The sequence below is a fragment of the Elgaria multicarinata genome, chromosome 3 (genome assembly GCF_023053635.1).
Source record: "Elgaria multicarinata webbii isolate HBS135686 ecotype San Diego chromosome 3, rElgMul1.1.pri, whole genome shotgun sequence".
NCBI lineage: Eukaryota > Metazoa > Chordata > Lepidosauria > Squamata > Anguidae > Elgaria > Elgaria multicarinata.
The window spans coordinates 105,733,159-105,877,337 of NC_086173.1; the positions used below are offsets into that span (position 1 = coordinate 105,733,159).

The 144,179-nt window shown below is 40.8% G+C and overlaps 1 protein-coding gene across 2 annotated transcripts; it reads right to left on the reverse strand.

The window, feature by feature from the left end:
- Positions 1-5,994: 5,994 nt before the first annotated feature.
- On the reverse strand, positions 5,995-97,251 carry SFMBT1 (Scm like with four mbt domains 1). Of its 2 annotated transcripts, none has more exons than XM_063121160.1 (21): positions 97,182-97,251; positions 51,305-51,458; positions 45,628-45,722; positions 40,048-40,288; positions 39,386-39,474; positions 36,878-37,124; positions 35,483-35,580; positions 33,927-34,028; positions 29,557-29,707; positions 27,795-27,877; positions 26,607-26,733; positions 26,120-26,233; positions 25,524-25,566; positions 24,531-24,595; positions 22,293-22,432; positions 18,974-19,083; positions 17,169-17,344; positions 15,006-15,184; positions 14,616-14,861; positions 11,372-11,500; positions 5,995-10,774 (listed from the first exon to the last, which is right to left on the reverse strand). In XM_063121160.1, the coding sequence occupies exons 2-21, from the start codon at positions 51,330-51,332 to the stop codon at positions 10,634-10,636; spliced, it is 2,604 nt and encodes an 867-aa protein (XP_062977230.1). In that variant the 5' UTR covers positions 51,333-51,458; positions 97,182-97,251; the 3' UTR covers positions 5,995-10,633. The 2 variants fall into 2 exon arrangements, with proteins under 2 accessions (XP_062977230.1, XP_062977229.1); XM_063121159.1 differs by having other exon boundaries at positions 17,160-17,344.
- Between the last annotated feature and the right edge of the window lie 46,928 nt (positions 97,252-144,179).

Consider the following 144,179-nt stretch of genomic DNA (forward strand, 5'->3'; position numbering starts at 1 on the left):
TGAAAATAATGAAAACCATTCCATGCAAATGAGTTGTCCCAGGAGTGATGATGATTGGCAGGCAGTGTAAATCCACAGTCTCACAAGCCAATACAAACACATAGAAAAGAATCTTGTGCGAAAGGCTGATCTGTTTACTGCAAGTATGGACATGGCCAGGTGTAAAGTCAAGAGAAAAGTTTGCTAGTACTAGTATATCTCCTGTTTTGAAGACAGGGCTCAGGTTTATATGCTTTGAAAAATATATTATATAAATAAAAGTATATTTATGTTTCTTGTCTGACATCTCATAGGAAGAGCACCCCCCCCCCATTTTACTCAATTAGACCAAACGATCAGGGAACAGATCTCTATTTTTATAAACTGAAGATGCACAGCTGTGCATCAGCAAAGTAAAAGATAGGTTCTGTGCAGTTTCTTGTGTGTAGGAGGGGTTGAGGGGGATGGTTTTTTTAAAATAAAATCCCCTAAAAATCAAGGGATGAAGGGATCTGTTTTAAGCTTGGCATGGCTAAAGCCCTACGTAAGAGCTACCAGGGTGCCAAGTTTTATCTCTTTATCTTTAAAAATGATGGGGATGTATGCATTTTTGTTAATTTCCATTGATGATAATAGCACAATTCTCTGAAAACATAGTGGTTTTCTATGAGTATTCCAGAGGTGTGGGGTTGGGGTATTCTTGGAGTCATCTGTCACTAAAGACCGAAATGGTTTTGGTGGCAAAGTGCACCTATTATCAGCTTCAGCCAGTATAACAGCAACAATCATTCCTGGACAGGCATAGCCTGGATACAGTGATCAATGCACTTTACGTAGGACTGTCCTCCAGATTGGTTCAGAAGCTGCAGGCAGTGCAGAATCAAGCATCAACATTGTTCAATGGAGTTTCTTACCATGCACATATGACTTCTGTGCTGAAAGCACTGCACTGGCTGCCAATTAGCTACTGGGTCATGTTCAAGGCATTACTGCTGGTTTATAAGGCCCTAAACTGCTCAGGACCAGTTTATGTTAGAGATCGTCTTCTCCCATATAGGCTGCCCCAGTCACTACAAGCTTGAGGGCTTGGCTTACCATACTACAGCTTCAGGGAGGGGCCATAGCTCAGTTGTAAAACACCTACTTTATAGGCAGAAAGTCCCAGGCTTGACCCCCCCCAGGTAGGGCAGGAAAAATCCTGCCAGAAATCCTGGAGAACTATTGCCAGTCAGTGGCCCGGTTCAGACAACATTTTGGGGTTTGTGGTTAACGTAACCATGGCCAGCTGTGGTTATGGTAACCACATGCAAAATGGGTGCAGACGACACCATTAACCCTTTTGTCGTTAAATTTTCCTTAACCACAAAGTGGTTAATGCAGCACCTGAGTCCTCCATCATAGAGCCCGAAGTATAGAGCAACTAAAATTGCCGCAGCTGCTCTATACTGCAGGCTCCGTGCCCATTTGGGGGTGGTGCTGGGAGGAGTGCGAGGGATTTTCTTTTTAAGTGCCCATGGGATGGGGGAGGGAGGGTGGATTTTTTTTTTTTTAAAAAAAAAACTACTTACAACTATGCTCGAGCAATTCTACATGTGGTATATAACATGCCTGGAGGACAAAGGACATCATGGCAACCATTTTGAATTAAACAAACAAAATGGAGTGCAGGAGCGCAATTGTAAGTAGTTTTTTAAAACAACAACAAACAAACCTTGCCCTCCCCCCCCATGGGCACTGAAAAAGAAAACCCCTCCCCCTCCCCCCAGAACACCCCCAATGGGCATGGAGCCCACAGTATAGAGCAGCTGTGGCAACTTCGGCCTCTCTATGCTTCAGGCTCTATGAATTCTGTCTGTTAGCCACAAACACGTGTCAGACGACATTTTTAGCCATGGTTAGTGAGCCTAACCACAAAGTGGTTAACTGGGCAGATGGCTACGAAAAACGTATGTCAGACAACATCGTAAACCATGGCTAAGAATTCCATTAACTACTTTGTGGTTAAGCAGCATGGTTTAGCGTGTCATCTGAACTCGGCCACTGTCAACAGTACTGGGCTAAATGGACTAAGGGTCTTACTCTGTAAAAAGCATCTTCTTATGATCCTATATTGATGTCCACTTGGTCATGGGGTGGAGAAAAGCCTTCTCCATTGTGGTGCCTATTGTAATAAGGTGGGGCCCTAGTCTGGTGACAATAAAAGACATATCTGTGCATAATTTGGACTGCTAGCATTGCCAACTATTCCTGGTTATTTTAATGAGATACTTCACTGCATATTAATTTGTTTTATTACATTTTAGGATTTTATTTTGTCAACCATCTTGGGATTTTTTTTAAAAGGTGGCACATTCATTTTCTGAAATAGATGTTTTAAATACAACTTATAGTTTCAATTACTACATTCAGCAACATTTATTTAATTCATTTATTTATTACATTTTTATACCGCCCAATAGCTGGAGAGAGTGCCATGAAAATCACTTCCACCACATTTAGATTGTCTTCCATCTAAAGAATGCTTTCATGAATAGAGTTAAGTATAGATATGGGCAAAAGATGCCTCATTATCCCATTGTTCTTCAACATTTATCACTGAAGAATTTGCAATTAAGGTATCAGGTTTTACAGAAAGCAACTTCTAGCTAATTTGAGCAATGGGTCAAACAGCAGATCCAGGCGACAGACATATCTAAAGCTGGGTGGCTTGTGACTAGGAAAGAAGAAAAACATATGTACTATAGCTAAAAGACAAGCTTCTGCCTTGGAAATGTTTTTAAATTGCATTAGTGATCACTTTATGTAAAACATAACATGGAATTTACAATTAAAAAAACACATTCCAGCTTTTTATCATCTGGTTTGAAGCTTGTTAATAGCAAATACAATGGCTCACCACATGATGACTAGCAACTGAAAAAAACTGTCTCCATTAAAAAAAGTTACCATGGGATAAATAGTTCCTGTCCACCAGCAGACACTGCTGATAAAACAGATCATCCCCTCCTGTGTGTTCCCCAATCTGGTGTGGAAGATTGTGGAATCCACCAGAGCAGCTTTAGGAGAATATTGGATGAAGATTTAGTGTTTGATTCATGCTATTTGAGATCATCCAGTTATTGTAGTCACTGCGTTATGAACATGCATACTGAACACACCCAAGGTTCACCAGCGTCTGATGGAACAGATGGCAGACTTCCAGGCATTCCCTACCTTTAACTGATCCTGTTATTGACCTTGGTTAATTCTTGCACAATGGTATCCATGAGATGATACTGGGCTACTTTCATGAATTTATCTCTACTTTGTGTTCTTTAAGGCTGCAATCCTATGTTAACTTACCAGGAAGTAAATTCAATTAAACTGAATGGACTTTACTTCTTCGTAGACATGTAGGATTGCATTTAAAGTGGCAGAACTTTTACATCACAACTCAATAATCTACACTTACTCAAAACTTCAACAATGTTCCTTATAGGGTTTGCTTCATATTGAGAAATGGATTCCTCTCTAAGGATAAAATAGTAATAATGACAAACAAATCAAGTACTGCAAGGACACTTTACATTTGGTTACACTTTGCAGTTCCTTGTAGCAAATAAATGTGTTTTGCTTAAATTTATATTTATTTATTTGTTACATTTATATACCGCCCCATAGCTGAAGCTCTCTGGGCGGTTTACAAAAGTTTTAAACAGTAAACATTAAAAGTATACAAAATTTAAAAACATAAAAACAACAGTATCCATTTAAAAACAACAGTTCTGGGGGTCCGTTAAAAAACAAACTTAGCGTTGTTAAATGGTGTTAAATGCCTGGGAGAAAAGTCTTGATCTGGCGCCTAAAAGGTAACAATGTTGGCGCCACGTGAGCCTCATCGCGGAGATCATTCCATAATTGGGGGCTCACCACCGAAAAGACCCTCTCCCTTGTTGCCATCCTCCAAGTTTCCCTTGGAGTAGGCACTTGGAGGAAGAGCTTAGTTGTTGAGCATAGTGTACGGGTAGGTTCATGTTGGGAAAGGCGTTCCATCAGGTATTGTGGTCCCAAGCCATGTAGAGCTTTATAGGTTAAAACCAGCACCTTGAATTGGGCTCGGAAACGTATAGGCAGCCAACGCAAGAGGGCCAGAATTGATGTTATATGTTCAAACCTCCTTGTTCCAGTTACCATTCTGGCCGCTGCAGTTAGCACAAGCTGCAGCTTCCGAACCATCTTCAAAGGCTGCCCCATGTAGAGGGCATTGCAGTAATCTAATTTGGAGGTTACCAGAGTATGGACAACTGAAGCTAGGTTATCCCTGTCCAGATAGGGGCGTAGTTGGGCCACCAACCGGAGAGCACCAAACTCCGTGCCACTGAGACCACCTGAGCCTCAAGTGAGAGATGGTTCTAGGAGAACCCCCAAGCTACGAACCTGCTCCTTCAGGGGGAGTGCAACCCCATCCAGAACCGGTTGAACACCCCCTATCCGGTCAGAAGATCCACCCACCAGCAGCATCTCAGTCTTGTCTGGATTGAGTTTCAGTTTATTAGCCCTCATCCAGTCCATTGTCGCAGCCAGGCACCGGTTCAGCACATCCACAGCCTCACCTGATGGAAGATGAAAAGAAGTAGAGCTGCATGTCATCAGCGTACTGATGACAACGCACTCCAAAACTCCAGATGACCGCACCCAATGGTTTCATGTACATGTTAAACAGCATGGGGGACAAGACTGACCCCTGCGGAACCCTATACTGGAGAGTCCACGGGGCCGAGCAATGTTCCCCAAGCACCACCTTCTGGAGCCGACCCACCAAATAGGAGCGGAACCACTGCAATGCAGAGCTACAGTTCAATTTAATTTGACTAGGAGGGAATCTAGAACCACACACATACACAAATAACCCTCCTTAAACCCAACCCTAGAGTTGCCATCATGTAAAACTGTGAATTTCCAAGATGAAACAAAAATACACCACTATCCAACCATGATTGAAATAGCAGTTGTCATCTTGAATTTCTATTGTTTTACACTATCAGTTCTCAGCATGCAATACTAGCGGGAGGGAGATATGGTATTGCATCTAATTATTTCTAAGTGTTTAAACATTAATGCGATAAAAGCATTTTCTTATTTACTTGTAACATTAGTAAAGCTGTAAAGTTTAGCCAGATTAAAAATAGCATACAGCACAATCCTATGTATGTGTGCTTAGAAATAAGCCCCATTATTGGGGTTACTCCCAGGTAAGTGCGCTTATAAGATTACAGTCTTAGTTTTGCAAGCAATAGTACAAATTGATTTTACTGTATGCAACATCACCTAATTTTGGTTCTTGTGTTACCTTAACCAACCCTCCTATAGCTCCATTAGAAAAAACACCACCACCAAAATTAGGATAAGGCACCCATATGATGAGCTCTGAAATCTATTTTAATCTATTTTCACAGAATGTAGTCTCTCTTACAAGTCAAGACAGAAGTAGATCAAGGAGAGTGTGTGTGTGTGTGTGAGAGAGAGACACACACACACGTACACACACAGAGAGACAGACAGACGGAGAGAGGCTCCGCTCAGAAGACACCTTAAACCATGGCTTTAACCATGGTTGTTAAGCCAGAAAGTCGGGCCGTGTTCAGAAGACACCTTAAACCATGGCTTTAAGTCTTTTTGCCTTAGTTACAATGGTTGTAGCTGTCTTCTGAACATGGCCTGGCTTTCTGGCTTGACCACCGTGATTTGGGGCAAGAGAGAGAGAGCAACCTCAAATGTAAGATTTTACTGAGTTTTCTCCCCACCTCTTTGTATTCTGCCTAAGAGGGTAATTGGTAAATAGGCCTAGTACTTGGAATTTGTGATAAAACATCTTGAGTTATAATGATAAAATACTTGGAAATTCACCTTTGCCTCTATGGATTTTCAAGTGCTTGTTCTGTACTAACAACCAGGCCCACTCTTTTCCCCAATGACATAACATAGAATTCCGAACACTCAAGCATACTCAACTTATTGACACAATGGAAACCAGCACCAATTTATGTATTTTTAATTTTCTTACAACCACTTAAAACGGTCATGAAGTACCACAAAATTATGTACAGTCATTTACAGAAAAGAAAAGAAAAAACCCAAGCAAAATAATCCATCTAAAATATTTTAAAACCCTTTTACTGATGCACCTATCCAGCAAAGGAGGAATTTCAATAGGAATATTTTAATGTGCATATTTCTCCATTTTAGAATTTTACCCTCAATTCACACATATATATTAATTAAAATCAAAGAAGAAAAAATACAGCAAGCGGGAGGGACAACACAATATACATCTTTAATTTTTTTAAAAAAGCAGGGAAAGTGCATGTCCAATGAACGATTACAACAAACAGATCTACATATATGTTGGCAGTATCTGCCTAGGAGGCTCTTTCAAGAGATTTTGATTGTCTATGAACATTAATGGAACTGGTTCAGAGGAGGGTACTGGGCACTGGGCAAGGGTGGAACATGGTAGCCGCTTGAGAAGGCGACAAACATGAAGCCTCAATAATATATGTAAAGTATTTAAGGCTTCTTAGGAGTTGCAATTAAAGGAGTCAAGTTCTTCACAAAATGTCATCTAATTTAAATCACCTCAACCCAGTTATTCTAAGTTCCAAAACGTCTCATAATTCCAGTTTCTACAGAGCTTTGCTTAATAAGTGGAACTTTGCTTACTCTGGAGATAAACATAAATCAACTTGCTGCATTCAGTGGTTCAAGGCCCTTATACTGTTGACGTCCAATTGAATTCTTTTAAGAAGTTTTAATCTGGAAAGCAGCAGTATAAGGATTAGATCTAACTTCTGGCAAGCAAGCAATTAATAAGGAATAACCACTATACTTCCAGCCTCTCTCTGGTATTGTGAGTGGTATTCACTATACAACCCATTTGCTACAAATCCAGCCTACAGGGTGTTTGGATTACCTGCATACATAGTGAATACTATTCCATTATATAATGAGGTTTTAAAACTATTATTGTACACTAAAATCCATTCTGACCTTTTAGTTATAAGGCTACCTTCAAAAACAAAGGTCATACATGAATGATTTGGGGGAAGTTAATACCAACATGAGTTCTCAGCATGTAGTCCAGCTTACACCCATGGGTTTTCAGGCAAAGTCAATCCCTTTGTGCTTAGCAAATCTTGGGTATTTTAAAAACTTTAGTAGGCAACACAGTAGGCAGCCAGCCATCTTAGGAAAAGCTGAAAATTGTATGGAAACGGCTTTATTTAAAATATTGAATTTAGCTCTCTGGTTAAATGACTTTTGGCAACACGTCTTCTGTTAGATTCATAAAGCTTCACAATATGTACAAAAAGAAATAAAGTGGCTGAGGCAAAGATGTGCATTGGCCATCCTGGTTTTAAAACTTCACAATTTGGTGTATTTGCAGAATCTTCTATTCCTCATGTACAACCCAACTGCTTTGAGCTGATTAGCCTTTGGCTAGCAATACATTAAAAAAAAACTTTGCACATATGAAAAATGTGTGCTCAACTCAGTAAACAAATGGTGCATTATTATATTGCTATAATTTTATTAATTGACTAATTCTTCCTTCTTGCAGAGTATTTATGTGATGAAGAGTAACAAGGCTTCTATTAACTTAACAGGATTGAAAGTTGCATGACAGGCACAAAAACAATAAAGCATTGTCAAATCTTTTCTCCAAACCTGGCCTCCTTCAAATACAGAGTCAGTCTAGTGTATAAGTCCTACATGTTATTGTCTTCCAACTTCTCTAGCATTATATTCTCTAGAGCCATTTTCTAGCATTATAATAGTAGGTATGCCAAGTAAAATTAGACCACTACTATCTCACATTTTATTTGACAGCTATGCAATTTCAAGACATTTTAGTGTAGAGTAGGCAAAGTTTATGGGTTAACATTTTTCTGTCTTCTCTAACTTTAGAAAATGTTTCCCAAAAAGCCAATGATGGGGAAAACTTTGTACCTTTAAAAAACTTTATTTAGTGTTGTCTTTTTTTATAGCAAATAGCCCTAAGGTTCCTGAAAACTGTGTTTAATTTTTCCCACTCTCTGCTTTGGGGGAAGGTATAATATTGACCTTAAAGCTAATGGGTGCATACGATTTCTCCTAGCTAGAACATTATTAGTATAGTGAAATATACAATGTTATCTAATTTGCCCATTCTACCCCACTCCACTACAATAGTGCAAGAGCCTTTGAATGTAATATCGATACTAAGTCAGATAAGATTCAACTGATCTATTTGGCCAGTAAATGGAAAGAGATGAAGGGCTTGTAGATGAAGTTACATTTTACTAAAGTTGGATAATAGTCCAGAACTATTTAGTGAGTGGATTCTTTGAAGATTGTGTCAAACCCTTTAAACTCTAGCCCACAAGACACACTTGAACTGCCTCAAGAAATGAAGTCTACAAGTACCCGTGTGTTGCATAGAAATGACTCTCAAAAGTAACAAAACAATGAGATGCATTTTTCTTTTTGAAATCCCCTAAATGGATCCCACTGGGACCAAATTGCTAAAGCAGGACAGAAATATAAGCCTATAAGTATATCCCAGACAGCCAGCCCTACTCCACTGGCATCAAAAACATAGTTTGACTTATTTACAGCAACGTATGGAGTATGAAAGTTTTAACTTTAAAAACCCTGCAAATCTTAGAGACATATGTATGTACATACAACGTTTTTATGATTCCCTTTTGGATTATTTTTCAGAAGGTACCCAACAGGTGCCTATTTATAGACAAAAGATACACTGAGGTTGGATGATGAAGAGGTGGATATTCTTTCAGATGCTTGATAGAGGCATTTGCACTCACACACACACACAAGTGCATTTCTTCATAAATAAATGGACCAGCTGAATAGCACTAATTTCAATATACAAATGTAGGTGCAAATTCGGCCCATAGGTTCATTTACTCAGGATTTTATGTACTAAATCTACTTTGGTTGAAACCTGAAATATGAAAGCTGTGGGAAATCATTCTCTACATCCATAGTCTCTGGGTCCCCTACAGTTAGGAGGGTTAGGAGGCAATTTCTTTCAAGACACCATACAAGATACCTCTTCTTAAAATTCATTTAAATCCTGGGACAAGACTCTCCAGGGAGAAAATGATGTTCCGATCTGTGAATCCCAAATCTTCATAGACTGAAGCGACCATATATATTTCAAATTTAATGCACACATATAATGGGTAGAAATGCAGAAACCCACCTGGTGCATGATTGGATCCCAATGAGTTTTTATTCACTATGCAGAAGCCAAGAGCTTTAATTCTTCAATAGTGCGCAGCAACAATTAGTGGTTGAAGTTGTGGGGAAGCAGCTCTAGATAAGCATTAGCCAGCACATTAAGTTGAACGCAATTGAGTTCTCTCTACATTGCCACAAAGTCATGTGGAGAACCATGGACCCCCATCTCCTAATGAGTACACATAGTCAATAATGTCACAAGAACTGTGCCACAAAAGGGCATCACAATTCATGTTCTGTTATATATTTAGCTAGAAGAGGGAAGACGGCATTCCACCCATGCATTTACAAAACAACTACACTTATTTGGAGAAATTCTTAATATCCTAGTTATCTGTAGGAGCTCTACATTTCTATTCATTCTTCCTCTACAGATGCAAGGTCAGGTTTTCAAACAAATGAGAACGAGAGACGAAAATGTAATCCCTACCATGTCATTTTTCCCCTACAAAAAGGAACATGCAATACTTTACCAAAAATATTTCCAACCAGAAAAATGATATTACTAAAGTGTCAATATTTCTGAGCAGCTTTCAGTTAAAAAGAAAAGAAGATTGCAGCGTTTCGGTAAAGCGAAGCCTTTCAAAACAAAAATTCAAATTTACAATTCCTACAATTTCCACCCTCTGTGCCTTTACCAGCAACATGTCAGGCAGAAATTCCATCAGGCATAACCTTCAGAGCCACCACTTTTCCATGACAAAGACCTCTGTTGAATGTATGACTTTCAGGTAGCTGTTAAAGGCAGAGCCTCTGTTAGGAGAAAAAAAAAAGTTGGCATCCCTATTCTAACTGCAGAAAAGCAGTTCTTGCATAGCGGTTTATGACCTTCTCCAGAAATTTTTACTTCCCTCATAGCTTTTTCAGGTTGTAGAGGTAGAGAGCAAACTCCAAAATAAATATCACAAACAAATCTGGCTGCACTTCAGTATTCAAGCTTTTGGCCACACCACTTATCTTGGCAATCATCTTGAAGACAAAGAAAATGGGATAGTTCTGCAAATTCCCATCAATCTGCATTCCCTTCCACATGCTGTCAAGTTTATTCTTTTCAGACCAGAACTAGAGGAATTTTTTCTCCCCTCAGAGGAGAGATTTCAACCACCTTTATTCATAAAAAGGTCCTGACATACAGAATGAGCAAAATACTACATTCCTAAGCCAAGAGACAGCTGTGAAAATAGCTAGGATTGCATTTATGTTTTGCTCCAAGTATTATTATTTTGTCTTCCTTCAAAGTGCAAGACTGCAAATGTCAGTTTATAAGCAGTTTCCATCTGACCCGCCTTGGCTCTCACTACTGAAGAAAGAGCAGGACGCTGCAGTTGTGCTTCAAAAATTCAGTTTCAACATTGTCCCCCTCCCTCTCCCTTTAGTTGGCAAACTGCTGGTAGAAGGCAAATTTGACTCTTTCAATGTGATGGCAAAGTTTAATGGCTGGGCCAAGTTTCAAGTCCATGCACTCCTGAACAGTAGGAAGGGTGAGCAGAAGAAGTGCCTGTCCATCTATTTCCTATGGAGAGATGGAGAGAGAACAGGAATCAGAATGGACGAGAAATGACACCAAGATGCATTCAGTAGTAGTAAACTTGCAGGGTGACTGAAAGCAAGCAAAATCAAAGTAGGAAGTATCCTTTGGCAAGTATGAATGTGGGGATCAAAAAGGCTTAACTATGTGCCAAGCTGCAAAACTACTGGGACAGGCACTATCCACTTTCCTTTTAGCAAGAACACTGGTTTCATGTGCATCATCATCATTATTATTATTATTATTATTATTAATTTTAATTACATTTATATACCACAATGAACATTAAAAACAGATATACAAAAATGTTAAACCATCAAAAGCATAAAAGCAATATCGATTTAAAAACAATATCGATGTAAAACAACTATTCTAGGGTCAATTAAAAATTCAGCATATGTTGTTAACTGCCTGAGAGAAGAGAAAAGTCTTAACCTGGTGCTGAAAAGATAACAACATTGGCGCCAGGCGAGCTTCGTCGGGGAGATCATTCCATAATTTTGTCATTTACATTTATATACCACCCCATAGCCGAAGCTCTCTGGGTGGTTAGCAGTTGCCAACAATAGAACAGTAGAATACCTGATCCAGAAATATTCTAGCTAATGGTGCACAGTCTGTAGATTTGAGGAACCGCACAACATCAGCTACACTCCATTCCAGAGGGTTGCTGTCCAGCTGCAACTTTTCGCCAACTTCTATCTTTATTTCCTATCCCACAAGACCCAAAAAACCAAAAGCAGAAATGTTACATTCGCCCTGCTCAGGGGTATCTACATTTTTCACATATTTTATTGATCTTATTTTATTACATTTCTATACCGCTCCCTAGCTGAAGCTCCTCGGGCAGTTTACAAAAATTAAAAATATCCCCATTAAAAAGACATTTAAGATCCTATAGGCCAGTGGTGGTATGTGTGCACCAACAAAAATTAAGTCATTGAGTGTAGATCGTGTACCCAGATACAGAATCCACAAATATTTCAGCTCTCTGCCCTTACTTCATCCCCCCCTCCCCCCCTGGGCACAGTCATAAAGTTGCGTGCCCATGTGACTGCAGCAAAAAAAACACCTTTTGGGAAAAACACAAAATCAGAGCAACCAGATGAAATCAATCGGCTTCCAGCAGTTAATAGATTGAATATGCATATTATTTTCCTTATAACAGATCCGTCGCCTTACCCATCTCAGTGTTATGTGTGCTGGCTAATAATTTTTCACACACTTTTTAAGTGTTATGATGCTATCATGGAGAACTAGGCATGCACCAGGATAAACAGCAGTAATTGCATATAATTTGAAGGTCTGTGAGCCAACTAGATCACACAGTAACAGTGCAATCCCAGGCAAGTCTATTCAGAAGTGAGCCCCACTGAGTTCAATGGGATTTACTCCCAGGAAAGTACGTATAGGATTGCAGCCTAAATTGGGCAAATGCATTCAAAGTATCTGATTTTTGTCATTCAAATGTGGGGATCAAGATGAACCAGGTGGGGAGGTTTAACAATCTCCCCCACGCTGTAATCCCTTTCCAGCTTGCCCTCTCCAGCTGCTATTCACCCAGGGAGGGAAATTTCTATTGATGACAATGGAAGTTTCCTTCCCAGCATGAATTGCAGCTGGAGAAGGGGCAATTGTCATCAGCACGGGGGTGGGGAGGGGGGAGGGATTAAACCTCCATCCCTGCACATTCCTTATTCACAGAAAACAAAACGCTGTTGCCGTCTACTGATAAAGATCATTGGTCCACCTAGCCTAGTGTTGTCAACACTGGCTTGCAGCAGCTCTCCAGGTTGGCAGACGGGAATCTTTCCAACCTAGGATATTTTGCATGGAAAGCCTGTTCTCTGCTGCTATGCAGTTGCTATTTAAGTAACAAAAGTCACACACGTTAAATGCATACATACGTTTAATGTTTTGCCTTGCGCGGCTCTAGATCTTTTTATTATTATTATTTTACCAAAACTCCCAACCTGCCTGCTTTCCTTCCTACCATCAGTGGACCTCAGTTCTATCCTTTCCTGATATCCTAAAAAAAAAAAAGTCAGCGTCTCAGTTCTACAAGTAAGGTAAGATCCTGTAATATACACAACTGGAACTTCTGCTGGAAACCAGAGATAAGCTGCCTAGAAGGAGAGAAAGCAGGGTATAAATGTTTTAAAGTAGTGGAAACAATTCTCCCTGGCTTTCACATTGCATTTCTGCCAGGAAGCCAAACGGAAAGAGTTCTGATTTCAAACGTATACCTTCTGGCTGGTATGACGATTCTTCTGGTGCTATGTACAATATAATCTGCCTGCCTATTTGATCGGCTAGAGGAGTATTAAAAGTGTTAGAATGCTTTTTTCCTCCTGTTTGTTTTCTTGACTACATTTCTATGTTCTGCCCGTTTGTTAATGAATTAGCCAAAAGTTAGATTTAACTGGTGTGTTCTGATCTGGATGGATTCTGACTTAATCTTATCTTAAACCCCCATAAATGGCCTGGTTGTTACAGCCAAGCTCCAACAAAACTCTAGGGGTTTTTGTGGACATAGATTAGAAGCAGGCAGAGTTGTGAATCAGTATATCCTGGTTACATCTCTTCCCCTTAGTATATGAGAGCCTTAGGGTGCTTGTTTAGACAGAAAAAAGTCCTACAACCGTAAGTTGCAAGCTATTACTCCATTTTTACACTATTAAAGGAATTTATTTATTACACTTATATACCGCCCCCATAGCCAGGGCTCTCTGGGCGGTTCACAGAATTGCCTCCAAAAGGAAGAAAGGGTTTTCATACAGCCTTAATAGACCTTTAAATGTAGGTTTAATTATTGATAAGCTCGGTCTCCCAGAAAGTGTTTAAAATGATTCTTTACTGCCAGCAAGGCTAGCTCGATCAAAATGAACGGAGGTCTCCACCTAAAGTGACAAGGTAAGCTATTTAGACAAGAATTTCCAACTGAAATAGGGATGCATGGATTTTGTTAAATCTGTTCTGTCTGTGTTTTGCAGACTGTCAGCCATCTTTCGATTTTTCCATCTGCTTATAGATGGAATCAGTTTTTTTTAAAAGGGATGGCCAAGAATTTTGTTCCACTTCCACAAATGAACAGGGGATCATTTGCCCAATACGCCCCCCCCCCAAAGGGGGGGGGGACCACAGGTCTGCAAGTCTGTAGAATTTGAGAAACTCCGAAGAACCACTGAGGAATCTATAGGGTGGATTCACAGAAATCCAAACTCATTTGAATCCGTTGCTGATTTCTCTTAAATCCCTGGTCTCAAATATGCTACTTTTGCCCCCTAAATTTGCTGAGAATTGTATTGGAAAACGTATCTCCAAGATGGCGCAAGTATACACAAACTACAGGCAATGTGAAAGATTTCCTTGCCACCATCACGACTGGACCAGGCCAATCAGGTACCGGCACACAGAGAGGTGTGTCTGTGTGTCCATCTTTGTGTCTCCCAATTACATACTTTAGTCTTAATGTAAATAGAATGTAGGGAAATGATGGGAGTATTTTTCTTCTAAAGATGCTTCCAAAACAAACATTTGAAGTAATTCTTTGTTATCTCAGGCGTCTGGTTCTTTTATGCTACCTTTGTGCTAACTTGTGGCCGTATTTCCTCATATGCTAACTAGAGTAGCTATTTTGTGCCGTTTTAGTACTAAGTAAACCTGACAAACATGGACATATAACTTACATTTACCAACCAATGGGGAAAAGGTCCCAACATTCCAGGCCTAAATGAACAATTTCTTCCTTTCTGAAAGCTAGATATTCACTGCTAAGACGTACTTTGGTGGGGGGTTTTGTTTTGTTTTTTATATCAAGACCTACCTTTGGTGAAGGTGGTTTATTTTCATCATCTGAGAAGGAGAAGGTCCGTAGTTTCCTTTTCCGTTTGTCCCGGTCCTGAACCCCAAAATGGGACCGCTCGCTCTGCGTGGGGGAAGATGACCGTGATTTCTTCTCTGACACTTCAGACTCTTCAAGTAGTTCCTCCTGATGCTCAGAGGTACTGTCTTCAGTCAGGGATTCTTCATCCACCTCATCCTGGTCATCCTCTTCTTCACCTCCACTGCCCTGAAATGAGACAGAAAGGAGATGAGTAGGTTCACAATGGCGCGTATTAGCAAGGCTTCTCTGCCGAAGACTATGCCATTATCAACTTATCCAACACCTTATCTGGCCCACAGTGTCGGAAATAAATCTCTCCTGGTCACATACTTGTGGTGAGCCAGCTGGTGTGTTGTCCACAGAGGTAGATGATCGTTTCTTCTTATGAACAAAGAAGTTTTTTCGTTTCTTTCTCTTCCTGCTGGCCTTCTTCATGCTTGCCTCTGTGTTGCTGTGGATACCTGGTGGTCGGCCAATCCTTTTATTTCTCCGCTTCCCATAATAGTGAGCTATGGAGAATTAAAAGGAGAGAATTCTTACGTGAAACTTCAAGACGACTCATAATTATTAGTCCTTAAAAAACAGGCCAGTGAGAGATTTTAGAGGCACACCTGATAGCCCTGGAGTTGCTGCTTGATACCCATGCACCACCCTGCGGGTATGTGCTTTAGAAAACTAGGACAAATGATATAGCCGTCAATTGAACCTGCTAGTCGCTAGATAAGGAGCACAATGTTTCAGAGAAGGGGTTGCCAACATTTGCAGGCCAAACTGATCTATAACAACCAATAGATTTCTCAACATGTGGGCAGTGACCCTCTTAGGAGTGCTGAAAGTGCATTTTTTATACTGTTATGCTTTTAAATGTGCTTTAATGCATTTGTTTTTATTATTGTATCATTCAAGGTAGGGTAGAAATAAATGAATGAATAAATGAACGGGTACAGGATCATATTACACAACAGATGAACTGGCACGAGGAGAGAATGCAGGTAGGGACCATGATGTAGAGAGGGCAGGTTGTAAATAGCAGCTGATGAAAGTGAGCATAACAGCACTGTGTGTGTGTGTGTGTGTGTGTGTGTGTGTGTGTGTGTATGCACGCGCAAAGCAAGGCAAGGCAAATCAGGAAGGAAAGAAATGGTGCAACGAGCATAGGGTCCAGCCAAACATAACTAGAACCCTTTTAGGTTGGGTGCAGATGATGGTAGGGACATAAGGAAGATTTAGGAAACTTAGGAGAAGGGTACAGTTTTATAGGAGGATGTGGCTGCGTGTTATTTCTAGTATTGGAGGCAGTGTTGGGCCTCTCACTCCCACTTGCTGGGGAACACGAGTGGGAGGGTGCCGCCGCCCTCATATTCTGCTTGTGGACTTCCAATAGGCAGCTGGTTGGCCAGTGTGGGAACAGAATACTGTGCTAGATCAACCTTTGGTTTGATCCAGCAGGCATTTCTTATGCTTTCTGAGAAACACTGAAACAACCAAAGTTAGTACAGCTTTTATTTTTAATTCAAAAACCCATCACATCGCTACCAATTGAAACTACCATTCACAGTTTGCAAAACTGGTTAATATGGAGGGACTTCACTTTTTTCTTCAAAGCACAGAGCAACAGCTTTTATGATCAATTATGAAGAAGCTAGGTATTTTTCTTGAAGTTTGCATTACAGTCCAGGAATACATTCAACATGTTCCTGAACAGCTGCCTGGTTCACTTCAATTGAGAAACAAACACTTTCCTTTGAATGCATGTATTGGATCTCTCCAAGGAGGCCAGACAACCAGTCATGCAGGAGAACTGCAACTGGATATCCTGATGTTTTTGTTTTCACTCTGAGGCAGCCACAGGACACTACATTTGTCTCCCTCACAGAGCTGCTTCATTTTCTCAGGGGGCCTTCTACAAATACCAGTATTTGCCCCATGGGGCCAACACCAGATTCCTGGGGGCAGTTTAGATCAAATCTCAAATTGCTTGTGGCTCTTTTGAAGTGAAAATAAAAATGTCAGGAGATCCAATCATGGATTTCCCACATAATAGGTAGTTTTACCCTGAAATCAAGGAGACTGGCCTGCTACAATTTTATGAATGCTCTGTGCTGCTGCAAAACTCTCTAAGTCATCCTTCCCCAACCTGGTGTCCTCCAGATATGCTGGACTGCAACCCCCAGAATTCCCAGCCAGCATGGCCAATGCCCATGGTAGCTGGGAATTATGGGACATGAGGTCCAACACATCTGGAAGGCATGAGATTGGGAAATGCTGCTCTAAGTACTATTAGATGCAGGACATGATGGGCTGTTGAGGATACAATCCTAGTACAGTGATATTTCTGAGCACATGAATTAAGTTTTTTTTTAGGATACTGTAGTTTTATCCTTTACAGTAGTTTTAAGGTTACTGTGTACTGATCGGAAATTATACTTTCTGGTCACGGACCCACACTGAAGCATATTAAATTGTGAATAAGAAAATACTCACAATACTCACTATATTTGGTTTTCGTCAGGACAGAGCAGTTCTCCGAGCACTTGTCTAGCACCATCTGGGGGCCAAAAAGATTGGGACAACATTCCAGTTTGATACAGGTCTGCCTGCAGAACTCTGAAACCCGATCAGCTGTTCTTACAACCTCCACGGTGGCACGGTAGCTCTTTCCTTTATACCTGTAGCAAGAAAACAAAATATTTTGTTTGATTATAATTGAAAAGAAAAAAAGGGGATGATAGGGAAGGCATGCCACTTTATGTGGTTAATATACGCAATCCATTGCAGGGCTGGTGAAATGCTATGCACCATCATTGTCAGACAGTTACATTCCTGCTGAACTGGTACTGCTAAAAAAAATATACCTAGGAGAAATCTGTGACTAATGGTGATGTCAGCAAAGTCTGCAATTCCTTGGTTCTGAATATAAACCTCAGCAACGTGTAACGTCCTCCTTCCCTACAAGGTGAGCATTCTAGCCCTAATATCCGAGCCAGAGAAGAACTCCTGCGACCTTCCCATTCCCACCAGGCTGCGGTAGCTGCAAGGGTGGGTGGGTGGGTAGGGAGGACGCTTGCTAGATCTCTGTCATTCTACTTTTTTTTGCCTTGGCACCTGGAATAAATCCCGTTATGGTAGCATCCCAGGGATCACACGACCCTTGGAAATGGCACCCTGGGAACTCTTTGGGGGTGGAGGAGATATTTTTTGCCACAGTAGCTCATAATTGCTGGCCCCAATCCAAATGGAATGGGTTGAGGGAAAGGACTTCATCTCTCATTAACTATCCAAAGGACTTTTCTATTTCAAGACATTCACCGCTTGTAACTATGTGGACTTCTCTGAACTCTATACTCTATCAATTTACTTACACAACAAAAGTATATCAATAACTTCTAATCTAGGTATTTTGCTGACTTTCACTTGATTCAGATTTTTGACCCTTTATTAAATAAATACATCAGTTGCCCAAGTGAGCTCAGAGATAGTTACTAAACTGCTCAGTGTTGCAATGTCAATTTTGCAATATCTAAAACAACTCACTACTTGTTAAACATGAAACACCTGTTTGAGTACTCCTAATTATTTATTTGCCCCCCCCCAAAAAAAAAGAAAAAAAGGGAGGGGGAGGCAGCAGGGCAATGCTGTTTAACTAGGAGACAGCATGATTAGGCGAGATTTCTGACATCTGAGAAAGTCCTCAGGAATACAATTACCCTTCTCTGGACTTTTAGATCAGGTTGATAAAGGGAAGAAAGAGGGAGAGAAAGAGAGAGAAAGCTGTTATATTTGCTGAAGTGCTATTTCCATTTCATTCAAAATGTATGTTTATTTTGGAGGAATTGAAAAAAAAAGAGAGAGTAGACACAAATCATTAACATCCAGTTTGGACATATAGTTACCTTATGAAAGAAGATGAGTGATTTGAGGGAGGAGTGCTTAACCTCCATGTGACCAATTCTCCCCGCTCAATGAGCTCCCTGCCCAAAGATAGGTTCACTGATAATTATTCCGATTTAGATCCCTGCTCTTCATATACATTATCAGGGTGCCCTCTGGTTTTTGATGTTGGCTGGGGAAGGGGTGGGGAACTGATTGGGGGCATTTGAGTGTGTGTGTGTGTGTGTGGGGGTGGAATTGGTGGACAGATAAAGGATTAATCACTTTACCCTACAAATGCATCCCCTCCCACCTTCCCCTGCATCAGCATTACAACGGTTGTGGTGGTGGTGGGATTGTTCCTTTCTAATGTCTAACTTGGCTCCAGGAGCAAAGGATAAACACATGATACAGAACAGACAATTTACTTTGCTTTCAGGGTCTCTCCATATCCATGCCACGCAGCTTCCTCATCCAGTTGTATTTCTCTAAGAACACGGCTAGGTTTATAAGCAGCATTGATCAACAAAGAAAGAACCTGACAATGGAAAAAAATAAAAAGGGGAAAACATTATATAACTTGTATAGTGACATTTACTTTTACATGTTAAAATTAATTCTATTCTTCTGAATTAAGCACAATGAAAGTACAGCATCAGAGTCCATATGCAAGCATAATAAGATTAGAAAGAGCAGCAGTAACTGCAACAGACAGGAAATGAGGACTTGCCAAGAATGTATTATTTGATTGCCATTAAGTTCCTAATTCTAGCAGCTCTCAACATTCAATATAGCCTAGCTGTCTTTCCTCATTTCCTTCAGCTTTGTTCAGGGAACATCACAGCACTGAGTTTATCTAGCAAATGTTGCTGCCTTCTTTTAATTCCACCGATATGCCTTCATTTCCAGGGCATATTTCATTTCTTTTGGTTCTCGAGTAAATAATAGTTCTGTGAGGGTCTGGCCTTATACAAAAACATAAAGGAACTAAAGTCTACTGGCAAACAGAGAAGCCAAGGAGACTGAAGGAAGGTGCATACAAAGTATAGGCAACGGCATGAGAAAAATGATTCTGAAGGAAGGGTAGCTGAACAAGGAGGCTTGTGGAAAATGGCAGAAGACGACAGGTAATCAGGGGCTTGCCACAACATTTCACAGCACATCATCCAGGAGGGGGTATTCTGACTAGGAGGGAGAAGGAAGGAAGGTTGATCAAGATGGCTTTCAAGGAAAATATTTATCCTTGCACTAAAGTAACTGGGAAAAAACCCATGAGTGAAACTTGTCCCATTCAATTCCATCGAAGGAGTGAGACAACCATATAAGAAAATACACATGCATTGAATGAGCAAATAAGCCAGAATAATGAACATGGGATTTAAAACAAATCATGTTCAAGCACTTTGCATTGCTGTACCATGGGACAGTAACTGACAAAGCTGCTAACTAACCATTGGCATTTAACATGCAGCAGAAGTCCCCAGAGGCAGTTACAATAATCTAGGATGTTCTCAAAGGACTATACATCAAATCTAATATTCTGCCTTGGGCAGATTCTGTTGCTATATGGTTCAGTGGCAGGCGTTTGTTTTCTTCTCTGCAACACCACTTAGGCCTTTTTGTAAATACAGAGAACTAAAAACATGCCTTATAGAAGTCTAATCTTCCCTAAAACTCTTTATTTCTTAATTAATTACAGGATTTCTACTGCACCTTTCTAATTTACGAATGAAGCGCTCAAGACGGCTAACAATTTTAAAACAAATCAATACAACAGAGCAATTTCACACACAATAGAAGTAATCTGTTCAGACCCGAATAGGGCTTCTGCTGGGGTTCCGCCCACCCCACTACTTAAGAGTCTTTCTTCCTGAGCTAGCTGAGGTGGACTTGGAGGTGGTGCTGGAGTCTCCTAAGCTTGTTGTTCTGGATAACTGCAACGGTCATGTTTGTCAGCAGTGGCTCAGGAGTTCACGGCCTCCATGGCAATCATGGGTCTGTCCAACTGGTATCTGGCCCTACTCATTTGGCAGGGGACACTTTGGGCCTGTTTTTCAGTGTTGGGTGTGATAATGGCGATAATGCAGAGGAGGACCTTGTGGAACTATTGCCCAGCTGGCACATGGCCTCCAAAGAGGGATCGAACAGGCAGGCTGGAGCTGGGGTGGGGGTGGTAGTGGTCAGGCCCAGTGTGTACACAGCTCAGAGCAGCCCTGGGACAGGCCTCGCCGTGTTGGGGGCAGGCAGGCAGGGGGCCTGGAGGGAGATAGGCTGGTGAGCCAGAACAGGAAGCATTGTAAATGCCCTGCAGAACTGCCACTCAATTCAATCATAGCCTCCAAGGCAGGGCTTTTTCGAATTTAGAATACCCCTGTTCTGCTGCAGGACCTACAACAAAAGAGAGCTCAGAAAGTGCTCCAAGCAACCAGAGGCAGGTAAATGGTTAGAGCTGAGGAAGGCAGTGCAGCTTTATTTTAAACTTGGAAGGGAAACTTGACTATGGTGATCGAAGGAAATTGCTTCCCTCTCTCTCTGCCCCTAAGATAGGGTACTTTGGAATCCTTTCTACAGCTATCCTAGATTTCTGCTCTGCCTTTTCAAATAGCAGAGCTATGGAGTGAAATGCTCCAGGATTAGGGAACTAGCCTCATTGTCAGATGGGAAATCCACACTGGAGTCTTCTGCCACCTCATGTTCTGCCTGGGGATGAGTCAGGGATTGGTTTGGAGATTTGCCCCAGTAAACCCTCATGTAGTTCCAAGTTTTCCTTTCTCTGCCTGAAAACACTGATTTTATTACATGGAGCATTAAATCAGCATTTGCTGAAATAATTAACATCAAACTTTGTGAATCTCCATGTCTTTGCAAAGAGAGATGTAGACCCAGTTCGCTTAAACAAATCAAATAACCCGTGGACTGTTTGAGTTATCTGAGGATTTTTCCTGCTTGTCCCCGGTAATTGCTGTGATGTGCGAACTGGATCACTGAGGGAGGCCATTGGTCCATCTAGACCAGGACTGTTGACACTAATTGGCAATGGCTCTCTTTCAGGCAGGCCCTTTTCCAGGAGATGCCAGGAATTGAACCTGGAAGCTTCGGCATGCAAAGCATGTACTTCATTTATTTATTTATTTATTATTTATTACATTTCTATCCAGCCTTTTTTCCTCCAAGGAACCCAAGGCGGTGTACATAATTCTCTTCCTCTCCATTTCCTCCTCATAATAACAACTCTGTGAGGTAGTTTGGGCTGAGAGTCAGTGACTGGCTCAAAGTCACCCAGTGAGCTTCCATGGCTGAATGGGGACCAGAACCCGGATCTCCTGACTCTCACTGGCTCTATTTTACCACTATGGCCCCTCCTGAGTGGGTCTTACTTTGGAGCAAACAGGCAGGGTTCAGACTGAGTAGTGAGGCACAGGCCGGTTGTACTGGCAGACCTAGAGACCTTGAATTCCTTCGGTGGCTCCCAACATTTTGGGGCTGGCTATACCCCATTTTTTGTAAATGCCACCCCTCATCTTGCACTGGTGCTCACAACCCTTTTTTTAACATTCCAAATGTGCCGACAGGCCCAAAAAAGTTGGGGACCCCTTTATGAAATACAGATAGGCTAGTACACCATTTCATAGGAAATTATACTTTTCTGCACTTACCTTGTAGGCTGTATTAATATATTTCTAGTCTACTATGAGAGAGAGCAAATTGTGCCAGAAACATATAGCCACGTTTTCCAAATGCCCTTACCTCTTTAAGAACAAGGACACAATTTCCAGGTCCCACAGACTGTGGCAGTTCTGCTATTCTACCTTTGTTAAGATATGGCCCTGAGAAGCAGCGGTGGTTGAAGTAGATCTTTGGACAGCAGTATTTACCATTTGTTACAACTGGAAAAGGAAAACGATTTCAGAATGTGCTGCAAAAACACTCGCCTGAAATACTAGCATCCGGGTCACTTAAACTACAGCTGTGAAAGTAACATATACAGCTTCAGCTATATGTATCTTTATTTTTTGATAACTCAAACCATGACTATAAATGGTTAATTCCCAGCTCAAAAGTTTATTATTTAACACTGACAGTCCACCTCATCATGGTCAACTTCTAAATATTACGGGCTTGAATGTGAGAAGCAGAAATGGAGCTCTGGTCAGGCAATGGGTCTCTCCTGCCTCCTCCTCCTCATTGCAGCCCCATCCCACTTGCACAGAAATTGATTCATAGGGTGAAAGGAACCACATGGGCTGGCTGCATGGAAGGTTATGGTGGGACAGGTTATAGTCAGCAGTCAGGGAGGCAGCCTTGTGTAAAAAGAAGTACCTTTCCACTGACACAAGACACCATCTTGACCCAAATCTGTGTGCACTGTCTAAACAACTAAAACTGCCCTCCACAGCGTGATATATATATATATACACACACTAAAACCTGATTACTCTTTCCTAACAAACAGTGATTAGACTTAGGTGACCCAGTGCCAAATTCAGAATTGATACAAAGTTTAGACCAGTCTTTCCCAACCTGGTACCATCGAGATGTGCTGCACTACAGTTCTCATTATTCAATGGCCATGCTGGCTGAGGATGATGGGAGTTGTGGTCATGAGGGTGCCAGGCTGGGGAAGGCTGGTGTAGATATGAAACCTTTCAGGGCTAGAGATGAGAGTTCTGTCATTAACACTGAGCAGGGACCACTAGAACGTCTTTGATGACTTCCGGTAAACTTTATTTGGTGATGTATGTAGAGGCCCACACATCCTTGTGGGTGCAGCGACTGGAACTTATAACAACATCAGTGCTCCAGCATCTGCACTGGCTCCTTATTCATGTTCCAATTCTGCTGTGCAAGTCTTTTCTTAGATATCGCCAAAGCATAACCTGGGCATTTTTTAACGGCATGTTTGGGTTGGGGAGTCCTCAAATGCCTGTCTGAGCAGGCCAGGCCATAATGCATTGCCAGTGAACTGTGTTTGGCTTGGTGATTCACAAGTTGTAGAGGCCTGATCAAAAATATTGATATTTTCATATGACTTTGTCTTCAAACTTGTCTTCCCAGAGCTATGTGTTAATATGTGTTAATGATGAAACAATGAGCATAGTTTGTTTATTGCTCAAGTTTTCAAAATAAGTCAGCATCCTCTGTGATGCAAGATTGTTAAAGATACTGATATACCAATAGTCATTCTATCCTAGCTTTGCTTGGACTAAGAGCCACTTTCTTTTAAAGCCCTAATTCCATAGAGTTTGTAATTGGCATATATAGAGATGGGATTGTATTGACATAACGCCTCTCCATTTAAAAACCAATTAAATCCCAGAATGAGCAGCCTCCATTTCTGCAAAGCTTACATTAGGTAGTGCCTCAAAGACACATTTCGCTGCACTGCAAGTCATGCAATAAGATTTTAGAGAGTACCAATAGGTTTGTTTAGCTATTTCAGCAGCAGATGTACTTATTCAACATTCATTCATTCAACAGTTTAGCAAACGATTAGATTTCACCATCTGGCACATATGGAATTTTACTGTCAAACAATCTTGTGCTTATAGAGTTGCAGAGTTATTTGCAAACCAGAATTCAGTGCTTCACTGCAGAGCTGAAAGAGTTGAAAGTACAAGCAGGAAGTAGTTGTTAGGAATAGCCTTACCCCAAAAGGGTAGTTCTAAACATCTAAGGCCAGTGATGGAAGCTTATTATATGTTTTGTCTGGAACTACCACATGATTCACTCCACACCCCCACCCGGGAACGCCATCGTTATATGGTCCTCCTCCCTTTCATCCCTGATCCTGGTATTATATTGGCACGTTCCCTTCCTTTATACTACATAACATTGTGTAATATGCAAAATTTAACATATCCCTAGATACAATTGTGCAGCTATCCTTTTCCTCATATATTGTATTCTATATACACAGCATTTATAGCCTCATTGTCCAACTACTACACATACACACACCACCCAAAACACACACTTCTTTCTTACTTGTGTCGGCAGAGTTCAGTTCCTGGCTCTTCAGTCCCTCATGGTCAGTCCTTGAAGACAAAGTTCTGTCAAAGGAGGACATAGGAAGGAAAAAGAAGTATTATTCATACTTGAGTTTTGCTATGCTGCTCTGTAGTTGTACATACTGGTTTTTTGTGATGTGTACCTGTAGCATGCATAACTAGTACTCAGAGAGACTAAATTAGTTAATGGCTTGTTCCATTAACCAATTTAAACAAACCACAGTTCTCTAGTTCAGATGTCATGAGGAACTGTGATTAGTTTAGAATAAAAAATAAATGGTTTCTATCTTCAGCTTGCATGAGCAAAAGAGGAGGAGAGGGTAAACATGCATACTTAAGGCTCACTGCAGCTTTTCCTCATGGTAGGAAATCATTGTTTCCCATTATGTTTAAACTAAACCCAGACAGTCTGCAGACTGTACTCTCACTAGCTGAACAATAGACTGTGACAGGTGCTGCTCACATTAACAGCAACCGAGTGCCAGCCAGTGAATGAGACACAGAGGTGGGGCAATGAAATGCAATGGCTTGGTGCCTGAGGGACTTGGGGTTGCGCTGTGTGTTACTTTTCTCACTCACAGAAAAGTGCACTTTTGCAGCATCTGAATGATGGCATAAATGCCTTTTCTACCATAGGCAAACAGAACTGGAAGGTGATATACAGAAGAATGTCCCGATCTGCCTGCCACAGTGGAAAAGTTTTGCTCATTAGTTGAAAGTCCATTAAGAGGTTCCAGATGAGATTTACCTCCACTATAAGCTTTAAGAGAAGCTCTGTTCTCATGAAATCTATGTACAATCAAGATTCCACATTGGCTCAGAACAATCAAGCCAATGTGGAAGAAATGCAGATGATTCCTCAACCCCAAAAAAACATTTTTCAGCTGCTGAGCTCTGGCTAACAGTCATTGTATTCAAGGTTCTCAAAAACAAGCCACTGTTAGTGATGAGTGATACATTTAATACTTACTGTTTCTCTGGTTGGACCACTGCAATTTTCTTTTCCTTGTTCACTGTAAACCAAACAGAAACACAATGAAGAACCAATATAACATTTTAAAAGGTGTCCTATGGTACTGTAGAACTAGCACAAACTTTTACATGCAGAATCACAGTATGGGGGCAGGCTACAGATTACAGCCATGTTTTGCACCTGTTTGGGATGCCCGTTTCTTGTGAAATTTAAGAGGAGCTGAGCAAAGAACAATTAAAACAAAAACATACGCTGAACCCATCTGGGTGCACAAGACTTTTTTTCTTCGTCTTCCTGAACTGAGACATGTGCATTTCTCCAATTTCACTCCTAAAATGTGCTCTAACACCAGTCTAAATGCAGGTACTGGTGCATTACCTGCCTATTGCAGCTCTGATAACTCATTATTAGTTTCTAGTGAGATCAGAAAAGTATTAATTCAAAATGTGTTACAACCTTCTCCCCCTTTCCTTTCTAGGACAGCATGTAATTTTTTTTATTATTGTATGTGAGAAATGCATATAAAGTACTCAGAAGTAGTACAATCTGTTCAGCTCCAAAATACATTCTATTATAGTTAGCATTATTCATACCTATTGCTCTGCGAGGAGGTCTGAGCTGGTATCCATTAGTTTCACACCAACCTACTGGAAATATATTCATGGATTCCACACACACTATGCATTCAAGCACCGGCATTTTAGAACCTGTTAAAATAACATGCAGAAATCTTACAGGGCTACTCAAATTTACTGTTTGTGGTGATCCGACACATATCAGAATACATGGCTCCCTATACCCTGTGTGTGTGTGTGTCCGTGTGTCCGTGCATTTGAATAAGGTCTAAGTAGCCTGAAAGGGTTCACATGTGGAAAACAAATACGAATACAAGACTTTGATTGTCTCTTGTATAGGTTTTTATCAGGAGCAGTAATAAGAAACAGACCAAATACAAAGATAGACATTTTTTTGGAGTAGCTGATAATGATTTATGACACTCCGTCCAGGCAGTGGCGTTAACATGACACTTGGGAAAGGCAAACCAAATGCTAAATATCTACCCTCCAAAAGGTAACTTACTTTCCAGCTGAAGCCAGAGATAGGAATCCTTCACCTTTGAAACTGTAGCAACACAAATTTCGTGTGGATCTTCTGGGTTTACAGACTCAAGTTTCATGTTCTCCTTAAAACCATGGTCAGAATTTAGCTAAAATGAACAAAACACAATATATCCATTTAGGCACAATATATCCATTTAGGCAATATATCCATTTAGGCATATGTACATCTAAAAATGTACATTTTTAGAGCAGATTCAAATACTCATAGGGACACTGTTCAGAATAAACTTCGTAAGTAAGTGGCAATGTGGACCCTTGGATCAACGAGCACTCAGAGATGGTAATAATATCTAATCAGCCAATGTAGCCCCTTTTAGATCACCAAAAGAATTTCAACTAGGCAACCAAATGCATTTTTTTAAAAAAACGGATGCATTTGTGGCAGAATATGTGAGATGCTCAGCTTCAGATCCACAGCTTGCAACGTTTAAAATAAAGTAAACAAGACAAAAAGTCCGTGACTCATTAGAAACTTGCTTTATGTACAAAAGAAGGCTTGGTTCCTACAAACAGCCAACAAGGTAATAAACCTGTGCCTCAGCTGCCCCACTTCAGGCTAAGAGTGTGTACCCACAGGAGTTCCTCCTCCATACACTGGAGAAGGATTGAAAAGGCTGCATATGACCAGACCTTCCCCTTCCCACTGCAATATCTCACGCCCTTACAAAAAGGTACTCCTGGAGGTTGGGGGACTCTCTGGAGCAGAATACAAGGGTTTACAGTCAGAAAGCAAAATTGGCAACTTCACAAAAAGCCCTTTCCTGTGTTTGGATCCCAGTCAAAATATATATAAAAAAATCTCCTGAAAAAACGATATGTCATGGAGAAGGATTCTATCCCAGCTTTCCCCAAAATATGCTAAATTTCCAGGTGCAGTATTATTCTTTTTTTTAACACATGAAAGCATTCTATCATGAGAAAACATAGAAGATCATTGCTACATTTTAAAGACTTGTGATACCATCAGTTCTGGTAGAATAAAGCAAGTATTAAATGCTACAAACATCTGTTTAGACATTATGGTATGATGTCATGCCCTAACCCTGCCCTCCGCAAGATATTTTAACTCTTTGTTTTTAATATTATGTGCTGTGACTAAGAAGCTTTGTAAACAAAATATATATCACCAAACAAAGTGAATGCTCACCGAGGAAAAACAACTCTGGGGAGCAGCCTCAGCTCCACATTGCTTGAGATAGTCTGCCCAGTCAAAGTCTTGCCCAGGATAACCTATAAACCAAGAAACGTGACTCTTATTGCATTGGTAATCATACATTTCCTCCAAAAAGATATGGGCAACATCGTGAATGTCAATAGGGGAGGGCAAGGAAGGGCATTTCCCTTTTCTCCAGATGAGCTATAATCTCCTGATTTCCAGCTTTCATTAAAACAACAACAACAACCCACAAGTATCTCACCTTTGTAGAACCTGAGATATGAGGCAAAATGTATAGCCACTATTCTGTCCATTCGGTTTGTGAACAACTAGCCAGCTCCTGCCTTTCAGTGCTTTTAACCAATGAATGACGTTAATGCAATCTATAACTCGAGCAAAAACTCCCTGACTAATTTTAAGCCTTTTCTTGGGGGGGGGGGTGTCTTCCCTGATGGGAAGTGAACATTAATTTAGTAGTCCAGGATTTTAGTGTGTGCTCAGATTTGTCTGTGTTTCAAAGGGAAATGTAGTGTGTGTTGTGATATCTGTAGCAGCAGTGCAACTCATTAAGAACTAGAGAGGGTTATGATGTATGTATATAGGAGAACTTGCTAGTTTCTTTTTCCTCCTGGAAGCCTGTGTGGGGCCTCTCCCCACCCCCTCTCTTAGTGAAGGATTTGGAGCTGAGGCAGTGTTTGGAACTGATGCAGCTCCTCAGAAGTACGTGTTTTTGCAATTATTGTAGCAATAAAGAACCCTGTTGTGAAGGTACCTGGGGGCAAAATACCAGCATATTTTACCTTAAAGCTATTACTGCCAGTAAAAGAGGAGAGGCATTTCAGTATTGGGCAAAAGGCGGGATACTAATACTAATACTAATAATAATTTTAACCTTTTAGAATAGGTGGGGAAAAGGCACAAAGCCAGGTCATTGGTGGTTGGGGGAAAAGGAGGTAGATTAGATTGTAAGCCTATGCGGCAGGGCCTTGCTATTTACTGTTTTACTCTGTACAGCACCATGTACATTGATGGTGCTATATAAATAAATAAATAATAATAATAAATAATAGGGCCAGGCGAAGGGGGCGTGGCCATATGGGGAACCCCAAAGCGCTGGATTGGGACCCCAAGAGGGCCAGATTTGGCCCCAGAGCCTAAGGTTCTGCACCTCTGGACTAAGAGATGGTGACAAGCCCAGGGTTACCCACTGAGCTTCTAAGCTTTAGTCTCGCCACCATTCTCCTACACTACATTGCCTCCCTTGAGCTAGTATTATGCAAATACTTCCTGAAAGCACACTAATGCCTTGATTTTGATGTTACTTTTATACTGTTAGTTTTACTCTAACCCTGTGCCTGTTTGGTGCATTCTCTTCCCCTTCTTATTGTTTTATTATGATTCTATTAGAATGTAAGCCTATGTGGCAGGGTTTTGATATTTTATTGTTTTACTCTGTACAGCACCATGTACACTGATGGTGCTAAATAAATAAATAAATAAATAAATAAATAAATAAATAAATCATTCATAAATCTGTTTTGCAAAGTAGTTGAAAAGCCTGTCCCAGACCTACTTTTATAGTTACTATGACAAATCTTACCTCACCTGTATTATGCTATTAAATTCTCAAAGTATCTGCAATATAACTCAAGAAACACCAATGCTAGCTTGCGGAACACAGTATTTTCAGATACAAAAGCACAACGTTCCAGAAAACTGCTGATACAAGTGCAGAAAGACTACATATACACACCAGGCGGAGGACTGAGATGTAAGCCGTTCTTTAGACTCCATTGAACAGGGAAAATACCAGGACTGTTGACATGACATATGTAAGACCGGCTTGTGGTATGTTCTGGTCGCAAATCGTCTATTTCTATCATGAAATATTTATCATTGAACACCTGCAAGAAGGTAGAGGAATGACTTAGTTTTACATTATCAAACGGTTTCAGAGATACCATTTCCTGTACTAAGCTTGCCAAAAAATTTTTTTTTATTGGCTAAGATCCAAAAGAGCTATGTTAAGTGTGCCTGAGGACTTGGACATGCCTGCTGGAGGTTACAGACTCGTTTTCTTTGAGCAGCTGGCCTCTACAATGCTTTGGAAAGTCACCTCAGTTTCAAAATAGGTAGTCATATGGAATGGGAGAAGGTGTTGCCATTTGAGAAATACAAGTCTAAAGACCTCTTGGACAGGTGGAACTAGTTGTGAAATTCTTTGCCATTATTTATAAAGCATCAAAAATACACCTTTTATCTTTTCAAAAGAACAAAAAATAAAATAAAATAGGCATCTACCCAAAGTATCTTGCTCTAGATACTGACAAAAAGACACAAGGGATAACACAAGAGAAAAAATGGGAGGGTAAGAATGCGCACACAAAGTTATACTGAAGCTTAAGATGGCTGCCAGCTACTGAGCCATGTTTAAGGTATTATTGCTGGCTTATAATGCCCTAAACAGCTGAGGACTAGGTTATCTGAAATACCACGTTCTCTCATATTTGCCCAGGCTTTTCCCTGACCAGTAACACTGTCAGCTATCCCTGTTTTTTAAAATATATTTTATTGCTTTCATCATTTGTTTTATTGTATTTTATCATGATTTTATTTTGTAAACCACTTTGTTTTTTTAAAAAAGAAAAAGGTGGTATAGAAACTTTCTGAAATTTATTTATGATTTATTTATTACATTTCTATATTTCCCTATAGCAGAAGCTCTCTAAGCAGTTCACAACAATTAAAGCCATAAAATACAACACAAGGTACACTTAAAGAAGTTTAAACATTTATAATTACAGTATAAAATAGAAGTAAAAACCAAAATAAAGCCTAGCAGCAGCGCAAAGATTTTTAAAAAACAGTAACAGATTTAAAACAACCCTTAAATAAGAGGTTTCCAAAACAGGTTTTTTATAAGTTAATTAAGCTCTAGATGAAAAGTAAAGTATAATAAGCAAATTTAGTAGGCAGATTGCGAACTTTTCTTAGAAGAGATTAGAATGAAAAGACTGGCAAGTACGTTCAGGAGAAACATTCTGTCATAAAAATAAAAACTGCAACAAAGGATGCAAAGTTTATCAAGAAGAAAAGTTAAAGGGGAAAAAGTCTAATCTGGATTAATGAATTAAAATATATAGGTAGAGAAGGAGCCAAAATAGTTTAAACTGGGAGACATTGAAATAATGTGAGAGACGAATCTTACTCTATAAAAAGAAAGAGAAAAAGGAGATAAATAAAAAGGGGCTGTTTAAAGCAACTGCTATCACGATATTTGTTTTTTCTCTGACCAGAAAACAAACTAAATGAAGAAGAAGAAGAAGAAGTAGTCAGCAGCAGAGTGACCTATGACTAGGGCCTAATCTATACCAAGCAGGATATTTCACTATGAAAGCAGTATATAAAAGGCAGGAGCCACACCAAGCAGGATATAGCGGTATGAAAGCAGTATATGGTATGTGTCAATGGGCCCCAACAGTTGTCAGTGCACTACAATACCACCATAAAGCAGTTGTGTGGCTTCTGCCTTTTATATACCACTTTCATAGTGCAATATCCTGCTTGGTGTAGATTAGGCCTAGGAGAACTGCAATTAAAAAGATGGATGCAATAATGAGCTTCTGAATTTTAGATTGTGGCCAGCAGCAGGATTGTAGCTGTTCTGGAGACGGAGACACGTAGCAAGACAGAGCATAAGACTGTGAGAAGACAATCCAACAGATTGATCAAACAGATAAAATATTTTATGTCAAAACCGTGATGAGGCATCTTAGAAGAGGTAAGGGAAAGGCAATGTTGTTGAGGCAAAAAAAAAAAGTTGTCAGTGTCGACATTTCAGATGTTAGAGCTGTCGTGATGGTTCACTGCTGAGAAAGTGACATAAGAACTATTTTCCAGACACAGTCAGGATGACATCTATACAAGAAGTGAGAGTTCTGAAGTGAGAAGGAAGCTATTTTTATAACAAAAGGAGGCAGAGATATTTGCCTACAAATACCTTACAGGTACAATTTTAATTTATAGTAAAATTGCACACTTGTCAATAATACTTGTCTCCTGGATTCTGTAGCGTGCTCATTGCAATAAAAGTGCACCACATAAGCAAGTACACTCAATTTGAATGCCCCAAACAGAGTGGCTCCTTAAAGACCTGGGAACCAATAGATTCTATCTAATGTTAGTCCTACTTAGAGTAGACCCACTGAAATGAATGGGACTAACATTGGATATAATCTACGTGGTCTTGGTTTTCAGAGAGCAACAGGGTGTGTACGAAATTCCAGTGAAACCAATAGGACCCAAAAGACCTTCAGTGCCTTTATTGGTACTGGAAAAAACATTTCATGGCAATAATTTTTAAAGTGGGGGAGGGAGGGGAAGAAATGCATCATCCTCTAAAATGTTTGGCAGATCGTGTTTACATGTCTTTTACAAATAAAAAAAAGAGTCTTCTACCATTTAAAAATGTTAATGACAACTGTTGTAACTGTAATAACATCATGTCCTTCCGGAAGAAAATCAATGGTGTGATTGGAAGGACAGGTTATGCCAGGGTTGGGGAAGCTGTTCTCCTCCATTGTTGCTGAATTCCAGTCAGAAGAGGCAATAATCAGGGATGATGAAGTTGTAATTCACCAATATCCGGAGGGCCACAGATTTCTCACCCCTGGGATACTTTGCTTTGCGGCTTCTTATGTATCTTATTAGGTCACCTGAAAGACATCTATCCCAGAAACGTTACCAGCTAGTCTGGGATTTATCAACTACTGCAAAGATCTTAGTTGGCAAAAGCAACAGGTTGCTTACCTGTAACTGTGATTCTTCGAGTGGTCATCTGTGCAGTCACACAACCGCCCCCTCTATGGTGTCAAAATTGTTGGTGTCAAAAAACCCGTGGGGTTATTTGTTTTTCTCCTTGGTAATGAGACCGTTCCTGGCAGTCTCAAGGAACTGAGGGGAAAGGCGGGAACCCACTAGACATGCATACTGAGACGGTGGGGGAGGGCTCCCGCCAAACCGTTCTTCAGCTTTAGAATCTTCCCAAAGTGAGGCTCCGCGCAGGCGCAGAGCCCGTATGTGTGATGCACAGAGCCCACGAAGAAGAACTGGCATAGTTCCAGCTCCCAACCCTACGGGAATCATTTTCTAAAACTAGCCTCTGTGAAGGCAAACACCAGCTTGAGGTCATTGAAAAAATGAAAGCAAAGGAAGCAGTGCTGGAACGTAAGAACAATTCCACAAATAGTACCTTTGTAAGGACCAACCAAAAGTAGTACCTTTATTATGCTATATCAAATAAATGTGCAAGTTTCAGATTGTATTTAGCAGTGCTGGGGCAAAAACAACCACCCCTCCCCACCCGCAATACACACAAACATGCAATGGCTGATCCTTTATTTTATAAAATATAAAATCCAGAAGTCACCTGGACCTGAAAAGGTATGAACTTCTAATTTTAATGGTGATTTTAATGCAATACTTTTACTATTATAGCTTATTGCTATCGTTGCCATATCTTTGTGCATGGACTGAAATGGAAGAGTTTCTCTTGATTCAGATAAAAAAGGTTCAGACCTGCAATTCAGATTACATTAGCTCAAGCATTCCCCAGCCTGATGCCCTCCAGACGCACTGGACTACAACACCCAGTATTGCCCCAGCTAGCAGAGCATACTGGCACTTGTAGTCCAACCCATCTGGAAGGCATCAGGTTTGGGAAGGTTGCACTAGCCGTTATTTTTAAGGCTCGGTGTTAGGGCTCAAGGGTTGGGAATACTAAAAGGTCTTGCCCTGTATGCCACACCATCTAATGTCAGACTTGAAGGGCTTTTACAGTTACTGACTAGTGAGGAAAAGAAACTCTACTCTTTCTTAAAGATATTACTCCTCCTCCTCTTCAGATGTCATGGAGCTTAAGCATGGAACTGAAAGCGGATTTGGGGTGTGAGCATGTTTTTGCATTAGATATCAAAACGCCTTGCAACACTATCCTTGGCTTAAGGCAACCCTAAGTATTAGAAGATACGGCATTACACAGAACAGTTTTCATTGCAGTGAAGGGAAAAGGGAAAGAGAAAGCTACATCCGGCAGCTAAGGCACTTCAGAACATCTTTTGGCACCTTTGTAACTGTAGCAGGGGAGATGGCAAAAGGGGCCTTTGGATCGACAACCTCCAACTTCATGTTCACTGAGAAGGAGTGCGTTCCAACCACAGGCTTGTCCTAAAAATGGCAATGGGAAAATGTTAATTAGCTCGGAGACAGAAAATTGTTCATAGTAGAAAACGAGAGATGCAGTGTATCTTTCCCTGATACAATGAAAGATATAATCTCATCCTTTAATATTTCAATGAGCGTCACACTAGTTCATCTTGACATTTGAAAGTTATTCAGTTTACAGGAAACCAGCAAATTAAAGCTGGCAGCAATTGCTCTCTTACGAAGGTGGACATGGCATTCTCTTTTCATTTCAATGGGACTGGGATTTGCGACAATACTTTTCCACCTAGGAATTTCTAATTAGCAGCATAATGAAAGCTGTAAAACAAAATCCAAAGGAATACTCTTCTGATCCATGGAGGGACCATTTATTATAAAAACAAAAAACAATCCAGGAAATTGGGTAGAAAGAAGCAGGTCTCCAGCACTGAATACTACAAAACTGTAATAGCATTAACAACCATCTCTCACTTTCATTTTTTAGGGGGGACAATAACTCTTCTTTCCACAGAAGGCCAGTTCAAAGGAAAGGTAGGTCAATTGGAAAATGTTGAGTGCAATAGGATCGACTTTGTTCAACACTTCTTCTAAGCAGAATTTCAAGGGACGCCAAACAGTCTGGGTCCAATATATCTTTGAGTCTTCCTGCTCCACTATGTTCCAGCACACTCTTTAAGACCAGCCAAGAGTGGCCTCTGAACAATATCAACTGAATGCCAAGTTTTTGTTATTTATTTACTGTACTTTAAAACCACCCAATAACTGAAGTTCTCTAGGTGGTGTAGAATACATTAACAATCTATAGTAAAAACAACATAGAATAAAACCAAGATAAAACCAGCAGCAAAGAATAAAACCATCACAACTTCATAATTTAAACCAGCAGCAGAATAAATATTAAAAGCACTAAAACAGTTCTTAGAAAATCCATATTGTAGTTGGCAGGCAAGCCTCTCTGGGGAGAGCATTCCACAAATAGGGGGCCACAACTGAAAAAGCCCTCTCTTGTAGCCACATGCTTTGGGGCATTTGGCAGAGGAAACTGGAGATGGGCCTCAGGTGATGGCCTTAATGTCCGAGCAGGTAAGTAGTTTGGACGTTAAGAACACGTAGTGAGGTGTTTTTGGTGGCTGTCCCACTATGAGGAAATCCTCTACCTCTGAAAGCCTGGCAAAGCTAAGCACCTTTGGAAATTGTTTCAAAACTATAATTTGGTTGGAGTTTTGTGTCTGCCTCTGGGGAAGTCAACACTGTATCTGCACATTGATTTTAATACATTATCTTATGTACATTCCAAGAACTCACTCACTCACCTGGAGCCTATGAGATCCAATGGGCAAAAAACCCTAAGTAAAATAGCCTCATGTGGTTGGTTTTCAGCAATTACTTTTTGTAGCTATTATATATAACCATACAATTTGGTATAAGCGCTCAAGGGCAAATCCCAGTTGTCGTACCTTAAATAGATCAGTGGGCACCAAAGATTCTTCTTCCTCCTCTTTTATTTTTGCTAGGATCTCCTGCCATTCTGCCTCAGCTTTCAAGTGTCTAACAGCTTCAATAAAAGAAGGGTAGCTTGTTATCACCTGAAGAGTACAGCACGGCAAATATGAATCCTTTACACTACTCCTGTCATGGTCAAGTCAATAATGTGCGGAGCAAATTTCCTCCTCATCAGCACTCCCTATGAATCCCATGCTGAATGTTTTTTTAAATTGCCCTCAAGGCATGCATGCCGTATTTCCTACTAAGATTCCCTTTTACCAGTTCTTATGCAGAATTCTAATTGCTTTTTACATTTAGGGGACTAAGGCCTTTGCTAGACCTACCTGGGAATCCATGTGGGAGGAGGGGTGAGCCCGCTGTACAAGTAGCACGGGCCGTTGCTCCAATCCAGACGTCAGATGCGACGGGCTGCAGGAAAGCCACGTCGCATCCGCCATTTTTTGTTTGTTTGTTTAAAGGGGCTGCTGCACAGGAACGCTCGAGTGGCAATGTTATGGGTTTTTTTTAAAAAAATATGTCGCTGTTCCCCACCCCCACCCCGATCTCCCTCCCGTCCGCGATCTCTCCCCCTGCCCCAATGGGCACAGTGCTCCTGAGGAGCGCTGCGCCCTGTCCACCGCTTTCCCCGGCTACTCGCGAGTAATTGCGGTGGCCGGGAAAAGCGGCGGAACAGTCTACACGCTCGCGGTCTCGGGCTCAGCCTGAGGCCATGGGAAATACTGGGCTACAACTGGAGCCCGTTTCCCCAGGGCAAGGGAGGGTTGACCCCTGCCTGAGCCCGGGATCCCCTGTGCGTCAACTGGATGCACAGGGGCGAGCCCGGGGTTCACCCTGGGCTAACCCGTGGTCTAGCAAAGGCCTAAGAAGCAGTTAGCAGATACAGATGCGGGAAAGCAAGGTGTCCATAAGGAATCTTTAAAAGTTATCTCTAGTGCACTAGGTATGTGTACCTTTAGGTTGTACCTAAGAGTACATCTCCCAGCCAAGAAGCCAAAAATATTTGCTTTGGTTATTCTAAGTTCATTTACAGACAAAAGAACTACCAAACTCTAGCTATTTAGAGCAATTTGCCTCTATTTATTACATTTATATACTACCCCATAGCCGAAGCTCTCTCAGCTGTTTACATAGAGGCATGGCAATTGTGCAAGTGGGCAGCTTAAGTAAACTTTAGAAGAAAACGGAAAGCCCCTGATTTCTCAACAGTTACATGTCATTCATTTGGTGTCTGCATCCTTCTTGGCCAAGCCCTGGTTATTTCTGACTGGATCGAAAGATCCTTAGAATTGAGACAACATAACAGATATTACTAGAGGTTTATGAAAGGGGGAAAAGAAGTTTTGTACCTAAAGGAGGCTCAAGAATGTATCCTTGTTGAGATGCCCAACCCACTGGATGGAGAAAAGGATCTAAGTAGAACATCCATAAGTCAAACTGGTCTGAATCTCCCAGTCCTTCATAACGCAATCTGAGCCTTCCGCCAATGTTTTCCAAAACGTTGACTATCCACGCTCCTAGGGAATCTTTCAAGTGCTGACATTCTAGTCTTGAACCAGGTGCAATGAGATCCAAAGGATTCTTCCCTCGGTGGAGCTGCAGAGCAAAATGGAGGAAAAAAAGGTGACTGATGACTGTGCTCCTTCACCTACTCTGAAAAGACCTTAAGACAAAATATGAAACTCCATTGTTCTTGCTGAGTTCTATACAAGACAACTCCCACTCTTAACTGTTAGCTCAGTGAAAGCAAAATAGGAAGTCAGGCAAAATGGGATAATGTTTTTCTATTTCCAGTTCGCAGCACTGCAGCTTCCACTGAAACGCTTGACAGCTGCATAGCCAAGAGCGTGGCACTCTGTAATTCCTATAAAAGCTGGAGCTTCCATTTGCATCCATGCTTTCCTGTCAAGGGATTTTCCTCCCAATTCAGGGCTGAGAAAATGAACTTTAAAAACTCTTATAATCTGTGAAGGCATGCTAGTAAATAAGTTTGCTACGTCATTTTTACAGAGTCCACCTTCAAACAGCGCCTTCTCCTAAAAAGTCTTGTAACGGATCCCTTCCCACACAGCTAGATCTAATGCCCTTGCCCTCTCTCTTTGTGTTACCGAGGTCAATGACATGGCTGTACTTGTAATCAGGTTCAAGATCAGTCTGGAAAGGTAAGGGATCTGCCATTTCCTACTATTTCTCTCATCTAGACCATTAAAATATGCCAGCGGTTCTAAATAGAGTTGTTAGTTATCTGTGTTACGGTGCTTACTTCAGATTAAGCATGTGCCCTATTGAAAATTAGAATACAGAAGTACTTCACCATTCTCCCTGCAACCAAAGCATGGGGTGGTGTAGCACAGGGCAGGCATCTTTAAATATATTATTTAAATATATTATTTTGTAATACCTGTATTCATTCACGAGATGCCTCTGCCAGGCTGTTTGCAAAACAGCAAATAGCACTGACTATCTTTGAGACTGTGGAAAAAATCCTTTCCAGTTCTATGGGACTCCAATATTTTTATTTTAAACAAATCAAGCAAGCAAAGGGACATTATATATAAACAAAATCAAAGTGAGTCCTTAATCATGTAAAATGTATATTAAGAAGAGATATGCAAGCTTAACTCTTCAAAACAGCAGTCATTCAACCTGCATGAGTTTCACATTAGAGATGTTTCCAAGACCTCAAATCCACATTTAATATTGTAATGCCCAAATTCTTCTCTGGTCGATTTTATTCCAATCCAGAGAATAATTTAACTCTTTCCCATCCTTCATTACCACCCATACATGAGCCCAAGGCTCATTCTCATAAGAAGTAGCTTGTCATTACATCAGAACCCAGCCAAAATTTATTGTTTATACTTTAAATCACCATTGTGTACGACGTTCTGGCCTCCAGTTTTGCATCTCTCAAATTTGTATGTACCCACATGTATCCCAGAAGTTTATCCCCTGCTCAAATAGTCATGTAGACAAGCAAATGGCAAAATGTTCTACTATCCAAAAACAGGCCAAGTACTGCTTTTGATAGCAGAATATTAACTAAGTGGTTCTCTGGGATTTACTTTGCCCAAATGGAACATAAATTATTATTATTATTATTATTATTTATTTATATAGCACCATCAGTGTACATGGTGCTGTACAGATAACACAGTATTGAAGGAACGGGAGCATACTGTGGAATCTAGTACAGCCCCTCTACTGCACATTCCCCTCATCTGTTCTTGCCCTGGTTCAGTAATGCATGTGACGGTCACTAAGCCAGGTTATAATGCTTAGCGTTCTTAAAGTAACTTTATAAAAGAGAAATCCTAAGTGGGAGATGGGGGGTGGGGAGGGAGGGGAGAGTTTCGTAGTAGACAATCCGCAATTTTCATAGCTCTATCTGCTTATTCCTGTTAGGTTGGGGGATGTCCAGTTTTTATGTCAGCATGGAGCTGGCGTCATTTGAGGTCACAACCCTGGGGCATGTTGGGTCAGGAAGGGAGCTTTGGATCCAGTGGAATTCAAAGCCATCCTTAGCATACCCCAAACTGGGCCTTCCTACTGCTGTTATTCCTACACCTATAGAGATTTCTGTGGGTGAAACAGGGGGCTCTGGTGTTGACATTGAGCTCTACTGGTGGAACTCCTCTTTGTTGTCTGACTGGCTCCTCTGCCCCATCCTAACCTCCTTGAAAAACCCTTTATAGGGGTTAGGATTACTCTCTAACTTCCATTTAATTGTGCCCCTTTAAATTAGCCAATTAAACAAAACCTCCATGACTGCAGCTACAAAATGTATTATAAAATTGTTTGCATTGATTTAATGCTTAAGTACAGCAAAGTCTCTTTACTGCTGTGTGCACACTTACTCCTTCTAAAAGGTTGGCAGGGGCACTGCATGCTCCTTTCAGAGTCTGCTGAAGGAATTCCACCTGGTTAGAAATTTTGTCCTTGATTCCTAAAATAATGAAAAAAGTAGTCAGTTAATATTTACTCTTGCTATAACAAGCAAAATGTATTGGATTTATCCTGGGAAGGTCAAAAGTAGGCCTTCATGTTCATTTCCAAACAGGTTTGCAACTTCTGCATTTCTCAGAAACAGTAGTTAAGAATATTTTTGTGAGTTCAGTATCTACATTTCGAGTTGAGGGCTGGAGGCCACTTCTAGGGTTTAACTATTATTAGTTTGACTAAATAATAGTTTAACTAAAGTTTAACTATTATGAAAACAGAGACAGATTTTCATTACTGACATTAATGGGCCCAACAAGTACATTGACAAATAGCTAAAAGAAATAAATGGATTCATGTACAGCTGGCTCACAGATGCTACAGCAAAGTTACAGCAAACTGATGCTAAGTAAAGGTTTGTGGTAAACTGAAAACAAAAGATTATCAAGAAACTCTGAATGGAGACGTTGGCCCAGAAAGTTATATCAACTGGCAAGAGGTTTACTAAAAATAGTTACTGAAGGCTTACAAGTTTGGCACTAGAGCCAAACCTGCTCTTCATCCCATGGTAAATGGGTACCTTCAGGCACTTTGAGGGTCTTCTTGTTCTGCTCACACCAGCCAATTGGGTGCAAATCTGCTGTCATGATATCACACCAGAAGTCAGCCTTGCGGTCCTCTCCATAACCATCATATCGCAATAGTAGTAGCTGCCCACAAGTGGTAATGATTGTGGCAATCCAGTATGTGTCAGGGCCAGGCTTGACTGCAACCTCCAGTTTCATGCCTGGTGAAAAGCCATTTTGTGGACTAGTGTCCACCTAAAAAAGGAATCAAGAAGGCTCTGGTTACAATCTGATGAGCTTTCAATACCATAACAATTCTAACTGTAAAACATTTAGCACAGGTCAGAAACATCTGTTTTTAAAAGGTGATGTAGAAACTAAGCAGCTTTTTAAAGATCTGATTTGGCCAGTGAAGAATCAATTTGGTACTGTGGGAAAGGTGAACACAAGATTTAGATACAATTGTAAGAAAACAATGTCAACAGCAGAAGTCATATATTTATTTTTTAAAATATGGTAAGCAATATAAAAAACAAATAAATAAATCAGCCGGACAATTTATTTCAGAAAAGCTGATTTGCACACTCAAGTATGCTAACATGGATAGAAAGCACTAATGAGGAATCTAGGAGAGATAGCACTTTTTTAAAAAATCTGAATTCTCTACAGTGGGCTATCTGAATGTAGCAAAAATTTGGAAAATTAATATACCAACAAGGATGCAGAAGGATTTTTTTTAATGAGCTGGTGATCAAGTGAAAATGCATGTAAAAACTGAAAGAAAGTTGTCGCTAAGGAACTGTGACAATGGAATCTATGCTTCTCAGGACAAAGTGAGGAGGACAAAAGTAACAAGCGAATGGGGGTTCGGAAGGAACATCAGAAATAGAAGAGTTTCAAACCTATTCCCAGAAAAAGACAATTAAGGCTGCTGCAGCTTACAGCACTCCCAAAAGCAACGAGTAGAATTGATCACTGCTCATTATGTTTCTGCCATCACCAAAAAGGCAACTATGGCCAGAATAACGATGTATAAAATTAACTTAGCAGTATCTGATGAAAGCTCACCAGTGTATTTGCTCAAACATTTTGTGAAACGCAAAGGAGACTGGAAAAGGGACATTCACATCCCATCATCATAAAAACAGCAATGTAAAAAACTAAAACAACAACAATAGCCAATCTACAATACCCAGCAGAATAGAAGAGATTACGACATTCCATTTGTAAGCATCTATAAGATAATATGCCACTAAAAGCAAAGAAGAATTTACTTTAAATTATCATAGCGCACTATTGTCTGCCTTCACTTGATATTAAGAAGGCCCATTGTATGTACATTAACAGCCCAAGCACTTTAATCACAATTGTTTGTGTGGGGAGGAAGAGAATGCATTTTCAGTGCATTTAAATGGCAAGAATTTATACTTCCGTCTTTGTGTATGACATATATAAAAAACCTTTAAGAACTGAACACCACTGCTAACTACATTTGCTTTCATTACTGTTCTATTCTTTACAGAATATTCAATTCTGAAAGTCTGGAGTTTCACAAAAAAGTTATGTTATTGGCCAATACAGTTCCCCCCATTTGGTTTAAAATTTTACATTTGTAAATCCTAGCTGGAGATTACCTCTATGTAGGAAAAGTCACTATGAAATGGGCTTTACTGGGGAAGTGTGTTCCACGGAGTTAATACATTTAGCACTGGAAGTAAAGCCAGCGCAGAAACCAGGCTGGGTCCCTTTCCCTTTGAAACCAAAATACTTTGCAACACTTCAGTCATATCAGTACAGCTGTTTGGTTACTGACTACCAGTCGCCTTGATGTTCCTTTTCAATTAGGGTCAAAGGTTGGCTGATTTTGGAAGTAATGTTCAAGCATACGTGCACCAAGACAAACGTAACAAAAGAAAGGGAGGTTCTTCATTACTCCATAAATTGAAGTTCACAATTTCCAATTTGGACCTCAAAATCATTTTTATTTAACACTGCATTAAAACAGAAGTATTTTCTGCTAACCTATACATCCCCTCCTTTGTCCTGCCAGCAGCCTCAGATATATCAAGCAGCTACGTAGAAATGTGTTTCCTGCACTAAAGGTAGCCTAATGTAATACAACCATAAAAATAAAATGGAGAAAGAACAAATTCTTCCCCTCCCTGCAAAAGGGCTCACAATCTAAGAAAGATGAGCAGGAATGAAGAGAGAACAAGAGAAAAGCAAGCAATTTAAAATATATAGGCACGCAATCCTCAGCTGCATGTCTCACTTGGATGCATGTCCTACTAACTAGATAGGCTGGAATATTTCTGGATTAGAACCAACATATTCATAACATTCTCTCTTATGCTCAAACAGCACCCTCTTTTGGTAGTCAGGCAAGACTGCAATAGTATGAAACACAAAGTGAACTAATTTACAGTGCAATCCTATACATGTTTACTCAGAAGCAAGTCAAACTGAATTCAATGAGACTAAGGCCTCATCTACACCAGGCAAGACATTGCACTATGAAAGTGGTATGAAAGTGGTATATAACAGGCAAGAGCCACACTACTGCTTTATAGCGGTATTGAAGTGCACTGACAACTGTTGGGGCCCATTGACACATGCCATATACCGCTTTCATACCGCTATATCCTGCATGGTGTAGATGAGGCCTTACTCCCAGGTATGTGGGCATAGGATTACAGCCTCTTTTTTCTTTGCAAGGAGTAACTGTCAAATTGTAGCTTGGCTGAAAAGAAAAAAATGGCACTTGATATGTATTACAGACCTGACTACAGCAATTATAAACATAAAGTTAGATTGTTTAATTGGCAGATTTGATTATCAGAAGATTGTTAACTTTGTATACCTCCTACACCCGGTTTCTAATGTCTGCATATACTGCAGAGCTGAAGACAGCTGTGAGGAAAAGTAACTTTCCATTTAAAATGTGGTGATAAAATGTTATATCTGTATACAGCTGCCTGAATATTAAATATTATTCTACCTTTTCATGTACAATATTATAGAAGACTTTTACTAAGGGTGAAAGTAAAATGATTATTTAAGATAAAATTATCTTCAGAACACAGTCTTAATAGACAAATAATGTCAGTTGCATTGCAAAGGTATTACATTAAGCCTTCTGCAGGTTAATTACATTGCAAGTGTAGTTCACAAAGCACCGATTTAGGCACAAAAAGTGACCTTAGTTCAGGAAGGAAAAACCCAGAAAAGTGTAGAAATAAATACAGAATAATTGAAGCAGCACTCTGGACTTAAATCCTTAAAAGTAGCAGTTTAGCAGAGGAAAATTACTAGTGATATCCCAATTTGATCTTTGCCCAGTTGTTTTTCGTTTTTTTTTAGGTCTCTTTGCTGTATGGCCTGCATTTAAGCTGAACTCAAAAAACAAAACAAAACAAATCAGCCAAGAACTACAAAGTCAGAAATTTGGTTTAGCATGTTTCCTCAGTGAAAGCTACATACATATTTAAAAGAACAACGTGTAAAACAACACACTTCATTGTTGGTCATATAAAGAGCCTACTTGCCTATGTTCTTTCCCCCACAATCTCTGTTTCCCTCCTTCTAAAGGACTAAAGCCTTATATATATACATTCGGCTCCTCCCTTCTCCAGGTGCTGCTTCCAGGAAGAAATCACGACCATGTACATTTCCTAAACTACATACAAATGTGAATCAACAACCAGCTAGCCTCTTAACAAGGCCTTCTCCCTGGTAAGTAACAAAGTTAGCTCTGCTATGCCAAACTCTCTTATCCCAGCAACTCTGTGCTGTTAGAGCATTAAAAAAATGGAAACCAATGGATACACCCTGCCCAAATATAAGTTTGCAAAATGTTAACGTACAATCAAAGTCTACAGAAACCTACAATACTGTGCAGTGGAGCCAGTGAAGCATAGTGGTTAGAGCATTGGACTGGGACTTGGCAGATTTGGGTTCTACTCCTCACTTGGCCATGAAGCTCACTGGGGCCTTAGTTAGACGAAGGGTTATCCCAGGCTGATACCTGGGATCGCCCGTGCATCTAGAAGATGCACAGGGGATCCCGGGCTCAGGCAGGGATCAACCCTCCCTTGCCCTGGGATAGTGGGCACCACTTTTGGCCCAGGTTTTTTCGCGGTCTTGGGCTGACTGTGAGCGTGTGTCCCTTCAAAGTGGCTTCTCCAGTTGTGCACGATTATTCGCAAGTAGCCGGGAGCCACGCACGGGGCGCAGTGCTCCCCAGGAGTGCTGCGCCCATCGGGAGCAGGGTGGGGGGAGCGGGGAAACGTTTTTTTTACAAAAAAAAACCCTCACCTCTGCGCACGAGCGTTTGTGCACATCCAGCCCTATTCAAAAGAAACAAAAATGGTGGACGCGAGAGGTCTTTTCTTGACCTCATCGCGCTTGAGGTGTAGATTAAGGCGAGAGCCTGTGATAGTTGCATTGCGGGCTCTCCCCTCGTCAGTCCCGAATTTTCAGGTAAGTCTAGCAAAGGCCTCTGTGACTCTCAGTCTATCCTACTCTTCAGGGTTATAGTGCAGATAAAATGGAGAGGAGAAGGACCATGTAAACAGCCTTGGGTTCCTTGCAATGCAGGAGAAAAAAGGTGTGAAATAAATATAATAAAAATAATATAGATACAACCTATTATTTTTCCAGTCTTTCCCTTATTCTACAATCTATTAACCTTAAGGAAGGTCTACTGACTTTAAGTGGGATGATCACACACTATAGTGCATATCAGTTGGGTTATGACAGCCTCTCATAACTGGTGTTGCAGTATCATAACACAGGCTGGGCTCACTACAATTTTTTGCCATTCAGGATATCCAAGCGTTCCAACAAAAAGTTAACTTATTCTGACAATGCTGTACATTGCTTGAGACTACTATGGAAGTTATACTATCCACTAATGCAAAACAGAGGCGTATTACCTTTATTAAGGCCACCGAAAATCACAAAGTAACGAGCCAGCTTTTGAGTCTCTTCCTCAGGTTAAATATTAAACAAAACAACATTAATCTGTGTCCACACTTGAGGGAGAGAAAAACGTTCAAGAAATACTTTTGTAAGCCGCCGTGAGAGCCTTTTTTGGCTGAATGGCGGCATAAAAATCCATAAATAAATAAATAAATAAATAAACGTTGCCAATGGTGGAAACCTCATTGGCAATAAGTGACAGTCTTAAGATGGCAATCCAGAAAGCCTTTTGCAGACTAATTAACTTCATTTGTACCAACTGCAAAAGATTGCACTTTGCAGCAAGGCATCCTGGGACAAAGAAGGGAAGTCACTCTCCATCTAAAAACATACAAGTCAGCAGCTATTTGGATCTCTCTCTAGCACTAACTGGAAAAACAAGGGTCCCTTGTAAGGCAGAAAACAGGAGTAAATGCTTGTTGCTAATGTTATCCTTCCTTAATAGGACCTGTGGGGACATTATTAGACTCCAAAAAGTAGCAAAAAACCTAAGGGGCTGCATTTAGATTTCTCAAGTATCTGAAATCAAAAGAACTTCTTCACATTATGGCTCTCCAGTGACTACAGCATAAAGGATGCATTAAAAAGAAGAGATTGACCAGATGCTAACTTACATGTTTAAATGAGCCGTGGGGTGCTGCTGTTGCTCCTGTATCTTCCAAATACTCATCCCAATTGAATTCTGCTTCTTCCACACCAGATCCTGCATCTACAATAAAAGACAAACATCAACTATAACTGGTTTTCTACTTTAGATCCCTTAGTTGTGAACTTTTCCACTTTGTTTTGGAAATATACTAAAGATACTATTGGAATTTGAGAGAGAGAAATTCTGGTCTAAAACACAGTCAGAATTAAGGATGAAGACTAAACACCAGCAACTCCAGAATATTAGGGTAGGGCAAGTACTTAAAAAGACCTCCAACTAGTACAGGGGTTCTTATGCTACAGATGTGTTTGGACTATACCACCTGTACTGATCCTGCTAGTCAGTCAGCAGCAGCCAGCAATATGAATCACTAAAGTCCCCATGCTGATTCAGTGTGCCTGACACCCAAGACATACTGAGAGTGCTTCTGTAATAGAACCCATCTAAAGAGGTACAACTTGTATCAAGAGTAATTGGCAATTCTGTGAAAAATAGGAACTCTTTGCATTTTAAATTGGTCAAAAGCTCAGCCAAGAACATAGAACAGCAATCAACAACATGGAGAGAATAAGAACATTACAGCAAAGCTTTAGGTGGCAGTCACTAAGCAACTTGTAGATATATGAAGAGAGGGAAGCAGCTCCTCCACAGGCACCTTTGATTTGTGGCTTATGCCTACAAGCAGTCCACTCTTGATTTGATGTGTTACTGGATCAATCCTTAAACAAAAATGCAGTTCACTAGGCCTGGCAGTGTGCTCTTTTTTTCCATAGCTATATGTAAAGTTCTTAACTCCAAAAATATACCAAGTACAGTTTTACCTGAGCTTCGATTGACTATTCAATTGCTGGCAGAAGTTCCAGTCACCATTTCAATTAAGGTAATAAGTTTGCTTTCACAAATTACTAATTTATGTCATATATATTTTGTACATATATACAAATATAGAAACACAGACATACACTTTACGCAACACGTCTGTGGTGTGCTGAAGTGATATATGGGACAGATGGATGGTATTTTAGACTTTTTATTGCTTTTTATGAACATCCCACTCAGGGCAAGTAATAAACTTCTAAAGAACAAATATTGGCAAAAGAGTAATTACATATTTGCATTACTAAAGACAGTTTAAAATATCCTGCTTAAAAATCATCCTTACATATTACCCTTAGCCCCCAAGTTAATACAGCTAAAATAGGTTATGAGCATTGTTATTTCTGAATAGAAAATTATAAACACACCAGATATAGAAACATTTTCAGCATCAGGTATTTTATTTATTTCAATTTAGACAGAAACTAGGACAAGTTCCTGTTCAACATTTAAGAATCCTAACTTTCATTTAGAAATCGCTAACTTTCTCCAACTTACATGGCTTAAAACAGATTTTAAAATGCAATGGTGTGAATACTGAATGAGAAACGAGTAGAAGGCCAAATTCTACGGTTTTACTTAATATTGGTTCTCCAGGAAGCAGTCTTGGACTAGTTGCTCAAGGTACTCAAAACCAAAATATGAAATACATTGTTGTTAAAAAAAAAAAAAACCTTGTGTAGTGCAGACCTATACTGAAGATATACTAACTGAGTGCATAGTTGAGCGCACAGCACATAGTTAAACTATGGTGTTTACCACCACAAGATGTAGTGATGGCTACCAATTTGGATGAATTTAAAAGGGGGGGTTGATAAATTCCTGGAGGAGAAGGCTATCAATGGCTACTAGTCCTGATGGCTAAATGCTGTCTCCAGTATCAGAGCCAGTAAGCCTGTTCCTCATGCTGGGGAACATGAGTGGGAAGGTGCTGTTGCAACCGTGTCCTGCTATGGGTTCCTGGTAGACAGCTGGTTGGCCACTGTGTGAACAGAGTGCTGGTCTAGATGGACTCTTGGTCTGATCCAGCAGGGTCTTATGAGGAGCTGTAGGATTTGATGGAAGGCCAGCTATGCCAGTGGAACACAAGAAAAATATGCTGGATGAACACTCTGCCAATGAAGTCATTCCGCCAAAAGTACACCAGTCAAACAACTGAAACGGGGTGAAGTCATGGGTGACACAAGAAAGAACCATGCTTGCACTTTATCCTAAACGTCCCATCAATAGTTCAACTTTACACCAGCTCCAGACCTGGCTATGTGTTATGTGAGGGTTGTTTAGCACAATAGGACAACTCCCCGACTGGGGGTTGCATATTTGTAATTGCAGCTGGCATGTGCCACAGCTCTTTGAAGGTAAATTAACCCATGATGGGTTGTTACACTGTGCGTACTAGGTCAATGCATCTACTCTTGGTTACTGGTAACTGCTCTAAGGAACTTGCAGCATGAGTTCAAGTACCTAGAGCTGCCTCTCTTTTGCTTCTGACATGACTTTTTTTTTTAAACTAGGCAGGCAAAAGGTGCCATGTTCACCCTTTCCTTCCGGTGGCGCTGAAACAACCATATCTGGCTTTCCAACCCCATGACCTATGCAGTGATCCACTGGATCATGCTGCTGAATCTGCCCTTGCTGCGTTTCCTGGCCTCTTCCCTTGGCTGCTTGGCAAAGAGTTTTCTTCCCCGGGTGGGTCTTGTCTCACTGTCCCAGGGTCAACTGCAAGGAAATGCCCTACGGAGCTATGTGGGTGCTGTTGTGTGAATTCGCCTTCCTTACAAATCAGTGTTTGTGAGTAGCATAAGAAGAGGGCCAGGAGCTCTTCTTGATCCTCCCAGAGTGCAGGACACGGAATAATAGGCTCAAGTTACAGGAAGCCAGATTCCGGCTGGACATCAGGAAAAACTTCCTGACTGTTAGAGCAATAAGACAATGGAACCAATTGGCTGGGGAGGTAGCGGGCTCTCCTACACTAGAGGCCTTCAAGAGGCAGCTGGACAGCCATCTGTCAGGGATACTTTAAGGTAGATTCCTGCATTGAGCAGGGGGTTGGACTCGATGGCCTTATAGGCCCCCTTCAACTCTACTATTCTATGATTCTATGAAGATTCAACCTGCCCCAGTATATATCTGTGGTATAACATTAATGGGATTTTTGCTAGTTGTGCTAGATTGTAGCCGTTGGAGTAGGGACAATGTAACGTCATCTTTTGTGTTGTGTCTGTGGTGATGTAGGGCAGTGGTCTGCTACTGGTGGGTCACGACCCAAAAGTGGGTCGTGAGATGGGTTGTGGCATAGCTGTTGCCGCCATGTTGGGCAATCGTAAAATTGTGAAAGTGGGCCCCATGCTGCAGGTTGGTGTGGACCAGTTGAAGACCACTGATGTAGGGTATGTGCTAGGGTATGTTCCCGTCCTCATGAGTTCATTGGGCAGTATGTCGATATCATTTTATTTATTTATTTAAGGATTTTTTTTTAATTTAAGGATCATCATTGGCACAGTCCACGATTAGGTGGCTCAGTAGGTGTTTCCAGGAACTCTGCGTCTGTCATGTTTAAGGCATTTTTGCTTTTTCCTGGTGTTTGTGGATTTTCCCTCCCATTGGCTGCAGCAGCCATTCCACCAATGCAACTGCAGCAAATCTCCAGTCCTGGCATAAGATGAGTATAGGATTGCTCTCTTATTATATAAACAGGTCAACATTTAATTTCTTTGTGTAGCTCAAAGCCTCCACAATTGCATTTGTTAGGTAACTAAAATACAATTGCACACATTCAACCTATCACAGAAGGACATTAGGAAAGTCAGTGTCAAGTTTGCAAATTCAAAGGCAGAATGATATTAAGCTGCATCTTATTGTAACTAGTACCTCTGCTTTAATACTGGGCGGGGCTAGTTAAAAAACAGAAGAGCCACGCACAGCACTTGATGTATTATTCAGTCCTTTAAGGACAAACCCTTCTTTCACGGGAAGTGAAGTGGGTAGGAGGAAAGCCAAACTTCCAACATTAATGAAAGATTCTAACACTTCCAAGTCTCTATTTTTGGCAGATTGCATCACCCACATTAAATATACCGTGGTGCTACTCACTTTGTCAGCATTTTTATTCCTCGAAAGAAAAAGGCCGCACATGCTCAACATGGATAATTGAGAGTATTTTAAGCCACATAATTTGAAACCACAATAATCATCAGCAAAGTTCCAAAAGCAAAGAAATCACAACTTTCAAACTCTTATGTGAAAGGGGTTTAGCACACTACCTATGTTCTATCTAAACAAGCTGTATGAAGTGTGCATAACTTTAAAAAAATCTTCATTTTAAAAGAAATGGTGGTTGAAAAAATGTGGCAGAAAGAAGAGAGAGGAGGAGGAGGAGGAAGCACATTGGCCTGGTTCAGACATAATAATAAAAAATTGTTTATTAGTTGCACCAGACTCACCCACTCTCCCCACCTCCTCTAGCACAGTCACGAAAAGAATATTGAATGTTTTGTTTCCAGTATCAAATCACCACAGATTACGTTATATCGGAACCCTAAACTGTGCTTATGGAGAGTTGTAACAAGCTAGCTTCATAGGCTATGATTTGAGTTGGGCTTGTTTCAACTAACCATAGTTAAGACTAACCACAGTTTGTCCAGTTTCAGACATGGAGCTAAGCTGTGCTCAGACTAAAGTGGAAGCCACTCCAGAGGAGCATGGGAGTATGCTATCTCCAGTAAGCCTGTGTGCACCAGTTTCTGGGGGACATGAGTGGAAGGGTGCTGTTGCACCATGTCCTGCCTGTTCATCCTTGGCCGCTATGTGAACAGAGTGCTGGACTAGATGGACCCTTGGTCTGAACCAGCATAGCACTTCTTATGTTCTTAAGTTTGTGAGGGAGAGGGTAGGCTCATTCTGTTAAGAATAAATCACTAGTTATTGCTGCATCCAAATGTAGCCATATAGTCACATTAGGTAGAAGAGGGGGCGGGGAAGAGTTTGCATGAGATGGGAAGCTTTCAGATTAACTACTGATGAAGGATTTTTTTCAGAGCTGTGGGCACATGTGAACAATATGTAATGGAAGCACACATGCATACAGAACTGAAGAGCAACATCAGCAACATTTTCAATTGCCCTGTGTCTGGATGTGGGCATTACTTTATAGCAGGCATGTACAACCTGCGGCCCACAGGCCGCATGTGGCCCTCTGCCACTTCCAGCACATCCTGCAGAGCTAAGCTGACCCCACCCAGACTTTGCCTTGTTAACTCTAGCTTGAGATTTCCCTTGCCAGCATTAGCACCAGCAAGGGAAACCCTTCCCTTACTTCTAATTTCTCTGCAGAGATCAAAGATAACGGAACTCTTTCGCTTGCTAGGACTAGCTAGGGAAGGGCCTGTTGGTGTGTGCTGACTGGGGGAGGGAGTGTCTGTACTTGTATGTGGTGGGTCAGTGCGTGTGTGTGCATGCATGTGCGCCCATGGCAGCCTGCCAAACACCCGATGCAGCCCTTGGGGTGGAAAAGATTATGCACCTCTGCTTTTAATTTATAGCAATTTTAGCCATTGTTTATTATTGGGTCAAGGAATCCTATACACACTTCCTGGGAGTAAGTTCACTGAATTCAGTGGGACTTATTTCTGAGCAGACATGCCTAAGATTATTAATCATGTTGTGTCACAAGTATACAAAACTCTTGTGAACCAATTAATTTGTCTAGAATAAGTTTACAACTGAGAAGATACTTGTTGCAATTATGAAGCCAAGAATTACATTACCTGTCTCATGCTGCTGTTCTCCATTCATCTCCACAGCAATCTGGCAACAGTCCTTGGAGCAGGAAGTACTGGAATGCAAGCCAGTCACTGCCTTGATCTCATCTGGTCCCCACTATTTTTGTTTCTTCAGACTTCTAGTATGTTCAAACAAAAACTGTAAAGGAAAATTTAAAAACGTTTTTATTTTATTTTATTCATAATGTCAAAACAACAAAAACACTTGCTTCTTCATTATTATGAAGTTAAGCAAGCTCCAGGAAAAAACGACAAAGGACAAAAAAACCCAGCATAATATCAAACAAACAAGAAACCTCAAAACGGGCAGAATTGCTGTGACAGTATCAGGCCCCAAATGTAATTTAGTGGCGGGAACATACTATCATCCCCTTGATCAAACTGCTCAGGATGATTTTGAGACAGAGCATAAAATAAGGGAGGCATCCAAACCAGAAGGTGTTGAGGTAATGATGCCACATGTCCCTACCCACACATGCACCTTGACACACAAGTTTCACATGGACACGGAATGTACGGCCACGAAGGGACACCGCTGGAAGTGTGGTATGAACATGGCGGATTCTTGCACTAAGCCGTTCTTCAGACGGGGAAAAGCTGCTTCTAAATTTGGCAATCTTATCTTAAACATAAGGTTGCCAAGCTCAATTTGGAAAAATTAGCTCTCACTGGTTTCAAAACCAAAGAAGATTTATTTATTTTTTACAAAGATTATTATTAAACCCAGAGGAGAAAAATGATTTGGATAGTACACCCAACCCCCGAGAACATGAGGCAGCATACATACTTTTACAAAGATTATTCTTAAATACATGTGTGTGAATGTTACAGTGGAGAAAAATTACTTGGTTAGTACACCCACATGCCTAGCACATGAAGTGGCACACTTATTCCTAACAGACCAAACTATCATATAGAAAAGACCAAGATTGAGGCTATAAGCACACAGGGGCTCAGGTCAGACAACACGTTAGTCAACACAATGTGAAAACTCCACTCAATGGTTGAGTTTTTAGGGGCTACTCCCCACACAACATGTTCTAACTCCACCATTGGATGACTGTGCACTAATGTGGAGCTGAGTAAAATCCATCATGATGTTTGATTGACAGTTCCTCTGCCCTCTCTCCATCCCCAGTCCTCCCAATGGTATCCATCAGCCATTGCTGCAAAAAAACAATCCCGGCAGCTCTCAGAGCAACACTCTCTCCTTTCGCCACTTTTGCCAGAGAACTCTGTAGTTAGTGGGAAAAGTCAACACAACGTAACAGAAAACTCCACAGAACCTGCCACACAACATGCAACACAATGGTTGTGCAGAAACTCTCCTCTGCACAGTATGGATATTCTGGGTGGAGTGTTTTCCCCCCAAAAAACCCAACTTCCACTGTTGCATGGAGTTTTCCTGATAGACAACACATTTCTCAATACTGGTGTAAAAACTCCACCGTGGAGTTCTAAAATCACCATTGAGAAATGTGTTGTCTGAACTGAGCCAGGGTATCCTATATGTCAGAGAAAGTGTAGGAGTTGGTAAAAAAGTGGACCGCAGGTGCAGAAATGAATAGATTTAGATTTTTACAAGTATTCTAATAAAAAAATTCCAAATATAACATTTAAATCACATTAAGCATGCTTTAATTTTCCCTTCAAATATTTCAGGTCAAACACTTGTGGAATTTTGGGACAAAAAAATAACTAGGTGTAGTTTTTTTTAAGCTTTTTTGTTAATGACATTGGGCCTGTTCAGACAACACACTAACCACAATTTGGTTGCTAACCCTTTTGCAGGAAATTGTTAATGAGCATGTTTAAACCACGGTTATATAGCCATCATGTTTAGGAATAGTTCACATGACATGCTAAGTCATAGTTCCCTTTAGAAGGAAATTAGACAAATTCACGGAGGAATTTGCAAAAAAACTAGTCATTATTGCTATATATTACCTCTAGTATCAGAGGCAGTATGCTGGGGAACACAATTGGGAGGGTGCTATTGTATTGATGTCCTGTGGCCACTGTGGGATCAAAATACTGGACTAGCTAAGCTTTTAGTCTGACCCAACATGGTTATTGATTCAAGCAGAGATGTAAATATATAGTTAAACAAGATGTACTGACAGCCACCAATTTGAATGCCTTTAAAAGGGGATTGGATACATTCCTGGAGGAGAGGGCTATTAATGGCTACTAGTTCTGTGATACCTCCAGTATCAGAGGCAGTAAGCCTGTGTGCACAAGTTGCTCAGTTGCTGGAGAACATGGGTGGGAGGGTGCTGTTGCACCGTGTCCTGTTTGTGGTTCCGTGGTCAACAGCTGGTTGGCCACTGTGTGAACAGAATGCTGGACTAGAGGGACCCTTGGTCTGAACCAGTAGGGCTCTTCTCATGTTCTTAAGTATCCCAGGTGTGTGGGCAGACAGACACCTAACACCCAGGCATTCAATAAACAGTTAAATATAAAACAAACACACACACACACACACACACACAAAAGCAGTTGATGGCTAATAACAGTTTAAACATATTTTCCATCCCTTGCAGAGGACATTGCACCTAAAAATATGTCAAAAATTCAAAAGATGTTTCCAAACCTGAACACAAGCCACCTTGCATCGCTGCAGTTACAGCTGTGTATAGGACAGGGGTATCAGTTTGCTTTGATTTTTATTTTTCTGTTTGGAAAACCACCTAATTGTCAACCCACTCAGTGATAATTGAATTCACACATCAGGAAACATGCCCGAGAAATTCCTGTGTTAGGCTGATCAGAGGGCAAATATGGGAAGCAATTACAGTGGCAATAAAAAATTAACCTGTCCCTAATTCAAGAGCTAATAACTAGAAACCAGACTGGATTTAAAAGAACAACAAAAAAGTAAGACTTAGCTAAATATGTGTTTTTAAGTCCCCAACCTTAAAGCCAACAAGAACGTTACCTTGAGATTTATATGCAACTGTGAATGCAAGAAGTGAACGGAATTATAGGTTTCTTCATGACAAAATGTCATGCTGTGACTAGAATTGACTGAATAATTAACCCCAATAAAACTGACTGTATATGCTAATCTAGGGAAAAATAAAGAAATATTTACAATGCATGTTAAGTTTGCACATTTTGTTGGGTAACAAGATAATTATCAATTAACATGAACTACAGTAAAGCTATGAACTTCAACCTAGTGAATTACAGCTGTACGCCACCCTGAGATCCTAGTGATATAGGGCGGGATACAAATGTTTTAAATAAATAAATAAATAAAACATGGATAAATGCTAATGTTTAAAATGTTCTTTGACTTTTGAAAGTAGTTCAGGATTAAATACTAGAATGGGATTTTTATCCGCAAAGATGAAAACTAAAGTATTTTTTATTATCCACAATAGAAATCTTTATCAATTCAGTTCCTATATTAGCAGATAACTTTCTATAAAATAATTAAATTAACATACAATGTGTTTACACCTAAATTTAGGGCATCAATACAATGCAAAAACAATAAATTCTCATTACAATGCTTTGTTTACTCCAACCTATATCATTTCACTACAAATGGCTTTCTGAAAGTAAGAGAAATTAGAAGACTGGTAATACTGTATATTTGTGAATTAAACATTACGAGAAGTCTCCTGGATTTTCTACTACTTGGGAGGAGGCGTTAAAATTAGCAACTTAAAATGAGTTTAAAACCTAAAAAAGCCTGAATTTTAAGACAGCAAAACTTCTTGTTCTGTTTTCTATATTGAATTTGAATCTGTTCTACTCTTTCACTAGTTTTTGTAAAATGAAGTAAAATGCAACAGCAAAAATAACTAAGACTGCAATTCTAGACACATTTACCTGGGAGAAAGTCTCACTGAACTAAGTGGGGCTTACTTCTAAGTAGACATGCCTAAGATTGCACTGTAATTTGTTTACAGATGTGATATCTTGAGGTCAGACTATCATTTTGGAGCTCTTTTGATTCACTACATTATGTACAAAAGTTGTTTCTTAGACAAAACAGGCTAAGTAGAATGACCTGACTGGGACTATGGTGCGTATGAGTGGGGGAAGGCTTTAAACCCTTTGGCCCCGCTACCATCCCAAATGAATAAGGGAACCCCCTAAACATACTATTCAAGATTGGAGGAAAGCTCCCATTGCAATTAACAGGTTCACGCACCCTAATTCTGATCTGGACTGCTGCTGGGGCAGAGTTTAAGTCAATCCAGTTACACACATACGCACTCATGTTGACTAATTGTTGTTGTTTTTTAAAAAAAACATTGCAAGGCCAAACAATGTGAATAGTGTTTTATCTAGTTTGGCCATTAGAAAAATTAAATGGAAAAATTGTTTTAATTTTTGACCCAATACGATACAGACATCCACATTAGGGTGCTTTCTCAAGATGTACACACAACACTTTAGATTAGAGCTATGCTTGCTTGCCGCCTAAAATGACTTTTTGGATTCAAATTTTTAGCAGCCAGCCCACATCTGCTCCTCTGTCACAGCCAAACACCGTAACAGTAGAGACCATAGGAGCAGGGACAAATGAGAGCAAGAACATTAGAACGTACTGAGGATACTTGCTTTAAACTGCTGCACAATCTCATCCAATTGCCTCATATATATTGAACAAGAACAGGCATCAGCAGAATCTCAAGGAACTCACAAGCAAAATCCTGAGGAGATGGATGATGAGTATATCACCACTTTGCTAAGAAATAGTCACTCAAAAGTGACCCAGAAGACTTGCCAGGTCCTCCACTTGCATCACTAACATTTCTGAATGTTTATTTGCTGGCAAACACATCCCCCCTCCCACTTAGATAATTCAGATTATCTGTCAAAATTATTAGAGGATAAACAGCAGCAGTTAAACAGCAGGGTTTTTGTTGTTGTTGAAATATGAACTTTTAAAGATTTATAATGAAGAAAGGGATGTCATGACAAGATACCATAAGCAGTCCCCTCTGTCTTCCTCTCTTTGCAATCTAACTCTGAACTTTCACCAAAGACTAATGGCTCTTCATATATCACAATCTAGTCTTGCCCCCTAGGAAACCTGTATAATGATCAATCAGAGTGGAGGGAAATCAGAAAGACTCAAGAGTACATTTACTTATGATGTTAGAATTCCTTAGGAAGGAGGAGCCAGAATATTCTGTGACAGTTGATAGGGATCCAAAATGGGGGAGGGGCATTTGACGAGCAGCTTTGTGTTTTGGAAAATGAATGGGATATACATAAAGCCAATTTTAATAGAGAGAACAAATCACTTTGATTTTTATTTAAGTCTTGATTATTTGTAACATTCCTAAAACATACTATCAACACAGACCAGTCTAAAGCATAGTGCCTCTTGTTTACTAATCATGGGGCTAGGATTATCTACATTTATTTATTTAAATCATGCTTGCTTTAACAGATTCAACATTGCTTTTTCTTTGTGACTTTTGGTGCTGGGGAATAAAGTATCTGACTAGAAACCCATTGCAACTGCCAAAAAGATGTCTTGTCTGCTCTTATGTTTTTGACAGGCGCTTGATATGCAGAGATCAGGCAAATCTTTCAAAAAGACGAACATCATCATCTGATAATGTGTGTATATGCTATTGTTAAAGGCACAGCTATAGAGGCTTGTTAAAAAGTTGGCAATCTAATAGTATTCAAAAAGGTGAAGATGTAATGGCCATATACTAGAAAATAGGACCCAAAATGAATAAACGTGTAGGGAAAAAATGATGCCATATTCCAACACAAAGCTGCGTTTGGACGTCACTTTCAGCCATGATGAGTTAATAAGCTATTCACAGGTTATTTTGAAAATAAGCCACTGCTATCCCCCACATGATCAGACAAAATAAGCTACTGTGCATATCTTATTAAGCTACTGTGCGTAACCGGTCATCCCCCCCCACCCCCTGTCCTGCTGCAGTCCTCCCACCACAGCAGTGGCGCTGTTTCACCCATTGACAACATCGCAGCAGCCTGTTTTAATCTTCCACAATATCCCAATGAGAAGGTAGAGGTGTGGGGTAAAGTACAGGGGCTTAATTCAGTGCTTGTAATGCAGCAGCAGCATCCTGCTTGCATTTATATGCATCAGTCTTGTTCTAGAGACAAGTTTGAAGTCTATAGATATTGTTAAATTACATACCTGTGCTTTGGAATCTACTCACGGTCACTAAGTGCCTTGTACAACAGCAGTGGACGGACACCCATCCTCATCCAATGGATGAGGATCTCACTTTCCTTTCCATATCTTAATGGTAGCCATTCATCAGCAGCACAACATGGGCACTTATTTGGATTGCTTATACCAATTTGTATGCTGGATTTCCCCCCTTTTCTGCCAATAAGTGCCTTATGGTTACCTTTCCCCCAGTTAGCTGGGTACTCATTTTACCGACCTCGGGAGGATGGAAGGCTGAGTCGACCCGAGACGGCTGCCTGAAACCAGCTTCCGCTGGGATCGAACTCAGGCCGTGGGGAGAGTTTTGGTAAAGAATCTGCAAATATTTATTTCATTTATTTATATATTCATTTCTATTACATTTGCTGAAACTCTGGGTGGTTCACAACTTCAAACTATAAAATACAATAACATAGTAAAACATAATATAAAAAACTTAAGTTTAAAACTGAATAAAACCAAAGTAAAAATGAAGATAAAAGCCAGCAGCAATGCAGAGATCTAAAAACACATTAACACATTTTTAAAAAAACTTAAGGACTGTTATTCATGAATCTAAATATGGAACATTTTTTTTAAAAAAAAGTCTGCCTCAATTATTTCCTTTGTAGGGCAGTAAGTGTAGGTTGGCTATATATCTGTCTAGTTCTTGAAATGTGAGGTGGAGGAAGCTCTTTTCTGGAAGTTCTTTCCTGACTATTCTCCACTTGTTTGTATGTGTGTCTTTTTTGGAGGGTGGGGGTTAGAAAACCAAGTGCCTTATTTGTATATCTAACACACTGGTATTTGTATGCTTTTTGCAATGGTTTCCTCCATTGTCATAATTTGCCTCAAACATTTTTTGAAAAGACAGGATCTGAGATGACAAAAATGATTTTATTTTATTATGCTACCAACGTTTGATTGTCTACCTTTTGGTCTACAAGTCTAGCAAAGCGGCTCACATAACAATGTATAGCAATAACAATAAAATGAATTAAATTATTAAAACCAACAGCACTGAAGCAAAATAAAACAGTATGAATAATCAAATTCTGAATCATCATCATCATCATCATCAGGAGATCTGGGCAAATAAAAAAAGCATCAAACTTAGATCCCCGGGTAGAACATTCCATACCAGCGTACTACAACAGAGAAGGTTGTCTTTCAGGTCCCCAGGTCCCATGCCATATAGGTAATTACCAGCACTTTAGGTTGTGCTTAGAAATGAACCAGTAGACAGTACAGTAGCCAAATCACTGACTTAACCAGTCCCACGTCAGTAATTTGGATACCATATTTTGTACCAGCCAACATTTTCAAGCTGCCTGCAAAAGTCAGCCATAAGGACGAGGACAAAGTACTTGATAATTTCAACAATTTAAAGTGAATGGATGGATTTTCAAAACTTGTATAATTTCAAGTTACTAAAGCAGTTTAGGTTGAGTGCTTTACATTGAGCACTCACTTAGATCCCTAAGTAATGACTTCAAATTTTAATGCTAGGCTCCTGTTTTTGAACACATGCTCCTGAACACAGAAGGGGTAAAATACTGAACACATTTATTGTTCATTTCTACAGTTTTAGTGTTTATTTCAAATTGATGTTCCTGAACAGGAAATGTTCTCCAAATTATATACTCATCTTGTTCTGCTATTTATTCCTACTAAGGCACCACTCAGGTGTGTAACCCTGCTGCTATGAAATACTGCAACACTGCAAAAATGATTTAGGAAATAAAATACCAAAAAGAACTCATTAGGCAAGCAATTCCATTACTCATAGCTAAAATGGAATCAGGAAGAACAAATGTTAGACAAACCTCTTGCAACACAAGTGTTTAAGAAAAGATGCTCTTTGAAGGTTTAATGGGGACGGCAACTCTGAACAAACAATGGTTGCTGAATTCATTATCAGACACACAGATGTTATATAAAAGTGAATTTCCAGTCAATACAACAGGGTCTTTAGGAATCAAAACTGCAAAGATACAGGGATTGCAGTCCCATTTCATCACAAACAAATTATAACAACAGGATATAGAGCAGAAGAGGGTGGCAATTGTGTGAAAGCACTGCAACGGGCAGCCCTCTGAAAATACGAAAGGTTGTGTTGATTTAACTAGCAAATAGAAGTAGGAGCAAGACTGGAGAAGACCAAATACTTGAAAGGGATTGTCTGTGGTATGAAAATAATGTCACAGTACCAGAGAACTTGAACTCAATTTTGATGTTATTTGACTCCATGAGCGCACAGAATTACTGGGACCAAAGATTAAATGCTGGGCTTCATTTTCCCTGCAACTGATGAAATTCTGTGGGCAATCCATTCTGACTGCAGTATTCCATGGCTTGCTCTACCCTGCATTTTTAACTTTAGTTATTATATAATATTTTCATTGCATCTTACAACCAAAGCTAGACTTTAGCCTATCAAGGCAACCCCCCCGAAGACAAGCTTGATTACACATGTAAATAACTGCAGGGCCGACTTGAAGAACGTGTTCCAGAAGCGGCTGAGTAGGCTTTAATTGATACAACGTCATAGGAAAATAGATGGGATGAAAAGAAACCGTTCCACCAAAGAGATCTGTACTGCTGGAAATCCCCAACATCCTCCTCAACTGGGAGAAAGCATAAAAAAGGGCAGAGTGTTTGTAATTGATTGTATGGCGACTGCCAAGTTTAACGAAGCGCTTGTATGGAAACTTACGTAGTCTGACATCGTTATGGGACTACCTAGTCATGCATGAAAGTTGGGCAAGGAGTTCACAGCCCCTTTTATTCAAAAGATAATGTCAAAATCTTAATACAAATCACTGAACACATATTTTAACCAAATTCAGCTTACCTTGACACTCGGTATAAACAAATCAGAGCTGAAGCAAGTTTAGGGGGTTGTTATCCCAGTATAAGTGATGACATAAATGGACCCTCAGCCATACTAGATTAGGGAATGGAAGAAGGTAACCTTTTTTATAATGACATGAGGATGCCTGGGCAAATATTCAAACTCACCTACCTGGTCATTATATAACTGGGCTGTCTTTTTCCATTCCCTAATTCAGTTTGGCTGAGAGTCTGTTTTATGATCACTTATTTTAGGATTAGAAACTCTTTAGTAAATTATTTATTAGATTTGCTATTAAAAACACTAACATTTTCTTATCACTACATAACTTCCAGTGTTCAAAATTCCCTTTAGTATTTATTAGCACATTAGCTATTGATAAAATACCATGTTAGTTTTCATGTGGTGAATGTTTGATAAATTCTCATATTGAAAAAGCAAATTCTAATCTTTGATGCTTGGCTTCAGGGTGTTGGACAACAGTTAGCACCATATAAAGATACATTCAAAACAGATTCATTCACCGCGCAAGACTGACACAGTAAAGTCACATCATGGTGACTTAACTATATCACAGTGTAAAACATGAATCAGGGCTCAAATATTCAGTTTTTATTGAAGGACACCTGAAAGGACAGTTAGCTCCATTATCCTCAAAGTGGTTCTGAAAAGCTCTAACTAGTCATAGGGAGAAAAATTTCAGCACAATCATTTATGACATTTGATTTTCAAATCTCTGCCCTTTACTTATAGATGTGATATTTCCTCCATAATAACTGATTAGTTAAGGCTGTAAACAGGTATCACCTAATATAGGTATGAAAGATACACAATTAGACAGCAGTATCAAATCTTAATGATGTAAATCATATTCAAAGAAGGCAATCTGCACATCCTCCTCCCATTATTCTTCACCTGAATTTTAATTTTGCAGTACTTGCAATTTCATGCTGTGTCAATAGAAGAGAAAATGAATGCACAGAACTTCTACATGTTTTTTTTTAATCAGCCATGCAAGTGTTTACAAACTAATAAGTAAAACAGGTAAAAATAACAGGTGCACTATTAAAGTTTTGTCACCAACTGTTCCTCAGTCTTCCAGATTAAAACAAAAGGTAGAACAACATGGCATACAGTCATTGTCAGTGATGAGTGTTATATCAACTGTGAGTCCATCTACCCTCACGCATGCAATTAGTACAAAGTTAAGAGCCAGTTGCGTATGTATAAAGATCTAATACAGAAACACCACAATTGTTGATGCAATTGCTGTTCTTATTCATGGGGATCATCCCACACTATGCCATTTCTGATTTTAAAAATATAATGTACTTCATTATCTAGTTTTTCCTGCTTCTTCTAGCTACATTAGAGCTGCAGCAGCCTAATGACATGTCCACACACCATTGCTTCTTCTTGCATTTCAACTATTTTTGTCCATGTTCCTCTCTAGTTTCTTTGTTGGCCTTTTGCTTCCTTTTGAGCATTTGCAGTATACGCACACAACGATTACTACCGTAATGATAAGGTACAAGTGGGGCAGCAAGGGACAAAGATAGATTATGGATCCTACCCACAAGTAAATCTATATGTAACTAAGGGTGACAATCTTGCAATTCAAACGGCAAGCTCAATGAGGATAATATTCATCGAGATGTCACTTTAGAAGTCACAAGAGAAGCTAGTAAGTTTTTTGACAAGGTAAATAACTTTCCAATAACAAAATCTAGAAACAAGTTCAACTAGTTGTGACCATAGAAAGTTTCATTAAAGAAAGTTATCGTTCATCCATCCAGGTCAATATTGTATACTGACTCCAACAGCCCTCCAAGGTTTTAGCCAGAAATCTTTCCCCCCCATACGTGGACATGCCAGGGATTGAATGAGACCTTTTGCGTGCAAAGCATGTGCTTTACCACTGACACATGGCATTTCACCTAAGGATGGAGAGTAGGCTGTATCAACTGTCTCCGGTATACCCCAGGAAAAACATCCTGTGTAGACTTATCCTAAGAGTCGTCAACAGTATTTATGACCCAGAAGATGACATCTCCATACAAGCCACACAGATGTGCGAAGGACCATGTACATAAGTTTTCTTTGCAGCCATAAACTCCATCCAGTTGGTTATGTCCTACATTTCTCCAAGTTAGGAAACATTAAGCCTTGATAACAGAACCTCCATATGCCAATGACTTCGCTCCTCTCTGTAGGTTCCAAACTTACGAGCTGTGCTTTTTCTCTAGTTACTTCCCTCACTTGTGCTAATCGAGGTGGTTTTGGGATTAGAATTTTCTCTACATTTCTAGCCACCACCTCTTCTCTAGACATGCCTGTTATCAAGACGTTGCTAGTCCTTTTCCCCATTTCTTCCTCTCCTTATGACTTTCAGCTCTTATCTCTCTGACATCACCCCTCTCTTCCTATCCTCTCGGCTTCCCTCATTACATCTGGCCCCCATTCCACCCTTTAGAGTTAGTGAAGTAGGTGATGGCATGTTGAGAAGAAGCTATTGTGACATTTGCCAAGAGCATTTGCTCTTTAGACTTCTTGGCGGACAGTACCTAGGATTCGTTTAGTACCAAAGAAAGAACTCAACAGGCCACCTTCTGGATCAAACTACAAGGTCCATATTGCCAACACCTAGGTTCCCAAAATGAGCAGGAATGGGCTTCCAGGGAGTGAACAAGTAGAGCTTAAAGACAATAGCCCTTTCCAGCGATTGTCTACAGCAATTGGCATTTACTGGCATGCCACCTCTGAATCTCATGTTGAAACTATACAAAGAAGAATATTGGGCCTTTTTCACATGGCATAATTCCATACATCCAATACTCACATAAATTCCATACATCCAAAACTCACATAATTCCATACATCCAAAACTCACACATCTTGCTATGATGAGAAGTTCAAGTTCCTTCTCCACACATTATGTGGAAGTGCAAGTTACTCACACACTTGCAAGAGAGGGAGAAAATACTTCACATTAGTATAATACCCCAGTGTGTCAAAGCACTTCACATTCATTCCTTAGAACATCTTTGCAAGGCAGGTCAGTATCGCCCCCATACTGCATGCAAAGTTATACCAGCGCTGACAGAAAGGGCACTCCATCCCCTTCTCCTGCATCACTCAGTTTTTAATAAAATGATGTGTCATTTTACTCCTGACCCTCAGATCCAACCCACCCCATCTACTCATGACACACTCATACTGTCAGATATGAAAATGTAATTCATAGTAGTTGCTCATCAGCCAAGCCAAGCAACACTATATTTTGCAAATAGGATTTAAGGGAAGACAATTGCTAATCCTCTCAATTTAGGGAATACAGAAGCAGTACAGTTTTATTTCCATTTGCTATCGCCAAAGTGCAATGTGCTGTTTATTTGCAAGCAATTTGCAGTGAGAATGGAGAACGACAAAGAAAATACATCATTAATAAATCCAAATCATAGGCACAACCATACTAGCAGACCCTGCGCTGTTGCAGCAGTTCCTAAGCTTTTCAGGTACCAAATCCACAGAAATACAGGGATAAAAAGCTAGCAAATTTTAGACCTTTCAAGGTGCTTTCACACTTGATGCTGTTAAGTACATTTCAAACCAACAGCCTCACTTCAACATCAGATATCCAGGTGGCCATTATATATTTCCATGACACAATTCTGACACTTTCATATCACACAGTTAAAAGCTGTTGTCATGAAATTGTCAGACAAGTGTTAAGAAAGACACATGAACAGCTCAACCCAATACATGTACACCACAACCCAAGCTCCAGATTTTTCAACTATCCTTCGTGCAGACAGATGAATTCAGTGGAGTGAATGTACTTCTGAAGCTATTGTGCCAGATTCTAATCCAAATTCTCTCACCCAGATTGGAATACCATATACTGGAAGAAAAATGTAAGCAAGGCTAAAGCTGGTGGGTGGATAGTTGTGATCTCTAGACTTTTCAATGTAACCTCTAAAATGGAATTAACTTTTATGGTTAAATACAGTTCCTCCAGAAAGTGGCAAGGCAAAAGGCGGGATACAAATAAATATAATAACAACAACAACAACAACAACAACAACAACAACAATAATAATAATAATACTTTTCCCTGCATTCAAAACAAGGTATGTTAAATCCAGGTAAATTTCACAGACACCTTTGAACAAAGGATGTATACCACCCTTCCTGTTGCATCTACAATATTCAATGCATCCTATACTTTCCCCACTGCCCCAGAAATAAGGCTCCCTGGGATTAAGAGGCAAGAGTATAAATATCTTAAGAAATAAACAAATACTAACAATGATGCAACCGATGAAAGAATATGGTTGTAAACATGCGGACAAAGTAGGAAACAGTGTTCTATAGTAAGAAAAAACACCCTTCCAGAAAAGAAAACATCTTTATAACAAAGGCAGAGCTCACAGTAGGGAACAGAATTCATCACAATGCATTGTCAATGGCAAAGAAAATACTAGGAGCCATAATGCCTATTATTCTACTTACATTAGATAATATTGCTGCACATCATCAATCTTGAGACAGCAAGGAAGCCACACACCACACTTCTAGTTCCACCAATTTTTTGGTTTGACCAAAAACTGTGCTATTTGGATAGAAGAGGCTACATTTACTCTGAAACATTTTCAATATAACTGTCTTCAAGCTTAAAAAGTGATTGTTTGAAAGTGCAGGATGGTGATGAGGGTTTCTCACCTTTCCTCCAATACTGGGACTCAAAGGGGATTTACCAAATTAAATATAAACAATTTAAATTTATAAATAGAAATATACAAAAGTTAAAATAGAATTAAACCAACTGTAATATTAAAACATTAAAAAGAAATTTTAAAGGCAATAAAAAATCTAGCACATTAACACAGGTCCAGATTATTCTCAAAGGCCTGCTGGAACAAAAAAGTATTTTCCTGCCTCCAAAAACATAGCAAGAAGGGAGTCAGACTAGTCTCCCCGGGAAGGGAGTTCCAGAGCCTTGGAGCAGCCACCGAGAAGGCCCTTTCCCTTGTTCCCACCAGACATGCCTGTGATGATGGTGGGACTGAGAGAAGGGTCTCCCCTGAAGATCTCAGGGCATGGAAAGGCTCATAAGGGAGAATACGGTCTTTCAAATAACCTGGACCTGAGCTATATAAGACTTTATAAGTCATAATCAGCTTTCTGAATTGTGCCCAGAAGCCTGTGGAGCTGTTGTAAAAGGGGAGTTGTATGCTCCCTGTAACCAGACCCAGTCAACAATCTGGCTGCAGGTCTTTGAGCCAGCTGAAGTTTCGAAACACTCTTCGAAGGCAGCCCCACATAATGCTCTTCAGTGTGACCCACCAGGTCCAGATAAGTGGACCTGGTGTGCATTACTGAGACCTGGGTGTATGAGCAGGGCAGAGTGGATCAGCCTCTGCTCTGTCCACCTGGATACTTGGTGCAACACCAGACTAGGTTGGAGGGCTCCTCCCTGCAGGGCTGGGATTCCTGAATACTCTGGGGGATTTTCTGGCTGAAAGGGCTGGCGATACATTCGAGGCCTTGGTCTCACTATGGAATGGTGAGATAGAAAAGGCCATTGACACAATCGCTCCTGAGCGCCCACTCCTGCGCTCTGGAGCCTGTAATCCCCCTTTGGTTTACAGAAGATCTACAGGCAATGAAACAGGCTAAATGATGGCTAGAGTGCAGGTAGCGTAGGTCTTGGAGTGAGTATGATCGAAGATCAGCAAAAACTGTTCTGTAGCCTATTATGTGGCAGGGAGGATGGTTAAAAGACCTCTGTTATGTCATCCTCGAAACGTCGCCAAGCAAAATTATTCTGAGTGGTTAAGAGCCTCTTGGGAGCAAGCTCAGGTTTAGAGAAACCAGGACTGGAACCCTCAGTCATCTGCTGTAATAAATTTTCTAGGCACTTTGAGAAAGTTGCTTGTATTAGCTCAGAACTTGATGCCACAGTTATTGCAGAGCCTGAGGAGATGTCCAGTGTCCCGTCTGGTCATGTTTCCCAGGATCAATTCCAGTTGTTGCAGCCTGATGATGTGGACAAGACACTTGAATCAGTCCATCCCTGCACATATAAGATCAATCCTTGTCCATCTTAGCTAATATGATCTAGCAGAGGTGGATTGATTAGGTCCCTGGGGTGGTGCCTGCTGCCTTGAAAGAGGCTGTAGTGCAACCTCTCCTGAAGAGGGCCTCCCTGGACCCACAGGTATGTGGGAACTACTGCCTTATTGCTAATATCCCTTTTGAGGGAAAGGTGCTTGAGTGTGTAGCGGCTGGGCAGCTTCAAACGTTCTTGGAAAAAACGGATTATCTGGACCCGTTTCAGGCCAGGGCATGGCACGGCACTGAAACAGCCTTGGTTGCGCTGATTGACAACCTACTCTGGGTGAAGGACAAGTGGAGTGCTACCCTGTTGATCTTCCTGGTTCTCTCAGCAGCTTTTGATAACATTGATCATGGTATCTAACTGGATTGGCTCTGTGAGATGAGAATAGGAGGCACTGTGTTACAGCATTTCTGCTCCTACTTGCAGAGACGATTCCAGAGAGTGGTAATGGGAGATTCCCATGGATATTAAGCTGGGGTGGGTGCGTGGGCTCTATTCTATCCCTCATCCTGTTTAACGCCTATATGAAGCTGCTGGGTGAGGTCCTTTATATCGTATTGTTGTACTAATGTTGTTCCCCACCTCGATCCAAAGGGAGAGGTGGGTAATAAATTATTATTATTATTTTAACCTTATATCAATTTTGCTGCGTGGTTTTATCCTGGTTGTGCTTTTTATATTGTATTTTGTATTTGTGTTTTTTAACTTGTTGGTTGTTTTATGATGGTTTTAATTTTTGTGAACCGACCAGAGAGCTTTGGCTATTGGGCGGTATAAAAATGTAATAAATAAATAAATAAATTATTATTATTATTATTATTATTATTATTATTATTTGTTTTTCGTGGTGAATGTCCTTTCAATCTGTATTTGTTCTTTGTGAGATAGGCCGTTCCACGTTAAAGGGGAGAAAGAAGCTGAATGTTAATGGGTAGCACCCTAGCACTCTGAACTTACTAAGAAGTGAACACTCACCGAACTCTCATGGGTATATATTCTCCTTCCTCAGTACTCAGGAAGAGCTTCCATCTCCTCTATGGTTAGTAGGATTTCGCGTTTAATATTGCTAATATTAAACCGCTCCTCTGATGCCATGTTTCTCACCTGCCCAAGGTTCTCTACTTCCCTTGCTCGGCTTCGTCCATTCTCTTCTGCTGCCCCTTACGCCTGGAACGCTCTCCCAGAACATTTGAGATCTATAACTTCAATCACAGCTTTTAAAGCTCAGCTAAAAACTTTTCTTTTTCCTAAAGCTTTTAAAACTTGATGTTGCTCAGACTTTAGACTGTTAGTTATACTGTTATACTGTTAGTTTTACCCTACCCTGTGCCTGTTTACCCTACCCAGTGCCTGTTTCCATTCTTTTCCCCTCCTTATTGCTTTACTATGATTTTATTAGAATGTAAGCCTATGCGGCAGGGCCTTGCTATTTACTGTTTTACTCTGTACAGCACCATGTGCATTGATGGTGCTATATAAATAAATTATAATTAATAATTAATTAAATTAATAGGAATTAAAAAAAATAAGAAGCAGAAAATTCAATATACTTCCATCCTTCTCTGTGGAGCTGCCAGGATGGTGGAGATGGGCGTGCAACAAAGGAAATATGAGGAAAAGACTCAAGACATTCTGTAAAACGGGTGCGGGCAGAAAATTGATCTCCATGTTTTACAGTTTAGTTCCTAGCATTCCTGACCATTGGCCATACTAGCATGGGCTTCTGGGAGTTGAAGTTCAAACATCTGGAGATCTACCTTCTGCCCACTCCTATTGTAAACAATTGTCTGCTCTCTTGCACATTAGATGTTTGATTTGCTTGTCAGTTGTTCATTTGCCCATGGAAGCACTGGATGAGTGATTAAATATTACAGGATTCACCACTTGTAAATTCCAGTTCTGATTTACAGAAAGACTTACATGATATTCTGTGGAACTGCTCTGATCAAAATGACAGAAATAATAATTTCTGTAAAATGATGCCTATTACTTTTTATTTTTAAGATGCGGAATGGTTACTTTTCAAATCTAGGTTTTCAAGGAAAAAGTCACTTAATAATTGAGCACAATAATTTATACAAAACTTATATGAAGTTGCTGGTTTTAGATTTAGTTTTCTACAAAACAAAAACAAAGGCAAAGCTTTATTTATGGTTATGGCCTGGTTCATACATAACAGCAACCCAGACTATGGGTTGTGTATGGGTTGTTGTTGAACCGTGCTTTGTTGTTACATGAGATTCCTGCACTATGTTTTAACTGTTAGTTGTTAATCATGAACAACCCAGGAAGAGAACCCATGGTTTGTTGTTGGATTGTGAACCTGAGTTGTTCATGATTAACAACCCACAGTTAAAACATGTGCAGGGTTCACATGTCATGTTTACCCACGATTCAACAACAACCCTGACTCAACCCAAACTCTGGGTTGTCATTATGTGCAAACCAGATCTTTATGTATGACATGTGCATTCTAGAAAACATAACTGAAAAATGAAATACCACCTTAGCATTAAGTGGCTTTGAACGACATACTATGGTTTGTTTAAAGTTGTGATTAAAATAAGTCTTCTGTACTGAAAACTACAATGAACCGCTATAGAGCTACTTTAAGACTGAAATCTTTTAGATGTACAAGAGCCAAGAAATAAAGCTGCAGCTCAGTATGAGAAAGCTGGAACTCTCCCAATCACACCAATTAATAAACTAGAGCACTTTAGAGAGAAGGCAGCAGAATGGGTATCCTTTACCTCGTGTCCCCATCAGCCAACAACTGAACATTATCAGTTGTCTTGCAATTTTATATCAACTGTCTCAGGGCGGGGCTGCTTTATCAAAAATTGAACTAGAAATGTGTTGAAAGTGCTCATACATCCTCTAGTGAGAACAATGAACCTGAGGTGTCCTCATAATCCCAGCTATGGGGTGAGGGGAGGAGGAAGATGTCTTAGTTCCCAAAATTCCATCTCCCACACACATGTGCAGGTGTTTGTTTGTTTAAAAAAAAAAAATTCAGGTTTTTTTAACCCTCTTATTCAGGATTGAATTTCAGGAATCACACAGCTGATAGGGAAAAGTTTAAACCTTCCTTCCTGGCATGCGGGGACCGTGTACATTTACTATAGAGTAAAAACAATGTGAGGGGGCAGCTGAACACCAAATGATTAACATCACATGTAGTTTGACCCTGCACACTCTGACCCAGTTCACATGTAACAGCAACAACTTCTGAGTTAATTAACCCAAGATTTGCCACAGTGCATGCCAGACATATTCCACCGCCATTTTGAATATTCAAACCGTGATCAGGCTGATCGGGGTTGCTAGGTGACACCTGAACCCAGATTATATAGGTTAATCGTGGGTTAAACAACCCACAGATAACCTACAATTAGTTAACTCAAAATTTGCCGCCGTTATATGTGAACAGCTTTTCTGAGGGCAATCCAGGTACATCTTCTCATGAACATTGTCTGCATCCACAGCACTTAGTGGTGGCTCTTATGCCCAGAGAACAGCATTCAAAACATCTCATCACACCCCTTAACAAGTCTCAAAGTGGTTTGCAACAATTCAAGAACTAAACCTTTTCTTCTGTCACCCCCAGATTGTGGAATGGCCTGCCGGAGGAGATTCGTAAAATTAACACTATGTGTGATTTTAAGGCAGCTTTAAAGAGTAGCCTTTTCCGGCAGGCCTATCCAGATCAATGTTAAATCATGATTTTTTAAGATGTATTGATTCCTGTTCTAATGTTGTTCCCCGCCTCGATCCAAAGGGAGAGGTGGGTAAGAAATAATTTATTATTATTATTATTAAAATGACATCATCCAAAAATCATGCTACCAAAAACACAAACCAAACAACCACAGCTTTATTTCAACCCAACAAACAAACACATAACCATCTTCCTTCATGCTCACTACCAGCCAACATGACAGGTAGAGATGCTCATGTATCCACATCCTAAAATCGTCCATTAGAAGAGTAATGTTTATGGATTCAAATAGATCAAATGGAGTTAGAGGCTTAGAAGCTCCTCTTCCAATGGTGACACATTGACAGATAAGGCTTCCGTGTCCAACAGCATGAGACAACAGATGCTTTTAGATCATTGGTTGTGTACGACAGCATATATTTGAACTTCACTCATATCCAGCTGCACTTGCCGCCAACATCACAAGCAATAGGCACTTTTTAAATGTGCAAGTGCATACACTGCAAATCACTTAAGATTTCTATATATTTTTCAGTATCTCCAAATTTGTATCCTGGTGACATTAATGAATTACCAGCTGCAGGTGAACTCACAGTGCTCTATATAGGTTATCCTTAAGGCACAATCCTATGCATGTTTAGACAGTTAAGTAGGCCTACAACTCCCAGCATGCCCCAGGAATTGTAGGCCTTTTTTCTGTCTAAACATGCATAGGATTGCGCCCTTAAATCATCTGAACTATTACCTAGGCTTATTCATAGAGAGCTCATTTTTAAAAGGCTGACAAAAAACAAAAAAACTTCCATTGCAGTAGTTTCTCACTAATACTAAAGAAAAGGATTTTCTACAATTATCCAAATTCTGTTTAATGTAGACAGAGACCAAACAATAAATTATTGCAACATGTACAGTATACTGAGAGCAGTCACGGACAACATTCTCCTATAAATTGAGATAATCTGGTGTGAATGTGTGATAAAATTCTCATCGCTTAACAGATATGACAGTTAACCAATAAACTTAGTATTTAAATTAATACTTTGTAAATGGCTGTCTGGACTGAGAGTGAAATGATAAAAGAAATCAAAGAAATAAGAGGGCAACTTTCTAAAAAGTACAACTGGAAGAGGGAGAATTAGGGTCAATAAACAGCTATTGCTTCTCTCGCTCATGACTTCCCCTTGTGGATTTAGAGACTCCCCAAAACAAAACAATTCTCTACCAGGACAAAAACACTGGTTAAAAGAGATAACCTAGGTCCTTGTAACAATAGTTAGGTCCTTGCTCCTGCCTTTCCCCACTCCTCAGCAGCCTCTCGCTTTTCCACTAGTGCCAACAGAATAATCTCTAAATAATTCTTTGGAGTTCTAATTTTAGCAACATGTTCATCATTTCTCAGTAAACACAATTAAAGGAAACAGAAACAGGACATTTTTAGAAGGCAGGAAAAAATGGAATTCTACATTCTTTGCATCCCATTGTGCAAGTAGAATGTGAACTGGGATCCCAACTTCTATTTTATGGCCATTTCAGTCCTACAAAGTTTCATATTTACTAGTATTTTTCTAAAGGTCAGTTAGAATAAAGTTTGCCAGTGGCAATAAAGAACAATGTTCCTGCATACTTAACAGTTGTACAGAGGCAAGAACTGTGGTTCTAAAGCTGGTGGGGAAAGGTAGGATGCCTATGAACTATGAAAGAGAACGGAGTTCTGCCCCCTTCTGTGTCTGGCAATTTTTATAACAGTTGAAGACAGGGCACTGGGATGGAGGACGAGTAACTTGCATCATAGATGGATATGAGGTGCACATACAGATCTTCTGTTCCTCCTAACCCATTACACTGCTATTGGGGGGTGGGATCTTCCACATAGGGACCACAATCTCAGTGGATTATAAACTTAAAGGAACCTTTGTTAATAGTGAAAGAAAGCGGGTTGCCATTATTTGTTTTACAACAACATAAACATGGCTTAAATGGTACTTGACTAGGTGCATCTGCAAAGTTTGAATTTTATCTAAGAAGAATTCTGAACTTCTGAATCTTTCCTGACTAATAAAAATAAAATTGCCTGCTTTGAAAGATGGGACTTTCAACAAAATATGGTGGTATGGAGAGTTCCTGCTTAGACTTCTCTTCCGCTATGCTGCCTTCTTTCAGGATTCTTTGTCTCCCTTGCCCCTCCCCGCAGATTTTCATTTACCCCAGACAATAAGCTTTCTGTGGCTACTGAGCATGCTCAGTTCTAACTGGTTATTGGGGGGGGGGGATCTTAGGTCCCTCCCAAAGATTCTTTATATTACTGTAAATCTTGCAGCTCCCCCAAGCATGCTGATATCTCTCGTTTCTTAGTAACTCTATTTTGGTTTTATAGCGATCATAACTCAGCAACCAAGTTTGCTATTAATATGCCCACATACACAAACAAAAGTGGGGTCCCGTGACAAAATGTTGCTGTGTGGAATGTTCTATGTTTTTAACCTCCAACAATCAGTTTGCATGCTATGCCCACTGAACATGCTGTCCTCACTGACCTATGTTTTGTGTTCATGTGTGTATCCATTTTGAAACTGATCTATTTTGGGAAATGACCTACCCAGACAACGACTTGGTTCATTCTACACTTTTTATATCTGTATGTCTTCCTCCCATTCAATTCCTTCTCCCACCAAGTTGCCAGTCCCCACACCCCTAATCAACATCCTGTGCCACTGAGCCTTGACTGGGCTATTTCAGAGTTCTCCCCTGAGAACTGTTCTGAGTATCTGCAAACCTCGGGGTTACCCCAAGTCTGCTAACTTCTCTTGTGTGTGGATGGTGCAGTTTTGTCTATATCTGCACAGGAAGATGTGTATCAGAATTAGAGGGATTATATTGTTAGTTGGAACAAGGCTTGCCCACTATAGTTTCCCCAATAATTTGATCTCTTTTTAAACTGAAGATAGAAAAACTGTTTGAATCCTTCCAAGAGACTAGAAAATATTGGAGTTGATGTCCCAGAGCAGGAAGAAGTTTATTAATTCTTTCATGCCCACTAACTATATATGTATAGATAAGTACTTACTACATCAGTCACTTTTACGGAAGGCATTTATTAACTGGTTTTATGAGAGCTCCATAACTACTTATTGTCAATAAGTTTAAGACAATCCCCTGACAAGAATAAGAGATCTTTATCTCCGACAGACCTCTCCTCTTCAGCACTGCTTGGAAGGGGCCATAGCTCAGTGTGACAGAGCATATGCTTTGCATGCAGAAGGTCCCAGGTTCGATCTCCAGCTTTTCCAGTTGGGGGTGGGGAGGAATCCTGCCTGAAACCTTGGAAAGATGATCAATGGTCTGACTCAGTATAAGGCAGTTTCCTATAATGTGTGTGTAGCTATTATTCTTGGCACGTTGTAACATGTCAGGCCATTTTTGGAGAACAGAATATCCTATCTCACCTTGCAGCATCCAAGGCTGCCTGGGAGAGGAGGTGGGGGGAAGGGGGTCAACTTAGGCAATTTGCCCCAAGCTCCGACAAAGCAAGTTCCCTCCCCTCTCAACTCCTGCAAATATCATTGGCCCCGATATACTGCTCAGCAAAACCTCAGAGGTCTATGGGTCTTTGTAGGCAACAGGGCCCCCAACATCACACCTGCTAGAGACCTCAAAATCCCTCTAGGTGGCTGGGTCTTGTTCTCCCCGGTTTAGACATCTGGCCCCAGGAGCACCACAATGTGGGAGGTGAGGGTTATATTGCAGGCCTGTGTGGACCAACCTCCACCTCTTGTTCTCGATATGCAGAAGGAGGAAGCACTGTGCTTTGCCCTTAACTTTTCAGTCCTTGCATCTGTCCTTCCGACTTGATTTGTAAACTTTAGATGGTCCTTCAAGAAATAAAACATTTCAGACACTGTTTTTCACTGCTGGCATGTAAGAACAGTGACAACATTAGGGCAGTATTTTCACAGATAGCAGTACAGGGACTGATACTGCTGTCAACAGTCACAGTGATGGCCAAAGTTTGCAGCCATGCCTTGTTAACTGAAAGCTGGAATGCCAAGAACCGCTCTTTGTGGGCACACACAGAGCAGAAGAAAAAGAAATGCAGCAGCACATCTTCCTTTGTACCTGGATTTGGAAAGAGCATAAGATGCAAGCTGTGAGATACTACACTCTCTTTCACGGCCTGTCTAAACCACAGCTCTAAGGCCAAATTCAATTGTCAATTAACCAAAGAAAACCCATTTTAAATAAAAAAGAAGTTTCAGGAACCACACACACACTTTTTAAGACGTTCCATAAAAAGAACTCAAAGTGTTCATTGTGTTTAGTTCAATGTTTTCCCAAGTGGAGAGGATGATTTAGGGGAACATGAGATAAGTCTGGGGCATACCATTTGAAAAGGTATTAATGGTAGTAAAAGTGATATGTATAGGAATTGGGCAGGAGCACAGAGACGCAAGAAACATAGCGGCAAGGCAGGTATACCCACTGAGTCTTCTAATTTAGAGGGTACAGAAGATCCAGTAAGTTTATCAACAAATTTGAAAAACACTAACTTACTTTGCTGTAATCTGTAAAGAGAATATTTTTTTGCAGCAAGAGAATTTTTCTTCTTTTTTTTAAGTGAAAAGGCTTTTAAAGTCAATGTTCAGCCCTTTAATTGCACAGAATTCTTGCCTTGTACAGATACATTCATGTTTGGTTTCCAGTTATTCAACATCAGGTAGGCAAATGTATTTTCATAGCAATTGTTAAGATACTTGCATGTCCACAACTCTCAGGCAGCAGAAAGGAGCAGATGTGTAGGCATATCGTAGGCAGGCAGAAGAATCATGACCCTTCATTTGCTTAGCTACTCTGATGTAACAGTTAGGCTAGCGGTGATTGGGAATTCTAGTCAATGGTCAAGTTCACGCATCATGTTAAGCCACCCTGCGAATAGGCCATGGTGGGTCTTCGTTGTTCACTGAACAACCCACAGTACACCTGACAGACGATCGGAGTTGCCGTGGGTTGTTCTACCCCTTCTTCGCCTTCAGTCCTGCAGCCAGCTCTAACACACATTACAGGCACCTTTGCGGCAGAATGTATCTTGTCCCCTCATCCCAGCCCTCCCTCCTCCAATCGCTACCTCTTTTCATTCCCCAACTTTTTTTTCTTTTTCAGTGCTTCTGGAATTCACAAATGGGGCCTTTTTTAAAAAAAAAACCAATGACAACAACCCATTCCTTTGCAAGTGTGTAGGAGCACACTTTTGCCTGTGGGATTTGTGAAGACTTTCTGTGTCAATTTCCTTGCATGTTTCAGCTGTCAAAGGGAGCCCCAAAGTGAGAGAAGTAGGTGCACCAAAAGGGAGGGAGGGAGGCAGTATCTCTCACTTGGCAATGTAATCCTCTCTCTATTAAGTGTTGAACTGACATTTCTCAGTGTCCTTCTCCCATTCAACACTCCCCAAAGTGTCAAGTAAGTCCACGTATTGGCTCCCCCTCACCACACCATCTTGTGGCTCCATTTTGGAAAAACAATAATTTAAAACAACAACACAATGGCCCTATTTGTGTAGTCCCAAAGCCCTGAAAATTAAACAAACAAACAACAAAACAGGTGGTGAACAAGAGCCATTTGGGCATCAATGGAGGGGCAGTCACTGGCGAGGGAAGCTGGAGGGGGCACTGGCAAGATCAGCATGGGATTTTTCTTGCCGCTGTTGCAGAGCGGCTCTGTAGCCAATTCCAGCAACACATGATAAAATTGCTCTCCCCGGTTCAAACGACATGACCATCCACCATGGGTATGAACAAACTTAGAACAAGCTATGTGTTCTCAGGGTGGTTTGTTCCATATGTAAGAGTTTGCAAAAATTAAGGTATCCTGCAGGGAATGCTCTGGGTTTGGATGACATGATTACCCAACATGGTGTGTTGTTGTATTGTGCGAACCCAGTCAATGAGAACTTCCTTGTTGACTTCAATAAAAGCTTGCAAGTGCCAACTGGTTTAGTGGTACTACACTGAGCCTTGAAACAAATAGCAATTGGCCAAAGATACTTTCTTTTCACATACAGAAGCAGCAACTTCCAAAGTAGTTCAACATTTGTAGTAGAAAGACTTTCCCACTGGATCTGTCTATTAGGTCCAATGGACCCTTAAAGCACTCAAAATATATAGTATTGTTAGCACAGAACCAACAAGCAACTAGTCTTCTCTGTATATGAAAACCACTTAAACTTGAAAACATGCACGGCGCCTTATTCATAACCACCATGTAGGGTCCTAGAATTTTTTATTTTACAGATCTAAGGCTGAGAGGTAGTACGTTACCTAAAATCAGAAAGCAAAGCCGTGACTGAGCAGGGTTTTTAACTAAGGTCTCCTAGAACCACAAATTTCTTCAGCGCAGGTCCACAAATGCAATTACCAGAAGTGAATGCCCTGGATGTTCAACACGAAATGAGAAAAAAATCCCCTTCGCAAAATTCTCTGTACATCAGAGAACTGGGAGGGGTCTCATTTCCTGAAAGGTTGGAGAAAGGCTCTACTTCCTTACCACCACCACCACCACCCTCTCTTTTACATGCCAGAGGATTTGGGGGAGGCCACACATAAAATGGCCATTCAATATTTGTGGACCCTTCTTCCAGGTAGAATGAAAAACAAAACAACACTAAGTCAAAAATGTTGCATTATTTTAAAGCCCTCACAACTCTACAAAACTCTACACCGTTCTCTTCATTGTTTATGTTTTTGAACAATTAAGCCAATCTTTCCCCAACATAGCACACTCCAATACTTTGGACAGCTCCCATCATCTTTGATCCCTGGCCATGGTGGCTGGGGCTGATGGGAGTTGATGCCATGAACACCTGGAGGGCACCATGTCCAAGAAGGCTGAGCTAACCTGTTGCTTTGAAAAATCCTTAATATTGGGGTCTAATACCCACTGACTTTCTATATGCAAACATAAGACCCTTTAGGTGACCCATCACACTCCACACCAATGATTAGAACTTTTTTCAGTGCAAGAGAATAGAATAAAAGGGTCAGACTAATTAATAGCTACTATGGCATGCTACAGAATCTCTCTCTCTCTCTCTCTCTCTCTCTCTCTCTCTCTCTCTCTCTCTCACACACACACACACACACACACACACACACACAGAGTGAACTACTGGGTTCAGATGACACACTTTCTCACCCAGTGTGGACTGTTGTCGAACCATGGGTTGTCCAAAAGCAGTGTGTTTTCCATGGGGTTGCTAGTTAACCATGTAGTATGACTTGTTAAGCATTCTGAACAACCCAACAACAAGCCATAGGTTTTGATAAAAATGAACCACACTCCAGGGTTAACAAACTACCTTGCATAAAACACACTGGCCCCGTTCAGAAGACAAAATAACTCACCCTGCGGAAAATGTGCTGCATTTGGACAACACGATAATCCATGGTGTGTTGTATAAACCTGACCAAGGAGTAAAGGAACATAGTGGCCAAAAGGATGGATGCATTAATTAAAGTAGAAGACGCAATATTTTCAGTGAAAATATTATGGGTGTAGCTTGTAGGCACCTACTGGGTAGGTAATTTTGCCCTCTAAACTATTTACGTTGCACTCTAAACTATACACCCCTGGTTTATTCTGTCCCCATCAATATTAATGAACGTTCTATTTAAACCAGCTCTGAAAATTCAGTACTCACTACTTTTCAAACAGGTATGACAGGTCAGGCTTCATCATGTATCCTTAATCTGTAGTGTGTTAATGATTTCTACATCTTATTAAATGATACTTTCAGTGTTGAGTAAGAGTCAATACATTTATTCATGCTATATTTTTAATGGGTGAAGGGGAGACCAAACTGCATCCTGGCCAACTGTTGCACATCTGTATTAAGGATTATCAGGGTGTCTGGAAGAACTCAGATACAATGTAATTTGGGGGAAACATCAGCTGCACGAAGGCTCTTTGGGACCAACTGCCATCCACCACTTAAGCCTAGAACCACAATAATGATGCATGTTCATAAGTTAAATCCTGCACAGCAATTGAAAAACAAGAGATCAACCGTCCCGCAGAATTATAATTTATTCAGACAGAATGAAAGAATGGAAGGAGCAAGGGAGAAAAGAGATTGGAATGCAAAGCAAGGATAAACAAGTAAGTATTGACGGGCTTGCTGCTTGACGTATTTGAAGCAAGGGTTCACATGCTTGGGAGTGAGGTATTCCAATAAATTGTTATGGTTTTTAAAATAGCTATCATTTTAACCTGTGTTGTTAGCTGCCTTGAGTTTGTTGAGGAACAGCTGGGTATAAACGTTTTAATAAATAATAAAAATATATATCTTGAGCTGGGAATCATAAATAGGTTTCCTTCATCCCAGCAGTAGCAGAGGGATTAGGCCTTGCTGTTATCTGCAGACGGTGGCCTAGTGGTAAAATTTGACATGCAGGTGCTCATCATGGCAATCCCTACAGCCACCCTCCCATGGAGAAGTCAGAAATGCAGGCAACTGTGGTGGATCTGTATTCCAGTTCTAGCAGTTGCCACCTCCACAAGGAGGTCTTTTGTAGAGTTAATTAATCTTAATTGCTCATTGGGAAACCAATCCACCCCAAAATACTTTGCATTACAACAGGAAACAATGTACTGTTGCTGAGAAAATTCATCCTCCCCTCCCCCGCACCCAGCTACAACACTCTAACCACCACACCACTCTCAGGAACTCTGCTTATATGGTAAAGTGGAGGATGTGTGGCTAAAACCCCAAGTTCTATTCATTGTTCCTTCCCTCTGATAGTGGGACAAATATATACCCCTGGTGTCTTATTATTATATGAATTAATCAATATTTCTTAATTTATATTATAATAAGAATTTTAAATTATGACAGTCCCTACAGCCGTCCTCCCAAGAAGGTGGAAATCATTTATTATTATTATTTATTTTTATTATTAATTATTATTTATATTTATATACCACCCCATAGCTGAAGCTCTCTGGGCGGTTACAAATATTAAAACATGGAACATTAAATGCAGGCAGCTATGTTGGTCCATATGAACAAACCAGTTTCAGCAGCTTTCACCTCCAACAGGATCAGGTCTTTGTAAAGCAAATGGGTCTTAATTGCCTACTGAAGGCCAAGCCACCCTAAAATACTTTACATTGCATTAAGGGACAATATATTGTTGCTGGGAAAATTCACTTCCCCCTTCACCACTATGTTTAGAGGAAACAGCATTCCGAAGGTGTGTGTGTGTGTGGCAGATAACATCAGTATCCCTGCTAACCCAAAAGTGCTGCACTGCGTCCCTATGAACCCTGGGTATGAACCCTGGGTCCACTACATCACTGTGTGCAGGAGCTGAGAATCTAACATGTATTCGGGCTGCATGACTGTTGGTGCCAACCCTTTAGAATACCTGAGTCTGCACATATATATTTTTACATGGCAGAACCACCGCAGGATGACATCTCCCTGTCATCTCCATGTGAATGCAGCTCCTCATGGAGAGCGCCAGTATTTATCTCTTTTTATAGCAGGACCAAAACAAGCTTACAGAAAAGCAGCATTTGCATATGGAAAAAGTGGCCATTTGCAATCATCTATTTAATTCTATCTTGCTCATTCATTTCGTTTGATTAAATTATGCCAGGCCATTAAATCATTGCTGTTATGATGATCTAGTTAATAAACCAAGGTGAGTGTGACTGATTTTTTTTTTTAAGAGTGCCAGCTTTCTGAGCATGAAAGGTGCCCCCTAATATCCAATCACAGATGTTTAGCTTTGACATCCCATGCTGCATGGAAAACCCACCAAAACTCCCAATTCAAGCAGAGTTCAATCACAGAGCTTTCCATCTCCAAACACATTGTACATAACAAAACGTAATACCACTCCCTCTGCATGCATGCATCCATACTAAATTTAAGGCACCACAGCAACCTAGGCTATGTTTATATTAGAAACTTCTGAGCTTCCTGTGGCATTTACAGCAGGACATGCTCCTCTCTGGCTCTCTTCACATGTGTCCTGCAGTAAAAATTGCTCACCGGAGCATTTTAAACACCACAGTAGTTTTAAAATGCTTCCCATTTCATTGCTAGTGCAAACGCACCCATAAATGCATTTGCCAGACTATCCATAAATTTTATAGTAATGGAATATTACCTGGATTTGTAGACTAAATCTAGGTTCCTTTTACCTTCTTATGAAAATAGTATAATGCTGCAATACCTAAAATATGGACAGGATCAAAAGCTTCCTCTGTAAAAGTGATTTATTGTATGATGGAGATTACTAAAGGGTTTTCCTCCATTACAATAGTGTTTTTTCTTCTTCCATCCCCCCCCCCCCCCATTTTTTGAGCATCCAGAGATTCTGGAAGGGTTAGAATACATAGACACAACATAATCATATAAAATAAAGCTGTCAGAAAAATGCATTTAAACACACACACACCTTTTTGGATAGGGTTGCATTGCCCTTTAAGAATCAGGTTTGAAATCTGGGATTGTTCTGATATTCAGCTTTGACATCATAGGCCAAATGTGGCACCGAGTGCATTTTATCAGATGGTGTTGGTGCACCAGCTGCAGCGTTTCCTGGACAGCAATTCTCTGACCGCAGTTATCCACACATTCAAGCTAGGCTACTGTAATGCGCTGTACATGAAGCTGGCTTTGAAGACTGTAGTTACTTCAAAATATAGCTGACTGGTTCCCAGTTATTAGCCTATTTCACCTGTACTTAAAGGAACTCCCATTCCATTGGAGCACAATTCAAAGTGCTGCTGCTTAATGCTTTAAAGCAATAAATGAGTTGAGATCTAGGAACTCCTGTTCCTATATCAACTTGCCTATGCATGTCACCTTAGGACGCTTTCCTATGTGTGCCCCCACCATCAGAGGTGGGGCAGGTAGTAACTGAAGAGAAATCTTGTTTGGTGGTGATGCTAATTTGTGGAATTCCCTCCACAAGGAAGCTTGCCTGGTGCTATCCTTTGGGCACCAATCAGCAGCTTTTATAGCTTTCTAATTCCTGTTTGATTGTCTTGTTTTTATATTATTATGTATACATTTTAATTAAATACGCATTAAAATATATACAAATTTTCAAAGTAAATAAAATACCCTCCCCCTACAAATACCAGCCCCAATAAGATGAACATTACCAAAATATAGTTACTGGCAAGACTCCCAGAAAAGAGAAATCCAGTTATGGTTCACCTGCCAAGAAGCCTCTCTTGGTGTATAGATTTTTTTTAAAAAAATTTGGACACAGATGGTCTAACTAAGACCATGTAAGTGCACAGAGGACTGTAGCCTTCTTCAGTGAAGTTCAATGCCACTTTCTTCTGTGTAAATTCTATCCATCCCCCATTTGCAAACTGATTACTCTTTGCAAATGGTAGAACTGAGTGGAAAACATATGTACGGATAGGGAAAGTTTGCTGACCTCACCTTTAAACATTGATTTTAACTTCTGCACAGGACCTACAAATTTAGGCATGGAACACACAATCTGTACTCTTCACTTTTGCAGGGTATAGATCATATGTTCAGAGTCTATATGGACCCTGTGGAGAAATTACAAATTAATCCGCAGTGGTCAAAGCTGGGGCAAGCAGGCATGATCTTGATCCACTCCCACCCACCCATGAACATATTTCTAAACAATCTGACCACCACCACAGGACTTCTCTCTCTCAAACTGGCATTAAAATTCACCTCCCAAAATTAAGTCTAGTCTTGTAGCCATATGAGGGGGGAAACATTATACTCCATAGGATTTATATACCTATTTAGTCCAAAGCTGCTACGTAGCAACACATCTGTAAAGATGTAAAGCAGTATAGTTTGCATTCCACAAAAATGAACTTTGTCTTCCTCTATTTGGATCTGGAAGTAATATGATGGATGGATTTCAAACAAAAGCAAAGAATGAGGTAGAACAAATGCTGTGGCAAAGTGTCAAAAATATTACTCCAGCATTGATATTAAAGGTAAAAATATAATTTATATTGGGATTTAAGAAGCAATAGTTGCAATCACCCATTTTAATTGCTCCAATAAGTCTATTCAGATTGTTAATTCAGGAAATAACACATCTCTCCTTGAGTAGCAATAAAAAGTAACCACTAGATAGGATTTGCTAACTTCACGGCTTTCTCACAGACAACAGTGTTACCTGTTTTCAGTTTAATTTCTAACATATTATTCAACAGTGAGAGCCAGTGAGTAGTTGCAGCCAGATAATCTATGCTGAATTCTGAAATTCCCACACCACTTTTTAAATCCATTCTTCAGTCAAGGAACATGACATCAGGATAGAACTTCAGTCAAGGAACGTAGCGTCAGGATAAGTGTCCTTGTGCCAGCGTGGTATCAATAGTCACTTTTCAACCGCAGCTTTGCTGTTCAAGGATTACACCAACACAATGGGATTAGATGGCATAGCTGAGATAACCACGCTATACAAATGCAACTGAGCAGTACAAGGCCTTGGGGGACTCACATGTGGACAGCAATGGGCTACAGTGTGGGAGAGAAGAGGAAATTAAATATCTTATCAATTATGCTTGGATCAAAAGCTTATTGAACTGGCGGGGAAGCTTACTGAACTGGTGAAATATTGCTATCCAAAAGACACAACTATTAACTCAAAATGCTTAGCCCCAGTTCCGAAATCACTGCCAACTTTGGTTTGGCTGTCAGGAATATACTCAGACTCTGCCCTTCTCTTGGGAGCACTTATTCCCTCCATATCCTGCTTTGTAGTAACCACAGTTTACAGTGTTATCTGAACTGGGCAAGCTATGTTTACCATTAGCTGTACTTGTCTGAAGTAGGTTTTTGATTCTGGTTTGCCCAATTCAGATATCAGACAGAGCAAACTATGGTTAGTGTAAACTAGGGCATGGAGGAAGGAATCTGTACAGAAACAGGGAAGAGGAAAAATTTGAAAAGCAGTAAGCATACAAACTTATGTCACATTCCTTTTGATAAACTACATGACCATGCTGTCTTAATAGAGTCTCTGTCAACCAGGTTCTCTCCAGATATTTTAAATTACAATCCCTATCATTCTTAGCCAGCATGACCAATGGTTGGTTCAACACAACAGCCCAACACATTTGGAGGACACCAGATTGGGGAATTTTGTACTAAGAAAAGAACGTAAGTGTATTTGTGCTGATATAGCTACAAATTGCAGGATCCAGATAATGCATGCATTAGAAAATTACTGATTTTTTTTCCTTCTGGAATCAGTTCCTCTTCAATCATGGGATTTGCACTATACAACAGCCCTCCCCAACCTGGTGCCCTCCAGATGAGTTTGGCTATAAATTCCTTCATCCCCATCCAGCATGGCTGGGGATGATTGGAGTTGTAGTCAAACACATCCGGAGAGTATCAGGTTGGGGAAGGCTGCTTTACAGGGTACCAAAACATTCATATGGTTTGGAGGATACAAAAAGCTACTGAAGAAAGGGAGAAACTGAAAATTCTGTGAACACTCAGTGCTTTAGAGCCCAGCCAGTTATAAAATACTACTTGAAGAAAGCCCAAATTCTAAGCCAAGAAAAGCAAGAGTTATGTGGTCTGCATAAGTTATGCAAATTGTCATAATTTTTCATAGCTTACATAATTTATTTTGCTTCTGTTAGTATAGGGGAAGGATAGATTAAATATCACTGATGGTTAGAATTCTTTTTCTTTCTAATAGAGCTTCAACTATGGGATGGTATATAAATGTAATAAATAAATAATAAATAATAATATATCTCAGATTTTAAAGATTTTCATTAGTTTTTTTAAAGCGATTTAAAAAATGAAATCTCACTACGATTTCTTAAATTGAAACTTTGCATTTATCAAAAGCACGTTATCTCATAGCCTACCTTACTACATTAAGCTTAACTATCGGGTAACATACACAACATTCAAAGCCTAGCATTGTAAGTATGGCCAATATCATGTATTTTACTTATTGTTGAAAACTGTGGATATTTCTGGCTAGTAACCAAAGGGAGTGAACGTTTCCTTTCCATGTCAAAGAAATCGAGTTTTGTCCTTCTAAATACTAACCCTTGCTTCTGCAAAGTTCTGAATTATTAGGCCAGGATCCAGAAGACGTACTTATGGCACAATCCTACTAGACAATACATGTGTAGATAGAACTCCCATTGAGTTCAATGGTACTTACTTCCAAGTTAAATGGAACTGCACCCTTAGCCTAAAAGGGGGGCTTGTATTAGTCTAGAACAAATCTTTTTCTTTGAATAGAAGTTCATGGCGTATCACAACCTACTTTTAAAAGTTCCCTGATTCAAGGCTAGTTTATAATGTGACACATGAGCTGCTCTCCAAAAAGCATACCCAAAGCACCGTTACGTTCACAGACCAGGTGTCATGATTCTTTGGATCCTAGACTTGTCTTCAAATAAGTGGTCTTGCTGGGTACCATGGCATGTGTACTGAAAGAGCTCCCCTTCCGCCCCACATCATGCAAATATAAATTCTGTACTGCAAAAGGTGTATGCACAGAATGGTCAGAAGTTCTGGGTCCTTACTTGCTTATGGGGAGGAAGAAGGGAGCAAGGGGGATGATCCTCCTCCAGGTGTGGCTGGCAGCTTACAGATAGTGTATTATATCCCCAGTTCTACCACAGGAGTCAATCCATTTCTGGAGGCAGAACCTTGGAACACATTTGAATGGGAACTTTTCCCTGCCGGTCTGCTCCTGGATTATAAATGAAGGTGCAGACCACAGTAGTGCTGTTGCTGATGTCCCACATCTGATTTTAGTCCTCACTGCCTTGCTATGGATGAACCTTAGCCACCAGTTGTCTGGGCTGTCATGGAATTCTGCCCACATTTGTAAATGGCCTCTGCAATGCAGGGCACTGGCTTTCCTCACAGCAGTATTTATCATCTGCAGATTGAAAGCACTGTTATATTCAGGTCATGTGCTGGAGGAGTTGGGTAAGGGCTGGCTGGCTCCCATTGGGTGATCCTTTCAAGGGACTGACATGCCAACTATACACCAAGGTCATAGGAATGGTCTATGGTATCGGTTTATGCAGGGACAGAAGCTCCTGCCACTCCCATCAACATTGTCCAACAGCACATGGGGCTGAGATGGTATCAGTAAGTAGTGGGGCTGTCCAATAACTGGAACTTTGCCCTAGGCCATGCCAAACTCTGAGCTATTGCCAATAAAAGTTGTGGCCATTTTACCCTACATAAGCCTAGGTGTGCTCCCTTCTCCTTCCTTGCTCTACTATATTTTGTGGGCAAAAGGCATTTTCTACCCTTCTCATGCAGAAGAATTGCAATAGGGATCAATTCCTTTCCTCCTTCCCTGCTTGGTGCTTAAGCACAAACAGTGCAGCAGCCTATTACATGGGATTGGGAGATGTGTGTGAACTCCAATGTACCCTATCCAGTCCTTTCACAACTTAGTGCAAATGTCCCTTTATACAAGTTAAGTACAACATATAGTAAAAGCCTTTACAGTAACCCTCTTACCGCCCAACAGGACAGTGAATGCCAAGAAAAAAGTTATTTATTCACTACTATACAACTTCATTATTTGCTAGGCAATTATCTTTAACCTTCTTGTTAATACTCTTTTATATACTGAGCTCTAAAAGGAATGCTCCTATGATGATGATTTTTTTCTACTGAGATTTATGTAATGTTGCCATGCACTAATAGCCGAAGCTGAGCAAAGTAAACTGTAGTAAACACTTCGATTGCCACTCATTTTATATATACTTAAGGATTATATTAAGCTTTTATTTTTATAGTATTCAATCATACAGTAAAGAGCTTTTTTGCGCAGATTTATTGAAATACAATATTTAATAAATATTTTACTTTAAAAGTACTATTAGCTGCAGAGCCACTCCTCTCCTTGTGTTAAAAACCATGAGCGATCTATAGACAGAAATAGTAATTCTACACAAGCTATTTCCCTACAATTCTTGGTGCCTGTTTATACCTACCAAGATTGCACTCCTCAAATCAGTTAAATTGGAGTACTTTGATCCAAGGCTCTTAATCTCCTTTACTGTGCTACAGTGGTAGAAATCCAAACGCAACTGCTGCTTTGTGTATCAAGTTATAAAGATAACACCTCTGAATACCTCAAGAGTTGTTTGCCTGAAGTGCTACTCAACCACACACACACAGTTTGTTGTTCCTTATTGCAGCAGCCATCATTTTCCATCAGGCCATCAGGAATATATCCTCTTCCATTTCCAAACTTAAAGTATTACTAGCTTTACAACAAACTCCCTGAATGAATCTGTGAGAAGATCAGTGCATTGAGATTACCCGGACTTCTTAGAGTTTGGAACACAAACACCAAGAACAGTTTTTGCAGGGAAAAGTCAGTACCTTAAAGCTCCCTTGGAATCCTTGGTCCAACTCAAATAATTGGGCCTATGCACATGTTGAGACACATACTTGATGCTTTGAAAAGGACTGGACACAGTTTCGATTACTACTTCTGTCAGAATGTCACTGTTGTTGTGAATATTATATTCTTAAACCATAATTGAACCCTGCCATCCTATGTCCCTGCTGGGGTGTTGACATTAACAGTGTGCACTGAGACCACCTAGGTGTCTTTTCAGTATAAAACAAATCAGTTAGGACATCTAAAGAAATAAAATAATGAAATAATAATGCAATAATTACAATAGCAACAACATCCCAACAATTAACATGAAATTGAGGGACTAAAGAAAGTGTGTGCATCACCTCAAAAGAGGTATCCTCAGGAAGAAACTACACATTACATTAGAAGTGTGCCTCTTCTAGCATACTTAGCACTTGATATGGTCTTGCTTGAAAAAAGCAGCCATGGATGGGGGTGGGGAGCATTCTGGATCAAGACCACCCTTCTGCCCACACTGTTTTCCCAAAGGAAATCACCCCTTCCCAAGCAATACAGCCCTCTACCACAGTTCTGATAGAATAGTTTCCCTGAGTCTGGTCCCCCACCCACCCCATGGCTGCTTTTGGCCACAAAAAAATATGCCCAGTACTAAGCATGCTAAAAAAAACATGCTATAATGAAACATGGAGTTTGGCCTTTAAGTGTTTATTTTGCTGTGGGAACAGAGAGTGGGCAACCCATGGGGGTCCTGGTTTCAGGCAAAGAGAAGGAGTACACATTCATTCAAAAATAAAATTCAATAATTCAGAAATTGCTGGTATTTATTTGCTATAAATGTGCCAGGTCCTGGAAGATCATTTCTAGAAGAATCTCAGCACCCATACTTCAAATCCACCAAAAACAAAAACAAAAAACGTTAAGGCTTGCCCAGTACTTCAGAGTATTTCATTAGAACATCAAGAATTCATCTCCTCTATCTTTCATCACCAAAATACAAAGAGAATATCAAAGCATTTTAAATACCCACATCATTTTGAGATAGCATCAGTTTCAGCTATTTGCTATAATGGAAATCCCTTTATAACCGATTTTGCTAATGAATAATGGTTTATTCAACTCTATAAAGGAAAAGGAGTGTCCTAAAGAATAAACAGCAAATAAATGAAAACAGATAAAGTGAACAAGGACAAACTATTCATCTTCAGAACCAGCAAGATGTTGTCAAGGGTGGCCCAGAGTGCAAAGGAATAGCAATGATCCATTTCAGCACAACAAACCAACAAGATTAGTCCAGTACTCTAGTGCCAACCATTAATAACGAAGGAATCAATCCGCGAGATCCTGCTGCTGCTCAACCTCCATTCATTCCAAGGGGGCCTTTATAAGCTTCATTGGAATGAACTTGAGTTGAACAGCAGTGTAGATTTAATGCTGTACACAGTAACAGACCTACAAATCCACTGAAATGTGAGTATAAGTAGGCTGTTTTTTTTAACAGTCTAATCAGAATAAACTGTCAATCTCACAGCAGGGGTTGCTTGCACTGACAGTTGCCAGTTGCCAATTAAACTAAACAATTTTGTTAACAGACAAAAAGGAACCCCAATACTACATTAGAAGAACCTCTTCTCTCCAATTACTTGTGTATGCATAGTGGATATTTTAAAAAATGACTTTGTAAATCAAAAGTAATGTTACTTTTCAAAGTACAAACTAATTCATTTAATTTGAGCTGAGCTTATTTCTAGTTAAGAATACAATCACATGTACAGTCGTGTGAAAAAGAAAGTACACCCTCTTGGAATTGTATGATTTTACATATCAGGACATAATAACAATCATCTGTTCCTCTAAAAATTAGGTAAATACAACCTCAAATGAACAACAACACATGACATATTACACCATCATGATTTATTTAACAGAAATAAAGCCAAAATGGAGAAGCCATGTGTGAAAAAGTAAGTACACCCTTACTGCTTCCATAGGAATTAAGATGCTAAGTAGCAGACAGGTGCTGCTAATCAAATGCCCGTGATTAATTGATCATCAGCATGTATGACCACCTCTATAAAAGTCAAAGTTTTTTCAGTTTGTTGGTCCGGAGCATTTAGGTGTGTGTTAACACAATGCCAGACATCAGCAATTATCTTAGAGAAGCAATTGCTGCTGCCCATCAATCTGGGAAGTGTCATAAGGCCATTTCCAAACAATTTAAAGTCCATCATTCTACAATGAGAAAGATGATTCAAAAGTGGAAAACATTCAAGCCAATCTTCTCAGGAGAGGATGTCCCAGCAAAATCACCCCAAGGTCAGACCTTGCAATGCTCAGAGAAATTGCAAAAAACCCAAGAGTTACATCTCAGACTCTACAGGCCTCAGTGAGCATGTTAAATGTTAAAGTTCATGACAGTACAATTAGAAAAAGACTTCTAAGGGAAGTGGAAATCCACCACCAGAAGAGGTGCTAAGATTCTGGAAACAGGAGTGATCCCGAAGGGAAGGGGGTGCACTGGTTGGATTATGTTGATTGTTTATGGATAACAAATAGTTAATACTTATATATTCAAGTAATTTGTTATGTAATTGGTTGTATTCGTTGTTTAGTTTGTATGTTATGTTAAGTGGTATTATGTGAAATAAAAAATTTAAAAAAAAACAATTAGAAAAAGACTGAACAAGTATGGTTTGTTTGGAAGGGTTGCCAGGAGAAAGCCTCTTCTCTCTAAAAAGAACGTGGCAGCACGGCTTAGGTTTGCAAAGTTGCATCTGAACAAACCACAAGACTTCTGGAACGATGTCCTTTGGACAGACAAGACCAAAGTGGAGAAGTTTGGCCATAATGCACAGCGCCACGTTTGGTGAAAACCAAACACAGCATATCAGCACAAACACCTCATACCAACTGTCAAGCACAATGGTGGAGGGATGATGATTTGGGCTTGTTTTGCAGCCACAGGACCTGGGAACCTTGCTGTCATTGAGTTGACCATGAACTCCTCTGCATACCAAAGTATTCTAGAGTCAAATGTGAGGCCATCTGTCCGACAGCTAAGCTTGGACGAAATTGGGTCATGCAACAGGACAATGATCCCAAGCACACCAGCAAATCTACAACAGAATGGCTGAAAAAGAAAAGAATCAAGGTGTTGCAATGGCCCAGTCAAAGTCCAGACCTCAACCCGATTGAAATACTGTGGCGGGACCTTAAGAGAGCTGTGCATAAACAAATGCCCTCAAACCTCAATGAACCGAAGCTATATGAACTGAACCTCAATGAACTGAAGAAGAGTGGGCCAAAATTCCTCCACAACGATGTGAGAGACTGATAAAGTCATACAGAAAACGATTACTTCAAGTTATTGCTGCTAAAGGTGGTTCTACAAGCTATTGAATCATAAGGTGTACTTACTTTTTCACACATGGTTTCTCCATTTTGGCTTTATTTCTGTTAAATAAATCATGACACGGTGTAATATGTCATGTGTTATCGTTTATCTGAGGTTGTATTTACCTAATTTTTAGACCTGCTAAGGAACAGATGATTGTTATTATGTCCTGATATGTAAAATCATACAATTCCAAGAGGGTGTACTTTCTTTTTCACACAACTGTATGTTCAGACAGAAAAGAATGTTCTACAACTCATAACATGGCTGGCTGAGGAACGCTGGAAGTTGTAGGACTTTTTTTCTGTCTAAACATGCACAGTATCGCTCCCTAAGTGCATTTAGGATAGAAGCCTTGGATCCCAATCCGCTGAAGTTCCTCAGTTCTGTTGTTTTTCTAGTAGGTATAGAACTGCAGCATTAATTTTATCTCATTCTTATAACAAACATATTAACTTTTTTAAAAAATAAAGAATTAAGTATGAAAGATGGTGACTTCTTCAAAAGCACCTAAGTATGCCCACCCTTTGTAAGGATTTGAGACCATGTTGCCAGGCCTGAGTTTAACAAGCTATCTGAAGGACTAAACTGGTTCTCATCTGTTCCAGGCTTTCATTTCTTTTACTATCTAAACCATTTTTATACATTTTTCATTTGCACAATATCTGAGCACCTCCCATGCTTTTAGTGCTGGCACAAAATATTCTTCTTAATTGTTCACATAATTTAATTTCATGGAAGACAACACTGAACTTCCCCCACAATTTATCATCCATAAAGAAAGATTAGCCTGCTCATACATTGCAAGTCAGAAGCGTGGAATGTACATGATTCAGAAGCTACTGTGTGTTCCAGCCATTGATCTTTGTCAAAACTTTAAGGTACAGAATCCTGAAGCAGAAATACATTTCTGAAAAGAATGGCATTGCCTGTTCTTCTAATTTTTCATGACACTGAAAATAATGCACATTATTTTCTATACTGAAGCGATACTGCCCTTCGGGTTCCAGGGGCGTAGGCCAGCAGTGTGAATTGCTTTGTGAATGCAACTGCTGCTCATGTCAAAGCTTTGGCTAGCACTAACTTGACAGGCACTGCAATCTTCCATTCTTTCTCAAGTTAGTAAAGGAAACCCTTAAGCCAATGATACTGGTTGAGTGATAGCTATACATTATTCAACTAATCAGCATAGAAGTTACGTATGTACAACCATCTTCACGAAGGCCCTTTTGACTTGCAGTTGCACAGGTGGACTTCTTGTTGTAAGCACAAAGCCCCTTGGAGGCAGGTGGAGAAGGAAGAGAGCTCAGGTAAAGAAACAGTTACATTCAGACAGGGGACTTTGTGCTAGTGTAATTGCCTGCAAGACCCTAGGGAGTGACTACACGCTGTAGTAAACATTATTCAAGGACCCTGCAGACTTTCCTGCGATCACTGTACATCCCCTTTTGAATTTGACAGGAAAACACATGAAGCAGTCTTAAGTTTCTTCCATAAAAATACTGGTACATGGAGACTGCATTGGCAATACCCAAAAATTAGGATGACAGTGTTCTTATAAAGACTAATTCTGAAGCTTTCTGGTCTATAAGGTCTATTTTCTGGTAAACACAAGAGTCTCCTACCATTCAAGTGTATACAGTGAAAGCCCAGCTTTCCTGGATTTTATTTTTCTTCATCCCTTCATGAGTGCAGTCTATATAACAAAGCCTGAATCAGAGTTTCTTATTTCTTCTTCAAGGTGATCCCAACTATCCATTACAGGGGATTATCACAGTTAGTAGACATTTGTGAACAAAAATCAGTATTATGCACCTCTCTAGCCATTTAAAAAGGGGAGGGGCAGTTTGGTTCATGCTTTTTTAAAAAAGGTTTAATTTCAGGATAATAATCAGAAACTTGGTTTTTATTCCCAGATTTGCAAAGGACTGCAACAGAATTTCCAGCAACAGTACTACATCTGTGAATCAAACAAGTTATTAAAACTTTATATACAAAAGATCTGAGATCTCAAACACAACAAGCTATGAAAATGTGGTTAATACAAATATTAGCACATGTCACAGATAACAATTTAGCACATGTTTTTCATCAGTATATCCTCCCCATGTAGTGGAACTATTTAAACAATACTTTGCAAAAGAATAAAAAAAGAGAGAGAATTCATACCAATTAACTGCACACAGAAAGAAAGTGTGATGGATCAGTTACTAAGTTAGGCACCCTTGTTCACTCAGCTCATCACTCGAAGAAATTTCCCCCAATGAAGAAATCTAGTATCAGCTTTAGAGCCTTTCCAACTCCTGGAGTTGCTCTGTCACATAAAAATAAAGTCATCCAATAGACAAGTAAATAAAATCAATAAGAATAAATTCAGGTCTTTTCCACCTTTTCATTTTAAAATACTCTTAATTAATTTCCCCAGCTATTCTGGAATTGACATGAATTGCCTTCTCAATTTTACTTCCACTAGAGTAGAAGTTGCTTTATATCTCATTGAACAGCATCCTCCTGTTGCTCTCTATAGAAGTGCTGAGAAGTAGCACACAGCCTGAATTGCAAGAAACAATACAAGGTACAATGCAAACACTAGCCTGAAAGAAGATGAACATGAAAGTGATATGTTCATGGGAGAAACTGGGCTTGAATCCTATTTTCATATATTCTGAAATCATCTGCACTTGCTTAACTTTTGACATGGTGAGCAGATTCAATGATGCACCTATCTTTAACATATTTACACTCCAGTAAGAGATGGCTCAAATGTGCAGAAGCAACACATGGCACAGCCCTTTCTACATGTGAGAAAGCTGAGGACTTCCTGGCAATTTTAGGAGTTGCCTTAATCACGCTAAGCTGCCAGCAATGCTGTTGTCTCAGTTCTATACACACTCATGTGCCTTTGCTATCCACGGTCCTTGGATCCAAACATTCAGGAATTATACATAATGCATCCCTTCCTGAACTACAACACTTTTCACTAAGGGAATGGAGATTTATTTATTGTACTTTTAAATTGCCAAATAACCGAAGTTCACTGGGTGGTGTATAATACATTAAAAACATAATACAAACTTTAAACAAATAAACAATGCATAATAAAACCAAGCTAAAACCAACAGCAAAGAATACCATTAAAACATCAAAAAACAAATAAAAAACAAATTAAAACCAGCAGCATAAAAGAGTACCAACAGCACTTAAAGCAGTTCTTAAAATGCCTGGCAAAATAAAAAGGTCTTCACCTGGCGTGAGAAAGACCACAACATAGGCACCAAGTGAGCCTCTCTGGAGAGAGCATTCTACAAACGGGGTGCTGCCACCACTGACAAAGCCTTTTCTTGTAGCTCTCTGTCTCACCATATTTGGTGGGATACATGGAGGAGGGTCTCAGACAATGATCTTAACGTCTAGTAGATAAAGCATGACATTTTGTTTAAAACCCCAACCCACTTTTTTAAAAGACAAAACATTCTAGTACATGGAAAGCTTGCATGTCAGGGAGAAGACCAAGTTTAGAATCCTTCGCAATATAAAAACTTTCCATGTGCAGGAAAAAATCAGGAAAAAAAACACATTTCCCCCCATTTTTCCCCAAAACTTTTTTGTTCCCCCCCCCCCAAAATTGGAAAAATTGAAAAAAAATGATGAAAATCAGATTCCAGGATGTTTTATTTTAGCATGATGAATAAAATGTTTAAGACAAGGTGTTCAGATATTTACTTCTCCAAATGATTTCTAAAAACTGTACAGTATCAGATTATTACAATTTCTGTGCACAAAGGACAAGCAAGTCCTAGGTTGCAAACTGAGACTACAATTCTCAAACGCAAGAGCATGATGCATTTCTGCCTCTAGGGGGCACTGCCATTGAAGCAGAGACTGAAACTTATAGTGGTAACTATAGCTCAGAAAATAAGTCTGATTAAATTTCATGCATATTCATTGAATCTTGGTTCCCCCCTTTTTTTCTCAGTTTTTATGGGAATGGGTGCTTTATGTCTTGACACTGGAGGACTAGCGGAGACATAAAAAAATTTCTTTGTTACTACTGTTGGTGGTTTCTTCTTCTTCTGTTGTTGTTTTTAAATTGTTTTTTCCCCCTGATTCACATAAACTGGCAGAACCTAAGAGGTTCCTTACAGTTCAGGTGTACAGTTCAGAACAGCTACAAGTTCAGGTGTTCAGGAACTTGTAGCTCCATTTGTTACTAAAAAAAAGTAAAGAAAGTAAAAAAGTTAATTAAATTTGTAATAATTGTTTGAATACACTGTACTTTTAATGTACCAAATGTAATAATTTATGCCAAACCAACTTGGACATAATTACATTTTATGTTCCTAAAGTAACAAAGTGACTTTCAATCTGCAAAAATGCCACTATTGCATTATTTCAATTTTTCCAAAAACATTTGTTTTCCCCAGAAAAAAACCGATTCTTTCCCATGGCTTCAAAATTTCAGGAAATTTTACGTTTCTACTCTAGTCTGAAGTAGTACAATCCAAGAAGAAATGTACCACATATTTCAATTGGCATATTTGGAACAGCCTAGTCCTATGACATATTGGGTATCATAGACACAGATATAGGTGTGTTTAGAAATGGAGCCAAAGAATTACACTTTATTTGAATGGGATTCCACTATAATGGTATAGTACAAGACAGCCTTGTTGGAAACCTAGTCTGATTATAGCCTCTACTCTAGGCAGTCCTGAAAATATAAACTACAATTAATGACTCACTGTTGCCCAAAGAGTTTAAGAACCAAACTAAACTTTACTCATTACATCCTAGTCTAAACATAGCATATGGAAACAAGTTCCCTTAAAAAAAAACTTGGACAATTTCCATTTAATGTAGTTAGAACTACAACATTAGGACTTCTTCATATATCACAAATTAAAAGTGTTACACACAGCTACAGGTGTCTATTCTACTGTGTTCAGATATTACCTGGGAGCTGACTGGCCCGGTTTTAGAGGCCCACGTACAGTGGAGGTAGCGGCCTGTTGCTTAAAGAATTACATGGGTCTTTCTGTTAGAGGTAAAAGAATAGTGTGTATGTGTGTTGTATTAGGCCTGCAACTTCCAGAAATAGTTACTGCGACAATCCGTAACCATGCGTATTTGGAAGCGTGTTCTACTGCAATAAGTGGTTAACTTTCAAGGAGATGTGCTTAGGATTAAGGTTTTCTGTATAATTAGAACACTTGCATTGCTCTCTCACCAACCTATCCTCCACATTACTGTCACATAGCTTCAGCCTAATGCATAAGAGCTTATTGTAATTCACTGGACAGAAAATATGGGTTTCCTTACATGACTGTTAGAGCTATGCATGTTATATTCTGTATTACTAAAATGTTTGCTATGGTAACCTCCCAGGTTACTGCCAGCATTAAGCCCTGTGAAAGTAATGACAACAGAAACAGAACCTATGTAGCACCACATTTCTATCAATGAAGAATTTGTACATTAGAATTCTACTTTCCAAGTGGATACAGCAGAGGCAAAGCTATCAGCCTAACAGTTACTGACTTTTAAACACCTTTTATGATGACAGCAAATTTCTCCAAAGCAGATATAATCATTCTACTAAAACCCACATGGGACCATTATATAGACATCATTCTGGCCTATTATATAGACTAGGAGAGGCCTAGTAATAGCATTGCTTCTTAAGAACCAATAAGCTGCCTGGCTTTTACTCCTGCAAAATAAATTTTAAATAGTCTCAGTTGTAGACTCCCCCCCCTTTCATTAAGGGAGATGTTTCACTTGCTTTGTAGTAACTGTTAACTTCAGGTACAGAACACCTTTCCCAGATTGTATAAAAGAAGTTTTTCTTTCCATCTCCTTATGGATGTCATAAATTGCTTGGTACGAGGGATTTGGCTTTCCCTACACTACAAGCTGATTCTCACAATTTGAATCAAGTGTTCTAGTTTCCATTACGGCCAACTGCAGTATGTATCCAGATTCAGGATTTATGAATCCAGGTGCATCCTCAACTACAAGGGCAGATGAATATCCCAAGACAACAAGCCCGTGTAATCTTGCGTGCAAGAAGGAGGGAGAAGAGTTGTTTTTCAACTGAAAGCAAAAGAGTCCCGCAGGAGGAGGCATCAGCAGCACTTGTAAGATGGGTGGAAAGGGGCTGGGCTTCGTGTAACTTTGTGGCACTCTAATCACACATAACCAAAACAACTGTGGGCAGCAGCTGTGGCTCCTACCTTCCTTCCTCCAGACCCACCCCAGAAAGTAGCGATTTATGGCGCCAAGTGGATACGATAGCAGAATTGCCATCAACTCCCCAGGCGGATGACAAACTGCATAACGCTATTCAGAGAAAGTGAGCGCTCCTCGGGTGTGGGTTTAAAGATCACTTGCCTCGCCATTTCGGAGGGGAGGGGGAAAACAGCCAAATTGTTAAGGAGGCCTCCTCTTTTCAAGTGAAGCCATTTTAGTGAGGAAAATATAACAACATGTCAACCAACCGGCTCTTCAGGAAGGACAAAACGCATGGCCCAAAAGTTCATGAGAAGTTACCTTGAAATGACTTTTGCTGGAACCTGCCCACACAACTCCCCAGTTTGAAAGAGAAAGTGCATCCAAAGTAACCGACCAGCCACTAATTCAAGAAACCAAGTGAAGGGGGTGGGATGGGTGGGGAGCAAGAGAATACGGAGCTCCCTCTTTCCACGACATACAATACGACCAAGGCGGGCGAGAGTAAAAGAGGCGGAGAGCCCCTGCACCCAACGCCGAGGAACTTTTCGCGACCGCAGCAAGGCTGCAAATGCAAAAGGCAGCCAAGCAGGCGCCCCCTTTCGGGCCCAGGGCTGCCCAGACGCGGCGCGCACTCCCCCGGGCAGCGGGAACTTGCGCGGAGAGCGGCAGACGCGCCAACCGCGCGCAGAGTTGGCGCTCCTACTGCGGCGGCGGCGGCTCCAGCCAGTACATCTGAGTGAAGCGCTCGCCGCTCGCTCCCCCTCCCCTAGCGCTGCGCTCCGCCTGCTTGCCTGGCGGCGGCTGCTACTGCCGCCGCCGCCGCCGCCGCCGCCGCTACCGCCCTCCCTCGCCGTCTCCCGCATCAAACTTCAGGAGCCGAAAAAAAACCTTTCCGGCGGCCGGGCAGGCGGCAAAACGCGCCTAGCAGCTGCCGCGGGCGCCGCCCTACCCACAAGGGCACGCATCCCGCGCCCGCCTTACCTACGGGGAGTTTTTCCAGCCCTGCGCCGCTGCCGGGGCTCAAGCAAGGCTCGCCGGCGCTCCGCTCACCGCCTCATTCCAATATGGCACGGTCGGCCCAAGCGCATGCGCCCGCCGTCGCTCTCCCCGGTCCCCTCCCCTCGCTCCTGGCTTTTTGGGCGCTCGCAACACACTCCCTCGCGCTCGGACACGCTGAGCCCTGGCGCCGCTTGGGGATGGGCTTGCCTCGGCGGCGGCCCCCCGCAAAACACCAAGCCGCCGCCGCCGTCTCCACCTCAAACTTGCTTGTCCAGCACTTTGGGCGCCGAGAGGCGGCGCGAGCCCCCGCCCGCCGCAGCGCCACCCTGTCCCCGAGGATTTCCCGCGGGGCGCGCACCTGCCTCTAGTTATTACGCGCGCAATTGGGGAGGTTGCACGTTTGCTGGCCTCGGACCGGGGTGGGGGTGGGGGTGGGAGAAGGAGCGAAAAAGAAACCCCATCTTCAGTGTATTGGAATGAAGCGAGAGAGAGGGGCAGCTGAACGGCTTTAAGAGACAGGCGCTCAGTCAGCTCAGTTCTCCATCCAACGCGTTGGCCTCCCATGCTTGGAGCCATTAACAACTTGAGCCTGTTCACTTACACAGAAACCGGCTGACTCCGGCATGAAACCGGTTTCCGTGCAAGAAACGAAAGCGGTTTACAGCTCGCAGTCATTGCCGTTCTCCCTTGGCGGCCAAGTTGATTTTGCGACGAGAACTCCCGACTTCCTCCCAGTCTTCTCCCCACCACCACCCCCTTGTTTGTCGGCCCCGAACTGACAGCGCCATGGGTCACCCGGCGCAAAAACAGTGCCCGAGGCGCCTTTCTTGAAGGCTCTAAGCCGTCTTCGCTGCAATCTGCCCCGCATCCTGCAGCCATTTGCCCTCCTCCTCCTCCCTCCCCCCGCAAAAGATGTAGGACGGAAGCGCGGCCCAAGTGCGTACACACTGTGTAGTAGGGGGTGGCGGCAAAGGAGGCGGCTTGGGTGCTTGCAGCTGTGAAGACACTGAAAGGCGGGATAAATGAAAACACCCCGAACCGAAATTAAAATGCAAAAGGAGGGGGAAAAATAGATGGGGAAAGAAAAGGAGAGGATTGTGCAACATCGAGAACCTCATGACCACGCGCCTGTGCAATCAGAGAAGAGTAATAAAAGCGAGCGACTTTCACGCAGCTTAAAGGCGACGGGAGGCGAAAAAGGGACACCAATTGAGCCGGCAGCCAACTGGATCCTTGCAAGAACCTCGCTTTGGAGCAGGGGGTGGGGAATGAGATCTTATTTCGAGGACCCTCCCTCCGCGTTCGCTCCACTTTCGGAGCAAGCCGTCGCCATCCACCACTCTGGATTTTCGCATAGGCTCCAGAGCTATATTGACTGTAGATCTCTGGCATAAACCTACACTCCCCCCCCCTTTTCTGTTTTTAACCCGTTCCATGCACGCTAAGATCTCTGCTGGTGTAGCGGGATTTATACGTCTAGCTATTGTCGACCGGTACACTGGCTGCTCCATGCGTTGCAGACACCAGTTGATAGCAGACGGATATCGCCGGTCAGCGTGCGGAAAAGTCAGAGGGAACTCGACCAACGGTCATCATCGGTTTCGGGCGGAAGCGAAGAGATGTGCCAAGAAATATATAGACCAAACACTGCGAGATCTCCAGGCAGGAAGAATGCATGTAGAAAGCGAAGGCAAAGAATGCATCCAACGCAGGCGAATTGTCGCCATGTGGCTTAGGTCTGACCAGCTGAGCTTTTGCAGACAGGCGGGAGATCAAGTCAAACAGCCAGCAATTCCTCCGTCTCCATTGAAAATGCTGGCCAACGTAACAGAGGACTGTGTGTGTGTGTGTGTGTGTGTGTGTGTGTGAGACAGAGAGAGAGGGGGGGGACTACAAACCGTGAGAAAGATACCTCGACCAGTCGTCATGAATATGTGCTGCTACATTATTTGAAGAGATGATCTGATCGATTTTATTGCTAATTTTAAATTGTGTTAAACCTAAACTCTCTTCGATACATCAAAAGAAAAAACGATGGCACGTCAACCTGGGACATCCTCGTATTCTTGCATTACCCAAACTTAGGAGCTGGAACTGAAGTGCCAAGAAGATGCTGCTGCCTTACAAGGACTGGCGAATTATCTCCGTCCTAGTCGATCTCCTCCTTAGCACAATAAGGAGCCAAGAGTGAGCTGCAGTGTCTGCTTACAGTGAAATTCTCTGCCTAAAGCGGGTGGGGGGGGGGGACACGGGCGGGGGATATAAGCAACTTAACTCAGAAAGTAAAATGCCATGTCAGACCACTAGAGGGTGGTCCCTCCATATGCTTTGTAGGGAAAACTAACAAACGAAGCATCCTGGAATTTAGTATTTAAATCTTCAATTCTATGAACGTTTACCTGAGAGAAAGCCTCATTGAGCTTAGTGGGACTTCTGAGTAAATAGCCATAGGCTCAGGCTTCAGTATGTATACAATACCTTCAACTGTTTTCAGTCCCTGAAGTTAAAAAAAAAAAGAATAAAAAGGGCATTCTCAGTCATATACACAAATACAACACTCCTTCACAAATAAAGCCACACATAGAACTTCCCCCAATTGAGGAAAACAACACCCATTGATATGAAATTGTATATATAACACTCTGATGATCACTGAATTCTTTATTTTTTTATTTTAAATATGTTTAGAGCCCAATCCTATATATGTCGAATAAGAAGAGTCATTGAATTCAGTGAGGCTTATTCACAAGTAGGAGGGCAGAGGTTTGCAGCCTTAAGGAACAAAAGTATGTTGCATCATCACTAGTAGGCAAGCTGATAAAGCAAACCCTATGGGTTCACAGTCACTTGGAGCAGGGTGAGGGGGCTGACACAGCAAATTTTTATAATTGCATAATAAATGGTGAATGAGCCTCACTATATCAAAGTGATGTTTCTCATTCTTATGTCATTCTTTAATTTAAATGGAATTTTCTTCCAGGTAAGGTTGCAATCCTATACACACTGGAAAATAAGGCTGCAATCATATGCATACTTAAGTGAAAGTGAGTAAACATGGGTATGATTGGACTTATATGGACACAATGAGAATTGCCTCCTAGTATAATATGGTTAGGATTCGGTTTCAGGAACAGACATAAAGATTACATTGAAAGAAGGACAAATATACTTCAAGGGACTCACAGTTCCATTATACTTAATTCATCAAAATAAAGTATGCCCCCTCTGGGCAAACTTTCCCCCTATTTTTACACTGCAGATGCTCACTTGGCATTTTCATTCCCATTTTCCTTCATTAATGATAACAAGTTGCAATCCCTTCAATACAAAGACTTCTCTGGAAATACACCAAATGTTCTTTTTCAAGGCTGTGAAGAACATATTTAGCAGAAGCTGATTAGCTGAGCTAATTATTTTAAGTGACTAAAAAGTGTCTCATTTCTCTTAACTCTGCAGGCCTTAAGTACATTAGATAAGAAGGTTTGGTCTTTGGGTTGTATTAATGAGGCCTTGTCTTCAAAAGATAATAAGCTTATTTTCTGGTTTTCCACACATGGTCAGTATTGGTTGCAGAGTGACATGTAATCTTGAGCATTCTTCAAACAAGTTCCTGCAGGTCTTACTTTCAAATAGGTCTTATGGTAATAATGTTTATTAAAGTCAGTCTTATGATAAGAAAGTTGGTAACTCTCAAGGGCCCAAACTCATATTACCCAAGTGGTGTAGGAGCCCCAGACTACATGGGAGACTACATGCATGACCAGAACAAGCCAAATTGCAAGCCAGGTACAATTTGCAAAATCATCCCCCTGTCCACAATTTATCAAGTCATCTGAACCTGGGTGGCATGATTTGTTGGAGGGTTAAACAACCCTCAAATAACCCATGGGCTGTTGTAGGGTTATTTGAGAGTTGTTTAACCCAGTTTCAGATGACATGACAAGCCAAAGCCAGACAATGATTATGCAAATTGCACCTGGCACATGCCCTGGCTCACAACAATCCACCGTGGCTTGTTTTGATTATGCAAACCGGCCCTATGACTCTTCTCCAGAACATTGTCAGACCTTGAAAAACTGGATTAATGCTAGGTGTGATCCACAGCAGGATGAGATCATCGTGCATGGTGTTATTTATATATTTATTTGAGAAATTTCTTACCCACTTTTGATTATAAAATAATCCCAAAGTGTGGTACAAGAAATAAAACAACAAAATAATACAACATTTACAAAAGAACCACCACCCATAAACAGGAAAATAGTAACAGATATATAACAGTTTACTTGATGCAGCAAAAGAAAAGAGAGGAAAAATCAATCAAAAACCTGGTTAAATAAATAGGTCTTTAGCTGGTGTCAAAAGCTTGTAAGATTTAGTACTACCCGAATGTGAGGGTTCAGGGAGTTCCATGCTCTCCTTACTTCTTAAGTTACATGACAGTGAAGGAAGGGGAATGCTGCTTTAGCTCCCACACTGTTGTGTAAATGAAGCAGTCTCACAAGAAGAAATCCACATAGCCTCTATTTCCCCATACTACAAGGGCAGCCATCTTGAGGGATGGTCCTGCCAATATGCAACACAGTTGACACAACAGCAGCACACTGAGTATGGAGACCCCATGGTGAAAGACGGAGAGGTATACTGGCTTTCATGCTGTATCACAGAAGCCCATTTCACTGATAGGTGGAAGGAGTGTCTGTTCCATCTCAAGACTATGAGTACCTCTATATTAAGGGGAAATAGCATTGTCTTTCTGGCGCTTTGTGTTTCTTGCTTCTTTTGTGCGATTGTTATGGGTTGCGATACATGGAAAGAGAGAGGCGGCCATGTGGTTTGAATCGAATACTTCCCCTTTAAGCATGCTCCCTTCACTTCCCTTAAGAGAGCACCATCCAGTGGTGGAAGATCCCACTTTTTTCCAGATATTTACCACATCATTTGTTGTTCTTTTAATAGCGGGATTTCCAGGGGATAGCATGGGTGATTTCCTGGTTGTTGTGTAATGGATAATGTTGTGTACTGGACCCGCAAACATCCATGAGTGGCCAATCATCTGTGTGCAATAATTTCCTCATTTAGAGAAGCCCTTCAACTGAAACTATTTGGATTGCAAATCTAAGTCCCTAATGTAGAATGAAGCCACATAGAAGAGTTAAGAGTATTACAACTAACATCCTGGTCTTACAGACTGCCACACAACTAAGACTGAGTTCTCAGGTGGGGGGGAGTGGCCAAGAAGTGCAATGCCCCAAGTGCCGGAACTGACAAAGATCTCTGTCACTGAGGAAAGGGACGTTGGGGGGCGGGGGGCGAGTCAAAGATGGCTTTACTGTTTGGCATCCTTGCAGCTGAAGGCAAAGCCCAAAAGAAACCTGGCATGGTCTCATACAAAGTTTTTCTTCTAGTGAGGTTGTGATATTGGATGGATTCATCTGGGTAGGGCTAGAACTGGCTACCTGTGCCTTGCTTGCTAGGCTCTGGATACTGCTTTAATCCCTATTTGAGCCACCAGAGCTAGTGTTGACTTAGAGGAATGAGTGGTTAGAATCAGTTCCTCAAAGCATGTACAGTGACAACAGCTAAACTAAAGTCAAACTAGATTCCTGCCTATGCAAGTGCTTTGAGGCTGGGCTATTCCTTCCAGGTGTGAAAATGCCTATGCAGAGCAGATGACAATGTCCATCTACCCAGGATTCCTTCTTTAATGCTGATAACTGACTGGAAAACTCAACAAATGAAATGTCCCTATTTTATGGAAGTTAGATTGTATAAAATAGCATAAAGCTAGTCATGCACATATTATTGTATGGAATATATCGTAAGCTTGTATTCAATATGTTACTATGAAAAGTCTAATGCATCATTTAAATGTATTTATTCAATACATCCTGTGCTAAAACCTCTTGCTAAGGACTTTTTTAATATACAGTTCCCCTCTGTCACTTCACAACATTTGATTGAAAAACTAGATCTCTCTTCATTTCTTGAGGGACTATTGTTAGACATTGCTTAAATCATCAACTTATTTGATGTTAGCTGATAAGTGTGTCTTGCCAACTATTTTCACTCTAAGAAAAGCTCAAAGCTATTGAGTGACTTTTCTATCCTGTTTCTTTGTTCCTCATGTCTTCAAGTCCTTCCCCTTTTCAGTTTAAGCTAGGAAAGTTGCTATAATGAGAGCCTCATTATATATTACTGATTTATTTCCAAACAAAATGGGCCTCAATTTAACTAAATTTGGTTATGATAACTAACTTAAGTTCCATTATTTTCATTGGGCTTGATCATGACTAACTTTAGCTAGATTGGAGATACAGTACTGTAGGTCATACTCTTGTGCTGAATAAAAGTGAGTTTACTTCATATGCTTTGTGTCTATTTGCAGCTGGAGGACAATGACTTACATTTAAGTTTACTCATAAAAGCAATAAAGAAAAACTATGCTGGATCAGATCAAGGGTCCATCTAGAATCATAGAATCATAGAGTTCGAAGGGGCCTATAAGGCCATTGAGTCCAACCCCCTGCTCAATGCAGGAATCCACCCTAAAGCATACTTGACAGATGGTTGTCCAGCTGCCTCTTGAATGCCAAGAGCCCATAACCTCCCTAGGTAACTGGTTCCATTGTCATACTGCTCTAACAGGAGGTTTTTCCTCATGTCCAGCCAGAATCTGGCTTCCTGTAACTTGAGCCCATTATTCCGTGTCCTGCACTCTGGGATGATTGAGAAGAGATCCTGGCCCTCCTCTGTGTGATAACCTTTTAAGTATTTGAAGAGTTTCCAGCACTCTGTTCACACAGGGAACAACCAGCTGTCGACCGGGGACCCCCAAGCAGGACATGGTTCAACAGCACCCTCTCGCCCATGTTCCCCAGAAACTGGTGAATATAGGGCTACTCCCTCTGATACTGGAGGTGGCACATAGCTATCAGGACTAGTAGCCATTGATAGTTTCTCCTCCAGGAATTTATCCAACCCCTTTTAAAGCCATCCAAATTGGTGGCCATCACCCTATCTTGTGGTAGTGAATCTATGCGATTAAAAAAGAAGTAGGCATGTTGGCTATAAGCAAGATTCAAAGAACCATATTACAGCAATATCTTTATTAGGAAATAGTGTGCAAGCCTTCAAGTTCTCCAGAACTCTTCATCTGGCTAGATGAGTCATTGAGAGCTTGAAAACCTGCACAGTATTTTGTGACATTTTGGCTAGCCTAATAAAGATATTGCCATAATATGGTTGTTGATAAATGAAAAATCTATTCTCTGCACCAGGATTTTTACTCCTTTATTAGGGTACATATTAAAATATGTATTAAAATAGGAATGTGTTGCAGAGAGCAAGGCTAAGCTAGAATCTGGCCTCGGATCACAGCCTCTGGATTTATAATGGAGATTCATTTTTTTTATATGGTCCCAAAAAATCTCAGCATTCACTATAAAAAGGAAAAAGTTTGCTGCCTTTTTTTCTATCACTGAACTACGGAAAAACACAATCAGCAAATAATGTGTGTGAAAAGCCTCAGAAAACAGAAAAAGGAAGGGTGGGGTTCTGGTGGTCAGAAAACAGGATGCTTTTGCTTTAGCGATCTCTCTCTCTCTCCCCCCACCTCTCCATAACCAACCCATTGGCGTCTTCCTGTCTGCACATGTACCTATTGTCACATATACACAATTCGGGGCGGGGGGACAATTCTGGGGGGAAAAGCTGCAATCAACCATAAAAATAAATTAAACACATTAACTGTGCAATCCTATACATGTCTAGTTAGAAGTCAGCTCCATTGTTCTCAGTGGACTCCAAGGCAAGTGTAAATAGGACTGCAATCTACTTTAATTTAATCAAGTATAGCCAGTGCCTAGACAGTGCTGAATTTAGATTTGGATGAGGCAGAATCTGGTGGCTTGCAGGGACAGGGGGTAAATGGAGAAATTTACACCATCCTTTGGCTGAAATGAACACCATCTACTTGAACAGTGTGGAGAAAGAGCATTTAAACTATGTCCCTTTTCTCTGTGAGCCCATAATCTGACTGGACCATCCCCAGCTCCAGCTGAAATCATATTTCCAGTGGTCCATACATTCCCCCTCCCATAGGAAAGAAAGTGTGCATGTTTACATTTGATCACAGTTAATATATGCTACTTTGCGGGGGGGGGGGAATCCTGGCTTTTTGACAAAATATGGGCAAGCAACTACTTTGGGAAAGGGCCCTCTTGGGAAATTTGGATGTTTGAGTTTTACGTTTTATTCGGAGCATATCAAGGAAAGATTTGCTTCTCTTCAGCTGTGAAGTGAGCAGATGTCTTCTGCCAGTACTTGGGAGAATCTGAAAAAGATAGAAATTCATAAAGGCGGGTTCTCTTGGATAGCACCTCTCCAGTGGCGTCATGCAACCCATTGCTTCAGCTAATGAAAACTCAGCTGTACATGGTCCACTCACAGGCTCCCCAGGACTTTCACTAGAACATCATTGTCTGAGGCTGGAACTTAGGATGGTGCACTACCATGAACTCTGATGGCTCAGATTTCAGAGTTATCTTCACATATAGGGTGCCGAAAGGGATAGGAGTAAGGCAGGCACTTTAAGAACACATTTTGTGATGGGAAGCAACACATAAATTGATAAGAATATCAGCCCGTATGACTGGCTAGCAGTATGCAGCCTCTGAATTAGCTGAGCCTAATAGAAATACTAGGCCTTTGCCTTGTCAATAGTACCGTCTTGCACTTCAGCTCCTTGTCTGCCAGCTCCAGGAACTGACCTCAGGAACTCTGGGCTAGAAACACACATTCCAGACCTGGATTGAATAGTCGATCCTAGCCTGGTCTGCCACCCTCATCCTGGCTCTAGTAGAGGGGTGCTGAATTTAGGCCTACATGCCAAATCCAGCCCACCCGAGGTCTCAATCTAGCGCTCTGGGGTTTTCCACATGGGCATGACCCCTTCCCCTGGCCCATCCTTCCTCCGATCATTTGGTGTTTTTCTGGTTTTTGCATGTTTTTCCCTCATTGCAAAAGACTGAAAAGCCTCTCCTAAGGCTTAGGTACTGACAGTAAGAGCGTTAAGCTAAAATAGGCTCATCATTTGAGTCTTTTGGCCCTGCTCCTTTTGTGTTTAGCCCTGCTGCCCACAACTGGGATGACCCCCCCCACCTCTACCCCCACCCCTGGAGAGGTTCTTTAGAATTGAATTTGGCCTTCAGGCTGAAAGAGGTTCCCCACCCGTGTTCTAAGAGATGCTGGATTCCATGCAATTCCTTCTACAACATGAGAAGAACAAAGATGACTGGATCATCATTATAAACCCAATTAATCACTTCAGTCCAAATGCTCAGTTATGGCAGATGTCTTCCCCACCGACACCTCTTTCATGCCTTCTCCGTAGCTCAAGTTGTTTAAGCATTCTGCTAGCTTGCTGGTTTATTACTCCGAACAGCACCATTATATAACAAAGCCAGGCGCAGGGTTTTGCGGCACAGATCGCATCATGCTCCAAGGATCTTGGTTTAGCAGTCGGCTTGTTTAGACCTAGGCCACCATGCCGCAAAAGCAACAAGAGGTTTGGCTGTGGTTAAAAGGGGAGAGAGATGCCTTCCCCACCTCACCCCACCCCACCCTTGAATTTGCACTTTGTGTTTGAAAATGCGGACAGAGGCCAGAAGAAGGCAGTAGATGCTCCAAGAGCTGCAGCTGGGGTCATGTGTGCAGGCCCGGTGACTGTGCTGCTACTTATCTAATGAGCATGTGGAGTGGCTCAAAATGGTTACTGTGTGCGCTGGAGATACAGGAATGCTGTTAAGTCGTCGCTGCACGTACAGCGTGTGAGCAGCAGAGTACAGGCAGTGCCTGTGCTGCAGAATAAGCAGTTCCAAGGGAGGAGCAATTGGCACAGCGTAATCATTGTCTTCAGCAGCAGATATTATTCTGACCCTTCCTCAGCTACCTAAGGGTGATTACTGGCTCTACACAGTGCTTTCTAGAGCAGCAGCTTGATCTTGCAGGCAGGAAGAAGCCGGTGGCTTCGTTTGTGGTAAAGCAACACGCTTCTAATTATTTGTTTCTACACACCCATTTTAAGCTTGGAGTTGATTTGTTCCATAGTGATTGCAAGGCTGGAATTTTAATGATATTTCAAAGTCTCTTCCTTTAGTTGCATCATCCAACCAAGTAATTATTTTACCCATCTTTTCTTCTTCATTTTAAACTGGAAGAGATAGCACCAGGGACACAGAGATAACAGGAAGGATTTTTCTTACTGGGCCGCCGTTACTGGCTTCTCTGTTTTAAAACTCAGGAGATGTTTTCGCTGCACACACCCAGGGGCTGTCTTGAAGTCGTCTTTGCTCCGGGGTGGCTCCGAATCCGCGCTGCATTGGTTATATGATGTAGATGCGGATTCAAAGCCACCTCGGAGCAAGGAGGCAAAGATGTACGGCTAAAAAGACGTCGACTTTTCCAGTCAGAGCAAGGTCAGCCCGGCTCTTCCACGGGTCTGTCCTTGCTCAGAGCCACTCCGGGGTTGTTCCTGGGCAGAAGGCGACCTCCTATTGGTTGCTGGAAGCCAGGGGAGGGTGTGAGCCCAGCAAACCTAATGGCCGCTGGAAACCCCCCGCTGCCACCCCTCGTGAAGACAACTTGCCACCACTGATAGCGCAGGGTTTGGCGGGAGCTGCACCAACCCGGCGCCATCAAGACAGAGTTCCACACACACATATGCACAAATGTCAAAAATGTTGTTATAGGATCAGGATAACCAGACACTTTCAGACAACGGGCGGAATCCTCTAGTGTTATTACAAGGCCTTAGTAATAGAAGATGAGAAAGATAGAAAATAAAAGCATTTTAGGGCGCAATCCTATGCATATTTAGACAGAAAAAACTCCCAGAATTCCTCAGCCAGCCATTAAACCTTAACCATGCAAAGTGGCACAACAGTTTTACTATGCAATCCAGTGCATGTCTATTCAAGAGCAAGTCCCAGTGAGTTCACCAGCACTTACTCATATGTAGGATTGTAGCCTTACTGTAGCAGAAGCTTCAACCCTTATGAACTGCACTCTGAAATGGAATTAGTGGAGAAAGATAATAAACTGTGCATAATCAAGATAAAAAGACATGTTATACTGAATAACCTGGTATGTGACATTCAGAAATAGTTAGAAATAAATAAATGAGTCCAGTATAAATGCTACACAACAATGCCTAATTCTGCAAATTTAAGTTCAAATTATATACTAAGGCAAGTTATCCTAATAAAATCATTGAAAATATCCACCTTGTAGTTGATGCTACCAGTTAAGCATTCACATGCTTAACTCTGCTGGTCCTTGGCTAAATTGAAATTAATTAGCCAATACACCTGCAGTGCAGTCCTTTCCATGTTTACTCAAAAGTAAATTTTATTGAACTCAGTGAGATTTACCTCCCAGAAGTATAAGTTTTCCACCTTAATCTTACCACCCCTGCCAAGCGTCTTAACTTTTCATATTTGGTATGTTTCCTTATTTTTCACACCCAAAGCACCCTCTTTATTTTCCTCTTTGTACCATCTTTGATAAGGCAAAGTCAGCATTTAATGAAAATGCACTTGAAGCTGGTGCCCTGAATATTGATTTAACAGCTAAAATGAATGTCCATCAAACTATAATTCTTGGTAAATTTCAATATAGCTCTGTAATATAGATTATGTTCTCAGATGTGTTTATCAGTTTGCAGATTCAAAGAATGACCTGCGCTCCCATAGCCTAACAGCTAATTCACAATTCACTTCTGGTTAGGAAAACAGCATGTACATCTTCACATCTGACATTTTGCTGCATAGTATGTACATATTTGAAAAACTGGCCAATCATAGCTTCCCATCATGGTATCTATGCACTTGCCACTGGATGTTGTTTACCTTTAATTTTTATCATTTCCATTTATATCTTCATTTTCTTCCACGGAACTCAAGCTAGCATATGTGTGCAACTGACCTGACTTTGACATGCTTAGCTTCAGGAAGATCGATACATCATGTACTGCATGTTATATCATGTTGTGAACTGACTTGGGCATGATATCTAGATTCGGCATTGTTTCATATGAAGAGTAACCATTAGGATGGATATCTGAGGGACTACGGGATTTTTCAGGAATGAGTTTTAACCATACCAGTAGAAAACTATTGTCCTTTATTACTTGCTAAAATGCGATGGCATAATTCAAAATCCAAAATCAAATGATGAACGATAAATGTCTTGTACCAAAAGTCACACACACACACATCTATGATTAAAAAATGGAAGTTACTATATTACATTGCTGTGTGTGTGTATGTAACGGAAACATCTCCTTCATTTTAAAACACAAAGAAATATCTCTCATTTTATCTCTGTGTCCCATTCTATCTCTTCCATTTTAAAAGAAGGAAGAAAAGATTGATAAAATAATTACCTGAATATGCAACTAAAGAAAGATTTTTTCCCCAGCAGGAACTACTGCTTCTGCCTGCCTTGACCCCGCCCCTTAATGGGGGTGGGGAGCACTCTGAGTTCAGTAGGGTGACCATATGAAAAGGAGGACAGGGCTCCTGTATCTTTAACAGTTGCATAGAAAAGGGAATTTCAGCAGGTGTCATTTGTATATATGGAGAACTTGGTGAAATTCCCTCTTCATCACAACAGTTAAAGCTGCAGGTGCCCTGCCCTCTTTTAAATCTGGTCAGGGCACCTGCAGCTTTAACTGTTGTGATAAAGAGGGAATTTCACCAGGTTCTCCATATATACAAATGACACCTGCTGAAATTCCCTTTTCTGTGCAACTGTTAAAGATACAGGAGCCCTGTCCTCCTTTTCATATGGTCACCCTAGAGTTCAGTGTCAGGTTGGCTGGATCCGCCCTTCTTTTTAGTTCCTCACAAGACTCCTGACTTAGGCTTGCTCTGGGGATTGTGGGAAATTAAATGGGTGACTAGACACAGCTGCTTGGGGTGTTTCCATTGCAGCCAGGGTAGCTCTTTAATGCCACTGAAAAGGAAGGGTCATGAGATGCCAAAACCTCCCTCAAATATAGGACTAGCCCTGGATTATGAACACCTGATGAGTTTAGGAATATTATTATATTAGGCAGTATATAAGTACCACTAATAAATAAATATTTAAAATGTCTTGCTGCACCATTCAAACACCAATTCCTGCCTTCATCTGTCTCCCCCGCCCCAACATTTACACTGTGCTTCATAACTATTGGGCCCGAATCATATGCCTGAAGCAGATTGCTGCACCCTATTGCATGGCAGAACCGCTCCTGGGATACTTCTGCCGCTCTGACTAATTGGGCCCCTGCAAGCAAATATGCTATGGCTGGGATCCCAAATTCCTGTGAGCAGAACTATGCTCAGAGGATATGCCTGCTGTTGGAAGTGCCCTCTGCAAATCTGCTCCAGAGGGTTGAGGGACGATCCAGAACAATATGGGAAGCAGTGCTGGAGCCTGCAGAGGGAAGCTGGAATGAGCAAAAATTGTCTCTACAGTCTCCACTGCATTGGGGTCCCTTCCATGAACATAAGGATGCAAATGCGCTTCAAAGTATGCTCTTCACAATATAACTGTGGTAGAAACAATGGTGTCATACACTTTCTGTAAAACATTAAAAGTTGCCCTGAGTTGCCTTGAGTCAATATAACTGCATAGTTATGGAACTCTGTCTCTATGAAGACTTGTCCAAGCCTCAGAATCTTTCAGAAGCACTAATGCTTTTGTACTTTGACTCACATCTGCTAGCTGACATTAAAATGACAGAGGAATACTTTGTACATTTTAGAATTTTTTAATATACTTTATCTGGGAGGGTTTTTGTTGCTTAAAAGTTGTTATCTGCAACAAAACCTTTGGAATGTGGTGGACTGACTGTAGGTTTTTGCAGAGGGCTGTGAACTTGAAACATACCAAAACCTTCAGAATGGAAGCATAAGGTCATATATCTCAAAACACTTACGCCTGAGGCATAAGTCTATAAATCCTGCTAGAAAAGAAGTTGGCAACCTGAAGGAGAAGATGACGGAATTGTTGCACAATGCCTTCTAATTCCTAGTGCTAGGAGCCCTCTGTCTGGAAGCACACGTGGTGATTCAGAAAACACCATCTGTTGGATTTCTGCCTACCACAGAGCTGTTAAAGAGACCTGCTAGAAAATGATGGCAATTTGACCTGCTCAACATCATCATGGCCTCAATCAAAACTGAATTGCTTCATATGCTAGTGAGTTTCCTATCAATCAATTAAATAATAAATTCAAATTAGACTTTTCTTTGGTGTTATTCTTAAAATTGCTTCTTTCAATGAGGATCATCAGACTAGTGTTTTATAGCACGCTCGTTGCTGGGCAGTCATAGATTTTAGCAGGTCCTTTTCACAACGCTGCCAACCTTCTGCATGCCTCCCGTTCCTTCCGCTTGTTTTCCCATTAAAAAAAAGACCTGGAAAATCTGGTTTTTCCTTCTAGTGCAAAATATGCTGCCATTTCCTGCTGTGTGCAGGGAGAGCAACGCGATAAAAACGCCCATGTCAATGGGCTACGTGATCTTTGTTTACTTTCGCTTTCTTCAGCGTGTGAAGGAAAAGGAAGCTGCTTGTCCCTATTGTGGGACAGTAGCATGAGGCAAAGTGATGGGGGGAAACGTGATCCCGCCCCCACCCCCATCTGAAGGAACTCATTGACTTCCTCCCATAGGAGAGTGGTGCAGTTTTTCCAGAGAGGAAGATCCTCTACGGATGCTGCTTCTGCTGGCATAACTATTCATTTGCTGAGCAGTTACGATTTGCGTGAGGGAAAGAAGGGATTAATTCCTGCTCCTGTTTGAAGGAAACAGTTTGTGCTTTTGTTTCAGTTGCTGAAGTTTGAAATACCGAAGGAAATGTGGCTGGATAAATCTGTCACACAAAGTCTAAAGGATCTTAGTCTACCACTGATGAATTTAAATGACTGTTCTTAATATACAGCTGTAGCATCTGAACTAAAGAGAAAATGAACATATATTGCGCCATCATTTTGTGCATACTGACTGCATGCTTCATTTATTTATGTAGGGTGTTATTTAACTGGCATCTGAGTTCTTAGCAATACCAGTGCCCTTTTTAATTAAAAGAGGAAAATGAACATTTTGTTCATGCCATTCAAAATGTATTTAAGAAAAACGGACTAAAGTTAAGTAATTGGATTTAGTTATCAACTCTGAAAGGTTGACTGCAAGAGGGAGTACAAAGCAACAGGGATCCTACAAAGGTCAAATAAAGTCTCTCTTTCAATAATGCTTCTGGACTGCAGGTATCCAGCAAATAATTGGTGGTGGGAGAACAGCCATGGTTTGGGCCCGCTGAAGAAGAAGAAAAAATCTGTTAGCTGAGAAAGAAGATGGACTAGGAAACGTGTAGCTCTTTTCTGCTTGACATCCTATGGGAAGATTTGATCCACAACCTACTTAATCCAAAATATTTGAATTCGTACCAGTTCAGTTGCATTGATTGAAATCAGAAGCTAAATACCTTGACTGAACTAGGTTATGCATGATGTGCTGAGCTAAACAACCCAATGGTTAACTTAACAATAAACTATGGATGCCGGGTGCATGGGAGGCAGCACACCCACTCTCTCACAGGCGATGCCTTTATGGCCTATTTAGTTGGTCATGGCTGTGCAGTGGCGCTATGTTGTTCATATGACGCAGCCACCAACTCACAGCCACATCGGACTTCTACGCCCCGAAACTGTTTTTTCGCGGTGTGGTTTTACTGTGACTTTTTTAAGTTGCTCCGAAGTTACCACATTGTTTTTCTGTGTGGCAGTGGTGGTCTCAGTTCAGATTAAGTCAATGGGCACTGCTAGGGGAGGATCCAAGTCTGGGGTAAGCGCAGGGACGCAGGGCAGGGAACAACAGGCAGACTTGATGAGCCGAATGGCTGCCGATGGAGCATTTTTTCTGGTTGGGTGGCCCTCCCTCCCTCCTGCTGTCTATATTTATATTTGAGGGAATCGGCTACAAAGCGGCGGCATGTAGAAACCCACACACACATCCCCAACAGCCCATGGGTTGTTTAACCCTTGGGCTATCGGGTTCTGCAAATTGGCCCACTATTAACATTCTGTCTGAGAAAAATGCTAAAGTGTGATATTTGAAAATTAATATTTCATCATGTATTTGAATAATTCATATACTGAATAGGGTTTTGGGGTTTGACCTTCAGTATTAGCCCCATGTAGCCCCATGATACATGCAATTGTGTTGTAGGCTGTAATTCTTCAGTACCAGTTTATCTTGAGTCCCATTGAACTCTCAGCCTGGTGACAGAGGCTCTGTCTTCACAGCGCTGAGTTGGTGCCGCCTCCCCTCAAAACCCTGTGGTTTTGCTCACCCAGGGTGGTGTTGAGTAATCCCGACATCAAGGAGGGAGTGCAGGCTTTCTGGCAGTCATCCGGGGATCAAAGCCGCCACCTCTCTTCCTGGTGGAAGGTGACCAATCGCCAGTCAACTTCCACCAGATTGTCCCCAGGAACAAGGTCAGATGGTGGAGGAGCTGTACTGACTCGCTCCCAATGAAAAAGTAGGGCAAGTCCCTGGCTTTTTCCCCACACAGCTTCTCAGGAAAGCCCTGTGGTGGCAGCAAAGCAGATGCAGCCTAGATTCACAGCCACTGCGGGGCTTTTCCTACATATAGACAGCCCCAAAGATTCTATTCTCATCTCTCCAGGCAAGAATGTGTGCCAGAATTTTTGCTGAGGGGACAGAGAGGAAAGACCATATTTTCACAATGTGGTAAAGGTGAGAAGCTACATGACAGAATATGGGGTAGATGGTAACATTTCAATGGAAAAACAGTGGCTGGACTGCTGATGTAATGAACCATTTATATTGAACATAAATGACTAATGTAGTTAGTCTGTGGCCCTGAAAGGAGAAATGGGGTGTTGCTGGTACAGAAATAAAGAGGTGAATCAAATGCAAATTGCAAAGTAGACCTATATTTCCTTGCACAGTAGTGCATCAGAAAGAACATGTCAGTTAGCTACTAATGATCTGGTTTTCTTGACTTGTCCTTCAAAATCCTCCCTGCTTCAAGAAGGGATGGGGATTTTTTATTCCATCATTATAACCATTCATCGGAACATTTTTTAAAAAAAGTTTTACAATTTGCTTTCGTTTCTTAGTAACTGAAAGATGACATAGCAATAACGACTCTTTAAAAATGAACATGGGACTTTTGAAATGTCCAAAAGGCAACCCTATTTAAAGAGAGAAAAAATCAAACTGGGTGCCTAGTCCCTCCTTTCTCTATAATTCTTTATAGAAGATATCTGGAGTTTGCTTGTAGTGTACTCAAATAGCATGCACAACTTTAAGTCAAGGACTAAGGAGCTTAAAATATTTCCCTTGCCTAGAGAATCTTGCAGAAGTATCCTAATTCTTCTTTTTTTAAAAAAAAAAAAAATCTCACACACCTGACAGATTAATTGTCACTTGTACAAAGTTATTTTATTCAAGGCAATTATTTCTTCTTGGCTCTCAGAGTTCTTTTGAGTAGAGTCTCTGTAATACCTCCTGAGCTTTTCACTCAGTCCTTGCTACTTTTTCAGGCTGCTTATGGTTAATGTTGCATCGAGACGGACATAAAATGGGACTCAAATAACTTGGTCCTTATGATATTAATGTGGTTGGGAAGCCTTTACAATGTAACCTGGGTTAGCTTAATTTAGGCATAGAGGAGAAAAATATTATTATTATTATTATTATTATTATTATTAATAATAATAATAATAATAATAATAATATAAAAAACCTCAACTTTGCAACAGTCTGGACTATCACTCCAGAAACCACTTATTTGTTGAATTTGCCTATATGTAAATAGTGGACAGAGTAAGAAGAGATCATTGCACTGAGATTATTAGGGATACGGTAGTGATAATAGGTTGAAAGTGGAATTGACTTGCAGTGTATGCTTCAGATCATGCTGAGTAATTGCCCCTTAATACCCTTTAATCAGCCTGGCTTCCAATATGGCCTGTCAAAGTGATGGGCCTTTCACTAGTTTTGCATAAACACAATTCTAGGAAGCACAGTACTTAAGCAGGAAAGACTATACTTTTCTGGTATTTAAGGATAAGCTTGAAAGATATGATACATCAGAGGTAAATGCAAATTCATCATGAGGTTCTAGTTTATATTCCAGGACAATGTTTGAAAATGTAAAAGAAAATGATGTGGAAGTCTTAAAAGCGGGCACAATACTCACTGGCTATTTTAAATGCTCTGCCTATTAGCCAAAACAGATTTTTGAGTCCTCTTCTCCTTAACATCCCATTCATCTTGTTGAATCTATTTCATGTTTTATTCATGACTTTCTGAATTCTTTTACAAAATTACAATGCTTAACTAAATTGGCACAGTGCTAACAGACCTTTTTAAAAATCCTCATGAACTCTTTTTCATGGAGGGATAATGCAAAATGATATTGAAAAATAGCTTTTTACAAACTCTAGAGAAGCTATTTAATAACTGCAATAACACACTCAACTGTAATAACACACTCCAGTGATTTGATTAGCACCAGATAAACACAGTTTGGTTGGCTGAGTGCATCAGGTATAATGCACACAGTTGCAATGAACATGGTGATTTTAGGGCAAAGTATCTGCCCTCATTGTGACAACATTACTTTCTGTATCAAAGGCTGTAAGAGAACAAGCCTATTTGTTCCGTAATTACTGATGTGTGGAATTCTTTTTTCTCTTTCTTTCTTTCTTTCTTTCTTTCAACAGCCACAACAACTAGAGGTTTTAAAATATTAGAATATTCTCAGTAAAGCATTTCCTAAAATTCCTTTCCATAAATTGTCTAAAGCTGAATTTGGTTATTGGTTGTTATTTAAAATTTACAATAAATTTCACAGTTTCATGCATTTGCTTGTATTGCAAATCCATGCATGTACTGCAGGATAAAATTTTCCTAGCATAGAATTAGAATGATAGGGAAAAGGTTCAACTAGGGCGCAATTCAAAGTACTGGTTATTATTTTTATTTATTTATTTATTTATTTATTTATTTATTTATTTATATAGCACCATCAATGTAACGACTTGGGACCAGACTACCTGAAATACCACCTTCGCCTATACAAGCCATTCCAGGCTTTTAGATTCTCAGTGGAGGCCCTTCTCTCAGTGCAACTGCCTTCAGAAGTGTTTTAGGTGGTGATGTGAGACAGGTGTTTCTTGATGGCTGCCAGTGTGGTGTAGTGGTTAGAGTGTTGGACTGGAAATCGGGAGATCCAGGTTCTAGTCCACACTTGGCCATGGAAACTCACAGGGTGACTTTGGACCAGTCACAGATTCTCAGCCCAATTTACCTCACAGGATTGTTGTTTTGAGGATATAAATGGAGAGGGGGAGGATTATGTACGCCACCTTGTGTTCTTCAAGGAGTAAGAAAGGTGGGATTTAAATGTAATAAATAATAAGAAGAAGAGCATAAGAAGAGCCATGCTGGATCAGACCAAGGTTCCACCTAGTCCAGCATTCTGTTCACGAGGTGGCCAACCAGCTGCCCTTAGGAAACGCACAACAGGACATGAGTGCAACAACAGCTTCCTGGTCATGTTCCCCAGCAACCAGTGTACGTAGGCATCCTGCCTCTGATACTGGAAGGAACATATAGCCATCAGGACTAATTGCCATTGACAGCCTTCTCCAGGAATTTATCTAACCTCCTTCTAAAGTCATCCACATTGCTGGCCATCACTACATCTCGTGATAATGAATTCCATACTTTAACTAGGTCCTATGTGAGGAAATACTTCCCCTAGGCTTTGGAACTCCCTGCTAAGGGAAGCTAGGTTCTTTGCTCTTTACCATCCTTCCACCTGTAGGCAAAGACCTTTTTATTCAAGCAGGCCTTTGTCATGTAAGCTGGTCTTGTTGGGTTGGGTGCTGTTTTTATTCTTTTATTGTTACTGTTTGTTTTATGATAGTTTTAATTATGTTTTTATCTTAAATGATGACTCTTTTATTGTTGCTAGCCACCTAGTTAGCCACCTTGGACTCCGTTTCCTGCCCAAAAGGTGGGGGTATAAAATGATTAATTAAATAATCAAATAAAAACAGCCTGTTATGCAGTTTACTTATTATTAAGGAAGAGCCGGAGCTCAGAGTTAGAGCTGTGCAGAAGGTCCCAGCCTCAATCTCTGACATCTCCAGGTAGAGCTTAGAAAGATTCCTATCTGAAACCCTGGAGAGATGCTGCCAATTCAATGCTGAGCCAGGTGGACCAGTGGTTGGACTTGGTCCCAGATCATTGGCAAATTTAATCCCATTTCAGCACCCCAGCTTTGCCCATGTCTTTATGTGCTTCACAACTGCCTATAGCTGAAAGGGCGAAGCAAAAGATGAATGTAAGATGATGTATGCAACATTAAAAGAAGTGTAGTTTCCAAAAAACATTTAAAGAAATGTACCACTGTACAAAGAAAAGTGACAGCCCAATTTAATCTGGTACCCATATGGCCAAAGAAAATCAGATATCACCAGCTGCTTGTTAGCTTGCTTCACATGTTGAACAGGCCAAGTTAGTAACAAGGCTTAATTATAGCCAAGTCTCGATAAACACAAATCTTTTCATTAAGTTGCTCTAAATAGCTGGTAGGGAAGGACTATTGTGCATGCTAAATAATTAGGGTTGAACAATATCAAGGTGAAAATTTCCTTAGCATAGGTTGTGTACTGTACTTACACAGCATGTGCTGTTATGAGGGCAGAACTATGGGACAATATACATCCCCCAAAATTGTCAATGTCAAAAGTGTCCCCTTCTTTTAGAGCAGCCTTCCTCAACTTGGGGCGCTCCAGATGTGTTGGACTGCATCTCCCAGAATGCCCCAGCCAGCTGGCTGGGGCATTCTGGGAGTTGTAGTCCAACACATCTGGAGCGCTCCAGGTTGAGGAAGGCTGTTTTAGAGTCTTGCAGGGTCATTGCAAAAGGACTGAAAACATCCCCATTTTCATGTAGCTTTGCCCTGCAGAGGGTTCAACTTTGCCTTAAGCTTTCTGATTGGTTAGGCTCAATCATACAATTAGCACAGCATTGCCCTCACTCCGAAATAGCAGCTGCTGCTGCTTTGATGTTAGCACATAGCCGAATCTGATTGGCTAGAACCCGATTGGCTAGAATCTGGTAGTGTAGAAAAAAGAAGGTCCAAGCAAAGTGAAACAATGGTCCCAAAGAAGCAAGCCAATAGCAACAAACAGATATTGTGAAAACACACAGCCCTTATCCAACGAGATAATGGAAAATTGTGTTATTGGTTTTTTCCCCATCTTATTGGTTGTCATTGGATTTAGAGCAAGCCAAATTTAGTTAAGCATAGAATAAAATCCATGGACTTCCAAAAGCTGGATGCATTAGCCTGTGGGCCATGTAGCACATAGTCACATGCCCAGACTTGGACTGCCTCTAATAACTTATTTACATTTTCAATCCAAACCTAAATATAGAAGAGCAATTTTAATTAGAGCTGTGCACAAGTGGCTGGTCAAAATTCTCCACACTATTTGGGGGCAGAGAAATTGGGTGGACAATTTCTCTGAATTTCTTCAGGGAGAGGAGAAATTCTCCAACAATTTCTCACAGGTAGGCATCACCATTGCCAAGGGTTACAGAACAGCTTCTTTCTCCACCCCCCTAAGGGATTTGGATTTTTGCTTTGCCACTGCAAGTGGCAACAGTGGCAACTGTGTTGGCAGCCTGGCAGCCATTTTGTATCCTCCACAATGCCCCATATACCTAGCATCACTCCAGGGTGTTGAGGGGAGGGAGTGTAGCCACCACACAATTCCAAGATCCTTCTCGTTTGTAGTATTGCTGAGCCAAGTGTCCCCCATCTTGTAACTGTGCCTTTGGTTTCTATTTCCTCAATGTAGAACTTGGCATTTATCCCTATTAAATTTCATCCTGTTGTTTTCAGCCCAGCACTCCAGCCTATCAAGATCACGTTGAAGTTTGTTTCTGTCTTCCAGGGTGTTAGCTATCCCACCCAATTTTGTGTCATCTGCAAATTTTATAAGCATTCCCTGCACCTCCTCGTCCAAATCATTAATAAAAATGTTGAAGAGCACTGGGCCCAGGACTGAGCCCTGCGGTACCCCACTCGTTGCCTCTCCCCAGTTTGAGAAGGTTCCATTGATAAGTACTCCTTGAGTCCGATTCTGTAGCCAACTGTGAATCCACCTAATAGTTGTTCCATCTAGCCCACTTTTAGCTAGTTTATTAATCAGAATGTCATGTGGTACTTTGTCAAAAGCTTTGCTGAAGTCAAGATATATGACGTCCACAGCATTCCCACGGTCCACAAGGGAGGTTACCTTATCAAAAAATGAGATAAAATTTGTCTGACAGGACTTGTTCTTGACAAATCCATGTTGGCTTCTAGTGATCACCGCATTGATTTCAAGGTGTTTACAAATTGACTTCTTTATAATCTGCTCCAGAATTTTCCCAGGGATGGATGTCAGACTGACTAGTCTGCAGTTCCCAGGTTCCTCCTTTTTGCCCTTTTTGAAGATAGGGACAATGTTAGCCCTCCTCCAATCGTCCGGCACCTCACCCGTCTTCCATGATTTTGCAAAGATAATAGACAAAGGTTCTGAGAGTTCTTCCGCTAGCTCCTTCATTACTCTAGGATGCAGTTCATCGGGCCCTGGAGATTTGAACTCATTCAAGGAAATTAGGTGTTCTTTGACCATTTGTTTATCAATCTCAAACTGTAATCCTGCCCCCTTAACTTCTGCTTCACTTTTTTTTAATGTTGGACATAGGACCCTTCTGAGTAGGGCATAAATCTTAGAGCCCCCACTTCCTTAGCAACTTTTACTGGCTTCTCTTCTATGTGCCAAACACACCACCTTCTTCCCGAGGGGGAGGAAATATATTCAGTTCACAACAGCATTCACTAGAAGTGGGAAAAGTTGAATATACAAAAAAAGAAACCTTCAAATCATAATTTAACCCACCTCTCCCACCTGGAAGATACAGCCCCTGGAACAGACCAGGAAGACGAAGTTATAGACCCAGTTTCTTTGGATACAGTACCAAATAAAGAAAAGAATATGGCTGAAGGGGGAAAAGCAATGGACAGCAACTTTCCCTCCCTAGCAGAAATTAAGGCAGTTATTGTAGAGAATAATATCATCATTTTTAAAAAAATGGATCTGCAAATGAATGAATTTAGACAACAAATGCGTGTTCTTTCGGATAAGACCGCAGAAAACTCGGATAAGATCAAAGAGATAGAGGCAAAAGCGGAATTGGACCAGAAGAAGCAAGAGGCTTTTGAAAAATCAACAAATATTCAATTTAAGGAATGGGAATTACGTCTGATCGCCTTGGAAGACCAATCTCGTAGATCTTCAATTCGAATAAAGCAGCTGAAGCAGATACAAGGAGAAGATCTTAGAGAAATCATTCTGAACTGGTTCAAAGAGCTGATGCCTGACATACCAATAGATGGATCGGATCTGGACCGAGTCCACCGCGTGGGGGGGCAAAACTACAAAGGGACTAGAGATATTTTGGTGAAATTTGGTAACTATTATAAAAAAGAGCAAATCATGAAAGAATTGAGATCTTTGACCCAGTTACAATATAAAGGCAAAGCAGTGCAAATTTATAATGATCTTTCTCAACATACATTAAATTGGAGACGGAGTATTAAACCAATAACTGGAATGTTAATGCAGAACAAAATTCCATACGCATGGGGTTACCCGGTTTTCTTAAGATTTACATATGGGAGGAGGGAACACAGAGTAACCTCATTGGATCAAGGTAAAGAATTGCTGAAGAGGCTGGGTCTGGATGGGGAAGCAAATGGGGCTGGAGTGGGTGGGGGAGGGAATGAGGCTGGGACATCTGGAGAGTAAGAGAATTGTTAATTATGTTTGGAGATAATTGCAAATAGAAATGCTAATATAGAAACCTGCCGGCCAGGCGCAGCACTGCCTCCCCCCCCCTTTAAAGTAGATGGCTGGAGTACTAGACTCACGGGGATATGGGGGGGGGATTAGAGTGGGGGGGTGGGGAGGGGGGGAAGGTAGGAGAGGAGGGATTGGGGTAGGAGGGTGGGGGTTTTATGTATGGAGTTTGTTTTTTTATGTAAGCAAGTTTGAACTGCTGAGCACAAGGGATCGGAAGAGATTTCAAAAGGGTGATTATGGATAAAAAGATAAAGGTATCAACACTCAATGTTAAAGGTTTGGGGGCAGTCGTGAAAAGGAAGAGAATAGAACAAATGCTTAATAAAGAGGGATCAGATATTATAATGGTCCAAGAGACACACCAAGGCTCCGAGAATTCGAATATGATAAAATTAAAGTGGTTAGCCTATTATGAAAAGTCATTAGGGACATCGAAAAAAAATGGAGTGGCCACTTTGATTTCAAAAAAAAGTGGGTTTATATTAGAAGAAGTAAAAAAGGATGATAAGGGCAGATATCTTATGTTAAAAGGTAAAATTGAGGGAAAGGTCTATACTTTGATTAATGTTTATGCCCCAAATGAGAGGCATAGAGAGTTTTTTATAAAGTTGTTTAAAGAAATAGAAGAATTTAAGGAGGGGTATGCTATATTAGCTGGGGATTTTAATATGGTTATGGATAATAAACGGGACAGGTCAAATCCCACTAATGCTGAAAAGAGGAACAATATGACTATATTGAATAAATTAGTAAAAGAAAATGATTATTTAGATTCGTGGCGTTTACTTAACGGGAATAGGCCTGGATTTTCATACTTTTCCCCAGTTCATCATACATACTCCAGGATAGATTATATATTTGTTTCAAAAGATTTTGCAACGAGGATTTGTAAAATGGAAATGGGGGTAATAAAAGTAACTGATCATGCCTTGTTAAGTCTAGAATTTACAGTTAAGAAAGATTATAAAGAGGCATATAGATGGAAGCTGAATACAAAGATATTGAAATATAATAAAATAGTAGATAAAATTCGGAAGGAACTGTCGGAGTCATGGGAAATTAATGAAAAAGGAGGAACAGCTGGGTCAGTCATTTGGGACACCATGAAGGCTGTAGCAAGAGGAATCTGTATTAGAGAAACATGTAGTTTAAAAAGACAACAACGTGCAGAACAGGAAAAGTTAGAGATAGAAATTAAAAACTTGGAGGAAAGATATTGGCGAGTTAAAGATAAATATAAATTAGTGGAAATACAAGCTAAGAAGAAACAATTAGAAAATTTAAATATAGAAGAGATTCAAAAGAATTTAATGTATATGAAAAGGGAATATTTTGAAAACAGTGATAAGAACTCGAGGTTGCTTGCCAAGCTCACACAAAAAGAAAAAGGGAGGAATGGGATAGAAACGTTGAAAGATAGCCGAGGGAATTATTGTCATGCAATGAAAGCTAAAATAAAAATTTTTCAGGAATTCTATCAGGAATTGTATAAGGGTAAAGAAAGTCAACAAGAAAAGGTGGAGGAGTATATTGGAAGGTTTATAAAGAAGGGAATAAAATTAGAATACAAGGAGTTAATGGAGTCAGTAATAACTCAAAGAGAAGTTGAAGAGGTTATTGATAAGTTAAAAGTTGGTAAATCACCGGGAGCAGATGGTTTGGGTCCAGAATATTATAAGGTCTTCAAAGACTGTTTAGTTCCAAAATTAATGGAACTTTATAATAGGATATTATCAGGAGAGAAGATACCTGAATCATGGGAACATTCAGTGATAATTCTGATCCCAAAACCAGATAAAGATTTGACTAATCCCGATTCTTATAGACCTATTTCTTTAATAAATCAGGATGCTAAAATTTTTACATCTATTATGGCCAAACGGCTAAATAAATTTTTGGCAGAATATATAGGAGCAGATCAATGTGGGTTTGTGGTAGGAAGGCATATGCATAATTTAGTGGGTAGAGTTTTAAATGTAATAAATGTAATAAAAAAAGCAAATATTAAGGCAGGTATTATGGCATTAGATATTTTTAAAGCTTTTGATTGTGTGAGCTGGCAGGCACTAAAGAGTATTATAGATAAATTGGGATTTGGAAATAAATTTAAAAATGTAATAGAACAGCTATATTCCCAAAATACGGCGGTAGTGGTGGTAAATGACGGACTTACTGAAAAGATACGACTAGCCAGAGGAACAAGACAAGGATGTCCGCTCTCGCCGGTCCTGTTTGTAATGGTTATGGAAGTTTTGGCGAAGGCACTAAGGGAGGATGAAGAGTTAGAAGGAATTGGAGAGGTAAGGGAAATAAAGTTAAACATGTTTGCGGATGACACTTTATTGACCATTAAGAATCCATTAAGAAAGTTAGAAAGAATTAAATATCAGTTGAGGGAATTTGAGGAAATTACAGGGTTAAAAATAAATTGGTCTAAATCAGAGATGATGTTGTTTAACTATACCAAGAAGGAAGAAAAGGATTGGGAATTTAAGGGAATGGAATTGAAAGTTAAGAATGAGATTAAATATTTGGGAATTAAAATTACAAAAAATTTAGAGAATCTTGAAAAGGAAAATTTAACGAGGTTAAAGAAAGAGGTATTAGAGAAATTGGAGAAATATAAAAGATTAAATTTATCTTGGTTCGGAAGAATAGCCTTAATAAAAATGAAGATATTAGCTAAAATTAATTTTGTATTTAGAATGTTACCTATAAAAATATCAGAAACCGAGATAAAAAGTTGGCAAAATATTATTAATAAATATTGTAATGGAGAAAAGAGAGCAAGAGTGAATAAAAATAATTGGTACCTAAGCCAAAAAAAGGGGGGAATGGGTCTCCCAAACATAAAATTATACTACGTAGCAAATAGATTAAGACATGTTGTAGAAGCAATTATGGGAGTAGGAGATTTATATTGGATGGAAGAAAAAACCATAAATAAGGTAGAGATGAATTTGGAGAATGTTTTTTTTAAAGACGGAGGAAGAAAGTGGGTTGGAAGTATAGATAATCCACTCCTGAGGACTCAATGGGAAATTTGGAGTAAATTTAAAGGGAAGCTGCTTCCGAGCAACTCTCCCTTAGCACCGATAATAATGTTAAAGAATTTCCCAGAGGATCTAAAGGGTAGATTATGTAAAATATTAAAAGAGAAAAATAAAATAAGATTAAAGGATTGGGTAAGAGATATTAAAACAAGAGAGGATATGGAAAATTTGTTAAAGGAGAAGAAGCTATCTTGGCTAGAATATGGTCAATTAGAGCAATGGAATAAAAAGTGGATTAAAGATAATAGAATGTGCAGAAAGATGACGAGGTTTGAAGAATTAGTAGTAAGTAAGGAGGAAGGGAAAGGAGGTAGTATAGTTTCAAAAGGATTAATGAGTGAAATATATAAAATATTGTTAGAGAAGGAGTTCAGAGAGAATACAGAGAAAATGGTTTGGGAATCAGATTTGAAGATACAAATAGGGCGACAGAGCTGGGAGGGACTATGGAAACAAAGAGTGTTGAGAAGTTTATCAGTAAGAATAAAGGAGAATTATTTTAAAATCCTATGGAGGTGGTACCTAACCCCGGTTAGATTGAATAAGATAAGTGATCAACATTCAGCAAATTGTTGGAGAGGTTGTGGGGAAAAAGGAACGTATTTACATATGTGGTGGCAATGCAAATATGTACAAACATTATGGAAGATGGTGTTCTCAGAAATTGAAGAAATAGTGGGAATGAAAATAGAACAAACACCAAAAATAGCATTGCTGTCACTATTTGAAGATATAAAGTGTGGAAAAGGAACTATAGAGCTGATATCGAATTTGTTGGTTGCAGCACGACTGATGGTAGCTAGGAACTGGAAGGTCCAAGGGGAATATACTATTGAGGAATGGTACAAAGAAGTATGGGACATAGCCATTAATGATAAACTGACATGTAATATTAAGTGGAGAAAAGGCGTAACTAAAATAAATGAGTTCGAAGGAATTTGGAAACAGTTCCTAGTGTTTGTGTTTACTAAGGGAAGTGGGAAACCACCAGCAGAAGAAACGATTAGATTTTGGACTCAAGAATGATCCCGAGGTGGGGGGTGCACTTTTATGTTAAGAACGAAGATGTTGTAGTATGATAAGGTATATGTAATAGTTTTTGATATTTGTACTCAACAATCATTCAATATGTATGCAGCAGATATTTGATGTTTTTCTTTTTCTTATTGTGTTTTGTTTCAGTTATATTTTGGTAATGTTTATCTATGTTTATATAGTGTTGAAAATGAATAAAAATTTAATAATAATAAAAAAAAAACTTCTGCTTCACTTTTTCCAGGGGGGTCATAGACCTGCTTTTGGAAGAAGACTGAGGCAAAGTAGGAATTGAGCACTTCAGCCTTTTCTTTGTCATCTGTTATCAATTTGCCATCCTCATTAAGCAGTTGAACCACCATTTCTTTCCTCTGTCTTTTACTACTCACATATCTGAAGAAAGCCTTTTTATTGCTTTTAGCATCCCTCGCTAATCTCAGCTCATTCTGAGCTTTAACCTTCCTGACGCCATTTCAGCACTTCTGCTCCACTTGTCTGTACTCTTCTTTTGTAGCCTGGCCTTCCTTCCACTTCCTATAAGTATCCCTTTTTGTTTTCAGGTCATCTCTAAGCTTTTTGTGGAGCCACATTGGTTTCCTCTGTTGTCTTCTATCTTTTCTCCTTGTTGGAATTGTAACTGTGCCTTTAAAATTTCCTTTTTTAAATACTCCCACCCATCCGGGGGGGATCTACACTACTGCTTTAAAGTGCTTTATAACAGTTTTGACAACTGTTGGGACCCAGGACACACTGCATATACAGTTTTCAAAACGTTTTCAGAGTGCTTTAAAGTGCTTTAAAAGCAGTAGTGTAGATCCCCCTCAGCACTCCTTTTCTCATTAGGCTCATTTGCCATGGGACCTTACTTATCATAGTTCTGAGTTTATTAAAATCAGCTTTCCTAAAATCCAGAGTACGTGTATGGCTACACTCAACTTTTGTCTCCTTCATAATCAAGAATTCAAGTATGACGTGGTCACTTTCCCCCAGAGTTCCCGTAACTGCCACTTTATCCACTAAGTCATCCCTATTGGTCAATAACAAGTCAAGGATTGCCGATCCTCTAGTTCCTTCCTCCACTTTCTGTAGGAGAAAGTTATCACCCACACATGTCAGGAATTTCTTGGAAGGGCCGCTTTTGGCAGTATTGGTCTCCCAACAGATATCAGGGTAATGGAAGTCCCCCATCACTACTACATCACACTTCCTTGAAACACTGGCAATTTGTTTCTCAAAAGTTTCGTCCTCGTCTTCTCCTTGATTGGGTGGTTGGTAGTAGACTCCGATCATCATGTTCTTTTTATTCCTTGCCCCATTTATTTTAATCCAGATGCTTTCGATGAGGCTCCCAGTCTGATCCGCCTGTATTTCTAGGAAGTAAGAAAAGAAAAATCTCAGGAATTTCCTGAAAGTTGTCTTTCCGCTTGAAACAGACCTTCATTTTTCTACCCTTAAAGGCCATCTAAAAATAATTTTAAATAAATTAAATTTAAAAATGTGGTGTTGACAAAATCTCCCAAGCACCTTGGCAACGAGCAGCCCAGCCTCCATCAACACGAACCCTATGTGAGGTGGAGACAGGAAGATGCTCCTCTGAAGGGGCTCTGAAATTGAAAACTATCCTGACGCACCCTCACACAAAATATCTGTCCTACTCATGGGCATGTGACTAGTATGCTGTAATACCATTCTGTTGGGTTCAAACTGCCTGCTTGTGTGGTAACTGCCTGGCCCTCTTTTCGTATGTTGACACAGCAAATATCTGTCCATTGGTGGTACACATGAGCCATAGAATCAATTTAATCTTCCAGGTACTGGGCATAACTAAAGATCAAACAAGAGGGTACATTAAGGATTCAATCCTATGCATGTTTAAGGTGCTGGCTGGGAATGCAGGGAGTTGTTGGAGGTTTTTTTCCTGTCTGAACATGCATAGGACAGTGCCCTTAATATATCATATAGTTTAGCCTCTCCTAAGCTGACACCCTCCAGATGTGTTGAACTACATCTCCTAGAAGCCCCTGGCTAGTGGCTAGCTAGGGATTTGGGGTGTTGTAGTTCAACACATCTGGAGGGTACCAGGTTGGGAAAGGCAGATCTAGTTTAATATTGAGATTTTATTGCGAGGTACATATTTTCAAAATTGTGATTTAGCTGTTTTAATTGCTCAATGCACTTCAAATTGGTATGTGTATGTGCGTCCATGTTATTTAATGACTTGACTCATGGGCCATGAGATAGAACTCTCTTTAAAAAGCATACAAGCCAGATATCTAACCTATAATCATTTATTTGACAAAATCAAGCAGCATAAAGGAAGTGTAGCCACTCAGATGCAGCATGGATTAAAAGAGGTTTAATTCTATCACCAAAGGCTTGAATCAAGATAATGGGTATTTATCAAACTACATGTGCTAATTGGGTTACCTAGACATTTGTTTGATCAGCAACAATTGCAGTGTGGATAACCACTGTTAATTATGGGATTATCATCATTGCACCTTCTGCCTTTAATTTCCCTCTGACCTCACTTTTTACAATTCTCCCCCAACCCTTTCCCTCAAAATGTGCAGTATATTTGTTGTTTATTTGTTCAGTCGTTTCCGACTCTTCGTGACTTCATGGACCAGCCCACGCCAGAGCTTTCTGTCAGCCGTTACCACCCCTAGCTCCCCCAAGGTCAAGTCCGTCACCTCCAGAATATCATCCATCCATCTTGCCCTTGGTCGGCCCCTCTTCTTTTTGCCTTCCACTTTCCCTAGCATCAGCATCTTCTCCAGGGTGTCCTGTCTTCTCATTATGTTGCCAAAGTACTTCAGTTTTGCCTTTAGTATCATTCTCTCAAGTGAGCAGTCTGGCTTTATTTCCTGGAGTATGGACTGGTTTGATCTTCTTGCAGTCCAAGGCACTCAGAATTTTCCTCCAACACCACAGTTCAAAAGCATCTATCTTCCTTCGCTCAGCCTTCCTTATGGTCCAGCTCTCACAGCCATAGGTTACTAGGAGGAATACCATTGCTTTAACTATGCGGACCTTTGTTGTGAGTGTGATGTCTCTGCTCTTATATAAACATGAAAAGTTCTATAATACTCCATGCATTTGCTGAAGTGAGCTATAGTCCATAAAAGCTTATTCCAGAATGAATTTGTTAGTCTTTAAAGTGCCCCAAGATCCTTTCTGTGGCTCTTTCCACATTATTTTGTCCATTAATGTATTTTTCTCCTTATATTTGCTTCTGCAGCTGTTGCAAAATGATACAAGAGACTAGCATATAGAACAAACAAATGTTACTTAATATTGTGCAACTCTTACCACAACTGTACTCAAAATGATTGCTAGATTTCAGTTCTCCACGGTAGTTTCCCACAACGGCTTTTCTTCTTGCATCCACCCACAGAACATTTTGGTTTCTTCCATCATTACACACCTATCATTTGAAGAGTGCATCCTGCCTTATGGGATGTCTGTCCCATTTGCTACCAATTTTTGTAAATGGTGGAGGTACAGTTTGTGGTGTCCACTCCATAACCACAGAGCTGGATAATACAGTTTAGGACCTGGCTATTATGAACCTTCCCGGTATTAAGATCTGTAGGAGATGCCTTTTTGAGGGAACTATTACCCCAGAGGTCCTGTTTGTCTAGCATGTATGAAACAGCTTTCTCCTGTGTTGCTCCCAAACAATAGAATAAGAACATAAGAAGAGCCCTGCTGGATCAGACCAAGGCCTTAGCTGGACCAGGCTATAACCCGGGGTGATACCCGGGATCGTCCCTGTGCATCCAGATGATACACAGGGGAACCCGGGATCAGGCAGGGATCAACCCACCCTGGCCACGGGATATAGTACTACACTTTGGGCCTGCTTTTTCTGCAGTCTCAGGCTGAGCCTGGGACCACGGAAGATGTGGCCCGTTTCTGCAGCTTGACCCCGCTCCGTGCAATTACTCGGGCAGAGCCGGGAGCCAAGCACAGGGTGCAGCACTTCTCAGGAGCATTGTGCCCATCGAGGCTAGGGTGGGGGGAGCAGGGAAATCAAATTTTTGAAAAACAACAACCCTTATCTTCAGTGATTCGAGCGCTTGTGTGCTGCCAGCCCTTTAAAAAAAAAGGCAACCTCTTCTTGAGGTTGCTGTGCCTTACATAAAAACGAGGGCGAGATCTTGTGTTATTCACAATGCAAAGTCTCCCCTCCTCTCCCCCGGACTTTATGGTAGGTCTAGCTAAGGTCCAAGGGTCCATCTAGTCCAGCACTCCATTCACACAGTAGCCAACCAGCTGTTGACCAAGAACCCATAGCAGGACACGGGTGCAAGAGCACCCACCCATGTTCTGCCTCACAGCCATGTACAGCAGCAACTGGTGTATATAGGCTTAGTGGCTCTGATACTGGAGGGAGCACATAGCCATCAGGACTAGTAGCCATTGATAGCCATCTCCTCCAGGATTTTATCTAATTCCCTTTTAAAGCCATCCAAATTAGTGGCTATCAATACATCTTGTGGTAGTGAATTCCATAGTGTAATTATGCACTGTGTGAAGAAGGACTTCCTTTTATCTGTCCTGAATCTCCCACTCATCAGCTTCATGGGATGACCCCAATGGATTATAGTACTAGAAGAATGAGAAAAAAGAATTTACTCCCTCAAGAGTTACAATTGGCCCCAACTCTCTTGGCTTTTAGAAAAAGTATGAAAACACATATTTTAAAACTAGGTTTTTAAATTATATAGCTATTTTACTCTTTTTAATGTTTTTTTTTTAACAACTAAGGGTCTTGTTGTTTTAAGCTAAAGTAGTGCACTCCAGACACATGTTTGCCACCTCATCTGTTGTTAGAACTAAGCCTTAGACGCTGCACCATGCAGGACACAATTAAAGCTCCATCCCACGAGCGTTTATTGCGTGCTCATTACGGAGCACTCACGGAGTTTGCTCAGGTTCCTCACATGACGTCATCTGCCTCCCGCACGCCTCCCGCCCCTTCTGGCCTCCCTTGTGTGACAAAAAAACCCTCATTAAGTCCATTTTTTTTAAAAAAAACCTCTGAATTGCTGCTCTCTCCCGCTCTGTGCAAGAGAAGCAGCGCCATTAGAACAACGGACTCTATGGGCCTCATGCTCGTTGGGTACTTCCTCTTTTGAAAGAGGAAGTAACTGTGGAACGAAAACATGGGCAGAGAAGCAACAGTAGGGAGCGTGTTAACCCCTGGTGTGATGGAGCTTTTCGACGATGTAGATCAGGCGTCCCCAGCCTGTTGCCCTTAGCTATGTGGGCTGGGAATGATGGAAGATGCAGTCCAACACACATGGAAGACTACAGGTTGGGGATGGCTGGTGTAGATGAACATGCTGTGAACCATCCAGTTATCCTTCTGAAAGTTCTTTGGCCTGTCCTTTGCAGAAAACAGAAGGTGCCGTGGACTTCCCACTTCCCCAACTATCATCTAACATTAACATGGAAGATTGGCCCGTAAGTAGCTTGAGCAGAGGTGCACAGAAGTGTTTCAAACAGACTTTGGAACTGGTTTCTCATGCAGAATGTATAATAACCCTCAATATTCATCAGGCTGAAGGCACATTGGCCCTTTCTACATCTAAGGATTATCCCAGGCAAATGGAGAGATTGTCTTTGACTGCTCCCGGGATCCCCTGTGTATCATTTGGATGCACAGGGATGATCCCGGGACATGCCCTGTGAGTGGACTTCTGCGATTTAATCGTTGCACAGCAGGCAAGCATGGCAGAACTTTTTCCATCACTGGTTTTTTTTTTCATATTGAAATGTCTGCCAATCAGGCAGATGTTCTAGGCAGAGGAGCTCTGCTAGAAAAAAAAGTTACAACCTTGGATAATATGATGGTCTCAAACAATCAGGTATGAATTTCAGCAAATAGTTATACTTTAAAATGTATGTGGAATATAAATTTGACCACATGGGGGCACCTTCACCAGGGGAAATGACACAGGAGAATAAAAAAAAGAACTCATCATGCCTATGTTTGCCTACTATAAAAGAATTGTATAAGACTCGTTTTCAGATTTATTTATTTTAAAAAAATCAGGCTTAAATCTATAGCACAAAACTGTCTTTTTTCTTAGCAGCTGAAAGTCACAACAGAGCAAACAACAACTTTTAAATATGCTTACTAAGAAGGAAGCACACTGATTGTAATGAGGCTTAACTCTTAAGTGAACACGCCGCAATAGCACTGCAAACTTTTGCTATTTTAATGTTGCTTACTTAGCCATTTCTCACCGCCCTACAATGTAAAGCAGAATTGGCTGAATGCAGTGAGGAGTGAGTCAACATTTCATTTCAACATAAATCATTCAAATTGCTGTGTGAATTTATTAGGACAGTGATTGTTTTCATAATGCTAATATTTAATGCACAAATGCTATTATTATTATTATCATCATCATCATTCAAAGATTCTGTACTGGATTTTATCAGGTAATTCATATTCCTGTTTTGCGCCAATGTCAAGGTAACTCAGCTGGGAGCGATTCGATTGAAAATCCAAAATTCCATGGTTTGATCCCAGGCTTTCACAATGACACCTAGCTTTTCTCACTGTGTTGCTTTGAGGCAGTATCCCTCTGATTATCAGTTAATGAGAAGTTTAAGAGGGCTATTACTCTCATGTGTGGAACACAACCCTAGACCGGAAAAGGCCTTTGGTCTGATCCAGCAGAGCTATTCTTAAGTTTTTCTTTTTAAAAATATAATCCAGTCAAAAGGTACAAATACTACCTCATTTGCATTGGCTAGATATGGTAACATCAGCTGGTTTGTGTGTCTCTGAGAGAGAAAAAGAGGGAGAGAGGGAGGAAAGGCAAGTAAGGGAATAATGCTATGGTCTCCAGACAATGTCTGGGGGTGGGGGGCGTACAATGTTTTGGATTCCTGGATCCAAGGTTGGAGAAAGCGCTCTGACTGCAGATCCAGGAATCCATGCTGCCCTCTACCTTGCAGCTTGTGCAGACAGAACCATGTTGGCTACTTGGTAAAGAGGGCATTTCTGTGGGTAAGGAGGGGAGGGGAGAGGACTGGAAGGACCAGCTTACAAAGTATCCCTAGGCCTTTCCTGTCACCTTCCTTACCCCTCTGGAGGACCTCAGCTAGATGGGCAAAAAAGCCCATCTAACAAAAATGCAGAACAGGAAGTATGGGGAGGGGAAGTTCGCCTCCGGGCTCCTCCCACTCTGCATTGGATGCCCATAAACCTCTGAGTCCAGAGGCTTATGAGCATCAGGATAGGATTTAGCCCTAAAGGTGCCTTCTCCGTACCTGCTCCTAGACTAGCTGCTGGAGTAGCCTTTCCTGTACCACAGCAGCCATTTAAGGCCCTGTGTACAAAAGAACTAGGAAAGGGAGGCAGGTGAAGATCCCTGTTCCTCGATCAGCTGAGAATTACAGCTCCCAATAGATCTGATCCAGTTGGAGTAATCACAAGTAACCAGCCAATAGGTGATCCTGGATATTGATATTCATTTTTGTTTGTATCAAAAGATGCATCCAGCTGGTTCCTAGGACACACCAACAACGTGCAAGGAAGGCTTGTTTATACCTGCAGACCTCTTCTGAACTGAGTCAAGTGCATGTGAGGTTTTAAAAAATTGAATTCAGTATTTTAATATTCTGGTTAATACCCCACCCCACCCCTTTGAGTCCATTGATGTCAGGGGTGACCAACGTGTGGCCATCCAGATATTTTAGCTTACAATTCTCATCAACCCTAGTTGGCATGGTCAATGATGAGGGATGATGGGAAATGTAAGCCAAAGCATCTGGAGGGCCACAAGTTGCCCACCCCTGATCTACGTAACCTGTTTTTGACTGCAAGCCTTTTATGGAACAACGGCCCATATATACAGCTAACTTTCTGCTAGCCAACTTGAACCCCTGTGGTAGGGCGAGGTTTATTACAAAAGCTAGACCAGCAATGGTGTATGTGTGTGTGTGTGTGTGTGTGTGTGTGTGTGTGTGTAAAATTAATCACACTACCCATGAAATCACTGCAGCCTTTCTAGTAAGGAGCTCCATGGTGGCATGAGTGAAGATCAGGAGCAATTCTTTAATGACAGAAAGCAACAAGGTTATATTCATCATTTTAGTGAATAATTCAAGCAATTCAGGATTAGTCAGTAAAATATAAATCATACTGCGGGCAAGATATACTAGATGGCTAAACTGAACACTGTTGCTACTCATTAATTATCTGACACACATCTATGATTAGTCAAATAAGTGTGGCATTTACATTAATTTCGGCATTGAGAATCAAATTCACTCCCAACGGGTTTGCAAAGGTCTGAGGGCAAATTTGCCCTTTGATATATTTCATGGCTTAATTAATTCATCCTGTGTACTGCAGTAATTGAAGAGCACTTTTATATCCGTTTTTAAAAGTTCTTCTGGGCCAAGGGGTGTGTGGCTTTGTCTCAAATATTTGTCATGTTTGTTAATTTGTTGTCTCTGTCAAGCGATAAGGTGGTCTATCTGACTGAGCAATATCACCTGGTACACATATTCAGAACATAATTCTGTATGCCATATTTGGGGTTGTATCTAGTGTTGGACATTGACCAGCAGAATGGAAAATGCTGGCAGAATAGACATCTCCTCCACCTGCAGCTTCTTGTTTCCCCCTCCAAAATCTACTCATGCTTACACAGGAATAAGTAAAAATATCATGTGTAGGTGCACTGTGCATGATTAGGAGAAAGTTTGGTTTGACCCTACACATACTTCTTTCTATAGGCCTCAGAGAAAGGAAGAGGGGATTCACCCTTATTAGCCCCCTCTGTTTCATGAAAGACTATAAAATCTGAGATTTCCAGTGTACTTTCCATAATTATCTCTCCAGTAACGGAGATTTCCCATTGATTTCTAGACCAGTGCTCTGACCGCAAAGTACAATTACTGTCCAAAAAAACTAGAGAGAGAAAAAGACATCTAGCCTGTAATCTCAGAGTGCTTGGAGGACAGCAATGGCACACAATGCATGCAGTGTGTAACCAGATAACCAATTCAATGTAAGCGTGCCACTGAAAGACACAGGTGTGTCTTGCATCCCCAAAGGATAATACATGTGATTAGAGAGGTATAGCACTCAAATGACAGCATCAACATGTGGCGAGTGATCAACCCATGCTAAACCAATTGTTTAACTGCACACCTAACACTGCCCAGTTGCGAAGGTGGCTTCTGAAGTAGCCAAGCAAACAATGAGTCACTAAATTATATGCTCCAAGGTCTTATCCTAGTCTGATTCACCACAAAGAGTGCAAGTTAGCAAGGATGTTTGAGAATTTTGTTTCAGTTGCAAAGCATCACAATTTTCCCTGTTTGTAACCCTGAACATGAACAGGAGTGGGTTTTTAATTTTTCCCAAACTTTCAATCACATTTGGAAAATGCGTATTCTTAAAATATGCACACCTTAATATAGTTTTTTCAAATGATACACATTTTCACTCTTCAGTCAATGGGAAGAGTATGCACTTTTTAAAAATGCACACAGAAAAGTGTACTTTTCCCGACTGAACAGAAAGAAAAACAGGTCATAAAAAGAAACAGGAGTGAGGCAAACCAGGCCGGATCTACACTGGTCTTATAACGTTGCTAGTGTCCCTTTCTAATGTGGTTCTCTGTATCGTTGCTCTGTATCACGGGACACACTAGCGTGACTTACATTTCGCTGCAACGGAACTTCAGGACACACTGTTCAATTGTTTCCGTTGTTCTCCCTCTTCTGTGAGAGCTGCTGGGTTTGCTCCGCCCACTGCCTGCCTCATTCCTAGCCAGAAGGGTAATAGTCACTCCTATGCAAATGAATGCATAGGAGCCAGCCACTTTGCTGAAGCTAAGCAGGGCTGGGTCTGGTCAGAGTTTGGATGGGAGACCAAATTGAAAAGTTTTAGCAACAGCCCCATTTAAGCCCCGCTGGTCATGAGTTTTGGACTTTGGACCCTTGTTAATTTTCCTGCAGGGAGCTACAGCGATCCTTTGAGCGCTCCTCAGCTCCTTTGCAAAGAGGGGGGAAATGTTTTTTAAAAAAGTCATAAAAAATCAACCGATGACCCAATTTGATTCAAATTTGGTATTTGAATTACTGTGCCAATTTTGGTGTCTTTATCTATAAAGCTTACGCAGATGTAAGCATTTGTTTAAAATCCTGCTCCTGCGCCCACAGCAGCGGCTGGGGCAAATCTTTTGCAAAAGGAGCACAATTAACGCTGGATGCATGGGACTACTTCACAATCAAAGCAGATTCTAAGGTGGAAAACTTCTGAGTCCTTTGCATGCAATTGTCAGTGATTGCACAGTATAACGCTGGTGTGATTTATCTGCTGTAGCAGATAAGATAGCAAACGGGACGAAGGAAGGAGAACAGGAAGTGGGCGGAGCAAACCCAGCAGCTCTGAGAAAGGGAGAGGAAAATTACTGGTAGGACGAGGCACATGAATCTGTAGCCACTCTGGAACTAAGAAATAGAACCTGAAAGTACAACTCATTTGCAACGTTGGAGACCCAGGGTCACGTGATGCTGTGCGTCACAGTAACCCATTCAAAACGGTAGAATAACATCAGTGTAGATTCCCACCCAGTCTTGGAAGTGGAGTTTCTATAATTTGGGCCAGCTTGAGTATCCCTGGATGTCGCATCCCTACATGTAAAAGAGAAAACAAAGTTCTGATGACAAGTAAAAAAAAAAAAAAAAACACCTGTTCAATTTGCAGGAAAAAATGTTTCAGAAAAACTGAATGATTGAAAATGATGATTAACAGTCTTAGTGCAAAAAGGAGACATAGCAGATTCAACTTTACTATTCTGAAGTGAAGCCTCTTGAACTGTGTGGTTTATTAGCACCAGGAGCTTTGCTTCTCTATCTATTTCATCAAAGATTTTGACCAACTATTCTTTTCCCATCTGAGTCACTAGTCCTTGCCTTTTTAATCTTTGAAAACTTCTTTCTAAACAGAATAAGCAATGAGCCTCTAGGAAACCAGATAATCTCTTGTCACATTCAGAATTCATAACTTACTTCAGGTGCTGATTGTTGCCTTTTGTATGATGCTATTTGATGTAATATGGAAATTTGTGAAAGCTAAAAATAAAATAATCATCATCTTATTCAACATACCAACAACAAAAAGTTTTAGAACCAACGTTTCTTAGAAAGCGATACTAGCTGGCATTTGTTGCAGAAAATGAGCTATCAAAAATATGTATTTTATTACAAGTTAGTGTTGAGAAAGGATTCTCCATTGTGTAGAGGAAGTGCTAGACCAGCTCCCTGTCAGTTTGCTTTATGAACTGGTTCTGGAGAAAAGCCAGAAAAAGGGGTGGGGGGAATTGTTCACCAAACTGCCATCTTAGGGTTTGTCCCTGTCCTTCCCTACTGCAAAAATCAGTTTCAATCACCACCTTCAGGATAAAAAAACCACTAGTAAAAATATGCACTATGTATAGACTTTTACTGAGGGATGTTTTTGTACGTGCAACTCCTAAGGTGGCAGTCAGCGTTTATTTTTACTGGAGTCGTGGGCAGGGGAGGGCTGCCCTGAGAATGACAGCCGGCTGAAATTTTCTGAGGGTTAAAGTCTCTAGCAAAGGCAAGCAAATGGAGCACGTTTGCTCCCTGCCTGCCCCTGTAGCCAGTGCTCTAGTGCCACCTGCGTAGACTGCATGATTGTGCATAAAAGCAGGGGATGGATGAGTGGGAGAAGATTGTCGATGCCCTGAGGTGGGCAGTGGCTGGCTCTGCCATTAGCGTTGAACTGTTGTGCCTCGGGGGTGGGGGGACCTCTTTCAGCTGGAGGCAGGGGGACAGTGTTTTGGGGGGCTCTTGGGTGAGGCACCCTTAATGCACCCTTGCCGCAGTGAGTCTACGTTCGCTTCAACAGTGTCACCAGCTGCTCTTGTTCCTCCCCCTCCTCCTCATTGCTACCGCTTGCTTGCTTGCTTGCTTGTCAGGCAAAGAGCTCGTGAGGAACTAGGCAGTGTCACCTAATGCTCCTCCTTCTCACCATGACCAATGTCTGGGCCAGAGAGAGAGGCCGTGAACCAGCAGGTTGCAATGGAGAAGAGGAGGAACAACAACTCTAAGGGGCTTTTGTCAGGGGACTCCTGCTGGGATGTGCTCTTGACATTGGCTCTTAATAACAACAACAACAACAACAACAACAACAACAACAACAACAACAATAATAATAATAGGATTGGGATGTGTTGCATTGAGGAAATAATGCTGCACTTGCGAGGTGAGAAAACGGGGCTAATCATGGCCATTACCACACCTCGTGACTGACTTCCATCGTTTCATGGTGCATTGTATGATGAGGCAATATGCACAGAGTTGCTTTGTGGGGTTGTCTGAATATGTTTTTCCTTCTGCCTTATGGGAAGTCTAGGAGATATGGTAGGGGAGGAGTAATTCAGAGCGTGTCTTACCGTGGCATAACAAATCTTGGCTTAAAGGGGTGGGTATCTTTAAAGGGCAAATGATGGTGGTTTACCGTTGCATAAGTCTGCCTTTGTAAAACAGCTTTTGCAGCAACAAATATGAAGGCGAAAGAATGGAGCACTCAAGGCAACAAATTGAATCCAAGGAAAAGGTGGGGTTGCAAAATCATCTTTATTGTTTATCTTAGATGTGAATTGTTATTGATTTTGTATTTTACTTGTTGTTTTATGATGATTTGTGTGTACAAACCACCCTGAGAGGGCTGGATAACAATACTTAATATAAACACCTAAATAAATATAATGCAAAGTGTTTTAGTTTTTTTGTGGATGAACTGGGACAATAACTTTTAAAATAAAGGGCGTTAGAACCAGTCAGTCTATGCTGCACTAATGTATCAATGTTTTCTATTAGAAATGTCACACCCTCTATATGACGGTTTTTGAGAGAAACAGCCTGCACCAAAATGACAACCAAACATTGCCCCCCGGCTTCTTAGAACCTACTTGATACATTTTCCTGACTTCTTCATCTGAGCTCCCAATCCTTAAGCCTGTCACAGCCCTTAGCACCAAACATCCTTCAGTTGGTGACACAAAGTATTGTCTAGAGTGTTATTTGTTTATTTATTTTACATTTAACGCCCAGTACTTGAACTCTCTAGGCAGTTCAAAACAACTAAAATAAAAAAATGCAGCTTGATAAAACATAATTTAAAACTTTAAAACGACAGTATAAAATAAAAACAAAAAGAGCAGCAGTGTAAAGATTTTCCCCTGTGTGATGACGCTGTTAAAATACAGTAACAGATTCAAAAACAACTGAAAGGCTAAAAATGCCTGGAAAAATAAGATGCTCTTCACCTGGCCTGAAAAAGATGACAAACTCTATTACAGTCTCTCTCTCTCTCTCTCTCTCTCTCTCTCTCTCTCTGTGTCTGTCTCTCTGTATCTGAAGAGAGTATAAAAAATTACTTAGGGAAAAAAAGGCAGAGCATAGAATCATAGAATAGCAGAGTTGGAAGGGGCCTACAAGGCCATTGAGTCCAACCCCCTGCTCAATGCAGGAATCCACCCTAAAGTATCCCTGAGGAGATGGTTGTCCAGCTGCCTCTTGGATGGAGTTAGGCTGGGCAACCATGGAAAGGGATTAAGAACATAAGAACATGCCATGCTGGATCAGACCAAGGGTCCATCTAGTCTAGCACTCTGTTCACACAGTGGCATCCCTTAATTGGGATGCGGAGACTTCTGAGGGAGTTGAATGTCTTTTGCACAAAAGAGCAGTTAACAGCCAACCATTCTAAAACCAAAGTGGTGGTCTTTGGGAAGAAGGGAAAATCTCACAGCTGGAGATTGGATAACAATCCCATTGAACAGCAATGCTATTTTAAATACCTGGGTTTTTAATTCAAAACTGTCCTAGAAGTCACACTTGCACACAGTTAAGTTGAAATCTTCCCATTCTATCCATTCTTTATTGCAGTTCTCCAGATTTCATGGGGGGAGCTTGGTTGCTCCCACAGTTGAGGTATTCCGGAAGAAGATTGTGCCACATCTACCATAGGGTGTAGAGAATTGGGGTTATAGTAATGTTTTCTCCTTAGAAATTGTACAGAACTCTTTCTTGAAATCTCTGCTGGTCATCCCCAAATGTACACCTGCCCCCTTTTTAAGGGCTGAAACAGGGCTGATTTCCCTACAAACTGGTGCGCATGTAGCGCTAGCCCTATACTGGCTGAAGTTGGCTAGCATGAGTGATACTCAGCTCCCCTAAAAATGCTACTTTAGAGCAATTACAATCCTTGCCTTGAAGCTCTTGGGCAAATTCTGTCAGTATGACACTCCATCATTATGGGATTAATGTGGAAACCCTACCAAATTATTCCTCTAATAGAGTTAAACAACTTGTCAAAGAAAAAATACATCTTGTCTCTAAATGGCGGGATCTACATTCAGTTTCCCAAATGGCCTACTCCTTCTGGTACCCAATATATAAAACATCTTTTGGGCTTTATCAATCTTAACCTGGCACCACTTAGAAAAGCATTCACAGTTTTGTGTTTTCAATGTATGCCCTCCGCTGACCTAAAAGGAAGATTTAATAACATCCCTATGCACCAAAGACTCTGCATCTATGAGTCAGGGGAAGTGGAGGACATTCAACATTATCTGTTGTGATGTCCTTTATATACATCTAGATGAAAATATCTTGATTACATTCTTCATTCCCTTTCTAATCAAACTGCCCTTGAGCAAATATATATCTTGTTGGCTGGGAATAATGTATTTATTGCTGCTTTGGTTGCAAAATTTGCCTTGGCCACAAGTAAGTTAAGAGCTAGGCATCAAAACCATTTATAGGTATTATAATGGGGACTTGGAGATAAAATTTTGTCCCTCTTTATATACGTTGGTGTAGCAACCCATAGGGGAGCTTTTCCTGCAGGCTTAGCCAGTGGTTCTGCCAACGTCCTAGTCACCGCCTGGAATGAGGAGATGACCTGGGCTATCGATATGATCACTCCCAGACATCCTCGACCTAATCGTAGAACTGTGTCAGCTCCTTGGTATTTTGAGGAGCTGAGGGCAATGAAACGACTGTGTCAATGATATGCAATCCATATGCAATCTTACTCTGTGGTGGTAGAATCCTAAATCCTACTTCTCTGCCACCATTTCATCTGCTCAGTGCTGTCCAGTGGAGCTCTTTTGGGTGGTCAAAGGTCTCTTAGGTTTAGTCCTTGTAACACAACAACCTGAACCCTCAAAAGCCCACTGTGAACAATTCGCAAGACAGTTTTCAGATAAAATCGCTCATATTCGTGCCAACTTGGATACCATTGTTTTTCCAGAGTCTAATATGGACAGGACTAGTGCACCATCTAGTCGTGTTATGGATACCTTTGAGCTTGTCCAACCTGAGGATGTGGACAAACTGCATGGAGAACTGAGGCCTACTACTTGCCCCTTAGAACTTTGCCCATCCTGGCTCTTAAAATCTGCCAGATCTGGGCTGGATATTTGGACTTCTGAGGTGGCAAATGCCTCCTTGAGATCTGGTGAGCTCTTCACAGTCTTAAAAGAAGTTGTGATGAGGCCCTTATTGAAACCCCCCCACCAAATTTAGATCCTACAGTTTTAGATAACTACTGCCCTGTCTCAAAATTACCATTCTTGGGCAAGATGGCCTCACAACTCCAAGTTGTTTTGGATGAAGCTGATTACCTAGATCCGTTCCAATCAGGTTTCAGGCCTGGTTATGGGATGGAAACCGCCTTGGTCACCCTGGTTGATGACTTATACCAGGGAATGGATGGGGGGAATGCAACTCTGTTAATTCTCCAGGACCTCTCAGCGGCTTTCGATACCATTGATCATAGTATCCTTCTGAATCGTACATCTGGCTTGGGCGGCACAGCTTTAAAGTAGTTCCAGTCCTTTCTGTAGGAGCAGTCTCAGAAGCTGGTGCTGGGGGACTTCTATTACACCCCATGGCTGTTAGCCTGTGGGGTGCTGAAAGGTTCTATCTTGTCCCCCATTCTTTTTAACATCTACATGGAACTGCTGGGGGAAGTCATCGGGAGGTTTGGGCTGAAGTGTCATCAATATGCAGACTATACTCAGCTCTACGTCTTGTTTCCAGCTGCACATCCCAGGAAGGCTGTGGAACTCTTGAACCAGTGTCTGGAAGCTGTTTTGGGATGGATGAGGCTGAACAAGCTGAAACGTAATCCAGACAAGATGGAGGTACTGAGGATGGGGAAACCAACAAATGCATATGGAGGTTTACAACTGATCTTAGATGGGGTTCCATTCCTACTAAAAGATCAAGTATGCAGTTTGAGAGTCCTTCTGGACTCTCAGCTAACTGGGGAAGCCGAGGTGGCTGCGGTGTCTAGGAGTGCATTCTATCAGCTTAGGCTGGTACTCCAGCTACAGCCCTATCTGGAGAGGATGACGGACCTTGCCTCAGTTATCTACGCACTAGTCATGTCCAGGCTGGACTACTATAATGCATTGTATGTGGGGCTGCCTTTGAAGACAGTTTGGAAACTTCAGCTGGTGCAGAATGCCCTCCCCCACTCAATTGGACCACATAATGCCTATACCGCACCAGCTGCACTGGCTACTTGTGTGTTTCCGAACCCAAGGAAAATTTAGTCTGGCCCAGATAGTAAGGGTAAATAAGCAAATGATAGCCTTTATGGCAGCTATCAAAACCTGATCCTTGGGACTTTTATGTTCTTCTTGTTTAGGGCAAAATGTATTGAGTGAGTTTTCTGATAGCATCTGAATAGTTGGATGTTGGGTCCTGTACTTAAGATAAGCCAACACAATGCACTTATTGGCTCCTTCAGATAATAGTTTGGGTTATGTTTTATTTGAAAACAGTGGCATAGGGAAATTATGGATTTCTAAACAGTATAAAATCATGATTAACAAAGCTCTGTTGTTCCCCCTCCCCTTGCAATTTTAGTAGTTAAGTGCAATCATTACACTTCTAAGGGGATCTGGCAATGTGCCAGAAAGGGGGCGGGTGTTGACTCCATTACATGAAAGATCAGAAATACGCTCCTATTTCCAGTTAATTAACAGAGTGTGGGACTCTTCCCCCTTGTGACACTAGTACAGCTGCAGGCTGATCACCTGCCAGTCTGCATCTCAGGTTATACTGCTTTGTGCAAAACCTCACCTGGAACACATTTCCTCAGAAGTTTAAAGGGCTATTAAAGCAATAGTTGTGCTTCTGCATGGCGGTTTTAGCACAGCACAGCACTCTGATATATTGCACCTAGTATTCTGCAGAAGTTTTATACATCTGTAATGCTAATAGTGACACCATTGCTGTCTATAGTAAAGTAAATAAAGTAAACATATCTTTTCCAGAATCCTTTGTTGCATGATGGCTTTGGATGCTGGGGCCCACAATCATCACCCTATTGACATCAATAGCGAATTGCCCATTGATTTTAATGAAGTGAATCGTGTGTTGGAGGGTGTACTGGACATAAGCCCCACTGAACGCATGTGACTTAGGCCTTAGCTAGACCGGGTGAAATTCCGGGGCAAACCCCTGGATCGTCCCTGTGCATCCACATGACGTACATCCCTCCCTTGCTCTGGGATCTCGCCCTCCCCTTTGGACCCGCTTTTTCCACGGTCCTGGGCTGAGCCCGAGACCGCGGAATGTGTGGCCCGTTGCCGTGGTTTGACCCAGCTCCACGCGGTTCCATCAGGAGTGGGAAAAGTACTTAAAATTTAAAAAAACCTTACCTTTAGTGCACGAGCGTTCGTGTGCTCCTGTGTCTTTAAAAAATTAAAAAATGGCGAGCACGACGCCTCTCCTCCTGAGGTCATCGCGCCTCACGTGTAAACGGAGGAGGGATCTCGTGTTAATCACAACACAAGATCTTCCCTCCTCCGTCATGGATTATGAGGTAGGTCTAGCTGCTTGCAACCCATTCTGGCAATCACAGTAAGTGTTGAATCTAGTTCTTTTTTGATAACTACTAGTAGAAATTCATACATTGCTCACATTGCTCAAAAATACTTAAGACATCTGCTATCAATGGACATAACCATGCATCACATTTTTTTGAGCATAGTCACACTTATCACTTAAATAAGTCTTATGATGTGTGTGCATGCGTGGGATATAAGAGGAAGAGCTAATTAAACTTAATGTCCATTCTAGCTATTGTAGGTTTTATATTCACATTACACACATAGGAAATGCAGTCTACGAGTACAAAAAGAGCTCAGTCTCACTGTTCATTACAGAATAAATCAAGCCATATAAAGGCAAGTGTAATTCAGAATATATATGAAGGATACTTTATCAATGTATTATTCTTAGAGAATCTAAGAACAGTAGAAAGTCAATGGCCAATACTATCATCTCTTTAATAAATAGACCAAAAATCTAACAAATAAAGGCCATTGAACTCTAGTCATTGGTATAACTTATCGCTTCATAGAATGTTTCTCTCTCTCTCTGCTACATCTAGAGTCTTCCTTAGCAATTCAGTAACTGTTGGTGGGTTTCCTGATTTACAATATCTTTCTTAGACAACTTGTGCAGCTGCCAGTATGTTCTTCAAGAGGAGGGCAACCAGGATGATCAGGGGTCTGGAAACAAAGCCCTATGAAGAGAGACTGAAAGAACTGGGCATGTTTAGCCTGGAGAAGAGAAGATTGAGGGGAGACATGATAGCACTCTTCAAATACTTAAAAGGTTGTCACACAGAGGAGGGCCAGGATCTCTTCTCAATCCTCCCAGAGCGCAGGACACGGAATAATGGGCTCAAGTTAAAGGAAGCCTGATTCCAGCTGGACATCAGGAAAAACTTCCTGACTGTTAGAGCAGTGCGACAATGGAACCAGTTACCTAGGGAGGTTGTAGGCT

Coding starts and splice junctions, on each gene's coding strand:
- SFMBT1 (XM_063121159.1), bottom strand. CDS start 51,332: ATGAATGGAGAACAGCAGCATGAGACAG. Junction 40,289..45,627: donor CCCACGGCTCATTTAAACAT/GTAAGTTAGCAT, acceptor TTCCTTTTTTAG/GTGGACACTAGTCCACAAAA. Junction 14,862..15,005: donor CACCAGCTGGCTCACCACAA/GTATGTGACCAG, acceptor GTCTCATTTCAG/GGCAGTGGAGGTGAAGAAGA.